Consider the following 144,179-nt stretch of genomic DNA (forward strand, 5'->3'; position numbering starts at 1 on the left):
ATTTTTGAAAGTCAGATTGCGTTGCGCTAAAAATATTGCATGTCAGTTTAAGCACAGTCTTGTGAAATTGTTCAAAGGGGACGTTTCATATGTCGACCCTTAGCCAAGGATACCTCACTGGAATCTTCTGATTTTTTTCTTGTAGTTTGTGTAATTAGTGTAGCTTTTGTTTATTGCTAGCGCGCAATTATAGAGAGAGTTTCCAATGTAGTTGTAGTTTTTCATTGTTGTACAGTAAAACAGTTGTGGCATGCATGTAGATTTGCACCAAGTATTTCGCAGCTGCGCTTGCAGTTAAGTAGACATTATGTCCATTGCTATGTTATTTTATTTTGCTCTTCAAATTGTGCTTTTCTGTGTTATCGTGTGAAATATTGTGAAAATTATGGCGTGTGAAAAACGTAATACTAGGCTCCAAAGTGAACTGAGAAATGACAGTGAAGACGAAAGCAGTGTGTTAGAGCCGCAGAGTAATGAATTACCTAATGTTCAAAATAGTAATTTGGTAATTGCGCATAGGGAAATGGAGTGGGTTGCAAATAATGGTGTACACAGTGAAACAATTAGTGAACAGGGAAGCATTATCGATCGATCGGTCGGCAACAGCTCGCCTCAGGAATCCGAAATGACAGAACACAAATTCGCAAATACTGTAGATTCAGGTTTTGGGTCATCACCGTTTTCTCAAATAAGTCAAGACACATTTTCTGCTTGTCAAAATGTAAATGTTGCCAGTGCAAATGCACTGCCGAAAAGCATAGAGGAACAGATTCCAGACACTAATACATTATTATTGCAATTAATGCAACAAATGAAACAAAATCTGAGACAAACACAGCTACAGTTAGACACAATGGAACAAAATCTTAAAAAGTTAGACACAATGGAACAAAATCTTCAAAAGTTAGACACCACGCTTGAACACACACGTGAAGATTTAACTACTGAGTTACATAACATCGAATCGAAATGTCAAAAAGTCTGTAATGACGTAAAAACACAAATTTATCCTCAGGGGGGTACACGCTTACTTTGTGTACCATGTGTTTGGCAAGCACAAGGAGCCCTAGCTAATATGGTATTTGCTTATACAACTTTACACATCGGTACCATATTTCTATAACACATAAATTACACAGCTATCTGATCATTTAACTGAGAGATAAACATTTTTTTTTACTACATCAGTGACACATGTTTACGCAATTACACAGTTGGGTAACTTCACACTTATGAAACTGTATTTTGTCTGTACTTTGTAAACTGTTCATATTTTTTCGGAATCATTGTGATACTATGAGAGCTTTGAATGATGTATTTGGTATGGGATCATGATTTTAAAGTGCGTTTGAGGTAGATGACACTATTGAAATGAGCAGAGAGTTTTCATTAGGTTTTGAAATTATTGCATAAAGCTACGACGTTTTTGAGATTTGACTGAGGTGTTTTGATGTTATATTTACGACGACGAATATGTATATGTGTAATAAGGTAAGGAGTAATGAATAGTGGTTAGGGACTCTGATTTGTGGAAAAGGATGATGGAAACCAAGAATCGTACTTTAAGAGTTATGAAATGTGTGTAAATGCGTGAATGTATCACAATGCCGGCGAAAATTTTTTGGACACTCTTATATTCATAAGATTTTGTATCTACACATTTGAAACGCAAATTCTCGACCTCTAAAATTTTTTAATGAGACTGCCACTGTAGCGGAAACTGCTGTCGTAAATATTTCCGTAAGAATATTAAGTGACCACCTGCACGTAATGCGTCGTGGGCACCCAGCTGTGTCAGACGCCTGGAGAAAAAGCCATTAGCGTGTGCCTTTTCAGAGCACAGGAAGATAAAAAAAGGGAGGCCATAATCCTCGCTATCGACATTCCTTTGTAGAAAGCACCGCAAATACGACACGCTCATTACTTGGAAAGATACTTACATCTGCACACCTGATTATGACAAGCGTTTTTCTCGAGAATTGAGAGAATTTTTACTGCCTTATGAAATGCCATATGGTTAATGAATGATGTTTCATGCCGTCCTTTGTACATATTTGCTCATTTTATTTAATATCTAGTTTCTAGCTGCACTGCAGCATTGGTTAAAATAAAATTTAATATATGTACTAATATAGTTATTTTATGCCTACAGATCCAGTCAATAAGAAATTTATGAACTACTTCCAAGAAAACGAGGGCACATAAATAGACATTTCCCTTCACAGGAATTGCATAAATAATTTCTTTACGATTTGGTAACTTATCTGCTAGTGTAAGTTCTCGTGATGCATCACTCTAGTGTTAAGATGTGACATAGGTATTAGACATGGCCATTTTTAGTGTAATATTTTTTTTCTGCTTGAGCTATGTCATGTTTAGATACATGTTTTTCTTATTTGCTGCTGCTGTTTGCCAGGCATAATGTTACTGAATTTGACTTTATATTATGCTGTTAAGCCAGTTTACTACGCATTTATTTTTCTTGTTTGCTGCACAGTGCCTTACATTAGTTGTAATATTGCAATTGCTTTGCCAGTTTGAATTTTTTGTCATTGATGTTTGTGTTACTTGTTTTGTGCTGCTGCATTGCCTCATCCCTTAGTTTAGCATCTGAGCTCAGTAGATTTAAGTTAGCTTAAGAGGGGGTAGACTATATAAGAGAATGAGTTGCGATGAATTGGAAGAAACGCATTGAGAAGATATAAGAAACAGATTTGGTAAAAATGAGTATTGTGCACTGAGAAATAATTATTTTGAAATAAATATGAATAGAATACAGAAAGCAGGTATAGATAGGACTTTTTGGGAATAATGCTGAATGAAGGGAGAGCTCCAAGAAGTAAAGAAAGTTTTGTTTGCAAAATACTGCAGTAAAACAAACCCTGTCCTTTCCTTGTGTTATCCCACTATGTGTTTGTGTACCCTTGTGTATATATGTTCTTCCTGTCTTTATATGTTTACCTCATAAGACTTATGTTGTAGAATTTTTCTCATACTCAGCTACATGAACTATGATGAGGAATACTGTTATCCTCAAATATAATTTGCATCAATAATATGTTATTTACTTTGTAAAGATGTTAGACATTATTAATTCTGTTCTGTTTTAATGCTCATGTGTGAAGTTGTTGTTTCCAAAGCTATTCTGATCTTTATGTATGTACTTATGTCATTATTTTTGTAACACTGATGTTTATGTTTATTTCCATTCTTTTGTAAAGCCTGTGTTACTGCAAATGTTATCTGTATTGTTATGTTCTTTAAAGATGTATTTTGTACCTTTGTAATCGTATTCTTATGTTATAAAATTGTAATTGTCACCAGTTCATCATATTATTAACTTGTAAGTTACATTTCACTGCACACGTTTCTGTTGGTCATAGTATATGGACAATATGTGAGAAGTAGGGACTGTTAGTGTTTGCATGTGTGTTAATAATTCAGCAAGGGACTGGATAACAGCATTGCTGGTTCTAAGGACAATTCCAAAAACTTTGTGAGTGCACAAGTGGTGGTTATGGACTTGCTATATTATCCGCAAGACTCTTCAATGGTGATTGTGCACCTGCACAGTCACAACAGATGGCTGCTGGCCATCTCTACAAGGACTAAAGTGGGTCTGCATCTTTGATGACCCACCAGTACCATTATCTCTACAAGGACTAGAGTGGGTCTGCATCTTTGATGACCCACCAGTACCATTATCTCTACAAGGACTACAGTGGGTCTACATCTTTGATGATCCATCAATACCATTATTTCTACAAGGACTGCAGTGGGTCTGCACCTCTGGTGGCCCATCAATACCGTAATCTCTACCAGGACTACAGTGGGTCTGCTCTGTGATGACCTACGCACCAATATTCTTGAAAACTTTGACTGACTCTGCTGTGGGTTTGCTCTGTTGTGGCGCATTACCTGTCTGCATGTCGAGAGTCAGCACTGTCTTTCCGTTGGAAGGACAACACTACTTCTTCAAGACTGAATGGAAATCTACTACTTCTGTGTGCATTTTCTTTTACTGCTCAGACTTTGATAAAAACACTGCAATTTTACTGTGATGGACTGTGAGAAAATTTTAGCTTTTGACCAACATTGTATCAATAAGTATGTGCATTTGATATCTTTGTTATTGTAATTATGAAAATTTTTTTCATATCTGTATTGGCCACTGCCCAAATCAATTTGTAAAATTTTTTGTGGGGAGCATGGGGGCTACGTAAGTAGGCTGTTTAGGATTTTTTATTGGTAACGCCACCTCTGTATGAAAATCACTGGCTGTGCTGTGTGCAAGCTGTGACTGCTTTGCATTGTTGTAATACTCGCCATTGTAGTGTTAGGCAGCTGGCTGTGAACAGCGCGTAGCATTGCGCAGTTGGAGGTGAGCCGCCAGCAGTGGTGGATGTGGGGAGAGAGATGGAGGAGTTTTGTAATTTGTCAGGAGCTGCTACATATATTATGACTATTAAGGTAAATACATTGTTCGTTCTCTATTAATATCTTTTATTTGCTAAGTATCCCTATCAGTAGTTAGTGCCTTCCGTAGTTTGAATCTTTTATTTAGCTGGCAGTAGTGGCGCTCGCTGTCTTGCAGTAGTTCGAGTAATGAAGATTTTTGTGAGGTAAGTGATTTCTGAAAGGTATAGTTTAATGTAAGTCAGGGCCATTTTTTGTAGGGATTTTTGAAAGTCAGATTGCGTTGCGCTAAAAATATTGCATGTCAGTTTAAGCACAGTCTTGTAAAATTGTTCAAAGGGGACGTTTCAGTAGGTACCAAGGCACTGCTGCATTCTGTTCCCTGACATTGCTCTGATGACGGTTAATGCAGATAGTTCCGATTATGAAATACAAAACGCATTGAAGGTTAGTTCCTAGAATAGTAACATTAAATTTGCATTGTAGACAGCACATGAACGTGACGACCATCCATATTACTCATCAATATAAAAAGACAATATTATGGGAATTTAGCAGGATTACTCAACATGAATTCTGAAACTGGGTGACTGACCGCACAGGTGCTAAATGTCGTCAAGAGTATACGATGTCCTAATTGCATTAGGAATATGATTATCGCCTTCGACAGCTCGCAACTTTCATATTGCTATCTCCACCCTACTCCAGACAGCCCTCGGTGGAGTTGCACTACGTTGCCGATGTTATGGAAGGCCTTCAAACCGACAACAGACCACTTATTGAAAAATACAAGCGAATTCTCTTGCAGCGTAAGCTAATTGTAACTAATCTAAAAATTATTGGAGAGGAACATTGTCCTATTCAAAAAAAGTAAATGTTACACACTGTTAACGTCAAACGGGCATTATCTATGTCCTGTCTTGTGTCCTACTCATCTATAATATCAAGTGTACTATCAAAATGATTATAAGTAATGGATGATAATGTAATGCGTTGATGCCAGATGGTGGGGGCAGGCTGTTTGGCCGTGCGGTTCTAGGCGCTTCAGTCTGGAACCGCGTGACCGCTACGCTCGCAGATTCGAATACTGCCTCGGGCATGAATGTGGGTGATGTCCTTAGGTTAGTTAGGTTTAAGTAGTTCTAAGTTCTAGGGGACTGATGACCACAGATGTTAAGTCCCATAGTGCTCAGAGCCATTTGAACCAGATGGTGGGTTCACAACAGTATTGATGCGAAAATAAAACAGAAGTTCGCAAAAGTGCAGTTGTGCATTTTCGTACGTTTTCACCTCGAGATGTACAGTCGTGCTCAAAAGTATCCGAACGACCTGAATTGCATTTCGCCTGATTCGCATGCAACCGGCATAACGCAGCTGTCTAGCAGGTCCTCTAATCGCTCCTTGGTACAGTCGTTTGACTATTGAAAATGGTTCCAATAAGGCACCACTAGAAAACACTGCTCTGTATCGGAATAACTCAAGAAGTAAAGTAATACCACGATACTACAAATATCAGGGAACACGTTATCACAGATAAGACTGTACTTAAGGCTTGTAAGCTCACATTTATTACAATAAATGACATACCTGAAATGTTACCACTCTTATTATTACGTCAGATTGGTAATGCACGTAGTAAGTTCGTCGTATTCATGATTTCCTCTTCAAAGTAACATACCGTACTTATTATTTAACACAAAATGACATTAAAAATTTAAGTTATTCACGAGCAGCTAGTTGAGAATATGTATGAACTTTAAATGACACGACAAACCGTCTTGTTCCGCATATGGATTCGAACCCAGCTCATGCAGACTAAGCAAAGATTTCGTGACTGACGGAAACTTACAGACATTCCTGATTAGGCATACAGACAGTGATAGATCTCGATTTTAGACAGTATCAGTTAGCAAATATTAACTTTAAATTGCATAACGCAAACATTTTTAACAGACGCGAATTCCTACCCAGCATCTATTGTCCCTGTTAACGAACTACGAGGGATGTTAAATATTGCTTCTTCACAAGTAACTTACTTGAAATGCCGTGAGGTAAAGCTTTGTGTTAAACACGGATTCGAACCCAGTACCTAATCGGATTGCTATCGAAGCACAGCCAAATGTGACATATCGGATTTTCGCGGCAGTAGCTAGATGTTTTAACCGAAATGACGAGACGAAACATTAATTTTTTCCTTCCTAGGACTCCTACCCGGCACCTATCGCTGTTATATTCTAGAGAAAATGAACGTTAAATATGGGTTTGTTGCACCAGCAGTGACATGTGAGCATGTTTGAACTAGAAATAGTATGACGAAGAGTTCAGCGCTCACTGGGAATAGAGCCCCACACACATCGTTGTTGACTACACACAAAGAGACGTCGGCTACCGAATTTTTCTCCACCAGCTGCTCAGAATAGCTTCTTGAACCGTCATCTCACAAATAGTTCTGTGTCTCACTGGGAGTTAAACAGTCAGATATCGTTAGTGTTGACAACGAATGAAAATACATTAAAAATCAAAATTATTATCCACCAGCAGATAGGTGCTCTCATGCTAGAGCTTGATAATACATAATTAAATCTTTAGTGCCGGGCCAGGATTCGATCCCATTCACGCGTAGTATGTGAAGGTGTTGAGTAATCTGCAGTTTTGAACAAACAACAAATTGTAGCCGAGCTGTATTGCCTCGAAGGGATCAAATTCCGCGTTAAGGGTGGTCTGAGTTGCATTCCCAGTTCAGAACCAATTTTATCGACATACATAAGTTCGGATAAAAGATGGAATAAGTGTCCTGTGACCATACATAGCGTTTGTTTCGTCGCTTGAAATAAATAACTAGTATAAGAAAGGTTACTGGTGACAGAGTTTCTACATGTTGCCACTCCGGACTTTATTGTGGTTCAACCTACCGTCTACTTGGTAGAGAAGGAATATCATCCTTAATGAGAATTTTCAGACCACGCTGCCATTATATCTTCTTCACTTGGTGTAGCCAGGAGAGAATGGAATCTGTCACTCCCTATCTAAAATCATTGACAGAAGTGGGAATCGAACCCAGACCATAGGTATCATAACATACCATCCGTCGAACAGACCACGAAATCCTCTTCTCTGGGACTCATATTTCGTTCGTAAGGCCGTTGCGCCACACTGGATGAGAATTCTGACACACAGGCTCCCTGTAGTAATTTGCAGCATGATCAGTAAATTCATTTACTTGGTTGACCGAATCACCATGATCTAGCTGCCTCGGCTACCCAGTGCATACATTCGACTCTATTTTGTAATCACCGAAATAAAATCACGTAACTGCCACCAATACAGAACTGCCAACAGTGTAGGATGCAGAAGTTTAAATAGGAAGTATTCCTTTCCACTTGAGCTATTCTATTGCGCTGTCTCTTACTAGAAAACGTCGTTCAGTCCAAAAGAAAAGCTGTAACTGTTTGTCTCTCAGAAGTCAAGACCTGGCCATATGCATAATCTCACAGTGCTGTAGAATCCAAAAGTTCTGGAGGAATAGTTGTCGAGCTCTGGAGCTGTTGTAGCTACGTGTCAGCTTGTAGCATAGATAAGATGTCGCGAGTTCGGATACATTCTGCGCTGCAATTTTTAAAACGCAATTATGCTGTCTGCTGAAGTTATCAATCTGAAGGAACTTTGAACATAATTCCCTTCACTTCTCAACCTAAAGTAGCCGCATGTGGAAAAAGGGGTAACTACTGTGACATTTTGTTCTGCTCAGGTTTAATAGACAGCAGGCAGCAGATGCATCTCGAAGATGCGTAGGGAGAGCGCATCGTGCCATAATATGTCAGAAAAGTATTTCCTACATTAGCTGTCGTGTGGTAGTGAGATTTTATTCTTCTTCAAACTTTGTTTGACAGCTTTAACTCAGAACAAGTTTTCTACATGCATGTAATCAATAAACTGCATGTGCATTGTCAGACTGTCATAGGTAACATCAGAGAATTCGCATATATCGTTGATGATTAATTTCTCTCTCATGTTTACTATTGTTTTAAGAACACTAAAGGAAACCTTACGGAAATTGTGCACTCTATTATAAGAAATGAAATAAAACTAACCACGATTACCTTGCGACGAAAGTCTGTTTTAATAAAACCGAGTATCTGTACACAAGCATGCCTCTATCGACACAAATTAGTAAAATACTACTCACTTAGATTTTGATTGGGTCTGTGTTTAATTGGTATGCTGTGTCATACTCAAGAGGTAAGCAAATGTGGCATTCCATAAATATAGTTACATATTCCTTGAAACCCAAAATTCGCTTGTCAGCAGCGGAAAGAGGCGCTACCCATTGTGCAGCATTGTAAGTTTTCCAACATTGCACTATGAGCTGAACGCATTTTCTTGCGATTTCCTTATAGATGTTTGATCCGACTGCTTGTAGCTCTTTCACAGAAGGGATAAAAACGTTGCAGTCAGTGAGACTGGGACTGTGAACCATAACACACGCTTTTGCACAGGTCAGCACGTTACCACAGAGCTGGCGAGGAGGTATGGGTCTCATCTTCCTATTACGAGGGCAATAGTAACTATAACTCGTAAACCGCTATTTAAAGGTCGAGATTAGTTGCGATTTCCACCTGCAACGTCTTTCCTGGGCTGAAAACCGTAAATTTACAATCTTTTGTTACCCTTCAAGCGATAATAACTCAGATTATTCAATGGAAATGACAGGTAAAATCAAGTGAACTTTGAGGCTTAATTCCGTGCACACCAGGAAGTAACTCGTCGATCACAGAGTTGCCAAACATACGTTGCCTTGTTGCCAAATCTTAGTTACAGTACCAGCAGGAAGATGACGAACCGATGTGATCCTACAGCGGGCTGGGAAGTGACCATAGCTGGTGTCTCCAAGTCGCGGCTGCTACGGCCTGGATTACGTAATGCGTCTGATTCGCTTTCTGTTACTAGGTTTAGGGACTGGAGCGTAGTTACTAATAATACTCAGAACTGACTGCAAACTAAGCATCGTAAATCAGTAACTCTCATTGTTGTTTTTATCTTTCTTTCGTAAGTGTACTCAAAACTAAGAAACTCATACACAGGCGTTTTAGGTGTTTTCGTGCCTCGCCGATAGTCGAGCACAACATACAAATTAAATTAGAAAAGAATGTGTATGCGTGTGTGTGTGTGTGTGTGTATGTGTGTGTGTGTGTGTGTGTGTGTGAGAGAGAGAGAGAGAGAGAGTGTGAGTGAGAGAGAGAGAGAAATAAGAAGCAATGAGAGTGTAAAAAATTGTTGTAAAGAAATAGAATCATGGTATTTCAAGAAATCCTTCATTAAAATGACACGTTCCAGATCATTACAAAATGTTGTATTCATGATCTATGGAACAAGAGTTAATCTAATGTAATCTAATCTAATATAATCACATCATGTCGATGATTAGCCATGAAGAGTCATGAATTACCGAAATTTTGGAGGAGACCTAGAGAAGATTGCAGTCTTGGGAAAAGGAACGATATGACTGAACTATACTGTTCCGAGAGATTCAGATCCTCGAAAGAGGACATACGAATTTGAATCACAGTCCAGCACTAAATTTTTAAACGTCTCTAGTTCAATCAAGTACAAGTAAAATAAGAGCCCTGTCCCTTTAAGTGGCTATCGGTTCATCAAATAAAATAAAATTTTCTAATGTAAGTAAGCTTACTGGCGACTGTATTTCTGTTTACCATGACTTCCACAATGTCATTTACCACCGTAAACCGGCTCTGCCCAGTTGATAATGAAGGAACGTGATGTTTAATGCGGATCCTGGATTATAACGTCTTCCTCTTGAGGTTACCAGAGGTAAAATAAATCTGTTTGTGCCTCTTAAAAGTAAATGCCTGAACCCACGCATTGCACCTGTGATAGTTCGTTCCACCATACCATTGTGGCCACATTACCCAGCCCCAGGAGTGTGCTGCAACGGATGATGTCCTTAGCTTACAAAATTAGTCACGGTGGAAAAAATGCGAGTCCATAAATGGTCAAGTAGAAGCAAGCTTCTGACGCAGAGATTATGCTATTCTCATGTCAGCAGGATGTAAAGACTCTTCTAGGCATCATAGGCTGGATGTGAAGCCATTTTGACTTTTCACAAATTCAGCAAATGTCTTAGTTCGAGAAAATCCACTGTGAAGTGTGAAGTTGCCGGATAATTCGATCATTACTGTCATTATTACTATCATTATATTCATACCGCTACTGGCACACGACCGTAGTTCAAAATGGTTCAATTGGTTCTGAGCACTATGGGACTTAACTTCTATGGTCATCAGTCCCCTAGAACTTAGAACTACTTAAACCTAACTGACCTAAGGACATCACACAACACCCAGCCATCACGAGGCAGAGAAAATCCCTGACCCCGCCGGGAATCGAACCCGGGAACCCGGGCGTGGGAAGCGAGAACGCTACCGCACGACCACGAGATGCGGGCACGACCGTAGTCTTGAGGTAAAACGCGAGACCAGCTAATGTGACGTCTAGCGACCGAAAGCACATATCGACAAAATTTTTATCACCCCTTTCCTCTCGGTGCTGAAGCTATGAGTGTGATTCAAGCGAATCTACAATATCATATTAGCTGGTCTCGCGTTTTACCTCAAGACTACGGTCGTAAACAAGAGTAATGTACTAAGACTAGAGTCAAGACTTCCTCTGGGAAGTGCTGCAGTCTACATGTTGCCAGATCGAGCATATTGCCAGACATGGAATTCTGAGGGGAGCACGACTGTATTGTCCACCTTACGTGAACGACTCGGTGGTCAATTTTTTGGTCTGAGACTGTATCTACAACACATTTTGCACGCTTAAGACCCAGAAGAATTAAAAAAACAAAAGAAGTTTATGAGAGCAACGTTAACCATAGCGTCCGAAGTATTCATAGTATTGTATACGTGTGTGTAAACGGCTTCCAATGACCACTCAAGGAAGACCAGGATACACAGTTTAGCTTCAATATTATAAATAAGCTCCAGTTTGTGGATCAACTCAGACTTGGGTTGATAATAATTTTGAATATTTAGCAGCACTGTACCCATTGGTGTTAAACTCGTTTTCAACCAATGATTCCCACAGCTATGGGGACACTACTTGTGATACCTTTTAGACAAAATACTTAAGCAGTGTTAGCAGATGAAAAGATCAACCTGACACAAACTGTGGGAAGTTTAATTTACAACCTTCGTACCTGGATAATGAGCTTTCTCCAATTTGAGATATCTGCGAACGTTGCTGCTTAAGACGATTTAAGTAGAAACTAAATTCCCTCAGCTTCGACAATGTTTAAAGAAATCGTCTTATCAGCACTAAATCGGCCGTAATCTGCCGTATTTTGTCGGTTGGAAGGCAGAAGCTTACTGACAAATTTCACACAGAAATTACTGTTACAGTGTACTTATGGAGCCAAATGAGTGAATTGCGTATTTTCCGGTGATAAAGAGCACTGGCAAACAGTCTTCGCTACATTGGGTTATTTAAACTGGTGTCACTCTGAGCTAGAATTTATGGTCAGCGACTAAGTGTAAGGTCAATGTTTCGGATGCGAGTTTTGTAACTGTGAAATACTTTCCTACATTATAGAAGCGAATATTAAATTTGAACCAATATTGCGAAAATTTTGTACTTGGATAGCTTAGAATGAAAATACTTCTGTTTATTTCAAAGGGAAACAATAGATTTTCTAAGACATCTGTCATACACAACTTGAAACAGGTCATGTCGACCAAATCATGTGGAAGAACTAACAGTAACGTATATCGGAAGGCAGTAAGATCTCTTGTCTTTTGGTTTGTCAGTACTCGATAGCCATTTCTAGGCGAAAGTAAATGAAGAAAGGCAGCGCGTTTTTGTTATCAAGTAACGTCCTCGTCAATTATTGTAGTTTTAATGTAAATTACAAGTAATTGCTGATGTTTGATATTAACATGGAAAGTATTCCGTAGACAGGGAAAGAACCTTTTCTTGGAAAACTACTTCTATAGTGACCAAAAGGCATTAAATGATGTTCAGGCACTTGTGTTCCAGCAGCGGTATGAATATAATGATATTAATAAGAACAGTAATAATCGAATTATCCGGCAACTTCACACTTAACAGTGGATTTTCTCGAACTAAGAAATTTGCTGAATTCGTGATAAAATCAAGATGGCTTCACATCCAGCCTATGATGCCTAGAAGAGTCTTTACATCCTGCTGACATGAGAATAGCATAATCTCTGCGTCAGAAGCTTGCTTCTACTTGACCATTTAATAGACTCGCATTTTTTCCACCGTGACTAATTTTGTAAGCTAAGAACATCATCCGTTGCAGCACACTCCTGGGGCTGGGTAATGTGGCCACAATGGTCTGGTGGAACGAACTATCACAGGTGCAATGCGTGGGTTCAGGCATTTACTTTTAAGAGGCACAAACAGATTTACTTCACCTCTGGTAACCTCAAGAGAAAGACGTTGTGATCTAGAATTCGCATTAAACATCACGTTCCTTCATCACCAACTGGGCAGAGCCGGTTTACGTTGGGAAATGACATTGCGGAAGTCATGATAAACAGAAATACAGTCGCCTGTAAGCTTTCTTACATTAGAAAATTTTATTTTATTTGTTGAACCGATAGCCATTTAAAGGGACAGGGCTCTTATTTTCCTTGTACTTGATTGAACTAGAGACGTTTAAAAATTTGGTGCTGGACTGTGATTCGAATTCATATGTCCTCTTTCGAGGATCTGAATCTCTCGGGACAGTATAGTTCAGTCATTTCGTTCCTTTTCCCAAGACTGCAATCTTCTCTAGGTCTCCTCCAAAGGTAAGTATGTGGGTCTGAAACCTGATCCAGTACAAAAATATTGATAATTTCATTTCTAGCTTTATCAAGTGCACACCCAGCTGCTAGTGAAAATTTACGCGCATTTTCAATGTCTGTTCATGTGTTGCCAACAAGCGCAATAAGTGTCGTTATTTCTGGTCAAACACGCACACATCTTACTGTTCATGAGTAAGCAAGTGATACTTAAGCTATATTCGTGCATGCACGGTAGGTGTGCAGTTCGATTGTCACTTAGGCACAAAAGTTTGTATCCTTATTTTAGATTCAGACACCTAGCGGCTCATAAGAAAATCCGATATGTAACATTTGACTTTTCTTAGTAAGCAATCCGATTATGTGTTGGGTTCGTATCTCTGTCACAGAACTTCACATCATGCACTTCATCTTTTAGTGCATGCACACTTTGTTATTTCAGACATCATTTGTGGTTAGATAACAGGGACCAAAGGGTCTTGATAGGAGTCACGGTTTATTACAAAAATTGTCGTCTTTTATTTTCAAGTTTAGATTTGGTTACTGGTATTGGGAAAAATTTCGGTAATTCATGATTCTTCATGGCTAATCATCAATATGATGTGATTAGATTAGATTAGATTACATTAGGATAACTCTGGTTACATTGATCATGAATACAACATTTTGTAATGATGTGGAACGTGTCATTTTAATGAAAGATTTCTTTAAATACCATGATTCAATTTCTTTTTTTACACTCTCATTGCTTCTTATTTCACTGTCTCTCTCTCTCTCTCTCTCTCTCTCTCTCTCTCTCTCTCTCTCTCTCTCTCTCTCTCTCACACACACACACACACACACACACACACACACACACACACACACTCACACATACACACACACACACACATACACATTATTTTCTATTTTTATTTGTAAGTTGTGCTCGACTATCGGCGAGGCACGAAAACGCCTAAAACGCCTGTGAATGAGTTTCTTAGTTTTGAGTACACTTACGAAAGAAAGATAAAAACAACAATGAGAGTTACTGTTTTATGATGCTTAGTTTGCAGTCAGTTCTGAGTATTATTATTAACTACGCTCCAGTCCCTAAACCAAGTTACAGAAAGCGAATCAGACGCATTACGTATTCCAGGCCGTAGCAGCCGCGACTTGGAGACACCAGCTGTGGTCACTTCCCAGCCCGCTGTAGGATCACACCGGTTCGTCATCTTCCTGCTGGTTCTGTAACTGAGATTTGGCAACAAGGCAACGTATGTTTGGCAACTCTGTGATCGGCGAGTTACTTCCTGGTGTGCACGGAATTAAGCCTCAAAGTTCACTTGATTTTACCTGTCATTTCCATTGAATAATCTGAGTTATTATCGCTTGAAGGGTAACAAAAGAGTGTAAATTTACGGTTTTCAGCCCAGGAAAGTCGTTGCAGGTGGAAATCGCAACTAATCTCGACCTTTAAATAGCGGTTTACGAGTTACAGTTACTATTGCCCTCGTAATAGGAAGATGAGACCCATACCTCCTCGCCAGCTCTGTGGTAACGTGCTGACCTGTGCAAAAGTGTGTGTTATGGTTCACAGTCCCAGTCTCACTGACTGCAACGTTTTTATCCCTTCTGTGAAAGAGCTACAAGCAGTCGGATCAAACATCAATAAGGATATCGCAAGAAAATGCGTTCAGCTCATAGTGCAATGTTGGAAAACTTACAATGCTGCACAATGGGTAGCGCCCCTTTCCGCTGCTGACAAGCAAATTTTGGGTTTCTAGGAATATGTAGCTATATTTATGGAATGCCACATTTGCTTACCTCTTGAGTATGACACAGCATACCAATTAAACACAGACCCAATTAAAATCTAAGTGAGTAGTATTTTACTAATTTGTGTCGATAGAGGAATGCTTGTGTACAGATACTCGGTTTTAATAAAACAGACTTTCGTCGCAAGGTTATCGTGGTTAGTTTTATTTCATTTCTTATAATAGAGTGCACAATTTCCGTAAGGTTTCCTTTAGTGTTCTTAAAACAATAGTAAACATGAGAGAGAAATTAATCATCAACGATATATGCGAATTCTCTGATGTTATCTATGACTGTCTGACAATGCAAATGCAGTTTATTGATTACATGCATGTAGAAAACTTGTTCTGAGTTAAAGCTGTCAAACAAAGTTTGAAGAAGAATAAAATCTCACTACCACACGACAGCTAATGTAGGAAATACTTTTCTGACATATTATGGCACGATGCACTCTCCCTACACATCTTCGAGATGCATCTGCTGCCTGCTGTCCATTAAACCTGAATAGAACAAAATGTCACAGTAGTTACCCCTTTTTCCACATGCAGCTACTTTAGGTTGAGAAGTGAAGGGAATTATGTTCAAAGTTCCATTGGATTGATAACTTCAGCAGACAGCATAATTGCGTTTTAAAAAATGTAGCACTGAATGTATCCGAACTCGCGACATCTTATCTATGCTACAAGCTGACACGTAGCTACAACAGCTCCAGAGCTCGACAACTATTCCTCCAGAACTTTTGGATTCTACAGCACTGTGAGATTATGCATATGGCCAGGTCTTGACTTCTGAGAGACAAACAGTTACAGCTTTTCTTTTGGACTGAACGACGTTTTCTAGTAACAGATAGCGCAGTAGAATAGCTCAAGTGGAAAGGAATACTTCCTATTTAAACTTCTGCATCCTACACTGTTGGCAGTTCTGTATTGGTGGCAGTTACGTGATTTTATTTCGGTGATTACAAAATAGAGTCGAATGTATGCACTGGGTAGCCGAGGCAGCTAGATCATGGTGATTCGGTCAACCAAGTAAATGAATTTACTGATCATGCTGCAAATTACTACAGGGAGCCTGTGTGTCAGAATTCTCATCCAGTGTGGCGCAACGGCCTTACGAACGAAATATGAGGCGCAGAGAAGAGGATCTCGTGGTCTGTTAGGCGGATGGTATGTTGTTATACCTATGATCTGGGTTCGATTCCCACTTCTGTCAATGATTTTAGATAGGGAGTGACAGATTCCATTCTCTCCTGGCTACACCAAGTGAAGAAGATATAATGGCAGCGTGGTCTGAAAATTCGCATTAAAGATGATATTCCTTCTCTACCAAGTAGACGGTAGGTTGAACCACAATAAAGTCTGGAGTGGCGACATGTAGAAACTCTGTCACCAGTAACCTTTCTTATACTAGTTATTTATTTCAAGTGACGAAACAAACGCTATGTATGGTCACAGGACCCTTATTCCATCTTTTATCCGAACTTATGTATGTCGATAAAGTTGGTTCTGAACTGGGAATGCAACTCAGACCACCCTTAACGCGGAATTTGATCCCTTCGAGGCAATACAGCTCGGCTACAATTTGTTGTTTGTTCAAAACTGCAGATTACTCAACACCTTCACATATTACGCGTGAATGGGATCGAATCCTGGCCCGGCACTAAAGATTTAATTATGTATTATCAAGCTCTAACATGAGAACACCTATCTGCTGGTGGATAATAATTTTGGCTTTTAATGTATTTTCATTCGTTGTCAACACTAACGAAATCTGACTTTTTAACTCCCAGTGAGACACAGAACTATTTGCTAGATGACGGTTCAAGATGCTATTCTGGGCAGCTGGTGGAGAAAATTTCGGTAGCTGACGTCTCTTTGTGTGTAGTCAACAACGATGTGTGTGGGGCTCTATTCCCAGTGAGCGCTGAACTCTTCGTCATACTATTTCTAGTTCAAACATACTCACATGTCACTGCTGGTGCAACAAACCCATATTTAACGTTCATTTTCTCTAGAATATAACAGCGGTAGGTGCCGGGTTGGAGTCCTAGGAAGGAAAAAATTAATGTTTCGTCTCGTCATTTCGGTTAAAACATCTAGCTACTACCGCGAAAATCCGATATGTCACATTTGACTGTGCTTCGATAGCAATCCGATTAGGTACTGGGTTCGAATCCGTGTCCAACACAAGGCTTTACGTCACGGCATTTCAAGTAAGTTACTTGTGAAGAAGCAATATTTAACATCCCTTGTAGTTCGTTAACAGGGACAATAGATGCTGGGTAGGAATTCGCGTCTGTTAAAAATGTTTGCGTTATGCAATTTAAAGTTAATATTTGCTAACTGTTTCTGTCTAAAATCGACGTATATCACTCTCTGTATGCCTAATCAGGAATGACTGTTAGTTTCCGTTAGTCACGAAATCTTTGCTTAGTCTGCATGAGCGGGGTTCGAATCCATGTGCGGAACAAGACGGTTTGTCGGGTCATTTAAAGTTCATACATATTCTCAACTAGCTGCTCGTGAATAACTTAAATTTTCAATGTCATTTTGTGTTAAATAATAAGTACGGTATATTACTCTGAAGAGGAAATCATGAATACGACGAACTTACTACGTGCATTACCAACCTGACGTAATAATAAGAGTGGTAACATTTCAGGTATGTCATTTATTGTAATAAATGTGAGCTTACAAGCCTTAAGGACAGTCTTATCTGTGATAACGTGTTCCCTGATATTTGTAGTATCGTGGTATTACTTTACATCTTGAGTTATTGCGATACAGAGCAGTGTTTTCTAGTGGTGCCTTATTGGAACCATTTTCAATAGTCAAACGACTGTACCAAGGAGCGATTAGAGGACCTGCTAGACAGCTGCGTTATGCCGGTTGCATGCGAATCAGGCGAAATGCAATTCAGGTCGTTCGGTTACTTTTGAGCACGACTGTACATCTCGAGGTGAAAACGTACGAAAATGCATAACTACATTTTCGCGAAATTCTGTTTTATTTTCGCATCAATACTGTTGTGAACCCACCATCTGGTTCAAATGGCTCTGAGCACTATGGGACTAAACATCTGTGGTCATCAGTCCCCTAGAACTTAGAACTACTTAAACCTAACTAACCTAAGGACATCACCCACATCCATGCCCGAGGCAGGATTCGAACCTGCGACCGTAGCGGTCACGCAGTTCCCGACTGAAGCGCCTAGAACCGCACGGCCACACGGCTTGCCCCCGCCATCTGGTATCAATGCATTACATTATCATCCATTACATATAATCATTTTGATAGTACACTTGATATTATAGATGAGTAGGACACAAGACAGGACATAGATAATGTCCGTTTGACGTCAACAATGTGTAATATTTTACTTTTTTTGAATAGGACAATGTTCCTCTTCAATAATTTTTAGATTAGTTACAATTAGCTTACGCTGCAAGAGAATTCGCTTGTATTTTTCAATAAGTGGTCTGTTGTCGGTTTGAAGGCCTTCCATAACATCGGCAACGTAGTGCAACTCCACCGAGGGCTGTCTGGAGTAGGGTGGAGATAGCAATATGAAAGTTGCGAGCTGCCGAAGGCGATAATCATATTCCTAATGCGATTAGGACATCGTATACTCTTGACGACGTTTAGCACCTGTGCGGTCAGTCACCCAGTTTCAGAATTCATGTTGAGTAATCCTGCTAAATTCCCATAATATTGTCTTTTTATATTGATGAGTAATATGGATGGTCGTCACGTTCATGTGCCGTCTACAACGCAAATTTAATGTTACTATCCTAGGAACTAACCTGCAATGCGTTTTGTATTTCATAATCGGAACTATCCGCATTAACCGTCATCAGAGCAATGTCAGGGAACAGAATGCAGCAGTGCCTTGGTACCTACTAGAGGACCTGCTTGAGTCGTGTTCTAAGGAAAGGGTAGTTGCTGGTTCACATTATATTACACTAGCGGGAAGTACCGACTTTTCCTTTTCTCTGCAAACATCCAGAACTAAATTCAGTAACTCAAAGATCAATAGATATGGATATAGATATAGATATAGATGTTTATATTTAAAGCCATTCTCGTTCTGCGTTGGAATAGACATCATTCATTATTTGCTTGTTCTTGTTACGATTATTATTGTCATTCTCTCACTCGCAAGAGTTTTCACATTCCTATTTGGTAACGATGCACATGAAGAGTGGCTATGAAAGAAGCTAATACTGAATGTAACGTCATGCAGAATACACTCATTTACTTAGGCTCTTCGTGATCTACGCTACAGGAGAAGCGAGATACATAAAGTTGACAGCGTGAGGACAGAAATGCTGGCACAACTCTGCAACTACACAGTGTTACCAGATCAAATGATGCTGCGGAATCGAAAGTGTTGTACGGACTTTGCCACAGTAGCAGAGAGCTGCTAATTTCGGACCATGACCATGGATTACACTTCGGTCAGTGCTGGTTAGAGTGTTGCAACTGTAAATGGAATGCTTTGTTTGATAGCCTTGTGCTGATGCTGTCTGAATAAATTATGCCATTTGATAAAAAGCGGTTTAGTTTTGAGACCAACCCCACGAGGGGGGAAGGCACAGTGGTCTGCTTCAGGAATTCCAAGCAACAAAAGACAAAAAACAACCCAGGAATGGTTCGAACAGCTACTTTCATGGAGAGACATGCATTTGGAATCTGTTCATCGTTACGGGGTCAAACAAGAGGGTAACATTACTGAAACAATGATTGGGCTACTTAGTATATAATAGAGCATACAGATTTCAAGGAGCAAACGTATGAAGATGCAGACTTCCTCGTTATCAATATGTGCGGCATATCTTTCGTGTTAACGAAAGTAAATTCCCGCTTTACCTTTTCTTACGTCTCAAATGAAATGAATGCCCTGAGGAAACGAATATTTGTTGACTGCGTCTCTTCTTGCTTCCATCCTTACCAACATACTTCTTCATTCTCGTGGTAATCATGACATTCTATGTGTATGCTGCAAAAGATTGCACGTGGACAAATTCTACATCGAGGTGCAAAGTGTCTGGTATCTTACATTATATTCAATTCGAATAAGCTTCCGATGTATTTTTACTTCGTTTGTATTTTTAGATGATTATGAACGTTACGGAAAATTATCTCACATGCTTTATGTTGAATGAGAAACATTGCATGATCCGTTTTGCTTTCCCTACGTTGAAATGATATGATGTCGGCGACAACAGCCTTCTTCCACGCCGGAAGCTGAAGCTTGTGTCATTCTGGATTAATGATAATTGAATGTCTCAAATGTATACATAGCCCACAAGGCGACGTCAGAAACCATCAGGGGAGAACGCCGCATAAAAACCAAACGTGCACGCGCGTCTCCACTCTGAAGAACCGTATCGGAGAATCATGGCAAGCATTTCGCTGAAGAGCTGCCTCGTCAGAGAGCCGAGAAATGGCAGCGTCGTAGCAAGTATTTGTCAACACTCTGATAGTGCATTTACTTCCGGGTGTAGGCCGGCATTACCTCGCTAAATTCACTTGACATTCGTTTTCCACATCGAAGTCTCGTACGATATAATCCACAGTAAGATGACACAATTAGAAAGTATATTTAATTTCTGGACTATATGACATAGCAGTTCGAATCACGGTAGAAACCGCTGACTACAACCTTCTATTTTCCATTTTAATTAATGGAGTTGCAAACTGCCAGTAAAAATTCCTTATGCGAAATCTGAAGAATGCCTTTAAACACCAATCTTCCTCCGATTTCGACTTAGTGAATTAAGTTAATATCATGGATGCCTGCTTTGCAAATGCCAAGGTTCTTCACTGTAAAATAGGTCCTGAAAAGATTCAAACCGACTGTCAACGATACAAATTTGAGCTTTGTTCGTCATATAGGTCTAAAATGTCAGAAGGTTGTTTATGAAGTGTACATGTTGTTTAATATAGTTCCCTTCTTCTAAATTTTTGCAATAGCATTTAATTGTAGACGTTTTCTAACACTGGCGTTAGCAATTAATTTCCGTTCTCTGAAATCTGCAATACGACAAAATTTTTCTGATTTAAATCTGATGACCTTAACTATCACTTCCGATCAACAATAAATGCTTCATGAACCCATACATGGAACTCCAAATGTGCAGTGTTCCTGCACTGCTACAGAGCATGCATTGCAAGGTATTCACACAGTTTATCGCATAGACTTACCATAAGGAATGAAACAAGAACTGTAATACACTTTACACCACAGACGCTCACTCTGGCTTGACGAAAACATCCAAACATTGACCAAACGTTGCACAAATAAATGAGTTTGAAAGGAAAAGAAACGAGGTATGAAGCATTTATAAATTCATCGAATGTAGTGAGATGGTTTAATTTCATCTCAGTCTATAAAATTAATTTCGGGCCATACTCAGCTCTTGCCGATTAATGTAACATAATACCCGCCTACTAATCAGGGCGTCTGTCTCCGTTGCTTTTGAGCGTGAATGGAAATTGTAGAAATTTTCTGTGGAGCAACATTTAATAATAAAGCGTTTTAAATCATCAATTCGCGGTGAGCGGTAGCAGGCGCTTTCGATAAAGAACGGGGGAGTGCAGCGCCGCTGCTGTCGCCACGGCCGCTGCCAGTAGCCAGCAAATGGATTCCCGAGCTTTGCCGCATACGGCGTCCAGAGGAGGACAGTCCGCAGGAAATCTGCCGCAAAATTGTTACTGGATAAAATGTTGATATTTGTGTGTCAGAAAGCGAAATAGCTTAAATCTGCGCTACCATTACATTCACGTCTTCAGCATTCAGACAAAAGAGGCTATAAAAATAGTTTATGCCAGCTGCTCTCGATCCACTGACATAACGAACAGAAACAACGCACGCTACCGCTAGACCACAGGCGTAATCAGCCTAGGGTTTCTCTATAGTGGGACAAGTTGTCCTCCAGGAAGTGCCACAGTCTACAGTGTTGCCAGATTGTGCAGATAACCGGACTTAGAGAATTAGCGAGTTGGCCAGTTTTTTAGTCCCATGTCGCGATCGGTGCGAACTTAGCCTCTGAAGCGGCCGGCCGCCGGTCGAGTTTATGTCAAAGAGTGTACACTACCATATGGGCATTTAACACTGTAAGAGATATAATGAAATTTTTCTATATAAATGAAAATATTTCTTAAAAAGCTCAACAGTTTTAAGAATACTCAATAGTTTACAAAGTTTAGTGAGTTACAAGTAAATAATTACATAATTTTATCAGTTGTGAACATTTACCTACCACATATGGAGAAAAAACGTATTTGGAACTCGAGAACGAATTTAAATTATTTTATCCGATTGATATTTCATAGCAATTAGTAACAAGATCTTCAAAGTTTTGAAAACTGAAATATAAAGGAATGAAGAAACTTAAAAATAACGAACTGCATGAATGGGAATTAGTTATGAGTTTATTTTTAGAAATAGTTTCCCTGTTCAATTTTATAATCTTTAAATGGTCAACACCATACTCAGTGTATGCATTAAAAAATATTGAAGCATATTATAAACGTAAGTATCAAACAGATGGGTATCGTAATACATGTAAATAATCTGTTAAGAAATACCGAAAAATAAAAGATACAAGTGTGTGCAGTAGAATGCATTGTCTCAATAAGTTTTACAAAGAACTGTTCATAAAAAAACTTATGGCTGCTCAAGAAGAAAGATCCATAAATATTGTAGAGAATTAACAGTTATCCTTATATCATTAAACCTGTTTTTGTTTTCTTACATTCAATTTTTTAATAAGAAAGACCATCTTTATAAGAAGTGAACGTAATAAGAAAAAATATTTTTCCTCTTCATTTTCTGTATATTTAATAATGAAATATAAGATTTTTTACTAAAGATAAGTGAGTTAAGCATGGCATTTAAATGATACTAGCAGGTATCAGCAGGTTCTAGGTAACTTTCGGAAAGAAAATGAGTGAGTGAATGGAACAATGTTGAGCAACGGTCTTCCCAACAATTGTCTATGGTTGTTTGACAAGGGGACATCGAGTACCCCAAACCTCAAGGGAATTGAAACGCTAGAAAACGGCTGCCTCCACCTAATCCTAGGGGCAGTAACATGGGTGGGAGTTGATGACGTTCATGATGAACTACATCAACCAACGATTCTGGACTCGATCACTTGCTCCACACATAGACTCATCAATAGAATAGAGGCTTTACATGCCACGTTCCATCATCTGGATTACACAAGCTCTGTCCACTCTGGACACTGGCGTTGAGGAATTCTTTCAGCCGCAATATTTCTGCGTTCTTCTTGTGCCACTGGGGCCACAAGAATAACCACACTAGGATATTCTCTGACTGGACCTCAGCCTCAGAGAGATGTCGCCTTAGAAGCACTGTCTTCTTTCTTTGTTGATGGTTTTGATGTCCACTATCTATGGGAACCTTTAGGTGACTGATTTCATCATTCCTTTCCCCTTTGGTTCGGCCTATGGATCCTTGGTGACCACGGAGGTGGCTGATGTTTGTGTGTTCGCCTTCTAGTCGTCTTCGTCATGAAAGGGGTGCGGCAGCACTCTACCACAAGTGCTGCTTTTTTGAATACAGCCTTGCTTCGAGGTCTGGGTGAGCTGTCACCTCGTCGCGGCCCACTGCCCCTTTCAGTTGTCATGAATGACAAGGGGGAAATTGAATGGGTCGTTTGGACATCCCTGGTTGATTACTGGTCGACATCTGGTCACCGTTTCCCAACATTTCATTACTGCTTTCTCCTCTACGTCCATGGCTGTTTCTTGGTTGCCATCACCGCGACCTGTGGCACAGCATTGCTGCAGCTTGTAGTACTCTCGGCTTCCTGCTTTTCAGTCGTCACCCTCTTATTGTGAGGGCTCCCCAGGGCCATCTCCGAATTTTCGCTAGATTCCCCTGTGTAAGGCTCTCCTCACTATGTTCCTGTTGTCTCTTTACCACTGAAGTCCTCAGTCAGAGGGATCGCTGAGCAGAAAGGCTGGCTGTAGAACATGTTTACGTCGTCTATTTTGTTTCCTTTTTCCAATTACTAAATTATTTTGAAACAATTCCTTCAATTTCAGACCATTTCACAGCTACAAAAAGTTGATTCACGTAAATTAGTGCATTAATTTACGTTCTTATTTACAGAGAGTGCCGGGCATTTTTCAGTTAGTTATTATAAGACCAAAACCATTTTTCATTTTCATATATCTGACCTCTCCTGTGGATGAAATCTCAATAGAAAAACTATCCAAATTGTATTGAACATTTTTACTGTATCTCTAAACAGCGGAGAATAACAAAATAAAGAATAAGAAGCTGCAAAGGTACAAAATCCACAACGACAGGGTGAGTAAGTGTGGCGAAAACAGGTTAACCTCTAATATTAACAGAAGACGACGCCTTTCTCCCAACAAATTTAACAGAAAAATTTGCTCCATAAGAACTCATGATCTTTACATCTCGTTCTGTTCCGTTGCCAGCCTTCGTGAATGCTGCACTTTGAAAATACACTGTGGAATATTCCGTTCCCTTACGTCAAATGTTAATCGATCTTTATATGGTTTTTAAATTCCAGATTCAGGAAGGCAATCATTATCAAATTGATAAAACATTTTACTAACTCATTCGTTTTATATGGTGCCGTTCACGCGCACTTACGTCAGTGAGTGGTTGCAACCTCCTCTTTTTGATGATAGTAAGAGGACATTCACAGCCATGTGGAACCCACTACTATTTACTGTGACAGTTTACAAAACGTAGTTCATATAAAACATAATAGAAGCATGAGACGATTATTTTCTATTTGTTTTGGTCCAGAATATTAATACACAAAAGGGGAATTGCTTTTGTGAGCCTACACTACAGCTTTCTCTACTGTATAACACTTTTACCTTGTTGATGATATTTGCGATGCTGAACATGCATCACATTAAATGCTGTAGAATGTCGTTCATCAGATATATGAAAAAATGTATTAGCTCACATACGAAAAGTGAAGATTTGATTTTGAGGATATAGCACACCTCCATTGTGAAGTTTATAATATTTATATCTTCTGTAAAGATGAAGGAGACAAACTAACATTCATCATTAGAAGCATGTAAACAATGATGCTTCGTATGCTCCATCTCTTCGGCAGAATACCTATATGCATCAGCCTGAGCGGTTTTCATAACAAATATGTATCTGCAACAGGGGACAGTGACCGCCCACGACTACGAAATATCTCAGGAGTCACTCGTTGCCGGAGGCAAAAATTGTTTTCCAACAAGTTTGGTCAGTATGAGGGGAACATACATCAGCTCGACAGTATTTTTTATTCTTATATATTAAGGAAGTCACCGGTATTGGTTTAAGAAATACGAACCATATTCTAAATGTTCTTTGTTTAAAAACAGGATTCACAAGGTTTGAAATAAAAAAATTTATTATTATTCAACATATTAACCTTGTAAATCAATAAGCACAGCCTGCCATTAGAAGTTAAGACCCCAGAAGTGGAGGAGAAAACAGAATGAAACTTTACTGTGCGACAGTACCTTACAATTACTGCTAGTGTACTTACTCTACCTAAATAGCTTCTGAAACGAGAAAATACAGTTACGTATTTGCTTGATATTGCTCATACTTTATGTACTGGAGCTATGCACCGTCCCATTCGAGAAGAATAGCTCGATGTAGTCGTAGCGTCGAGCCGTACACCTCTGCTTTCATGCCCCACAGCTAGTTCCCAACATTTCATTCCTGCTTTCTCCTCTACGTCCACGGCTGTTTCTTGGCTGCCATCACCGCGACCTGCGGCATAGCATTGCTGCAGCTTGTTGTACTCTCGGCTTCCTGCTTTTCAGTCGTCACCCTCTTATTCTGAGGGCTCTCCTGGGCCATCTCCGAATTTTCGCTAGATTCCCCTGTGTAAGGCTCTCCTCACTATGTTACTCTTGTATGCATTAGCTAGAGTTGCAATTTAATAAAATATACATAAATACAAAATAAAAGTTAAATTGATAGTTTAATAACAAGGGTTTCATTCGGAAGCGTGTAACTGATTAGACGACAAACAATTACTTTGCATAATGCTTATTCAAGAGAGGACATCTCAAATAAATGGGAAATGGTCCTACGATATTCAATGTAAATGAAAATAGAAAACTTCCTTGTCAAACAAATCAAAGCTACACGGAGAGCGTTACAAGACTGGTAGCAAAATCCCCAAACAATATTGTCATGAAACATACACAAAAACTTGGTATTTTACGATCACAGTACATGAACCATTCACCAGCTCAAATCATTTCAGATTTAAGAATCAGAAATTTACACTTACGATACAAGTCTATCCTCAGTTCGGTAATACAAGAGAAAACGCAAGAGTCCTACACTGAAGTACATTCAGACCTCTCGAAACATAAAGGCCAATGAAAAGTTAAAATATGATAGCGGCGGTTCACCGCCCCTAATCTGTCATAAACTCCACGAAAAACCACATGCTATCATAGCGAGAACGAACTTCCAAGTGTCCAGAATAGCTCACTTCAGCCCTTCACTCGTAAAGTCCCAGTTTTCCTAGTGTTCTGGAACTGCCTGCTTTTCCATTGACTGAAGCTCTATAGACAGGATTTGGATCAACATCGTCACTTCCAACACTAAAGTAATACACTTCAATAATACTTAAATAAAGGGATGTTATATACATTCACTCACACTGACACCAGCCACAACAAATATACATAGAGGTGTGCCATTCATAAATAAATTAGCCAGTATTTTAGTGCAAGTTCGCTCATTATAAATCACAACAGATTGTCATTAAATGTTATTTTAACAGTTCTTTAGCCCTGCTCATCGGAAGCGTTTTTGGCACACCTATCTGAAGGTGCTGTCAGCTGACATACATGATTCACCACTTATTAAATTCCCATGATTTTGAATTTCCAGTTGTATTTAATGTTTATTGAAGTTATAGCCAAAACAGTAACAGATTATAAAATAAATATAGAAGTATGACAGTACATGAGGCATTCTTGCTGAATTCATTTGCTGTGCAATTACGGAAGATAATATGTTCTGACAATCTGCATAATTAAAAGATACAGAAAACGTAATAAAAAAAATAAATAACATATATAGGCATATGTAGCTTCTAGAGATGATAGCTATAGTGCATTGTTATCATCTGAGGTATTCTATGTTGAAATCCCATGAAATGTTTAAGAGCTGTTAATTCCGAGGTTAGTTGTATAAATGTTTTTCGCTGAGAAATATTAACGTCTATAGTTTGAAAGGTACCAAAATATCGATGTGCCATTGGATGCATTCTCCTGAAATCGTTGATACATTCAGATTTTCAGTTATATATATTGGTAAATAGTTATATATTTTTGAGTGGTACTTAAAATAGGCGAATTGAAATCAATGTGAAGTGAAGTAGAAATTAGAAAATAAATGAAAAATTTAGTTTAGTTTAGAAGAGTTACACACTGGCAAACAGCAGGCAAAGCGGCAGTGGCAACCGCCGGCGCCTGCAAGTCAGCACATTCAGGAGAAGCCATCGCTCTCCCCACATAAGTGGAAGCTGTCGATTCAGCCGTCAGGGCATCGCCCGACCGGCTCACATGTTTCACAATTGTCACGTGTGATCATAGGCCCTCACCTACATTCCAAGAGCCAATGACCAACGTTAAAAAGATTCTTCGAGAAGTTTTTCAACGTGACAGAAGAGGCAATGACCGTGGAGTCGTTCACCTCCAGTGAACTGAAGTAAATAAATATGCGAGATGCAGTGGGCCTAACAGTAGTTTTCAGTTCAGTTTTGGTTCGATTTCATTTAAGGTACAGTTCAGTGGGTGCTGAAGACCGTCATGCATGAAGAGACTACATCGTACACAGAAGCGCCAAGTTCGCTGCTGTAGTGGAATAGCAAGCAGCAGCCTCGCTGCCAGAAGACAAAAGTTAGAAGGCATTTGAAGACTGATTTTTACGTACCTGGGTGACTCGTGAGGACAGGAGGGAGACGGCCTCACATCAGCAGTCACCTGTGAGCTGGTGATGAAGATCTGTTAGCCGAAGACTGGCAAGTTGGAGTCCGTTGTTCGACTGGCCTCCGCCCGCCGCGCTGCTCCGCTGGCCGACGCACAACACTGACACACGTAGCCGCATAGAGAAGAGAAACACTGGGACGCCACATCCAGGGTATCATCATCCGATTCATGACTTCGTTCTCAATAATTAAACAGGCCACGATGCGCGTCTCCAGTCAACTGGGTGAAACAGCGACACGAGATACACACCGCCAGGCGTAATCATACGCCGCAGCTCACGCAGCAGAAGTCTTCGCAAACGACACAGCTGCCGCTCGTCCAGCCAGAACAATCCAGTAAGGAAACCATCGTACAAATCTTTGAATAAAAGTTATCTTACGTAAGAACGCTGTTTCATCCTGCCCCATAGTCGAGCCAGTGAAGAACCCACCCTGCCCAAATGTTGTTAAGAGAGAAAAAGTAATTTACTTAGTGTATTTCACCCGGACATAATGCTTTAGTATCAGATGCCCTTTGCTGTAATGCTCATCCTGACAACTGAATAGCATCAAAAGAGGTACCCAGTTACAATATTCTCAAAAAACTATAAGAAGCCATCTGTCGCTTGTCTCACACTCTAGAATTTCATGGAGCATTGGCTGCCCTCTTAAGGGATCATCGTTCATCATATTTGTCCAAACTTGATTTTACCCATTGCCGGTGAATCTGCTCGCCGATGTACCTGGACTCGCCACAGCAGTTGCTCAGCCTGATCTGCTGTGGCGCGCCATAAGTCCTGGGCCCACTGGCATTCAGTCATACAACGATTTCCCGTCCCCACATACCAGCTCAAGACCGCCAAATCGCTGGCCTACTTAACGCATAACGTTAGAACAGCTTTTAAAGTACATTTCTTGTCATTTAAGAGATTACAAAATCTAGCCAAATTTTCTAAAAATTTCTCTGTTTGAATCCACTTATCAGAATAATTTTGCCTTCCTCTAATCTAGATGCATGTCTAATCAGATGAGTTCAGATATCAGTTGGTAAGAGCTGAAGGTAGGTTTCGAGTGTGACAAGACCACACGAGACCATGGACCCAGGTAGTCAACAAAGCACTGTGCAAGTTGGTGGTGGTTCCATAATGGAGAGAGCTTCTTTACATGGAAAGGACTGTGTCCTCAGCTCCAGCTGAACCGATGATTTATTGGAAATGGTTCCGTTCGGCTACTAGGAGACAATTACCAGCTATTCACGGACTTCGTATTTCCAAACAACGATGCAATTTTTGTGGATGACAGTACGCCATACAGAGGCAGCCTAACTCAGTTTTTCGACAGGGGGTTTCCAACGAGGTAGTGCACGCTACTACATCGTTGCGCGAGCGTGGAAGGTGAGTGCGAAACTATCTCGGCGGCAAGCGTGACGGCTTGCGGTTAACGTTATTAGATTTGTTGACAATGAGAAAGAAATTGGAAGTTTGTGTAAGGCCTTACGTGATCAAACTGCTGAGGTCTTCGGTCCCTAAGCTTACACAATACTTAAACTAACTTAAACGAACATTCGCTAAGGACAACACACACACCCATGCCCGAGGGTGAACTCGAACCTCCGACGGTGGGAAATGAGAAAAAGCAAGGATTTATCGAGGCAGCTGAACAGGCAACGGGTCGTACAGCCAGAATGCTGAAGTCGAGTAACAATACGTTTTGCTCCAACGGGTTATTCAGCAGAGAACCGTACTTCAAGGCTAGCAAGGAAACTCTTACAAAAATGTTTCAAAAGACGCCAAAATAAACGTGTTGCTCTCTGTGAAGGAGTAGATATAGTTGCGAAAAGGTCATACCACATTAGATTTTTATAGAAGAATGAAGCAGCACTATGAGCGCAGAAATATTTTCTGTACGACAAAAGAAAACTAATTGGCCACAACCGTGTTGTTTTATGTAGCAGGTGGATTTGTAAATTGTCGTACCTTCTTTCTCGTGCTGTAAAACCTTCTCGTCGACGTTCATTTTCTGGTGACCGGACATTTAGTACCTCACAACGGGTGGGGTCGTATTGGCAGGCCTATTTAAACCACCCGTGTGGTTCAAAGTACCGAGATAAAAACCGCAAGGTTCTCTGGCTATCCAGGGGTGATGTTCGATTATAGTGATTTCTGATTCTGTATTTCGTGTACGATGACGAAGACGGCGGGACTAAGTATTAGAAGTAAAATAAATACAAATAATTGAATACAAATAATGGACAAAGTCAGTATGATACACATTAAAAAGAAGATTTATGCACTGGAAGAGATTCGAACCTAAATCCCTTTGCCTGTCCCGAATTATTTTAAGCTCTACGAGATGCCACTTATCTGGTAAGTACCTTCAGTTTTAATGCTGTAGTGCATAACGCCAAATTATTTCTTTTTTACTCGCAATGTCTTTACTCATTATGATATTTCTAGCTACTGTAACTGCCCAAAATGTTTCATTACGATAATACAAAACCAGTGATCCTTCGCAGTCCTTCTCCACAATGACCTGGCGGGAGTGACACAACAGTGTCATATAGGTAAAAGTCTTAGCATTCTCTTCTTCAAAAAACTAAAATACGAATGCGCCGAAAATCTCGCTCCACAGAATTTACAATCGGAAACGCGGATTTAGATAATCAATTCGTTAGAGTCAAGTGACGTTCGGAAACGGTATTTAATCCGATCCTAAAAACAGATTCAGGCCCAACATGTAAACATGACAGGAAAAATCGCGTTGTGTTTCCAAAATAAGGATTTCATTTTCCGCAAATTGTATCTCAATTAAACATGACGATAGACGAGCTACGGGCGACGGCGATTTCGATACAAGACCACTGGACAGTCGTCGGTACTACTTCCCCGTTCATGCTTCTCGGGCATAAACACGACAGTGCTGCCACCATGGCCAGATTACCATGTTGCTTTGTCGTGTAATAACATGTGATGCCCATTTGGTATTCGTAAATAGTCTCCGGAGGACGGGCACCTGCCACCCACGGGTTGACTAAGCCGCAGGGTGGCTTCCACTGATAGCGTTCGTTGTCGGTCCACGGCAGATATACAAAGGGGGCTATTGGTTATACGAAACTATTAACTCCGATTCCTAAGCTGTGAATTTGGACAAGCATCAAATTTCCGTCATGTTAAGGCAGATGCCTACACTTTATCCTGAGATGTCTGTGATACTATCCTTCAGTGACATAACACAAGGTCGCCTGTTGCTCATGCTGTCATGACCCAACTTCATAGAGTGGATGTTTGACATTTACTCAGGCCGGCACGTACTACACATTTCTCTGAGAATTGTTTTGAGCTGGATGGCTAACGCGCCTAATAGCGATCGACTAACAATCCCTTTAAATGTAGATAACAACTGTTTAGGCTACTTTCAACGCCTTTCCAGCGAGCTTTTATTGACTTTCCTACAAGCAGATGGCTGATACAGGGATCCGTCATCATAAGATAGAGCTGAAAAAGTTCTCTGCAACTAGTGAAGGTGGAGGTACTCTTCCCCTACGACGTGGCCTGATGTACGTCAGCGATCGGTTCCTAAACCGTATATCCTGAGCTGTGAAGTGCATCCGTATCTACCGCATTCCCTGGATTTGCCTCCCAATGTTTACATCCTGATATCCGACCTGAAGATATTGCTCCATTCACGACTGTCATTAACTGATGAGGCAGAATCTGACTCAGACACATATTATCCGTAGCTGGAGAATTATTTTGGTAGCGATATAGAGGAAACTTCGAATATCGGTGGACTAAGAACACTGCCTGAAGAAAAAGCGAAACGCTCGGAAGACTTGGTCAATTCTCAATGTAACTTCATACACGTAGCCACAATCACATGGTCTGTAAATGGTTATAGTTTCTATTCTCTATGAGAGATACAATTTCCACCATCGTATATTAATGTTTTTCGATGTGTGGTGCTGTTTCTAGGCCTGGTAGGCTATGCAAGGGACGTGAAAGGTGTCAGCTGTTTACTTGTCACTGTGAAGGATACATAGATGTGGCCTCTTCATGTGAGACAGCGTTAAGAACACCGGACAGAATTTGAAAGCAGCCTCGTTGTAGGTCCCCATTAGGCTAGTTAGTCGAATAGTGCAGTATCCATATTTGTGGGGCATTCAGATGTGACAATGGCCAGATGTTGGACCACATGGGACCATGATGGCAGGCATACTCATCGTCAAGATTGTTGTCGACCAGGTCTGACACTCACAGAGGAGGATCTCCATATTGTGAACCAAGCAGATCGTATCGCTTCAAATCCGCGGAGAACAAGTAATGGCCTTCCTGCTACATTCTATGTCATCCTGCACCCTTGGTCAGAGACTAGCAGTAGCCATGGACAGCCTGTCAGTGACACTTACAACTCTAAGACTGCATTTGGAGTGGTGCTGTGACTGGGAAGCGTGCATCGTCGGCGTGTGTGGCAGTGGTCTGGGGAGAGAGCCCATTCTGATGTTTTGGACAGAACCAGCTGGTGTTTCTCCTTGGATCATGGTGTGGGGAGCGATGAGGTATGATTTCAGGTCACAGCAAGGTAATCGTGTGAACTCTGATGACAGAAAAGTGGATCATGGGCATCCTGCATCTTATGTTCAAATGGTTCAAATGGCTCTAAGCAGTATGGGACGTGAATTCTGAGGTCATCAGTCCCCTAGACTTAGAACTACTTAAACCCAACTAACCTAAGGACATCACACACATCCATGCCCGAGACAGGATTTGAACCTGCGACTGTAGCAGCAGCGCTGTTTGGGACTGAAGCGCCTAGAACTGCTCGGCCAAAGCGGCTGGCTACATCTTATGTAGCACCTCTCATGCTGTAGTATCGTGATCCCATTTTTCAGTAGGAAAAGGGTTCTCCGCACAGGGCACACACCTCTATGAACCGTCTGAGTGATTTTGAGGTACTCCCACAGCCAGAATGATTGCCAGACTATAGAACATTTGTGGGATCAAGTCGGGCGTCAGCTTTTTCTCAGTACAAGTATCCGGAACATCAAGGACTTGTCACAACAGCTGCGGCCATCTTGCCTCAGAAGAAGATGAAACTGTTTTATGTCACTTTTCTCAGTGGTACGTTCTCCAGTTGTCTAGGGTCCAACCGATATGGTCACGAGGCCAGGAGAGGCGTACTACGTAATGTCATGCTCATTGAAAAGACATTCGCGTCGGTCGTCTGCTGCTATAGACCCTTAACGGCAGTTTTCGCCCCACTGTCCTAACTGATACGTTCGTTGTATGTCCCACATTGATTTCTAAGGTTATTTCACGCAGTGTGGTTCGTCTATTAGCACCGAAAATTCAATGCAAACGCCGCTGCTCTCAGTCGTTAAGCGAAGGCCGTCGGCCACTGCGTTGTCCGATGTGAGAAATAATGCCTTAAATTTGGTATTCTCGCCACTGTAGACACTGTGGATCTCGGACTCTTGAATAGCCGTGCGGAGTGGCAGCGTGGTTAGAGGCACCATGGCCGGCTGTTGTGGCCAAGCGGTTCTAGGCGCTTCAGTCCGGAACAGCGCTGCTCGGAGCCATTTTGAGGCACCACGTCACAGATGGCGCAGTCCCTTCCGCCGGAAGTTCGAGTCCTCCCTCGTGCATGGGTGCGTGTGTTGATCTTAGAATAAGGTCGTTTAAGTCGTGTGTAAGTCTAGGGACCGACGGTCTCCGCAGTTTGGTCCCTTAAGAAGTCACTCACATTTGAACTTTTGAATATTGAATTCCCTAACGATTTACAAAATGGTATGTCCCATGCTTCTAGCTCTAACTACCACTCCGCGCACGAAGTCGTCGTTCCTTTATAATTACGTGCCTAGGGCACGTGGCACAGTTCCAAGCAGCGCGTGCACCTGGAAACCTGTGACGCTGGTATCAAGGAACCAAGTACCGCAGATCACACTGTCGCCGACGTACTTCCGCTGCTGGATACTTACGACTGAACACAACCTCCAGGATGTCTGTCAGCTCTGGGTCAGGAGCCAGCTACACTCGCAGCTTACAAGCCGGAATGCGCTGAAATCAGCCATGACGCCCCGCTCTCTACAGCAACGTCTTCAAACTGCTCCATATTACCCAAGGACGCCGCTCTACACGCCACTCTGGACGTAGCCTCCATCTTAAATGGTAGCACGGCAGTGAACTTTATTTATATTATTATCAGGTGTTCACGAACGATTTTTCAGTTGTTACTGGAACTATCTTGTTTGTGAGCTTGTGTTGTGCATGAAATGTTCTTTACCTAAAACTGGAAATCGTCATTATTAACTGCATGCACCACAAAGAAATAGGATGAACCATAATCCATATTGCCAGATCAAATTCTGAGCCCATATTAGGACGTCGAGTGCAATATTGGAACACTGGTTCTCGTCAGTGCTTATGAACAGTACTACATTAGTCGCATTGCGTGATTGGAAATGGGTCTCGGCTGCGAAGACGACATACTGCCACTCATGTGTGCCCTGTCGACTGCCTCCTTCTGCTGACGTAACAAAGAAAGCAATAGCAGTCGTCACTGTGCTAAGAGTCTGGTTCAAATGGCTCTGAGCACTATGGGACTCAACTGCTGAGGTCATTAGTGCCCTAGAACTTAGAACTAGCTAAACCTAACTAACCTAAGGACATCACAAACATCCATGCCCGAGGCAGGATTCGAACCTGCGACCGTAGCGGTCTTGCGGTTCCAGACTGCAGCGCCTTTAACCGCACGGCCAATTCGGCCGTGCTAAGAGTCTGTTGTGCTCCAAACGTCGCCGCACTGTCCATGTGGACTCTTCCTTGCGGCACACAATCCCATTCCTTGTGGAAATGGCTCTACATTCCATCGCGGCCAGTTGCACAATATGATTCCTCTAGGGTGTCAGATGCGTCAGGATGTTTAGATACTGCATGACATACCGTGGGATACTGATAAACGCGACTAGGATACCGTGGAACGATAAACTACAGCCTGATTAGGCCCCGATTTTGCCGTAGCCAAATTCAGACGTGTGCTGGTAGGCGTTTCCCCGTCCATAGAACCATTTCCACACAAACAAAAACGCTCAAATGAGTTTTCTGCATGGGAACCAGATGTATAATCTTTCCTCATATACAGAATGGACACAGCGTTACTTCTGCACATTCCAGCTTGGAGCGATTGCGTTGAAATTCTAGCAATTTAATTATAGCATAGCTGCAGCAGACTACATATCGTTGTTCGTTACTTCACATGTAAATAGGATTCCAGAATATTGATATCACTGGCAGCTGAAACTGGAACACGATGTGACTCTGTTATGCTGACCAGTATAAAAGGAGAAGAGGGAGCATTTTACTGGCAGTAGAGAAACAGTAACAAGAGAATGGGTCGATCATGAGAGCTCAGAGGAGGAGAAGGCGCAGGATATTAGTGTTTAACGTCCCGTCGACAACGAGGTCATTGGAGACGGAGCTGAAGCACGGATTAGGGAAGGAAGGGGAAGGATATCAGCCGTGCCCTTTGAGAGGAACCGTCCCATCACTGGCCAGAAACGATTTAGGGAAATCATTAAAAACTAAATCAGGGTGGCAGGAGACGAGTTTGAAATATCAGGAAAGCTCACTCACATTGACTGTGATTTACTCATTGGATGTCACCTGACTAACAAATCCATCAATCTTTTCAAAGCGGCCCAGGTCCGTCGTTGGCAACGTGATTGTGATGTTGGACCGCAAAGAAATAACCATGCGCTAAGCCAAGACCAGTCAGTCCACATGTACTGACAGGCAATTGCGGTGCATGGTTGCAAAAATTTGCTTGAAATCAGCAGAAGATATCACTCATCAGCTCTACAATACTTCCAGCGGTCTGATAACACAATATTTGTAGGCAGGGAGCTAAAAAGAATGAGTTTCAAGGTTCGAGCAGCTCCTCGTAAGACACACATTCCTGTAGTCAGTCATGAGCAACGCTTGTGGTACTGTAAAGAGTGACGACAGTGGACAGTTCACGACTGGAAACGAGTGATTTAACTGGTGAATCACGCTATACTCTGTGTGAATCTGACTGAAGAACTGGGATTTGGCGAATACCTGCAGAACGTTGCCTGCATCGACTGACATGTTGGGGTATAGGAGTGTATTTCGTGATTATTGCATAGTCCCCATTACGGCGCTTACGAAAACGCGAAACGTGTGAGGGTATGGACACAATTTACAAATGGTTCAAATGGCTATGAGCACCATGGGACTCAACTTCTGAGGTCATCAGTCCCCTAGAACTTAGAACTACTTAAACCTAACTAACCTAAGGACATCACACACATCCATGCCCGAGGCAGGATTCGAAACTGTGACAGTAGCGGTCGCCCGGTTCCAGACTGTAGCGCCTAGAACCTCTCGGCCACTCAAGCCGGCCACAATTTACAGCATTCTGTGCTGCGTGCAGTAGGTGCACAGTTCGGATATGAGAATTGTTTGTATCAGCTTTACAATGCACACTCTAATAACCCATAACATGTGAGACATTTGCTTTATAGGCAATAACAGTCTTTATATGGACTGGCCGGGCCAACGTCCTGAACTGAATGGACTGCAAGATCCTCGCCATGAGTTCGAATGTCTACTTCGCATCAGACCCTATCGTCCAACATCTCTACCCATACTAGTCTCGGATTTCCTCCACAAACATTCAGACACATCATACAAAGTGTCCCAAGTGGAGTTCAAGCCGTCATAAAAACGAGAGGTTTTCACACCGCCGCACGGGATTAGTCGAGCGGTCTAGGGCGCTGCAGTCATGGACTGCGCGGCTGGTCCCGGCGGAGGTTCGAATCTCCCTCGGGCATGGGTGTATGTGTTTGTCCTTAGGATAATTTAGGTTACGTAGTTTGCAAGCTTAGGGACTGATGGCCTTAGCAGTTAAGTCCCATAAGATCTCACACACTTTTTTTTTTGTTTTCACACCCAAATATTAGTGCCCACTTACAAGTGTCCGGAAAATATTCATTAGGTAGTGCACGTGCAGTATGAATGCTAATTACACACTGTTACTCAAGGTAATCGTTAAGATATCTCTCTTCTTGTGGTTATGAATTTCTATTCTCGAGGAGACGCCGCTTACCAAAGCAATGATCAGAAAGGTGGATCTAAAGAGATCGAAGTCGAGATGGACTATACGCTGGAAAAACGGTTAAATGGGGAAATAAAAGGATCAAACATTAGGCAAATGCTGAAACGACCCAAGCCAGAACGACGAATTTAATGATGACAACATTTATTGTATTTTACAGGTGATTCATTGCATACTTCAATTTTCGCCTTTCTAAAATTTATTTTCAGCCTTCGTGTCACGGAACAGTTTGCTGCATATCTCCATGCTTGTCTATACTGCGTAAGTCTTTTCACGTCTGCGTAACTACCGCTACTTTCATCCATTGGAATCTGCTTGCTGTTGGTTAGATCTTCGTCTCGCCCTCTATCTTATAGAGCGCCCTCCATCCTAACCCGCCGCCACAACAGCTCTCACAAATTTCACGCGTTTACCCAGCTGACGATTCGTTGGTGTCTCAGGATGCGTGCTATCAAATGATTAATTCCTTACGTCATGCAGTGCCAACTTTTTTCCTCAAATCTATTCAATACCTCCTAATCTGTTGTTAGAAATCCAATCGTCAAAATTCTGTTGTAGAACCACATTTCAAATACTTCTGTTCTCTTCTTTATTGACAGTTTAACGTCCAAGTTTAGTGCTACCAGCAGTTTGCCAGTACTATAATTTTACGCAGGAAATTGAATAGAATGGATTTCAATGATCTAGCAGCCTCTCGCAATTCGCTGTGCTGCACAACACCCAAGGTAATCACTGTGGGTGCGGAATAGGCTTCAGAGACTAGCGGTGCATTACGGTAGAACTAGAAACGCACACCTGCATGCTAGATTCTATCAATCCGCCCTTCTCCGTTTTGGACAAGTGTTTCTTGGAGTCTTAACTGAGGACAACCCAAACTTGCCGTGTAGCTGTGTTCTGCGTAACCGTCGAAGAAAAATGATGGTTTTGCCGCTGAGACCAGGCCGCCACATACCTGTCCTTGTGCGTATTGAAGAAATATGGAAATAGAACTTTTAAGCGTCACATAACGACATGTAACGGAAATGTCACAGCATTTACGTATCAACGATAACTGTATAGTCTCTTTATATTCACATAAACCAATTGTCATAGATCTTCCTCGGACGTAACTCATTGAATAAAGAGCAATTTCTTTCATAACTACCGTCTTCATGCTATTATTTATGGTTTGGGTGAAGAATTAAGGGTCCGATATACTGCAGAGTTGAACTACGTGCTTTTGCAGAATCATGACAGACACTCCTTCGATAGAATGAGGTGACACCACCACGTCCCCCAATAATTCATAGTAAATTGTCGTGAAATCCGATCCTATGACGTTAGAAGTCAGAGCATACAATTCTCCGTTCAAGCCATGTAAACCAATTAATTGATTTGAAGTTAGTCTTTGTGGTATATGCACTGCGCAACGAAATTAAAGGATCACTATTTTTAAACCTCGCCGCTGTCTTCCATACTGACGCAGAAGTTTGAAATTTGGCTCAACGGTGACAACAGCCTTCCTTTGTAGTGGTGCATAAATAATGCGTGCTGCGACCTCACGCTCCAAACTCGGTGACGCTTCTATCAGCGAAGTGTCGACACGTGCTACGACATGCCCCAGCTCAGAAGTTGACATGAGGTGTAAGCCAGTTTAATAAATTGACACTGGCAGCAAATTTCATCAAAATCCTGCCCATCGCCATAGTGGACCTGTCACACGATGGTAAGGTCGTCACACTCCGTCTTATCCACATTTCACACCTTCGTTTGAATCCTCAGTGACGGAGGTGAGAATCGTGATGCCTAGCGTTGAAATTACGCGTTTTTTTTGTTTTTTTTTTTTTTTATGGGTGGCCTAGAGAAACATTTGGGGCACACCGCCTCTCAGAATCGACAATGAAAGGCTGAGGGCTGGACTATAAGGCTTCAATGAAACCACTTCTTCCCGTGGGACGTTGATTCCACGGATTTCACTGTCTACAACGACAGTCTGGGGAGCGTCAGCAGTGTCGAATGGTGTCAAGAACCGTCGACCTGTTGCTCATCGTACTATACTGTCGTTTTCGAAAGTGAAACATGAGAAAATCAACATTCCTAAGGAACGGATAGTTTCAACGGTACCCTTTATCTCATCCCCTGAGATCTGTACTTGTTGATTTTACGCTTTACTGTGCCTAAGATTTTTTCCTCCGCCACCCATAAGATAACTGCCAGATATCAACGCTGAGAATCGTGGTTCTGACTTGCACAGCAAATGCGTAACTAAGGTGCTAAATGTGCGTAGGAGGGGTTGTGACACTCTTATGTCGTGTGACACGTCACGAAGGCGTGAGACAGAATTGTGGTGAAATCTGTACCAAATTAACACATCTTAAACCTCACATAAACTTCTGGCGCCCTGGTCTTTCTCGCATGTGTCGGCATCTTCCTGACTGATGCGTCGCTGAGCCCAAGTGTAACGTCGCAAGGCTCCACGCCTTTGCGTATTTACAGAGAAATATCGTAGACATCTTTCAGCAAAATTTTAAACTTATGTGTTGTAGTGCGAGATAATTTTCTCAACAAAGATATCATTTAATTCTGTTGCGCAGTGTATTTCTTCGTTGGTGGTGTTCGTTACAAGGTCAGCGTTGTTATTCGGTTCGACTATGGGATGAATGTAGGATAAAGCGACTCACCTGTCATAGAATCAGTTATTTACCCGAAGAAAAAATACATACAAAATTACACCACATAGTTTCTGATAGCTTCTTGTTCACCATATTCTTTCCTCCATTCATCGTTTAGAGTACAGGGAAATTTTTATTTACCTCTCCTAGCTTCCCCGATGATTTTGTATACTCGCGTAATTAACTGTATGAGTTCAATCGGAGACCACGTTCAAACAATATTTCTCTCTAAATATCGTTGTACTAAAGCTTTAATTTTGCTTTAGTATATGTCCGCAGCTCTTGGTCGTGCGGTAGCGTTCTCGCTTCCCCGGGTTCCTGGGTTCGATTCCCGGCGGGGTCAGGGATTTTCTCTGCCTCGTGATGACTGGGTGTTGTGTTATGTCCTTGGGTTAGTTAGGTTTATGTAGTTCTAAGTTCTAGGGGACTGATGACCATAGATGTTAAGTCCCATAGTGCTCAGAGCCATTTGAACCATTTGCTTTAGTATGTTTTATACTGGAGCTGTTTTCCATTAATCCCACGGAGTCTCTCTAGGCGTTTTAACACTTTTTGGGTTACTTTCTTGACTGTCTATCTGTTTAGTAAAAATGTTTGCAACTGATATTAACTAGAGACTTGAAATTATACAAGCTGTTTATGAGTGTATGACAGTGCAATATTAACTCGGTTTCTTGCTGGTCTTCTTATTAGTGGTGGGAGTGCTGTTGGGAATGAAAACGTTTGATAACACCTGGTGCAGGGTGCCACTAGAGTAATGCTGTAGTCGATGCGTTTTGGCACTGACCTGCACTGAGCATCCCCTCTCAAAATGCAGGTCCCCCACTACTGAGCAGGTGTAGCTAAAGGAACTGTGTGCACGGATACAGAAGCAATGTATTGGCGCTAACACGTGCACTGTACATATTTTCCCTGATTAAACATTAATAATTACGGCGCATTGATGGTAACTATCAGCTACTGTAGCGAAACAACGATTAAAACTTACGTACATCTATTGATAGGACTCCAATGATTGCACAGAACAATAAGGGTCAAATACTCATTGCGGGACAATTCGTATGTATACATATATGAGAGTGTGATAATTATGAATCGCCGGACGGAAGTGACTGGAAAAGTTCTCGTATATTAGACCGAACAAATATGAAATCGTGTTACCTGACTGGTAATTGCGGAGCTGAAGTGTTGGCGACGATTGCATCGAAAGGTTGGTGACTAAATAGAAACAGAATCCCAGACTTTAAAATCAATATGAACCTACGTGCCTATCATCCAACACGAATTTCGAACGCCGCAACTGCGCCTCTTATTTTATTTGTATTAGTCCAATTATGGCGTTTTTTGATAGTCCTCTGTATTACAGTGGAAAGTCAAGCGCCGCCACGCCAGTCGGAAACGAGAGAGGAGAGAGGGCTGTACATCATTTGGCGAGACGAGGTGCAGCGAGATGCCAGGCAGGGTCGGACGTTAGCATGGCCCGATACGTCTGCGCGTGAATTACCTTCTCCTGATGTGGTGAAGAAGAGCATTCTCTGCGCCTCTCGATGACAAAGTCCGTCTACTATGGCTCGCGGTTAGGTAGTGCTTACTATGGCTCTCACCAATAAGGTGTCTGATACTTCACTCTCTGGCTCCTTTGCGGTGCGACAGCGCCAAAACTGCCATTTAGGCGATTACATTGTAATTCTGTCACAGGCAGCAATGGACTTCGAAGAGCAGTTGAACGGAATGGACAGTGTCTTGAAAGGAGGCTATAAGATGAATATCAACAAACGCAAAACGAGGTTAATGGAATGTAGTCAAATTAAATTGGGTGATGCTGAGGGAATTAGATAAGGAAATGAGACACTTAAAGTAGTAAAGGAGTTTTGCTATTTGGGGAGCAAAATAACTGATGATGGTCGAAGTAGAGAGGATATAAAATGTAGACTGGCAATGGCAAGGAAAGCGTTTCTGAAGAAGAGAAATTTGTTAACATCGAATATAGATTTAAGTGCCAGCAAATCGTTTCTGAAAGTATTTGTATGGAGTGTAGCCATGTATGGAAGTGACACATGGACGATAAATAGTTTAGGCAAGAAGAGAAATGAAGCTTTCGAAATGTGGTGCTACAGAAGAATGCTGAAAAATAGATGGGTAGATCACATAACTAATGAGGATGTATTGAATAGAATTGGAGGGAAGTGGCACAACATGACTAGAGGAAGGGATCGGTTGGTAGGACATGTTCTGAGACATAAAGGGATCACCAATTTAGTACTGGAGGGCAGCGTGGAGGGTGAAAATCGTAGAGGGAGACCCAGAGATGAATTCACTAAGCAGATTGAGAAGGATGTAGGCTGCAGTATGTACTGGGAGATGAAGAAGCTTGCGCAGGATAAAGTAGCATGGAGAGCTGCATCAAACCAGTCTCTGGACTGAAGTCCACAACAACGAAGAGACCGTGTACTTGATTTCGCCAATCCGAAACCTCTTAACAGATTTTTTTTTAAATATTCCGAACGCCAACCTATCCGAACTCCTCTCTCAACAATTTGTAGAGCCGCCCCGCGGCACATCACTGTTCTCAAAGATTCTGAGTTCCGGTCTATCAAACGCCGTCTCGCCAAAAACTTTCCGTAACTTTTTCATCTCAATGTTTACGCTCAAGGCGTCAGCGGCCAGTAGGCACTAGACAAAAGACTCGCCCGTGGAAGAGCACCACGTTTACAGCACAATACCGCGGTGTTATTGCGCGGGACACCCCTTTGGGTGGGTGGTCTGTCGTTCAGAGAAACCCCTGGTATTCCTATTCACCAAATTGCTAGGACATAGTGAGATTGTAATCTCAGCACACAAATCCCTTCTTTCCAGAGATTGGCTAGTCCTGTGAAAGACGTACGCCAGCGCCCTCTGCCACCGTGAATGTGACAGTGGGCCGCCGCTCACAGGACTCAGGTGGTTGGCGCTATTCCTCAGCGCGCACCCAGTCAGCAGCCTCGTCTGCTGAAGACAGACCAAAACGAGCAGAAATTGTAAGGACCATGCTTTCACTCACCGATAACCACCATAATTAACCAAACAAGCCCTTTAGGGTTAAGAGAAATTAAATGAAATTCCCTATTAACATAACCCACTCTCCCGTGTAATACTGCTCTATTGCACATACGTCCATACCTATTGATTAATTAAACTAAACTTTTCGTTGGATTGAATGTGCTGAGTGAAAATGACAGTGAAACACGAGACTGACTACAGCCTCACGTGTTTCGTTGGCACCTGCCCTGCTCGACTGGTATGCTATTCAAGTAGAATACTGTTCAGGAGGATATCTGCAGATGGGTATGGGTGAGGAGAGTGAAGCAGAGAGGGGGTGAAAGAGGAGACGAATTGTGAAAGGACGTAGAATGAGATAGACAGAGACAGGGGAGGGAGGTAATACACGTAGAAAACAGTGGGGAATATTGCGCACTTAAGGTTTAATTGGCGATATACTGAAGGAAACTTCACAAATTACAATTATATGTCAACTGCCATTTCATCTGAATTTTGCTTATTACACAACAGCGTCCGTAAGTCATATGTACACTTCAAACTGTAATTCACACTTAGTAAAAAAAAAAGTAATACAAATGCGCAGTCTTACCCGACCGTGGGGTAAGTTTGTGTTTTTAGTAGGGTAAATTTGCACGTTATTATTAAATGTGAAAACCATCTGTGTTATTCAGTTCTTCTCCTATATTTATTTTATAGCGTACATAAACTAAATATGTCTTGTTTTTCAGCATCTAACAGTAACTTTTGAAACAATATTTTTTGTAGGGAATAATTCTGTAGCCTCTGAGTGAAACCCTGCGAAAATATTCCTGTCCGATGAAAAGCTGTTTAACAGAGACCACAAACAAAGTGTCGGAGACATGCATATCGAGAACAGGATTCATATCAGCACTCCTCGCTCTTGAGACATTGAATCCAGTATTCTGTTGATAGATGTTTGTTCTTTTCAGTGCAACCTGGACAGTGAAAAGATTGTGAATTTTTTGTCGACGTATTTAAGTTATGCTTTGTCTTCTTTTCCTTTGCTTGATCTGAATCAAACAGTTTCCTCTTTGGTCTCTTCATTTCTTGTACTCTTGATTGGGATTCCTGCTTCTTCTTGAATGGGGCCCTGTGTAGTATTTCTGATTTCCTTCCCTTTCATCTGTCTTTTATGGCAATCTTTTGTTCTTGGCATTGGAATTATTTGATTTGGGAAACGCAATTACTTATTCCGGGTTATGATTCATTTGTAGATGTCTGTAAACATTGGCTTCGGAGAAATCCAGATTCAACTTTGGAAGTCCTTTAGCGGCCTTAAAAGCAGCGATGCACTTGCTGTAGTTTGTGGCTCCTGTTCGCAGGCTTTTTGAGCACATGAATATTATGGTCCATGCAATAACGGACAGCACTCAAATTCAAATGTGACGGGTGATCATCCAAAAATTAACAATACTCGATTTTCTTCTGTTGACTGTATATGCTTCACAAAACGTTGTAGCCATGTGAGATACAGATCTGAGTTGATATACCCAGTGTCCGAACACATCGTTAGTGACCCAGGAGTGGCACCATTCTTCAATCAGTACTTCATCCTTTTCCGCGGCAACATTCCTGAAGGGATTGTAACCCCGCCCCCTCACTCGAAGCTCAGACACAACATACAGCCGTTATCAGCTGACCTCTTTCGTCTTTATCCTGATGCAATTTTGCCCATTTGCTTCTTGCCGCAGATTGCAGTCTCTTACGGAACTTGGAACTGTTATAATCCCCGACTCATTCACGTTAAATACGCTACGAGGTTCAAATTTATATCTCTTCCTTAGCGACGAAAGATTGTCGAAGAAGATGCCTGTTTGCTGTTTGTTGAACCCCATCACAAGACCAAGGTTAGTTTTCTATGGGATCCAAAGGCTAAGATTTCGCCTCTGCTTGATATTATAAGCTCATTCTTTTCGGACCATCTTAATGCTTTTGTCAAATTTTGTTGTTACACCATTCCTAGTCATGAACTAATCATCTGAAATCCTTCAGTGTCATACCATAATAACATCCGTCCTAAGATCTGTAATCTTCGGCGGGTTGCAGTTCCCACTCATTGTTAAGAGTTCTTCCTAGTTTGTTTACACGAAAATCCTGGGGTAGAGATGTTACTTTTAAGCTTATTTTTATGTAGGCAGCAGTCTACAAAATAAAAAAAAATAGAGGTAAGAGTAGATTTCAAACAGCCTCGCACCCCTTTGATGCGTTTTCTGAGGGCAACTTCACGTAGTCAAAGCTCCCTCGCTACCTGAAATTTAGACTTCCCTTCTTCCAAACCCTCTTTTTCAGCTTCCAGCATTTCTGGACTGCATGACTTCCGTTCGGTGTTCCTTTTATAGGTACTAAAACAGGAAAAAATGACTCTTTGTTTATTACAATTGGTATACAATATCCAGCTGTAGCGTTGATAAACGTTTCTACCTCCATATCAACGAAAAAGCTGATAATTATAGCGGATGGGGTAAAATTATGCACTGCGCTGCTTACCCAGCCTGCGACGCGTTAACTTGTCCCATACATATTACGAGACTGTAGCGTTCGTCTGCACATAGAAACGCATTGTAGGAACATCGATGTGTCAATGTATCATAAGACTGACAATACATCGTAGTACACAATGGAATATGTTTACGACTCATAATCCATTATTGCCTGAGTTACAGCTTATATCCACATCCGTTAACACCAAAACAGCCACCAATCTACAGCAACAAAGGGTCTGACACGGAGACTAGTTCGTGAACTGCAGAGTAGTCAACTGGTGGAGTACTAAAACTGAAATACAACCTTGGGCCATCTTACCCACCGAGCTGACTTACCCCTTTGTACTCTATACTGATGGGAGGAAGGAATAGACAGAGAGAGAAGGGGAGGAGGGAATGGTAAAAGAGAGGGGGGAGTAAATGAACAGAGAGCCAGAATAGGTGGAGGTGGAAATGGACAAATGGACAGAGAGAGAGCGACAGAGGAAAATGGACAGAGTAGCCAGGGGGGGGGGGGGGGAGCTGGTGGGGGTGGAGTTGGGAGAGGTTCCTCAACCCGTATAATAGGTGTTCCTGAAAGTTTGTTATTGTGAATTTATAATAGCTGTGAAACCATATGTACAATTTAAAATGAAAACGTTGATTACATGAAGAACATAATTCATGCACGAATAGATCCCCTCCTCACTATTATCTATTGCATGCGCATCACGTTCTGTTTTAAAACCGTAAAAGTATTTTCAAGCCACTAAAATTTCAGGTTAGTAGCCTTCATGACGTTCAGAAAATTTATTTTATACATTTTAATCTGCTTTATAAACGTTTTACATTAAAATGATGCCGGCCGCGGTGGTCTCGCGGTTCTAGGCGCGCAGTCCGGAACCGCGCGACTGCTACGGTCGCAGGTTCGAATCCTGCCTCGGGCATGGATGTGTGTGATGTCCTTAGGTTAGTTAGGTTTAAGTAGTTCTAAGTTCTAGGGGACTGATGACCACAGCTGTTAAGTCCCATAGTGCTAAGAGCCATTTGAACCATTAAAATGATTTTTATTTAAAAATTATTTTTACCTGCAGTTTTGAAAACTGTAACCACCACATTGTACATGTTGGATTTTTAGACTCAAATCAAATAATACCGTTGACCTTCTGTTGCAATTCTTCATCCGTTTAACTGCCACTCGCTGCGTCCCATGAATGTATCTTGGTCATTATGCTGCGCAGTTATATGAAACGTGCAGTGACGCGAGAAGTTAATGGGACATATTTTCCACCCAAGTAAGTCATAGATAAAGCCTTTCGTTACATAAATCAAGTTCGGTCTACTTATTAAACCATTGGATATGTATGTTTCTACTCGAACGTGAGGGTGGAGGTGACATGATGTACCTATTAAACCTAGTATTTCGTCACGGAACACATGGCTTCTCGCGCGTTTGCTGCTCCATCTGGTGGGTGCATATACACTTATCAGCCAGAACATTATGACCACCTGAGTAATAGCCGTTACGTTTACCTTTGGCGCTAATGACACCGTCAATGCTTAATGGCATGGAAGCAATGAGGCCTTGATATGTAGCTGGAGGAACTTGGCATTATATCTGCACACCCAAGCCACCTGATCAACTGGAAATCTCGACTGTGTTTCTGGAAACACTCTGTCACACTCCTGGCCTTGTGACATGGTGCATTACCTAGTTGCAAAATGCCACTACTTTCTGGGAAACATGATCTTCATGAATGGGCAATGTGGTCTGGTACCATACTCACTGGTCATGATGGTGCCTTGCACAAGCTCCACTGGACCCATGAACGCCCTCGTGAATGTTCCCCATAGCGTAATGGCGAGGCCTCCAGCTTGTCTCCGTCCCGCAGGGTAGATGTCAAGGAGATGTTTCACTGTATGACGACAGAGTCATGCTCTCCGTTCAGAGTGACAAAGAAGGTATCGGGAGTCATTAGGCTCCACAACGTACTGCCACTGCGCCAGCGTCCATTGCCGATGGTCAAGTGACAATTTCAGTCGTAGTTGTCGCTGTCGTGGTGTTAACATTTGCAGATGCATGGGTCGTCGGCTGCGGAGTCCTATCGTTAAGAGAGTTCGGTGCACTGTGTGTTTAGGCACACTTGTACTCTGCCCAGAATTAAAATCTGATATGAATTCCACCACAGTTCGCTACCTGTCCTGCTTTACCAGTTTGTCTTGCCTACGTAGTCTGACATCAGTACAAGGCATCGCCGCCCAATCTAACTACGTCTGGACGTGGCTTACCTTGGTTTCACCACATGCTGAACGCACTCACCATAGCACTCCTCGAACATTTGCCAGACCATACAGTTTCCCAAATGCTCGTGCCGAGCCTGAGGATCATCACAATCTGCCCGCGGTCAAACTCAGATACATCGCTCGCCTTTCCCATTTTACAGACGGACAGCACACTAACTGACACTAAACTCACCGTGTATTTGTGCGCTTAGCAGTCATTCTTGGCCAGGTGGCGCTGCTATCGCCTGGACGGTCTTATATGGATAGCTGGCCGGTGGTCATGATGTTCTGGCTGGTTAGTGCTGCCGTACGTTTACAAGAAGCAGGACGTATACTTTTCCAGTTACTCCTTCTGCAGATTAAAGCATAGCTTGTGCTACATAAGGAGATAATAGTCCTACATCACTCTGCAGAGTATGCAGACCACTCCTTTTTTACAAAAACAGTAAATGACTCTGAGCACTATGGGACTTAACCTCTGTGGTCATCAGTTCCCTAGAACTTAGAAGTACTTAAACCTAGCTAACCTAAGGACATCACACACATCCATGCCCTAGGCAGGATTCGAACCTGCGACCGTAGCGGTCGCGCGATTCCCGACTGTTGCGCCTACAACCGCTAGGCCACCCCGGCCGGCATCAGTAAATGATCTAATAGACGGAAGTACAGACCAATAGCGCTAAGATGTGACTGATATATGACCCTCAAGAATTATTTAAGATTAAACATTACGCCTATTACGTTCCTTGAGGAAAAGCAACTAATAATAGATCACTAGCACACAATCAGGAAAACCGAATTACCTGAACCAAAGCTTGATTTCTTCCAAGATCGAGGAGTACTGGCCAATATATAATCAGATGGAGTAGTATTATAAATATGACATGAACTCAGTTATTATTTGATTTATTTAGTTCGGAAATTTATTTTGGATGGCGAATGTCCTACAGTATGAAAGTAACAAAACGGATAAACGTGTTACAGACTAGTTTCAGCAGCACTGCGGATATTGATATCTGACGATACTGTTGTCTGCAGGGAAGAACTGTCTTTGTACAATCATGATGAAATGCAGAAAGCCTTGACAAAAAATCTGCTACATGCATTGAACAGGAGCTCTCCTTAAGAATGCATATGTTTACGATGATACCAATAACAAAGAGAAATAGTTCGATAGTACCTGATTACAAGATCAGTGAAGAATACTTTCAACATATCAAATATTAGAACAGCAACGTATTACTAGTAAGCGATGTGGAAGACTTAAATTTGTCACAAGTTTTACTGGAAAGTACGATGTATCTGTACATAAATCTCATATAAACCGCTATTGCGTCCAATTCTACAGTATCAGTAAGTCCCCGATCCTTTACAGATTCGAAGTTACTTGTGTAAAGCGGCTTCAAACATGTGATTACTTTAAATGTAATTTCTGTGTTAATATTATATTTCAGGGTTTGTAAAGTTGTAGTGCGCTGCATGGAACTGGTGACCTAGAAATGACGGAGGGGCTTCGTCCCTGCCATGGCCTTCAGTGGTTCACAACCCCACAACAGGCTACAACAGTCCACTCACCCCACCGCCTCCCCACACTCAACCCCGGGTTATTGTGCGGTGCGGCCCCCAGTGGACCCTCCAGGAACGTCTCACACTGGACGAGTGTAACCCCAATGTTTGCGTGGTAGAGTAATTATGGTGTCCGCGTACAAGGAAAAAGTGTTTACGCAGCAATCGGCGACATAGCGTAACAGAGGCAGAATAAGGGGAACCAGTCCGCATTTGCCGAGGCAGACTGAAAACCGCCTTAAGAACCATTCACAGACTGCCCGGCACACCGGACCATCACACTAATCCACCGGACGGATGCGTGCCGCGTACTGGCACGCCCGCCCGCCCGAAAGCAGTGGTTCAGACCGCACAGCTAACCGGGCGGTCTTTGAAATGTATGATGGAAGTTATCAAGTGCTCTCATTAGGAATCACTAGGGAAATATGGTGTGCGTAACTTTATCTACATTTTAAACAAAAGCTTGTAAACATAGTTCATAGTAAAGATGTAATATATTAAAATGTCATATCTAATACTGAAGTCTTACTGCATGAATGGCGAAAATGCAGTCACGATAAACTTTTGTTTTCATCGTTTTGTGGAGGTGTCAGCAAGAAGGACTACCACAGAGGTCGAAAATCATGTGTAAACGTTCTTCGAACTCACTAGGGGCGTTCATTCTGAAATACTGGATAAATGAAACCTGGGTATTTATGAGTCGTCCCTTAGGCTGCCTCAAGACGAAAATTCAGCTTCCAACAGTAATACTAGACTTATTGTGTTATGGTTCAAATGGCTCTGAGCACTATGGGACTTAACATCTATGGTCATCAGTCCCCTAGAACTTAGAACTACTTAAACCTAACTAACCTAAGGACAGCACACAACACCCAGCCATCACGAGGCAGAGAAAATCCCTGACCCCGCCGGGAATCGAACCCGGGAACCCTAGCGTGGGAAGCGAGATCGCTACCGCACGACCACGAGATGCGGGTATTGTGTTATATTTATAACATAATAATATATTTCTTATCGTCTAGATCGTGACAATAATTTTAAATGCTTAAATTCTGCCAATAAGTATGTGGAATAGTGAAAATAAAAATTTTAATCTGTCTGGAATTCTTTAGTTATGCCATATTTTACTGATACTTGGTTCCAGCATAGTCATTCCCCCTTACCCCGCCAGGAACATGACTCCAGCGTCTGTCTAAACTTAAGCTGTTGACAAACGAATTCATTACGTGCTGTAGTTATCGTCATACACCTACCACACCATCGGTGACTCCACATTGTACAAGAACTTACCTTTCTTTAGGTTACATTATCCTGTGAATGCATCTGAGCCTATTCTAATTCCTACGCCCTGTGAAGTACCGTAAGGGGAGCTTCACTTGGCTACAGTGGTGTTTGATAAAGTAAAGAGGCGGTTGTTCTGGATGGCAGTGTGCTTTGTGCCTGTTGTTCGTCAGCTTAAATTAAGGCGTGGCTTTCTGCATTATGATCTGCCTGTCCACTATAAAAAGCCCTAGCAGCCGACAGCGACCATGTTATGAACATGTGGTATTCAATTCTGTCAACGACTGTTTTCCGCGAATCGAAGAACTCACAGTTCACGTTTAATACAACGAATATGAAAACCTTAGCGCCAACAGCACGTCACACATGAGTCCCATGCTCAAAGTACCCTGGATCAGGCCACGATAAAAAGCAATTATATCGCACTCGGCTTCGACACCAACAGTTAATACAAATCTAGCCACATCCTGATCACATGACAAGACCAACCGTTCCGTCCTTAGCATTAATCTCCCGCCTCTCACCGCAACACGACCCCACTCCCAACCCTACCTCCAACAGTGCAGTAAAGTCTCATCCAGTTTCTCATCGCTTTTCTTCGAATTGCAGAAACGCAAGGAAATCCCAAACGGTGCTTTCAGTTCACATACAATGAGCAATAAAATCAATATTTTGTAATTTAAGACGTGACTTTTCAGCTTTGTCAGTTACATGAACAATGAGAACCAAATGACGTAACTTCACATCGCAATGCAATGTGAGCGTTATTGTAATGTATGTATTCGATAAAAAAAACAGAGTTAATGCTTTAAAATTAGTTCTCAGTATTTTGCAAACATATAGAGAAGTCTTTTACAGCCGGCCAGAGTGGCCGAGCGGTTCTAGGCGCTTCAGTCTGGAACGGCGCGACCGCTACGGTCGCAGGTTCGAATCCTGCCTCGGGGATGTATGTGTGTGATGTCCTTAGGTTAGTTAGGTTTAAGTAGTTCTAAGTTCTAGGGGACTGACGACCTCAGTAGTTAAGTCCTATAGTGCTCAGAACCATTTGAAATCTTTTACATACATTGCTACATGTGGTCTCACATGTAATATTTGCCTCTCTAATACAAAATTGTATATTATTCTTAACCTTAAATATTAAACTTTTCTTGTGAATGTACTGCCTCTCTCAAAACTAGAGTATTATTAATAATAAATTAATAATTAATAACAGATATGTGTTTTATGCACGATTGGTTGCACTTTTCACTGATCGAGCCTGACAAATCTTGTTTAAAACCAGTCCTTGCCGTACTGCAGATATTTAAGACGGTAAGAGAAACATACTTAAAATTAACGATCTCAGTGGCTGTGAAACATCAAATAGAATTGTAGGCAACGTAACAGAGCGTCGATAAGGCAGCCGCCGGGATTACCTACCTCCTACGCCCTTCTGCTCCTCTGGCACCGGCCACGCAGACGGACGGAGACGAGCGTCTCAACCAATGAGATGTCCCTATTCGCCACCCTATATTGTGGGTGGGACAGGGCGTGGTCTGAGCGGAGGTTACAGCCGCAGTCCTTCTGTGATATGTTCTCCCAACGCAGGGCCGCGCGAGTGAGCGGCCCACGTGGCTACCCGAGAAACGCCGAAGACATCCGAAAACACACGATCGACAGCTGACTAGCGCGTTTGAGACACTTTAGTATTCTTAGCGTTTTCGTAATTCCTCAAGTACAATGCAATGACCACTTACGACACAATATAACACGTGCAAAGTGTAGCCTCCCAGTCTTGTGTTACACATAAGTGCCATCGAATGAAAAATTAATGGCGGTTAGCTCACAAAAATTCTGCAGGGAAGAGAAGCACTCGGAACTACGCTAGTGTGTGAGTTTTTATGTGCCATCTCGTCATATAAGTCTTTCAAGCAAAACAGCCATGTTAATTTCCTATCAGTGACAGCGAGAGAAATTTTGGTTTTGATTTTTATTTTCCCTGTGCGTCTAGCTGGTACTTCGTGTCCCACCTTCTTCTGAGCCCTAATGTGTTGTTCCAGCTGCATTAGAAAAAGTAAAGATAGGTACACACCAGCACACGTAATGCCGTAATGAGTACTGTAGTGCAACAAATCAATATACTGCAAAGGCTGACACCAGTTACAAGTAGTACAGATCGTTCCAAATTTTGTCGTTCATTTCAGAATAAAATATGTGGAAGGTGGAGGGGAGAGGTGGCGGTGAAGTAATCAAGAAAAAGTCAATAAAACGTCACTCTCGACGCCGTATTTTCCCACTTGCAAGTACAGTACACACATAATATAATAAGGAAGAAAGCATAATTTTTACTAAAGATCTGTTAACAAACTACATGTAGGCTTACTGAGGAGTGTTAACTTCAGAGGGGGTCTACTACGTATGAAAAAGAAACATCTTCTTTCATACTCTATTATTGTCTTTGATTGTTTTTCCACTAGCACCTCTATATTTGTAGTGAGATTACTGGTCATTAAACGCATTGGTCTGGCAGATTAAGGTCAGTAGATTACTCCTAAGCTTGTATGTTGTTAATTTCATCGTTGAAGAAAAACTTTCACACAAATATATGGTCCCAGACATACTCCAGTGGGAACTGTTCTCAGGGGAGATTCTTGTAAATTATTTCAATATTTTTTGCGGTGCGAGTGTTTTCCATGAATACTCGACTGCACTGAGAGGCATTCACCACGAACTGAACTTCAGAAGGTGCACTTTCAACGTTGATTGCAACAGGAGTTGCAAAAAACTCAAATATAGATCAAAACTTGTAGTATCCTAACAAATTCATCAAAATCGTAATTCACTGTACCTTTTCGTAGATTTATTTCGTCTAAAATTAGAGCAATGTTTGAAAAGTTCACAAATGACACTCCTTAAAGATATTTTATCAGCAAAAGTACTTTCCTTTTATAGCCCAAAGCTGGTGTCGGAAACATAGGTAATAAGTTTACATCTACCTGGCGAAGTTGTACGCAATACATTCAGATGCTTCGTAACGTAGGTTAGGAACGCAAGATCGAATATCCACTGGAGGTGTTCAAACACTTTCACTGGCGTTCCATTCATGTCCATAAATAATGCTACATACTTATACGTATTGAAAACACGTTCTAGAGCAACGCGCTGTTTTCGCTACTTTAAGAGCTTTGTGATAGGTAACTCTCAATGTACCATCATTGTGAATAAAATGAGTCTCTTCTTCTTAGTATGTTACAATGAAGAGGTATAACCGAAGGAAAAATAACATACGGTTATAAATAGTAGTGACATCTTCTAGTAATGAGATATGTCAACATGGACGTTCTTCCTTCTCTATTTCCAGCTTTAGCTTGAGAAGGTTGGCCTTCCGTTACTCCATATTAAAGGTTTCAGAAATTTCTCAAGAAGGAGCTGAAGGTTTCCCTTCACATTGTACTTCTTCCACATCGATTAAACAGCATTACAAAACCGACACTAAAGGCTGGTTTGTGATTCAATAAAAAAAAACATTCTTCTACTATGCTGGGTTAAAGCCTATCCATTATTCCGGCTTTCCTTTTGAGGGACTTAATTCATCCTGAGCTATTATCCTCTTCTTAATTTTGTCCAACCGCGAACGCCAACACTACCGACACGAAGTATACAGGCTTGACTTGCAGTGCGCGCATCAATAACAAGCTAGCGAAGAGAACAGAGAGGTGGAGGGGGAATTGCTGCCTGACAGCGCCAGTGGACAAGCAGTGTACGCACTCACAGGAACCCGAGCCCACAATAGCGCATTTGCCTAACTTTATCCTAACAGCTTGTAGGGTCCCGGCAACTTGACAATATGATGTGTCACCCGAGTTGCATATCTGCAAGTAGAGGCCAATTGAGAAGTTACGTGCTATCCGCTATACGTTATTTCGTCTTGGTAGTCAGCTTGTGTTCTAGTGAATGCTGAAATGTTCTGAACTGCGAGCAGATTACATCCATCAGATAGTTTTCTTCAGTCCAAATATTACTAAGTACTTCCTATTTTGTCTGTTCCTTTGGGCGTATCATCAACTGTATCGTTGTGGCACTCTGCCAAATAACGACCAGTTTTTTGTAATTATGTTGATCAGTTTCTGTATCTTTATCGAGTTAAATGTGAATGATTGTCTGTCTGATAGGTAGTAGTAGAATTGATATGTACTAAAAATATCGGAAATATTTTTATTATCTATGTACAAAAGACTAGAGAAATGTGAAGTTAAATTCTGCATGGATCACAAAAAAAATTATACCTGGAAATATTATTTCAGTTTATATCCGATGACTGTGTATTCCACCTGCGGGATAGTTGACGTACTAATAATAGTTTCAACGTTGTGTGGAAACAGATGGCGTAGTGGAACAGCTATCAGGGCGCCATCTGTGTCTACCCTTTAACAGGGAATGCTCACAGCGAGAAGGCTCACTGTGGTACAAACGTGTGAAGCAAGCAGGCAACCATGATGCATAGAACCACTCGTGCTACGTACAGCGAAATCAGCGAGATTGAAAGGGGTCAAACTGTGACCTTCCTTGATGCGGGATGGTCCTTTCAGAGCACTGTCACTCAAGTCGCACGTGCTGTTATAGCTGTTCAGCGATGCTGCTATCAGATGACACGTGAAATTCTCATATCTATTGACGAAATCCTCGACGTGCATGCCGCACAGACGCTCCCCAAGACCGTCGTTTTGTAATGGCAGCAGCGGCATACCATAAAGCTACCACAGCACAGATAGGGAAGCTTGTGAGCCCATTTCTATCAACACAAACTGCTTCAAACTGGTTACTGGCACTGGGATTACGATTACATCTCCCACTCACGGCACAGCGTCGACGTGCACCCCAGTACTGGTCCCATCACAGGATCACTTGGCAGATGGAATGGCGCATGGTATTCAGTGATGAAAGTAGACTCTGCCTGCACGCAGCTGATGCTCGTTTGTGCACACGACATAGACCTGCTGAGAGCTGTTTCGTAGAGGGCATTCGTCCATGACACATGCCCCACTCCCCTCCCCCCACCCATGCATTATGATCTGAGGTGTCATAAACCGCAATTGACGTTCACCTTTGGTGTTTCTGGGGAGACACTAACCAGCGCTCGGTACGTGCAGAATGTTATTAGACCAGATCTGTTGCTGTTCTTGCGACAGGAAGGTGATTTGTGGTTCCAACAGTAAAATGCTCACCTACATGCTGGCCTTGGAAGTCAACTTACTCTCGTAGACGGGCAGAAACTTCCCTGGCCAGCACGTCCTCTGGCTTTGCCTCCTCTCGATCATGTTTGGGATACGATGGGATGAGAAGTAACTCGTGCGATTCGTCAAACAACAACTCTCACAGAACTACGTGAATAGGTCGAGCAGGCGTGGCATAACGTATCCCAGGACAGTATTCGCCAACTGTACGATAGACTGGATGCCACAGTCAGCGCCTGCATTGACGGCAATGGAGGCTGCTCCAGGTGCTAGTATTGGTGTCTCAGCATGCGCCGACAACCAGTTCTTCAGAACCGCTTGTATGTTGATCCGTAACAGCAATACTTCCGTGTACTTCATATGCTCTGTAGCAACAATAAATCTTGAGTGAATAGCAAACATTTAAAATGGTCTACTATTTCTTTTTCCGGCGGTTTCGTTCGTTTTAAATTATGTCTACATTCCCCATTATTCATTACCCACTCAACCCTTAAAGCTGGTAACAGCATCTTACTCCAACATGACACAATTCTGATAAGTCAAACATATATCAAGTTACTACAATCGTTGCAGAGTCATCCTCATGTGTCTTCATGTTCTCACAGCTACCTCCACAAATAGGAGTGCTAATGGTGTTTTTCCTCATGTGCATTGTCTTGGCTCTAAGACGTATACCTAACAAATTTTATTGAATTGCTGCAGATGGCCAAGGACTATGCTGGAACATACACACAGATACAAAACTGTAATTTATTAGATGTTTCACGGTAGACAAAAGCTTTTAAGTTACTAAGTATTAGCACATGATGCTGAACACATGATTTCACTTTCACTTATTTATTTATTTATTTACACGTCAAGTTTCGTAGGACCAAATTGTGGAGCAAATCTCCAGGTCATGGAATGTGTCAGTACATGAAATTAGAACATAAAAGTAAAAACAGACAAAAATAAATGTTCATGAACCTGAAGAAAGTCAGTCCATAAGTTTAAGTAAAAGCTATCAGCAATACAACAAGAATCAGCTTAATTCTTCAAGGAAGTCCTCGACAGAATAGAAGGAGTGATCCATGAGGAAACTCTTCAGTTTATATATGAAAACGCGTAGATTACTGCAAAGATTTTGAGTTCGAGGAGCTGCTTATTGAAAGTGGATGCAGCAGAATACTGCACACCCTGTTGCACTAGAGTAAAGGAAGTCCAATCCAAGTTCACGTTTGTTTTCTGCCACGTATTAACCGAGTGAAAGCTGCTTATTTTTGGGAATAAACTAATATTGGTAACAAGAAACGACAATAAGAAATATACGTATTGAGAGGCCAATGTCAAAATACCCAGACTCGTGGATAGAGGTGGACAAGAGATTCTTGACTCACCCCATTTATTGCCGAACCGCCCGTTTCTGAGCCAAACATATCCTAGTGGAATGGGAAGAGTTACCCCAAAATATAATACCGTATGACAAAAGCAAAAGAAAATAAGCAAAGTAGACTAATTTTCGTGTCGAAGCATCACTCACTTCTGATACCGTTAGAATAGTAAAAATGCAGTATTAAGTCTTTGAACAAGAACCTAAATGTGGGCCTGCCACGATAACTTAAGGTCTATCTGAACACCTAGAAATCTGAACTGTTCAGTTTCACTAATCATCTGCCCGTTCTGTGAAATTAAAACGGCAGTTTTTGTTGAATTGTGTGTTAGAAACTCTAAAAACCGAGTCTTACTGTGTTGTAACTATAGTTTATTTTCTACAAGCCATGAACAGACGTCATGTACTGCACTATTTTAAACCGAGCCAATGTTGCACACAACATCCTTTACTACCAAGCTAGTGTCATCAGCAAACAGAAATATTTTAGAGTTACCCGTAATACTAGAGGGCATATCATTTATATAAATAAGCAACAGAAGTGGCCCCAACACTGATCCCTGGGGCACCCCCCCCCCCCCCATCCCCATCTGCCCGCACTTGACAGTACCCCACTAAGATCCTACATCAGAGCCGTTATCAACATTGTGAATAATGACCTTCTGCTGCCTGTTGCTAAAGTAAGAGGTGAACCAATTGTGAGCTACTCCCCGTATTCCGTAATGGTCCGACTACTGGAGAAATATTTTGTGATCAACACAGTTAAACACCTTAATTAAATCTAAAAATACTCCAAGCGTTCGAAACTTTTCTTTAGCCCATCCAGTACCTAACAGAGAAAAAGAGGATAAAACAGTTTCAGTTGTTAAACGACTTCTAATGCAGACCTATACATTTGACAGGAAATTGTATGATTTAATATGATCAGTTATCCTTATATGCACAGCCTTTTCAATAACTTTTGCAAACACTGATGGCATAGAAGTAGGTCTAAAATTATCTACATTATCTCTTCCTCCCTTTGTCTAAAGCGGCTTTACTACTAAGTACTATAATCGCTCAGGAAACTGACCACTCCTAAAGGAAAAATTACAAATATGGCTAAATACGGGGCTAACATGTGCTGCACAGTACTTTAATATTCTGCTAGACACTCCATCATAAGTATGAGAGTACTTAGTCATGCGTGATTTAATTATTGACTCAATGTCCCTCTTGTCTGTATGACAGAGGAGTATTTCAGACATCAGTCCCGGAAAGGCATTTGCCTAGATACTTGTATGATTTCCCGTAGGAACTAAATTTTTTATATTATTCACCAGCGATCTTCAGATAATAATTTAGGTAGCCAAAAGTTTCCCGCCCTCCTGACATTGGCAGTCTTGATGGAATTTTCGTAGACCTATGCTATAGTTATGGCTTAAGTAGCGTCGTAGTTTAATATGTAAATTTTAAACCAACAGTTTGCATGACTTCATGTTTGTACAATCTGCCATTACTGGTTCAATATTTCGTCGCACTACGAGAAGAGTATCTTAGAAACATTTTCAAGCTGGCGCAATAGGGCATGTCCTTCAGTAGTTTTACAATTGAAGGAGCTACAAAACCTAACAGAATTCGCTTTGGGATATAGGAATCTTCAAGTCTCTCACTACTGTGACAAACCAGTTACATGCGTTAACTTGAGCTAGGAAATGCAAACAATTCTTCTGCTTTCTTCATGTTTAAAAACGCGTCAGTTGTTATGACAAGGAGCTATTGCTCATTAGTTTAGTAATCTCCTAAAAATGAAATTCCGGCAGCGTCGCTTACGTTTTCTTTTATTACAGTAAGTTTTACTGATATTTGTGTATGAATTAACAAGGAGTAAACTTGTGCAGTTTAGCACTCTACAACGAATTAGGTGAAGCGTTTCAGCTGTATTTCCGTTTATTTTGTAACGACCACACTACAATTATTTGTTTCACAGGAATATGAAATCATGTCTTCAGAAAGCGAAATGGGAGCGACATCAGCTCAGCCCCTACAGCTCTAGGAAGCAAAAAATTGCACAAATATAAGAGACAATTGAAGTCAGAGCTCTACTAGAGACCTTCATTGGGTAGTTATTCAGCATGCAGCTGTTGGCCAACGAAGTGGAGGTACCTTTGTCTCAATAGAACCACGTTAATGAGGTAAAAGACGGAGTGGTTGAATACTATTGACGGGGACTATCGGACCTGCTGTCCTAACTATAACTTCCTCCCGCTGTCTCTATGTAAGTAACAATTTTCTTGAAAGATCATCCCGTCAAATTTTCGGCGGTTGCAGCGGAAACTGTAACGTACAGTAAGTTTTTCAAACAGAAAATGATGCAGAATAAAGGGCAGAGGAAAGGCAACAAACATTAAACAGAGAGGCAGAAAGTTACTGAACGATAGAGACAAACAAAATGGAAGGAATTTTGTATATTAAGTTTTCCAAATGATTTCTTATGCATCCAATAGATCCGTAATTGTGGCCGTGGTATTCATCATTTCCCATTCTGTATATGCAGGTCCTACTTGTGACCGGATTTTATACCAACTGAATATTTGGTACTCTTTCTTTGTCAGGGCTGGACGAAAGTGTCACTAAGTCACTTACTCATGTGTGGGAAACATCCAGGAAATGTCTATAGTTTACAAGCACAATATGTACTATTTGTGTTATGTTTCCGAACTAATCTACTGAACCGGTGAAACCTCGTTCCCAGCTGTATGGATGGGAGTCGCCAGGGACAGTATTGCTCAACTTAATTATACGTCGCCGCAGATTCAATTACATATATGTTTTTTCATAAAGGCCCACAAATACACCACTAGGTTAAAAGTATCCGGACACCTGGCTAAATATGAAGACAAGTTCGTGGGACACTCCATCGGTATTGCTGGAATTAAATGTGGTGTTGACCCACCCTTAGCCTTGATGACACCTTCCACTCTCGCAGACATATCATTCAGACAGATGCTGGAAGGTTTCTTGGGGAATGACAGCCTTTCATCAGGGAATGCTGCACTGAGGAGCGGTATCGCTGTCGGTCGGTGAAACCTGGCACGAAGTCGGCGACCAAAACATCCCAAAGGTGCTCTATAGGATTCAAGTCAGGGCTCTGTGCAGGCCGGTCCACTACAGAAATGTTATTGTCGTGTAACCATTCCGCCACAGGCCATGCATCATGTGCAGGTGCTCCATCGTGTTGATAGATGTAATCGCCATCCCCGAATTGCTCTTCAACAGTGGTAAGCAAGAGGGTACTTAAAACATCAATATAGTCCTGTGCTGGGAGAGTACCACCATAAACAACAAGGGGTGTAAGCCCCTTTCATGAAAGATACGACCACACCATCATGCCAACGCCTCTGAATTTTACTGTTGGCACTACACACGCTAGCAGATGTCGTTCCCCGGGCATTCGCAATACCCAGATCCTGCCATCGGATCGCCACATAGTGTACCGTGATTTGTCACTTCACACAACATCTTTCCACTGTTCAATCGTCTTATGTTTACGCTCATTGCACCAAGCGAGGCGTGATTTGTCATTTACCGACGTGATGTGTGGCTCATAAGCAACCTCCTGCCTAACTGTCATAGTACTTGCAGTGGATGCTGATGCAGTTAGGAATTCCTGTGTGATGGTCTGTATACAGGTCTGCCTATTACACATTACGACCGTCTTCAACAGTCACCGGTCTCTGTCAGTCAACAGACGAGATCGGCCTGTACGCTTTCGTGCTGTTTGTGTCCCTTCACGTATCCACTTCGCTATCACATCGGAAACAGTGGACCTAGGTATGTTTAGGGGTTTGGAAATCTCGCGTACAGACGTATGACAAACGTGACACATAAGCACGTGACCACGTTCGAAATCCGTGAGTCTCGCGGAGCGTCCCATTTTGCTCTCCCACGATGTCTTATGACCACCGAGGTCGCTGATGTGTGGTACTTGGCAGTAGATGGCAGCACAATGCACCTGACATGAAGAGTGTATGTTTTTTGGGGTGTCCGGATACTTTTGATCACATAGTGTATATTAAAAAATAATCTCACGAACAGATGAGTGTAAGATGCGTATTAACAGGTAGTGCCTGGCATTAAGAAAATTATTACTTTACCGTTACACAGCACTCAGTCAAACAACACAACACATGCAAGTAATCAGTGGATACGAAATGAAGAAATGAAACATGTGAATGAGGTGGACCGATAGAAACTCTAATGAAGGCACGTGGCATAGGAGCATGACAGTTTCCCTCAGTAGTGGCGTGGCGGCGTCAGTTGTGCGGTTGTGATCGCAATTATTAATTGACATCGTGATGCCAGCTGATCTCACTTCACAACTAGAGAGCCATTATGTAATGAACTTTTCATCTGACTAATCGGCAATCAACTGTAGGACCACTTGGTATCTACAGCGCTCAGTTGCGCAGTCTCAACAAGACGCCTAAACGGCACGACCATGGGGTCTGGAAACTGCCTGTACCAACCATGGAAACACGTTTTTGCGGCTGAAGTAACTAGATCTCCGACAGTCAAAGCTCTTCCTTTCGTTACTAATATTTTGATATGTTTGCCCTAGGGTTCTGCAGTGGAGTATGCAAACTGCCTACCATTCTTACATGCTCAACACAGAGATGCAATACAAGTATGTATACGCCTTGTTTAACATTAAATGGATAAATTTTTAGTAACAGTAACTGAAACACTCTACAGTCTCAGCACTGTGGAAAATACAAATGAGATCAGTTCTCACTAAACATTAGTGTTGCAAATGAAACAAATTTCCTACAGCATACACCAAATGTTCCGAGTAGGAACCTAGTATTTACAGTGGAACGCCACTACAGTGACAGCAAGAATCCATTACTCAGTAGACTCGGTCATAATTATTTTTTCATTAGGATGGCCTGAATTGAACTGTTTTCGGGTGAAACTTAATACAATCGTAAGTTTTAATGTATGAGTTTATTTTCTGAGGTTCGTATCTCCATTAAAAGCTGTCCAATTAGTTCTTTGAACCAAAAAATTAATATAACTTGATTAAATTATGATAAAGGCGATTCCTCACTTGAATCTCAGGATATTCTATGTATCTGAAAATGAGCGTAAGAAAGTCAGTAATATCAAGAAATACATGATGGCATGCACAAAAGTACAATAAATATCTGCGTGAGTGATGAGCAACAATTTCCCTGAGTACGCGAACATATAGGGATAATCTGATAAAACATCTACACCATCGTTTACCGTATTTCGATTAAATAACTAGGGGCTGGTACACAGCATTTACTGTGTCACCACACAACCCAACAGGGGTTTTTAAACTATAATGTATTCTAGGTGACAACACCACACAAACTTGTCGCAACACATCCACTTTGGTTTTTCTCAGAGAGGAGATATTTAAGAACATTTTTCTAGAAGCCTTTGGCTATGTATTTCCCTCTATCATAATTAATACATATGAGAATTTGAAATAATATCGCAAAATAATAAGTTACTGTTGTGCCGCATCACACTATTTTACCCTCCTTTATGAAAACATAAAAGTCCTTTTATGATAATATTCGATCATCACTGATTAATGACGAAACACGAGAACAGAATTCTACTTCCAATAAACAACTGTAAATCTAAAATAGCCGAAATTCCTTGGAATCTCCCGTTCTGCGCTAAGAGAAATTGATAAAATACGTAGTATTACAAATTTTGTGCCACAATCAAGTAAAAGTTAGCGCAGTAATATCTTCAGCCTCGATTTTATATGACAGGCCTACATCGAGATGATGAAACATAACAACATCATACAACAACATGCACCAAGACAGAGCATCAAGTACCTGAACATCTGAATTCTATAAAATTGAAACATCTTTGTTCTCATGAATAAATACAAAAAATGTGTTAGTACTAGCTGGCTCATTCCATCAAGCCCAATCGGCTCCAGATTTAGCTGTTTATGGCTTAATTCAATTATTCTAGGGTTCCAATGTGCAATGTTGTGCATGTTCCGTGGTTACTAAAAAAAGGACACACACACACTCACACACACACACGCACACACACACACACACACATATATATATATATATATATATATATATATATATATATATATATATATATATATATATATATGTTCGCATTAGTCCTTGTTTGGGACAATAATATACAAATAATATACAAAAATGAGTTAACTGAACGTTGCTAAATCAATCGCCGCAGGCGAGAACGCCAGAGGTGGCTCACGGATTGTCGACAGGCTATTTTCATCATAGCTATTACAGTCATATAGGGTATGGCGAGACATGGGACACGTGATGTTCATTCCCTTGTGGGATTAGCCGGAGGTAAATGGCCACACTCCGCTGTCCCCTCGCTTTCTTTCGAAGTTATTCACTCCATTTCAGCTAGCGCCGAATCCTGTTTTGCTGGTGCTCCTCAAATTCGCTTCTTCTGAAACTTTTGGAGGGTCGTATGAACACAAATTCCACTCTTTAACCTTGCACTCAATCTTACGAGTCAATATTAACATTTTGGTCTTTTGTGAAAGTGGAACTGTGAAGAATTTGTTGGTGTTATTAATTTTTAAAAGTGCGTTTCATTCCAAAACAAACACGCTTCCCACAGCAAAAATAAATCGAAAGAGGAAATGGCTGCAGATTTGCTGAAAAAAGCGACAAGAATAACTCTCAGTTCCCCTCAATGAGTTACATCTATATATACATTCGGTATACCTATTCACATCAGTCCCCGCCAAAGACTATCATGTCTACAATGTTGGTTCACCAATGGTAACGAAACCTATTCCCTGGGTTCAAGAGATAAGTTGTTAGGATGATAACAAGAGCTGTTATATTCACAGATTTCTAAGTGAATACTTCCTAACCTCTGTCAATTCTCTAATGTGTGAAAAAAAATGAAATTATCGTATGGCATTTTTGGCCGGGCGGTCTGAGTCGGGTTCGGCCAACAAGCGCAAGTCTTATATCATTCGGCGTCGCATTGGGCGACTTGCGGCCGATGATGAGTATGGAACACATCACCCAGTCCACGAGCGGATAAAATATCCACCTCTGACGAGAATCGAACCAGGGACCTGTGAATGGGACGCAAGCACGTTATCACCCAGCTAAGCAGGCGGACACTCTAATAGGTGTAGCTGACAGGTGATAAGAAATATTAAAAAAATCAGACGGCTACATCGTCAGGTGCACATTAACAGCTGGTGGAAAGCCAAAAACACTATCAAAATATCTTTATTAAAAAGCCGTATTGCAACACCAAATTCTGACAGCACAGTCAATTATCATTTTGCGATACTACTAGCTACATTTCGCAGTTGAATACATACTTTGCGGGTTCTGGAGTAAGATTCTTACATCTCACATTCATGAGGCTGGTCAGTGAGAACGTATTGAGAGATGTCGGAGTAGAGTTGACAGTTTGAAAACCACTGTTGGATTCAAGGTTCACAAAATTATTCAGTCAAAACCCGTAGGTGAGCATGGCTCTTCAGATTAGAACACAGTGACCGCCGTCCCCTGGGTATTGCTTAAGAGATGAATCAGCGGACTCCATTGGCTGATGCATACACGCGAAACTACCATTTTTCCATCTCCCTGAAACTTCCATTACGGATGTTGTCAGCCAGTCAGATGGGTAAGTGGCATTGGCGCTATGACATGAATGACTTAACCAATAGGTGGCGAAACAACAAATGCAGTGCACCAACGTTTGGCAAGTTAACTGACGTACTGCAAACGATAGGGGAGAAGTTTTAGGAGGCTTTCGTTACATTTAGATGTATTAAGAGAAATTCTTGCCTATTACAGTGGCGATAGTCGCAAAACCCCCTCGAACATAAAAGATGTTTTAGTTGGTGCTCATAGTGAGTAACATTCTTTGTCATAATCAGGAGAACTCATATTCGCTTTTAGTTCAAATAATTAATTGTAAGTCATTTAATTGAGATATGAAGTACAGTAAATATAGTTTTAGACTAAATCATAGGATTGCCCTCTCTTCCGTCCTACAACGGTCCTGGTCAGGTTACTCTAACTATAGCATAAATATGCCCGATTTCTTCCGTATAGCTAAACTGCGCTCTCACTCTGGTGGCATTCCATTGTAAAACATGCGGCCCAGCGTTGAACATTTAATGTTGCATCATTAATAAGAAGTGCTTTCATTGTTATTGAAGACAATATCGATCCCACAGAGAGCTTCAACTACAATAACTATCAGTTTGTCCGTTTAACGTTAACGAAGGAGTAGATTAACTCTATAACTTTTCTGCGTTGAGTATGTAAGTGTGGTTGGCTGTTTGCGTGCTCGACTGTGAAGCCCCCACACATCACCTCACATACCGACAATAAGCACAACTATTTCGACTCTTATCCAGGATTGTTACGTCTCGAACGGTGTAACAATCGCAGTCATAAACGGTGAGACAGAATTTCTGTAGCGAACTTCTGTGCTCGCCACTTCGCTAGCATCTATTATTCTCTACTTTGCGAGTATCATTGAAAATGTGGATAGAAGACTGTGCAGGACATCCATTCATTGTTAATTTTCGTGCACATACATAATCAGAGTATACCAGACAGCACACTACATAATACTAGCACCTCGAGCGTAATGCATAATCTACTATCTATCTCTATGTGGATGAAAGTCACAGAGCAATCTCGCAGTCTTTGTATAAATTAGAGACTTCAAGACCCCCTCGCACTACCTTTGACCAGCCAACCCTGCAGCACCGTTACCGATTTAATCTGCAACTGACCAGAAGTAGACTGCTACATTCCGCGTCTCGTGAATGAATGGAGTTAGTCAAATCCTTGCCCATCCAAGTACACAATATTTCTCCAGATGAACCCTTGTCGAAGATGTTGGCACTCCTTATCGGTGTATAGTGACAGATTTGAAAGTGTTGTGTTGTAACAGCAGACGGTTAAGAAGAACAAGAAATTGATGATTTTAATGCATGTTGGAGCTCCAGACTGATGGAGTTGGAAGCATTTTACATAAATCAAGTACGATATCAATTTTAAAGAATTGTTCTAGTGGCTGGGACCAGTACCAGGAGGGAATGGGTAAAAGAGAACATAAACATACGCACTCCTAAGGCTATACGGTTCTGCATTTAAAACAGGCTACAATGCTAGATCGCTTGAGTTTCCGACCTATCAGTTGTGAGAAATGCAGCGCTGTTTCTATTCCAATGTAAGAAACACATTTCCAAGACATGACATACAGCGTTCTTGCAGATTTCTCTGCGATACACTATGGTAACAAACTGTAAAAGCGGGAAATCTGCTTCCATAAAAGAGTGGCTCTATGTAATACATGCACAATATAGCTTTCCAGAGATGTATAGCGTCCACTGTTCACTTCCTATCAGGGTTCATAAATTATGCTATGCCCACATCAGTCCTATTTAAAATGATCGTTAGTAACGGAGAACACCTCTTACAAGGAAACAGATAAACGCATAGCACCAGCGTCCGACGTGTTAAATTAGAAGTCATGCCGCCACTAACTCTGCAACAGCACATCCGCCAAGCAGATGTATACACAGGGATTGCAGCGTCTCCCAAACACTTATCGGTAACTCAGAATCATCTTAGTTATGAAACTGAAATTTCCATTTTACACCCAAGATGCGACAGGGGAATGGGGTACATTGCATCAATTTTCTCTCTTTTAGAGGAATTTTTCATGTTTCATCACACATTAGTTGGAAGTCCTCTGTTGAGTGTGAGGTTTACTATTAATGATCATGAGTAGACACTGTTCTAAGGCAAACGCGAAACAAGCGGATATCTAACACAAATGCTGCATCCTGATGGAACATCAGAAACAAGTGGTCAAATAACCTGCAGCAACTTCTCCTTCTCACTTTCTTTCAAGAATGAATCATCAGTCTACCATTAAATCGTACCGCGTTACAGCTCCATCGCAACCGACCAATCCATCCACTCTATGTCATCCTTGGTCCGCCCCCAGTAGCTGGGTAGTCAGTGCGACAGAATGTGATTTCAAAAGGGCTGGGTTTCGATTCCTGGCTGCGTCGGATATTTTCTCCTCTCAGGGACTGGGTGTTGTGTTGTCCTAACCGTCATCATGTCATCCTCATCGTTGCGCCAGTCGCCGCAGTGGCGTCAGATCTAAACACTTCACCCCGTTGTATAGTCTACCCGACAGGAGGCCCTAGTCACATGACATTTACATTTATTTATGTCATCATTTAACATAGATGCAAATAAGTTTACAGCACATGGTTCTCTGTCCTCCTGAAAAGCGTCAAATATGGTAGTCAACTCACGTGTATCACTGTTACCCCAATAGACATGCAGTAGAATGGTGCCTCGACGGAAAAATAGTGACTGTTTCCCTGGTTCCCCTCGCCTCCATGTCGAAGTTTTCTCGGATTTCTCTTGCTGTTGCATACTTGTTCTCATGGACAAATTGTTCTGCGCCAAGCAGAAGACACGCAAGTACTTCTCCTATTTCCTCGCATTACCGTGTGTATACCATCAATATATACATATTTTAAGCAATTCTACAGATTTTTTTATCTCAGTTCTACCCATGTGATGATGACATAGCCTCTCGTTCCGTGTTCTAAAACTGCTTTTAAATGTAGTACAGCTGCCAACACCTAGCGCAAATGCACTGATCAGGAGCTATAGAATAGCACTGTACTCTACTGTATCCAGTCGCCTCCGCACCGCACATTCCAGATTTTCAGGGCATGTGCTCTGTTTTCTGTATGCTGACTTGCGTCCAGCTTTCCATGCATAGTGCGTGCACACGCTGGAGCCTCTGATAGTTTTGATAATAGTTCGAAAGCGTATTTTGTGTCCACTGAGTGTTTGTGCACTGGATTATTTTCGCTGTTTAATCATTGTGAGTGTATTTGCATAGCATTATCCTTTGACAACTTACGAGTTGTTTTGGTGTCGGTTCCCTATTTTGTGATCAGGTACGCAGCGCATAATTTCGACAGTTGACGATTAGCACGCGTGTTGCAGAGCCTTTTACATGCATTATTTTGACCATTTACGAGTTGTCTGCTTCTCTGCACGTCAATGTACTGCATTATTTCGGTGATCTAAGAGTTTTTGTAGTTCTGTAGTGTGTACAATGAACTATTTCGGTATTTTACGAGTTTACTGAGTGTCTGTACATCAGTGTACTGCATTATTTCAGTGATTCACATATAGTTTGCAGCTCTTTGTGCAGTGTAGTGTGACCTCAAGCTCGTGAGAGGGAGTCTTTTGTTGGAGTGTAATAAATATACTAGGTCAAATCCATCCCTAAATAAACCGTTCCAAAATAAATAAAGTACACTTCTTCCTCTCTTCAGCAGCCCAGCACCGGCTGAGTCCTTTTCCTGTCATTTTCGTCCCCAGACTGCGATCTTCAACTGCGTCACGGAAGGGACGACTGCGCCCTGTGGCGGCAGTACTGTGTAATAGGTCAGTTGGACTGCAGGCCTCATTGTGGACACATTGGATAGAGGTACTGCCTCTAACTGTCTAAATAAAGACTGCCCGCAGAATAAAGACTTACGTCCATGAAACATCCTGGCATATGAAAATTATGTGCCGGACTAAGACTCGAACTCGGGACCTTTACCTTTCGCGGGGAAGTGCTCTATCAACTTAACTACCAAAACACGATCCACGTCCCGTCCTCACAATTTTACTTCCGCCAGTATTTCGTCTCCTACCTTCCAAACTTCACAGAAGTTCTCCTGCGGAACTTGCAGGACTAGCGCTACTGCAAGAATGGATATTTTAGAGAAATAGCATAGCCACAGCCTGGGGGATGTTTCCAGAATGAAATTTTTACTCTGCAGCGGAGTGTGCGCTGATCTGAAATCACATTTAGAATAATTTCAAGATGATACAGATGGTATTAAAAGTCTGTACAGTAGAAAAGAGTCAACACAAACAACTACACCAAAATATTCACCAGTTGTAATTGCAGCTAATACAAATGTATCAGTCGAAGTATTATGTGAAATTATTAAATGGATCACCCATTACTTGCGAATGGAATTTTCTATATGTATAGATTAACATTCTATATGCTAGATTTTCAAAAAGTATCAAAGTCTGCGTAGTGATGAAGCTTTATTTCTTGGTGATATTATGGGTTGGATTGTTTGGTGGGGGGGGGGGGGGGGGGGGAGACCAGACAGCAACGTCATCTGTCTCATCGCATTAGGGAAGGATTGGGAAGGAGGTCGGCTGTGAACTTTCAACGGAACCCTCCCGGCATGTGCCTGTAGAGATTTAGGGAAATCATGGGAAACCTAAATCTGGATGGCCAGACGTGGAATTGTCCAGTGTGCTAGATGATATTATGAATATGAGAGATTTACAGATATTACAGTTTCACACTTAATATCCAAAGTCAATAGCTACAATGAGATTAGGTAACATTTTTTTATCCATTGGTGCAGCAAGCACACATTCTGAAGGAAGATTTATACTGTTTCTATTTTGTATAGAGTTAGATGAATGTGATCTTAAATATAAATCATGAGTAATTATAAGTAAACGTTTTCAGATTTACCTAGATGATTTGTCTATGCATTCAAAAATGTTAAAGGATTACTATAATTATTCAAGAATGACACTACTCACGAGTGTTATGATCTCAATAAAATTAGTTAAACTAGTACCTCTAAATTATCATTATTTGATATTGATTGTAACAAATCATCTGAATTAGTTCCTAGGCTAACGGATATGTTGAAAGATACATTACAAGAATTAGAAACTTCATACAAATGTAACAAAGATTATTTATGTAAATAGAGTGAGTTACAACAAAAATGTGTAAGAATTGTAACGCTGGTAAGACATCTAACAATCTTACTTCACAAAAATACACAAAACAAAGTTGTAGACCAATGTGTAGACTATGTGTAAATTAATACCATGTAAAAGTGTAGGAAGAAAAACGAATTCGTTGGGCATGTGAAAAAGAATTTCTAAATAGTTTTATAAAGATCATTTCCAAAAAAGTTGCTTTGTGAAGAGCATTCAAAAATATTATTATCGACGAATATTGATGACACGCAAGAAACTGATACATCTACATAGAAATGGAAAATTGGTCAACGAATTAAAGATTTAATTTATTTTATAGTAATCCATCACCTATAGCTAACCATAACAATAATGTAAGAAAATTGTTGCAGACAATATGAAGAAAAGAAAGGAAAATAATCCTGTACTCAATTTTTAAAAGTCTATTAAATAAGAATTTCTTCTCGTCGGTTTTTGAACTTTTTTGTTTTACACTAATGGAATAAAATTAGTTTTTTGGAAATAAAGGAAATAAACCTCGTCTTTATGATGAAATTTTCAATACTAAAAAAGATAAACCACTGAAAAGATAATTACATTTTCCTCAAACATTGCCGGCCGTGGTGGCCGAGTGGCTCTAGGCGCTACAGTCTGGAACCGCGCGACCGCTAGAGTCGCAGGTTCGAAACCTGCCTCGGGCATGGATGTGTGTGATGTCCTTGGGTTAATTAAGTTGAAGTAGTTCTAAGTTCTAGGGGACTGATGACCACAGAAGTTGAGTCCCATAGTGCTCAGAGCCATTTGAACTTCAAACAGTTTCGACAAAGAAAAAACAGAAAAATAGTTATTGATTCTCTGGATGATAGAGCATTTGCTAACAGAATAAAATCATTACAGTTTGCTAAATAGTATATACTTAATTGAACCTGTAATTTCTTAACTATGATAAAACCAATAATTAAGGACACTCTAAAACATAATGAGAGAGTAGATCATGGACATAAAGTAATTTGCAAACTTTTTTTCTGAGTACCAAATGAAGATATGCAAAAATGCTATGGTATTTGCGTTTCAGACGGAAAACTATATGATTACAATTGGAAGAGATTTAATTAGAGTTTGAAGACTGGTAAACAAAATATTTTACCAAAAACGTCAAATTTGCAAACATGTGGCTAAGAATAAAAATTAAATAGTATTATTTGTGTACAACTAGGAGTTAAAAGATATGCCTTAAATAGATGATCATCTTACAATACTTTAAAAGGTGAAATAAGAAAGAAATAGGCATGTAATTATGTAAAACATAATGATCTAAATATTTTCTGTCATCTACAAAATCTTCATTATATCCTGTAGATAAAGATATGGAAAAATTAGTACATATAAACTTGTTGGTAATGATCTTGAAGTGAAAATCTGACAATTTGTAATTTCCAGTATCGGTTGATAATATTCTACAAAAATGAGAATATAATTAAAGCACTTACTAATTTTTATTTATATGATGAAAGATATCAAGTGTAACCATTAAAAGTTATGAAACATAAGAAAGACAGTCTTGTAAATCTCCTTTATTTCAATCATGTGATTCACACGAACTTTTATAAGATATTATCTGGACTTTTTTGAATCAAATTAATATAGATGAAACACTAAAACTTATTGGTGACTTGTGTTTCACGCACTTCAACAGTAAAGCAAAAGTAAATAATCACACATCAAACTGTTTAGTTAACAATACATTAAAAGGGGAATTCCCAGAAAAAGTTTTATATGTACATTTTAAAAATAATCAATTTACACAACACATTACATTTGTTATTTATGCTAATTTTGAAAGCTTGTAACACCATTATCGATTGTGAGTAATTGGTGCAGTGTAATTAATTGTATGTAACTATGAGGTATTTATTTTTTACAAGCTAAGATCTTTGAATTTTTGGAGGGAAATTGAAATTTATGATGTATAATTCCTCCCCCCATGAACCATTGAACTTGCCATTGGTGGGGAGGCTTGTGTGCCTCAGCGACACAGATGGCCGTACCATAGGTACTACCACAATGGAGGAGTATCTGTTGAGAGGCCAGACAAACGTGAGGTTCCTGAAGAGAGGCAGCAGCCTTTTCAGTAGTTGCAGGGGCAACAGTCTGTATGATTGACTGATCTGGCCTTGTAACACTAACCAAATCGGCCTTGCTGTGCTGGTACTGTGAATGGCTGAAAGCAAGGGGATACTACAGCAGTTATTTTTCCAGAGGACATGCAGCTTTACTGTATGATTAAATGATGATGGCGTCCTCTTGGGTAAACTATTCTGGAGGTAAAATAGCTCCCCATTTGGATCTCCGGGTGGGGACTACTAAAGAGGACGTCGTTATCAGGAGAAAGTAAACTGCCGTTCTACGGACCGGAGCGTGGAATGTCAGATCCCTTAATCGGGCACGTAGGTTAGAAAATTTAAAAAGGGGAATGGATAGGTTAATATTAGATATATTGGGAATTAGTGAAGTTTGGTGGCAAGAGGAATTAGACTTTTGGTCAGGTGAATACTGGGTTATAATTACAAAATCAAATAGGGGTAAAGCAAGAGTAGGTTTCATAATGAATAAAGAAATAGGAGTACGGGTAAGCACTACAAACAGCATAGTGAACGCATTATTGTGTTCTAGATAGACGTGAAGCCCACGCCTACTACAGTAGTACAAGTTTATATGCCAACTAGCTCTGCAGATGACGAAGAAATTGAAGAAATGCATGAGGAGATAAATGAAATTATTCATATATTCAAGGGAGACAAAAATTTAATAGTCATGGGTGACTGGAATTCGATAGTAGGAAAAGGAAGTGAAGGAAATGTAATAGGTGAATAGGAAATGTAATAGGTGAATATGGCTTGGAGGGAACAAATGAAAGAGGAAGCCGCCTGGTAGAATTTAGCACACAGCATAACATAATCATAGCTAACATTTGGTTCAAGAATCATGAAAGAAGGTTGTATACATTGAAGAAGCCTGGAGATAGTGACAGGTTTCAGATAGATTATACACTCCTGGAAATTGAAATAAGAACACCGTGAATTCATTGTCCCAGGAAGGGGAAACTTTATTGACACATTCCTGGGGTCAGATACATCACATGATCACACTGACAGAACCACAGGCACATAGACACAGGCAACAGAGCATGCACAATGTCGGCACTAGTACAGTGTATATCCACCTTTCGCAGCAATGCAGGCTGCTATTCTCCCATGGAGACGATCGTAGAGATGCTGGATGTAATCCTGTGGAACGGCTTGCCATGCCATTTCCACCTGGTGCCTCAGTTGGACCAGCGTTCGTGCTGGACGTGCAGACCGCGTGAGACGACGCTTCATCTAGTCCCAAACATGCTCAATGGGGGACAGATCCGGAGATCTTGCTGGCCAGGGTAGTTGACTTACACCTTCTAGAGCATTTGGGTGGCACGGGATACATGCGGACGTGCATTGTCCTGTTGGAACAGCAAGTTCCCTTGCCGGTCTAGGAATGGTAGAACGATGGGTTCGATGACGGTTTGGATGTACCGTGCACTATTCAGTGTCCCCTCGACGATCACCAGTGGTGTACGGCCAGTGTAGGAGATCGCTCCCCACACCATGATGCCGGGTGTTGGCCCTGTGTGCCTCGGTCGTATGCAGTCCTGATTGTGGCGCTCACCTACACGGCGCCAAACACGCATACGACCATCATTGGCACCAAGGCAGAAGCGACTCTCATCGCTGAAGACGACACGTCTCCATTCGTCCCTCCATTCACGCCTGTCGCGACACCACTGGAGGCGGGCTGCACGATGTTGGGGCGTGAGCGGAAGACGGCCTAACGGTGTGCGGGACCGTAGTCCAGCTTCATGGAGACGGTTGCGAATGGTCCTCGTCGATACCCCAGGAGCAACAGTGTCCCTAATTTGCTGGGACGTGGCGGTGCGGTCCCCTATGGCACTGCGTAGGATCCTACGGTCTTGGCGTGCATCCGTGCGTCGCTGCGGTCCGGTCCCAGATCGACGGGCACGTGCACCTTCCGCCGACTACTGGCGACAACATCGATGTACTGTGGAGACCTCACGCCGCACGTGTTGGGCAATTCGGCGGTACGTCCACCCGGCCTCCCGCATGCCCACTATACGCCCTCGCTCAAAGTCCGTCAACTGCACATACGGTTCACGCCCACGCTGTCGCGGCATGCTACCAGTGTTAAAGACTGCGATGGAGCTCCGCATGCCACGGCAAACTGGCTGACACTGACGGTGGCGGTGCACAAATGCTGCGCAGCTAGCGCCATTCGACGGCCAACACCGCGGTTCCTGGTGTGTCCGCTGTGCCGTGCGTGTGATCATTGCTTGTACAGTCCTCTCGCAATGTCCGGAGCAAGTATGGTGGGTCTGACACACCGGTGTCAATGTGTTCTTTTTTCCATTTCCAGGAGTGTATAATGGCAAGACAGAGATTTAGGAACCAAGTTTGAAATTGTAAGACATTTAGAGGGGCAGATGTGGACACTGACCACAACCTGCTGGTTTTGAATTGTAGATTAAAACTGAAGAAACTGCAAAATGGTGGGAATTTAAGGAGAGGGGACATAGATACACTGACTAAACCAGATTTGGAACAGAGTTTCAGGGAGAGTATAAGGAAAAAATTGGCAAGAATGGGGGAAAGAAATACAGTAGAATAAGAATTGGTAGCTTTGGGAGATGAAATAGTGAAGGCAGCACAGGATCAAGTAGGTGAAAAGACGAGTGCTAACAGAAATCCTTGGGTAAGAGAAGAGATATTTAATTTAAATGATGAGTGGAGAAGATACAAAAATGCAATAAATGAAGCAGGCAAAAGGGGATGGGTAGAGGACAAATGTAACTTTGTAGAGGTTTATCTCGCCAGGGATAAGATAGATACTACCTACGGTAAAATTAAAGAGAACTTCGGAGAAAAGAGAACCACTTGTACGAATATCAAGAGCTCAGATGGGAAGCCAGTTCTAAGCAACGAAAGGAAAGCAGGAGGGTGGAAGGAGTATATAGAGGGTCTATACAAGGGCGATGTACTTGAGGACAATATTATGGAAAGGGATGAGTATGAAATGTGAGATACGATACTGCGTGAAGAGTTTGAAAGAGTACTGAAAGATCTGAGTCGAAACAAGGCCCCGGGAGTAGACAACATTCCATTAGAACTACTGACAGCCTTGGGAGATCCAGTCCTGATAAAACTCTACCATCTGGTGAGCAAGATGTGTGAGATCGGCGAAATACCGTCAGATTTCAAGAAGATTATAATAATTCCAATCCCAAAGAAAGCAGGCGTTCACAGATGTAAAAATTACCGAACTATCAGTTTAATAAGTCACAGCTGGAAAATACTAACGCGGATTCTGTACAGACGAATGGAAAAACTGGTAGAAGCGGACCTCGGGGAAGATCAGTTTGTATTCCATAGATATATTGGAACACGCGAGGCAATACTGACTTTGCAACTCACCTTAGAAAAAAGATTAAGGACAGGCAAACCTACGTTCCTAGCATTTGTAGACTTAGCGAACATTTTTACAATGTTGACTGCAATACTCTCTTTCCAATTCTAAAGGTGGCAGGGGTAAAATACAGGGAGCGAAATGCTATATACTATTTGTACAGAAACCAGATGGCAGCAATACGAGTCGAGGGGCATGAAAGGGAAGGAGTGGTTGGGAAGGGAGTGAGACAGGGCCGTAGCCTCTCCCTGATGTTTTCAATCTGCACATGAGCATGCAGTAAAGGAAACAAAAGAAAAATTCGGAGTGGGTATTAAAATACACGTAGAAGAAATAGAAACTCTGACGTTCGGCGATGGAAATGTAATTCTCGCAGAGACAGCAAAGGACTTGGAAGAGCTGTTGAACGGAATGGACAGTGTCTTGAAAGGAGGCTATAAGATGAATATCAACAAACGCAAAACGAGGTTAATGGAATGTAGTCGAATTAAGTGGGGTGATGCTGAGGGAATTAGATTAGAAAATGAGACACTTAAAGTAGTGAAGGAGTTTTGCTATTTGGGGAGCAAAATAAGTGATGATGGTCGAAGTAGAGAGGATATAAAAGGTACACTGGCAATGGCAAGGAAAGCGTTTCTGAAGAAGAGGGATTTGTTAACATCGAGTATAGATTTAAGTGTCAGGAAGTCGTTTCTGGAAGTATTTATATGGAGTGTGGCCGTGTATGGAAGTGAAACGTGGACGATAAATACTTTGGACAAGAAGAGAATAGAAGCTTTCGAAATGTGGTGCTACAGAAGAATGCTGAAAATTAGATGGGTACATCACATAACTAATGAGGAGGTACTGAATAGGATTGGGAAGAGAATAGATTGTGGCACAACTTGACTAGAGGAAGGGATCGGTTGGTAGGACATGCTCTGAGGCATCCAGGGATCACCAATTTAGTATTGGAGGGCAGCGTGGAGGATGAAAATCGTAGAGTGAGAACGAGAGATGAATACACTAAACAGATTCAGAAGGATGGAGGTTGCAGTAGGTACTGGGAGATGAAGAAGCTTGCACAGGGTAAAGTAACATTGAGAGCTGCATCAAACCAGTCTCAGGACTGAAGACCACAACAACAACAATAACAACAATGTAAAATTTGTTTAACTTAATAGTGTTTTTAAATAATGAAATTTTTATTAAATATGTCTGGCTGTAAAAACGAAATTGTATGTAAATAACAGGTTCATACTTAGACAAAATATATGATTTAACTTAAAAGGCATAGGGAAGTCCCTCCGCTGCAGAAGGGGCTTCGCACGCAAGAAAAAGGTGGAAGTGGTGGTCATTCTGGGTGGCGTGAGAGAGAGCACGTTAGGCAGTCAGTGGCCAGCGGTTACATGATCCACACCGCAAGTGTCAAGTGAGGTGTTCTGATTAAAAATCTGTGATGGAATGGCCTCGGATGTGGTTCCGGCTGCTTAATGGTGCTATCCCATTTGGATTTTCTCTAAAAACGATTAACTCGCAGCAAAGAAGACATGAAATACAGCAATAAACCTCCAGAGAAGTGACCAGATAGCCACCACGTGCATGCCACAACTATTGCGCCACCGTGATGCAAACTTTGTGTTTGACCATTGAAATGATCCACTTCATGGTACCAAGTAGGGTCCGATCCTAAAAGTGATAAAGACCAAACACGCTGTTTGTGAATAACAAATTTTTTTTTAAATTTAAATGTGCATACATTTCAATGCTAAATGGCACAGATGTGTTCAGATAAAACTACTTGCTTCACAAGTAGTGAAAGATGCACATAATTTCTGAACTGATGAAAACCTTAAATTTGCTATGAACGGCTTTTACTTTGAAAGTAACAAACTTTTAGTAGTAATGAACATAATTGTGGTTAGGTTAGTTAAAATCACTTGCTTCACAAGTGGTGTTTCAAGGACCTTAATTTTGTTCCTATTTGAAATTTAAATCTAATGTGAAATGATTTTGAAGTTAATTAAGTATATTGTCATTGCCAATGGTTATAAAGCATTGCAAAGCAATTAATATCAAGGGATATTGGGAATCAGTATTATTGTAATGAAACGTTTTTCTGTAAGGTGTGCATAATTATTGATAAACGGAAGTAATAGTTTAATGGCTTCAACTTTAATCTTTAGTGTCAGGAGAAACTCATTTTGAATCTGGGTTTTTGCTCCTCAATGTGAAACATTACCAATGTGGAATCAATATAATATGTGTTATTTCAGAGTCATATTATTGCATTTGGGATGTGTATAAATGTTTTAGTAAGATTTGTACTCTTGTCAGGGGCCACTTACTGTTGTTTGTCTTTGAGATAGATTTTGTGCCGAATTAGTTAAAGGTTGAGGTGATGGCTATAATTAATAAGGGGAAAGTCGCACTATATTTTTCTGTGACAGATAATTTATGCAACTGATAACTACTGCTACCTACTGTGTAGTTCGTCTGGTTGTTGTGGGTGTCCATTGCACTTACTGAGAAAGAATGACTGAATGTCCCTCTTGCAAGAGTAAATACAAATCCATAGAGGACAATGTTTGCACATTAATATGCCTAATTAGGCAAGTGACAATTTTTTGTATCGTTTATGTATACGTTTCACTATTCTCATTATTTTGAACATTTTAGTCTTGCTGCTTTCTACTAATTACCACAATACAAAGTTCATGTTCGATGCCCTCTAACCATTAGGTTAATGTACAGTCAAACTTTTTCAAAATTTCCCCGATAGAGTAACGCTTACAGCAGGTAAAGGTTATATCGGGCATTTTACAATTTGTGGTTGCGTTAAACTTGGCCTTTCTGTGACAGACTAGAAGTTCGGTTATTAGGAAACACGTAGCATGCAACACGAGTAGTGTTATACTTGGCGCCGTGTTACTGGACATTATTGAGTTTTAATCTCGGAAGAATACAAAAAGTAAATATTGGGTGAAAAACGTTAGTAGAAAGAGCAGTAGACGTCCCCCAACACGAGCTTGCTCCATATCAGGTGGAATAGTTAGTAGAAAGTTTTCCAGGTTTGAAAAGTAAAGATACAAAACAGTAACTGAAATATAGATGGACATCAAAGCGAAAGTAAACCAAGGCGAGCGGGACGGGAAAGTACAGAATGCGTTTGGAGGCAGTAGTTCAACAGATGCAACCATAGATGACGACACGAGACAGCAGCAGGATTACGTGGACTATTATACACATGTAAATGAGCAGATTCAGATAACGAACATATCGCAAGTGGAACAAGAGAGAAAAGAGGACGCGATCAAAAACAGTAGATATGTCCAAGAATAGATGGATATGTTTAATTCATCGAAAGTCACATGCAAAGTGAGCGAGCTGCAAGAAGCAGCATTTAAACATCAAATCCATCAGGACAGGAAATTGAAAAACCATTAGATATGACAGAATTGTTCAAAGTGCTTGCTGTTCAGATTTCAGCACAAGGTAAACAAATTAACAAACAAATTGAGGATAATGGTTATCAAATGCAAACGCAAGGTAAGCAGATTGAAATACACGGGATTGAAATTAGTAAACAAATTGATGAAGTAAATTCAAAATTAGGTGTAGTGAGCAATGCCGTTAGAGATTTATAAAATGAGATAAATACTATCAGTTAGGACATTTAGTAGTAAATTATTGTATGTATTGTATGTTAACCGGGAACCTAGAAACGATGGAGAGGCTCCGTCCCCGCCGCAGCCGCAGTGGGGTCCACAACCCCACTACAAGTACCGGAGTGCACTTCAACCCTCCACTGCCCCACAGCGAACCCAATGTTATTATGCCCCCGGTGGAGCCCCCAGGGAACGTCTCACCCCAGAAGAGTGTAACCCTTTCAGTTTCGTGGTAGAGTAATGGTGGTGTACGAGTACGTGGAAAACTTGTTTGCACAGCAGTCGGCGACATAGCGTAACTGAGGCGGAATAAGGAGAACCAGCCCGCTCTCGCTGAGGCAGATGAAAAACCTCTTAATTTGGAAAAGAGTTGCCTAAGCAAGTAACAAACTAGGAAGAGTAATGCTAACAAATCACTTCTCGGATTCAAGGCAAAATGTTCGACCTTGAAAGATAAATAAGAGAAAAACCTTATCATCTTACTGAAAGAATAAGTTACAGCAAATTATTAGAGGGCGAAGAACGTTTCGACCAAGCAAAATGACATAACGGATGGCATTCTCTAGACTTTCTGAAAAATTGCGAAAGAGATTTCCTGATTACTTGGCCGATTAGGAGAATATTAATGTGGTAATCAGCGCTTAGGAACGTGATGTGAAAAAGTTGGGATTAAATCTAGAAACAGGTCAGATAACATTTGAGAAATTTAAGTAAAAATTTATTGCGCAGTACTGGTCAGAGCAGAAACCAGACTACTTGGGGAAGGAATTAATTATAGACAGACTGTGCGATAATAGGGACAGGAATTCCACGAACGAATTCTGCGAAGTACGGCACAGAAAATTGACTCATTTAAGATCTAGGGGATCAGAATCCGAAATAGTGTGGGATCTATGGAAGAACATCCTGGAAAATTCGAAGAGCTGTGTTGGAAGCAACCAAAAAGCTTCTCATCATTCTTGGAGAGAGTTATAGACGAAGACCGCTGGAGAGTGAACCGTGACTATCGTCCAAACAATAATAACTGAATAAGGGAAAAATATGACCAGAACGAACAAACAGAGAATAATTGGTATTGCATAAACCTGACACAAAGAGGCAGAGGTAGAGGATGTGGCTACGTTTCATATCGCGGTAGGGGATGTGTACCGCGAAATTTAGAAAATAGGTTCGAGTCCTTCCTCGGGCATGGTTGTGTGTGTTTCTCCTTAGGATAATTTCAGTTAAGTACTGTGTAAGCTTAGGGACTGATGACCTTAGCAGTTAAGTCCCATAAGATTTCACACACATTTTTCAAAATAGGGATGATGCAGGAAACTAGGGTCCACGTCTATTGTGGGCCGGATCCACGTTGACAAGGACTTCAGGCCCTAACTAGAGAAACCATACAGAAGTAACAGAAAATTAATGCATGCAGTTGCTCAAAATGGTTCAAATGGCTCTAAGCACCACGGGACTTAACATCTGATGTTATCAGAACCCTAGACTTCGAACTAATTACACCTAACTAACCTAAGGACATAACACACATCCATGCTTGGGGCAGGATTCGAAGCTGCGTCTGCAGCAGCAGTGCGGTTAAGGACTGAAGAACCTAGAACCGCTCGTCCACAGTTGCCGGCTGCAACGACCTAAAGGCAGGCACGCGTCACTAATCGATGTACGTGGGGGTGACAGGTGTTGGCAGTTACGAGTCACGCATGGGCGACAACGCAGCAGGCAAAGGCTTGTGAAGTATGCCACGGTATGCGATGAACTTGGTGAAGCGACCAACTGACCGCTGGGAGACCGAGATAGTTGCGACTGAAAGAGATGGAAGAATCGAAGACCTAAGTGAACTACCTTTGGTAACAAATGTCTCCTAAGCAAATCAAAGTTCGGACATATTAAGCACTGGAAGTAGTGGGAGAGAAATGTTGTGCAGGAAGAAGTTGTCAGGGAGCAAAATAAAAGCGAGATGATGTAATTGATGTTGAAAAGTTATATGGCCACTGATGTAATAGAGAGGAAGTGTCGAAGTATAAACAGAACCTGTAGGTAGAAAAGAGGTGGAAATGGGTTGCGCCACGCAGGGCGCATGTGCAGCAAATTTAATAGTAGTTAATGAAAGAAACAAAAATGCCATGCAAGGTACGTGAGCTGCTGTTAATAGGGATAGTAATGTAGAAGATGATACATTTGCTAGTATAAATAGAAATAGAGCGAAGGACGAAATTCTCAATAGTATGAATAAGGTTATGAGTGACGAAAATCCCACACATACACGTGTCAGCAGTAGTGAGGATGAGGTTGAGTCCGACTGTAAGATACGAATCGGGGAAGTGAACAATGACTACACAATGTACGCGGTGAAAGTGGACGTTATTCGAAGTAATGTTCAAGAAGTGCCTGAAACAGTCAATCAAGTGCAACGTTTAGAAGATGATCAAAAAACTGGAAGTAATAGAGCATCAACTGATGGTTTAGCTCATTGTCTCAAGATTGCATTCATGATTGAGTCTGATAGTGACGAAGAATTCAGTGATAGTTCTTAGGAAGGATACATAGAAATAGAGGAAAAGGAGCAATGCTTTACTAAAAATGAATATGAAAGACCTAATGAAGAAATTTCGAAGCAAACCCTGGCTGTAGAAACGGAACCAGAGAAGAATGAGCCTCCAGATGATAGAATACTGGGGTAAGCTTTGATTAGACTCAGGGAGGTATTCGAAATTTGAAAACCGTAAGAGCCTCCTGATAATATGATAGAGGGGCAGAAGTTACTAAGAACTGCAAAGGAAGTAGAAACCAAAAGGCCGAAAAATCCCCAAGACGTACAGGAATTGTCAGAGGCTTGCGTTTCTTGGAATAATCTAGTGGTCGAACCGGATTTTTTATGGGAAGAACAGGAAGATACAGAACATAGAATAATTAAAGAAATTATTCCATTCAAAATTTATGATATAGTATTAAAGAACTTTATGATACTGGGTCACAAATTAGTGATACCTCAGAATCTTTTTTCGAGCATATCTTGCATAATCGAGGATTGGTTATGATATCTGTGAATGGAGTGAAAATTATTTGGACAACTGGCAAATTCAGTAAGCCCATCCATAAACAGTTAGTAGTTGATTTTGAAATAGAAAGGCAAAAATTTTAACATGACATCTTAGTCATACCTGAGTTAAGTGCCGAAATGATCCTGGGTGTTGATTGGCTAGATAAAGAAAAGGTATTTTTATTTTGTCAGACGGGAATTGTCAAAATTAATAGAGAGTCTTGTATTTTGGAAATTAAATTTCAAGGAAATGAAACTTTACATGATGCTAACGTTCAATCACTAGTGCTAGAGATGGACCTGGGTCATGATGGTTTGTCCAAACTATAGGAAATTTATCATCTGAAGAACGTATTGACGGTTGTTACAAAAACAGAAACTTTTAATGAAACTGTTCACGTAATTTGAGAACTAATGTCAGAACATAAAACTGATTCCTTTAGCATTCTAAGTCTTAAGCAGCAAGAGTTCTCTGTTAAATTCGGTTTGGTATAGAACTTTGAATACCCCATTTGTGCAATAGAACACAAACCATTTTTTGTAAGACCATACCCAGTGCTGCCAGCAAAGAAGGAAGCAGTACGGGCGGCAACAGACAAAATGCTCGAATGGGGAGTTATAGTAGCGAATATAACAGCCCGCTTACTATTGTAAATCAGAAGGATGGAGGTGTGACACTTGTAAGTGATGCACGAACCCTGAATAAAACTGTGAAAAGAGAGGTGGACTGATCGGAAAACTTGGACGATCTACTACAAAAATTCCATAATGTGAAATGTTTAACTAGTTTGGACCTCACTGTTGGATGTTGGCAAATACCACTACACAAAGAATCCCGAAAATTTACGCCTTTCCTATGTGCTGGTAAATGTTACCAGTATAAAGTCGTGACTTTTGGTCTAAACACTTCCGTTTCTGTTCTCATTAGACTATTGGATTCAGTACTAGTAAGAGTACTTTGCCCTTGGTTGACAATTCATGTGGATGATATTTGATTATCACCGTGGATTGAAAAGGAAATTCTGAATTATTGAACAAAACCCTTGCTGCTCTTCAAGCGGGTGAAATGACTTTGAAATTAAAGAAGTGTGAATTAGCAAGGGAAGAAATAAATTTTCGGGCAATATTATAACTATGTCTGGGATTGGAAAAGACCCTGAAAAGTTGAACGCAATTGAAAAATGCCCACCACCTAAGAACCAAAAGCAGTTCAAAGCATTTCTCGGTCTTTGTGGCTTTTATCGCAAATTTGTGGAGGGGCAAGCATTTAACAGCCCTCATTTAAATGGTTTGCTAAAGAATATTAGTACTTATATTTGGACAACAGAATCTTAAAAAGGTTTTGAGGGGTTAAAGAACGAAATAATTAGAAAAGATATTTCACATCACTTAGGTTTGTGGGAGCCATACCATATAAGTACCGATTGTAGTGCATATGGTATCAGCATAGAAATTTTCCAGGAGAACACAGCATAAACAGAACAAAAATGTAGACCGATAACTTTTGCTGGTCGAACCATAACCAAATGTGAGAGGAATTATACAATTTCAGAGAAAGAAGAACATGGCATTATATGGGTTTTAAACAATTTCGAAATTATTTGTGGAGGCATAAAACTACTATTCTTATAAATCATAGAGCGTTAACTTTTCTAAGAGAATACCTGAAGAAAACAATAAAGACAGTACTTTTCACATGAGGTATATTAAAGAGGTTCAGGGTTAAAGGAAGATTGAACAGGTCTGCAAAATATGGGATATTATCAAAATGATGACAAAGTTTGGAAACCTGTCAAAATCAATTTCAGTAAGTCTAAGTTTCCTCAAATATGCAAATTTTATAACATCTTTCATAGTATTTTGTACAAACGAAAAATGTAAATGTTGAGGAGTGGAGAGTTGGCTGGCCATCTCAGTTTGAAACTGAGGTTATCGACTAATTCCACCTTGCTTTAGGACACTGTGGTCCAAGAAAATGTCATCAAAAACTAACCAATATAATAGTAGTAAATGTGGGTTTTACTAAGAAAATAACAAATAGAATCAAATGGTGTGATATTTGTCAAAGAGCAGAAGCTGCCAACCGAATTAACCAAGGTTGTATACAAAACACTATACCGGAAGACACTTTTAAATTGTTGTCATTGGATTTGTATGAGCCTCTTCCAAAAACTTCCGGAAATTGTACATATATTGTTGTAGTTTTGGAGGTATTTTCTAAATTTATTAAGTTATGTACTATCAGGAAGGCTACTGCAAAAGCAGTGTTTAACAAAATGACTGACACTTTAATACTATTTGAAAACCCAGAGTGGTACTACCTGATAATGGGCTCCAGTTTAACTCAAATATGTGGAAGGAGGGAATGAAACAAAATGACATATGAGTAAAATATATTTTGGCCTACCACCCAGCAGGTAATCCAGTGGAACAGTATATGCATGAGTTAGGTAGCTTATGTTGAACCTACTGCACCACAATGACAAGGCTTGGGGCAGGTTTGTTACTGATTGTGAAAACATAATGAATACCTTTTTTCGTGAAACCACAGGTTTTACACCTGATGAAATTATGATAAATGGTAAGAATAAAAGTATAATTGAAGAGACTTTGCAATTTCCTCCCATTGTCAGCCTTTACCTTAAAAAGAAAAAAGATTTGTTTAGGAAAAGGATGAAAGAAGTAGCCAAATTCAAAATTTATCATTTTCTTTTAGTAAAAACTCATAAAAATCCAACGAAATTAAACATGAAATTTCTAAATTTAAATATTTTTATAAAAGCCCATTTGAAGTGCAAGGAAGTGTGCACACCAACCCAAATCTATAAAACCACTAGGGATACACAATATTGTCGATCTAAAATTGTATCTTCATAGAAATGAGTATCACAAAGAGGCATCATGGAACGTGCATTGCTTTCATCGTCAGGTGCTTGACGAGCGCCAGGCATCCTGAGTTGTGGCAATACTATTTCCTTTTCATTTCGTGTTTTCAACCTAACTCTTCATCGTTCAGAACTTTTGCTATCACTTTCTTTGTTCCCTCTAGTAGCAAGTAATAGGGGAAAAATAAAATTTGATGCTCTTACTGTATACTGATATATTTTCTGAGGACTAATGACAATCAGATACAAAACCTCCAAGTCTTTCCTTGTGATTTCTTAACAAATCTTTCTTTACCACTGTGTTGTCTTATTCGGGTGCAGAGTCCACAACATAGTAAAATAATCCCCTATCAGCAAGAATTACAAGCTTGAAGTAATTGGTCAGTATAGTTGCTCTAATACTGGATGTAACTTTCTTTATTGACAGATGCCTTGACCTTAATTTCAAAGCTTGTATATAACTCTTAAACTGAAATTTATTACAAAATGTTATGTTGGAAAGAAATTACATGTCACCAGATTTCTAATGCCTATTCATTCAATATAACAAAATTAAATTTAATATATATTATGTTTGTGAATATGATGTGTAAGAGGACTGCAATAAGGAATTGTTGCAGTATGACTAAAGGGAGTGCCAAATGTGTTACTGGGCAGACAAGCAATGACGAAAAAAAAATAAAGGACTGCCTTGAAGCGGCGCGGGATTAGCCGAGCGGTCTGGGTGCTGCAGTCATGGACTGTGCGGCTGATCCCAGAAGAGGTTCGAGTCCTCCCTCTGGCATGGGTGTGTGTATTTGTCTTTAGAATAATTTAGGTTAAGTACTGTGTAAGCTGAGGGACTGATGATGACCTTAGCAGTTAAGACCCATAAGATTTCACACACATCTGAACATTTTTTTTTTACTACCTTTAATACAAAACAGGCAATAAAGAGAATGTGCCAAAATGGAGGCAAGGAAATATATGTTTATCTTGGACTGCCAAACATCAGTGATGGGCATTGTACGAAAAATTTAATTTCTTTTGTGTGTTTTCCATGTAAACATATGTCTAAGTATATAAAAAAATGAACTGCCAAATGCTACTGCAGGCAGCAAAATATTTTGATTATTGAATTAACTATCGTTTTGTGTATTTTTGTAAGATGATTCGCAAAATGGACTGCCTCTTTTTTATTGAGGTCAGATAGAATATAATGCTACGTTCAATGTAGCTGTATGTATGTCTGTCTAATTAATAAAAAATGGTCTTCTACTCATGAAAGCAACATGAAAAAATTTCTTAATGGATAAATTCGCCACTGTGATAGTGTGTAGAGTGCATATATTCTACAGTGTAAAGTGTTTTGTGCCACTGTTATGTGTATTGCTGTATATGGGTACCTACATGTTTCTTCAATACTATATATTTTCATAATAATGCACGAAATATGGTGTATTGCTTAGCTTGTCACTTTATAAAATGAGTGTAGACTGTCATGTGTATACGCAAATGAATATTGATGTTTTGTTTGTTTTGAAAGTGTATTGTTTCTTAGTGTGGAATTCGTGACATTTTTTATGTCCAACCTTGGTTGGATGGATTAAATTTTTGTTATTTTTGTTGCTTGACACTGCTTAGGTGTTATTGATGTTTCATTGATGTGTGATGAGATACCTCAATGAAACATGTGTAACACATTTATCAATTTTGAGTAATTGGCACAGTGTAATTAATTGTGTATTAGTATTCTTGAGTTGAGATATTTGAACTGTTTGATGGAAATAAAACTCTATGATGTATACTTTGTTGAACTTAATACTGTGTTTAAATAATGAAATTTTTATTGAATATGTCTGTTCATTAAAACAAAATTGTAAATAACTTGTTCATACTTAGAGAAATTACATGATGTAAGGTAAAAGGCATAGGGAACACCCTCCACTACGGAAGGTGCTTTGTATGCAATGAAAGGTCGAAGTGGTGGTCATTCTGGACGGAAAAAGAGAGACCACGTTAGGTAGTCTGTGGACAGCAGTTGCATGGTCAACACCTCAAATGCTAAGTGATTCGTTCTGATACCAAGTCTATGATGCAATGGCGTCGGACGTAGTTCTGACTGTAGAATGGTGCTCTCCCATTAACTCGCCGCCAAGAAGAAATTAAATAGAGCATTAAACCACCAGAGAAGAGACCAGATAGCCACCACGTGCTTGCCCCCATTACTGCGACACTGCTTTAACTACTTTGGGAAACAGTTTTGTACGCCAGTATGAACCATTGTACTTGTGTGTGTTTTTGTAATAATAATTCATGTGTTGCAAAATTTGTGTTTGACCATTGAAATTATCCACTTCATGATACCTAGGAGTGTCTTATCCTAAAAGTGCTAAAGACTGAGTCTCCTGTTTGTGTTGAAGTAATAATTTTTTTAAATTTAAATGTGTCTAAATTTCGGTGCTAAAGAGGATAAGTATTGTTGGTTAAAACTACTTACTTCACAAGTAGTATGAGAGGCACATAATTCCGAACTGATGAAAATCTTTAATTTGCTATGAACGGCTTTTGTTTTGAAAATGCCAAACTTTTAGTACTAAACAACATAATTGTGGTTATTTAAAATAAGTTCTTTCACAAGTGGTGCTATAGGCACTTAATTTTGATCCTATTTGAAATTTAATGTGAGATCATTTGGGTGTTAATTAAGTATAATGTCAGTGTTAATTGTTATAAAGCATTGCAAAATAATTGATATCAAGTTTGATAGGAAATCAGTATTATTTTGATGAAATGTGTTTCAGTAAGGTGTGCTTAATTATTGATAAAGGAAGGAACAGATTAAGGGCACCTACTTTAATAATTAATGGCAGGAGAAATTTAATTTTTAACCTGGGCTGCTGTTCCAGAATGGGAAACATTAATACTGTGAAATGAATACGAAATGTATTATATCAGTATCATATTAATGGATTTCTGTTGTGTATATGTGTGTTAGTCAAATCTGAACTCTTGTAAGGGGCCACCGTCTCGTGTTGTCTTAGAGAACAATTTTGTAATGAATTAGTTAAAGGTTGAAGTGGTGACTGTAATTAATAAGGGGAAACTCTCATTAATATTTCAGTGGCTGATAATTTATGCAATTGATTACAACTGCTACCTACTGTGTAGTTAATCTAGATGTTCTGGGTGTTCTGACATATAAAAATTTTCGGTGGCTACAGTGTAACGTCTTTCAGTGTCACACAAATTTTTATTTTTAAAGGGGATCACTTAAGACTATTTCCATCGGTTCGTCCCTAAAATTCTTCCCTCATATCACAAAATTCTCTTCTGATGTAGTACAAACTGCAATAATAAATTCCTTTTAAATCGCAGTTTCGTATATAATTTATATTCAAAACCTTACGCCTGTGCCACAGAACAAATTCTACTTTGATAATACTTTACACAAGTTCAAGGTAAGAAATGCTTCTGATAATTATTACAGTAATTAAAGAACATCAAAATATGAACAGGCTGAAATGAAGAAACAATACATGAGACTATGTTAATCAGTTTAACTGTATAAAGCTCATGAGCATATTACTAGCAAAATGAGAAATATGCAAAAGTAAAATGCCAAAATGAGTACTTCTCAACTGGAAGTAAATCAAAACAATCAGAATGGCTGAAAGAGAGCACAATTACATGAGCCATAAACGAATAAGAGCTAAGTAAATAAGAGAATAGGCAAAAATGAGATGCCAACAAAATGAGAGCACTTATATACGGTTGCACTCGTGGCGGCACCTCGCGGCCCGTACGCAACACGCGCGCCTGCGACCACAATACAATCTTATCGCTCGCGGCGGCATCTAGGGGCCCGGACGCAAGTTGTGCAATTGCTGTCGCATGTCGACCCTTAATCTATGATGTTACAGTGTCCATTTCACTTACTAACAAAGAATGAATTAAAGTATCTTTTACAAGAGTAAATACAAATCCATAGAGGATAATGTTTGCACATAATTAAGCCTAATTAGTCTGACGATGGTTTTTTCCTTTTTTGTTTCACTGAAGTAAATATTTCAGTACTTTCATTACTATCAAAATTATAGTCTTACTGCTCTCTATTAATTATAAGAATAAGAAGTTCATATTCGATAACCTCTATCCGTTAGGGTAATGCACGGTCAAATGTTTCAAAATCCCTCCAAGAACGTAACTATTACTGCAGGTCAAGGTTATATTTAGCATTTTACATTTTGTGGTTGCGTTAAACTTGGCTTTCCTGTGACAGACTAGAAGTTCGTAGTGTTTTAAGTTTACTGTTCAAGACGGATGAATGTCAACGAAAACCAGGAAATTCATACACAATAAAATATCAAAAACCTGAACCAACGTCATACTGTTATTATATCAGGTACATTAATGGACATTATAGAGATCATGTGGTATAGAGGACCAAATTGTAATAAAAATATGGAATGTATTAAAACAGTAGTAAAAAATATTCAAGGAATGTATTGTGATATTGAAGAAATGAAACCATGGAAGTCTGATGAACAATCAGTGTGTGTAAGATCAGAAAAGAGTACACTGTGTAAATGTCATTACTCAAAGACAAACAAATCATAAAGCTTATTCGACTGGAAAATTTACAAATCCATTATGTAATAACTGTAACTAACACATCATAGTCTTGTACTAACTTATTTACATAATATCTCAGCAAATCTGTTTTGTAAAAGAACTTGGTTGTGATAAAAGAGAAATAGATTTAATACCTAATAATGAAGATCGATACACCAGGGCCGCGCAGAATTAGCAGATTGGTCTGAGGCACTGCAGTCATGGACTGTGTGACTGGTCCCAGCGGATGTTCGAGTGCTCCCTTGGGCATGGGTGTGTATGTTTGTCCTCCAGGATAGTTTAGGTTAAGTAGTGTTTAAGCTTGGGGACTGATGAACTTAGCAGTTAGGTCTCAAAAGATTTCACACACAGTTGAAAATTTTTGAGATACACCTGGTTTGAAAGAAGACATAAAATATGAGGAGGAGATTTATTGATCGATTTAAATTTATGGCTTCTTCACTTGAAAAAGTTGCATCGAATTTGAAGAGAGATCAAATTGTAAACATCAGATAATTTTTCCAGAAGAACTGTTCTATTTAGTGATAACAAAAGGTGTTTATCCATATGATTACATGTATTATAAGAAGGATTTTGAAGAGACGCTATTGCCAGCAAAGGAAGAATTTTACAGTAACCTGAAGCCTGTGTAATAAGTGATGAGGATTACAAACATGCAAAAACGGTTTGGAAAAAATTAATATAAAAAATCATAGAGAACATCATGATTTATATCTCAAAAATTATGTTTCGTTATGGGCTTATGTATCTCAAATTTCGGAAAAGCTTGAATAAAACCCAGAAATTGATTAATGTTGGTGTTTTACAGCTCTTGATATATTGTGGGATGAAATTTAGAAATAACGTAACTATCGACTATTATTACATGTTTATGATTAAATTTTAGTGGTTGAAAAAGTAGTAAGAGTAAGAATTTCTAATGTTGTAAGAGATATGTCAAAGCAAATAATAAATATATGAAAGATTATGATGTTAAAAGGATATCGAATTTTTTAACATATTTAGATGCAAAGAATCTTTGGAGTTACATTGTGAGTCGATATTTACCATATGATGGATTTGAATGGAATGGTCCAGATTATTTTGATTGTATAGAAATAACTTAAATTTCAGATAAACTAGTACTTAGGTATATATTTGAAGTAGATCTAGAATATACAAAGGAATGACATGAATTACAGAATGATTTACCTCTCCCTCCAGAAAATAAAATTGTCAATGGCACTAAAGAAAGCAAACTACTAATTACTCTGGAGAACCAAAATAATTATCTATTTCACTTTAGACATCTTAAACAGTATCTGTCTCTAGGAATAAAATTAATAGAAATACGTAGAGTCTTAACATTTAACCAGTCTGATCGAAGGAATATATAGATTTGAATACTGAAATGAGAAAACTGATACTGAAAATGTTTTCCACAGATAAATGAATATTTCACTATTTGGTAAGAGAATGAAAAATATCAGTAACAGAGTGAACATAAAAATAGTATCACATGGGAAAAATGTGACATACTTATAGCACAATAAACTTTAAATGAAGATCTATTTTTAGTGAAAATCGCGTTACTATTCGCGTAAGTAAAACAAAAAACAAGATTAATAAACACATCTTCTCATATTTTGCAATGATTATTCTTCATTTATTTAGAGAACTGATGTATGATTTTCACTATAGAGTACTGTAACCAAAATATGGGAAAATATTCAGTTGTGCTATGAAGACAGAGAAAACTGCATCTACAATATGATAACTGAAGATTTCTATGAAGACATTAATTGCATGATTGATTGCTTTAATACAAGCAAATATTCATCAGATAATATTTATGGTATCCTACAAGTAATCAATAGGGTTTTAGGAAAGATGAAAGATATATTTAATGGATAAATAATGGAAGAATTTTGTGGATTAAGGGCAAAAAATGTATGCTTATAATGTTCACGATAACATAGAAAAGAAATTTAAAGGTGTTTAGAAATATGTTGTTAAAATTTGAGTAAATTTACGAAGACTACAATAGATTATTATTCAACAATAGAGAACAATTAATATGATACAAAGTGAAAAATATAAAATCTAAACAGTTGAGATAAGTAAGTAAGCCATGAGTACTCATGATGATAAAAGACATGTTTTGGAAAATACGAGTAAAATAGGTACATTAGCATAGGGACATTAAACATTGTAAGATATCTAATAAAAATTTTACTACATAAATGGAAATATTTCCCAAAATGCTCAACACTGTATTGTTAAAAAGATTAGTTAGTTACATGTAAAAAGTTACATAATTTTATCAGTTGTGATCATTTACCTACCAGATACAGAATAAAAATATATATGGTACTCGGCAACGAATTTAATTTATTTTACTTGATAGATATTTCAAAATAATTAGTTACTGGGATTTTCAAATTTTTGAAAATTAAAATATAAGAGAGGAAGAAAGTTGAAAACAATGAACTGCTTGATTAAAAATTAACCAAGACTTTATTTTCTGAAATATTTTTCCTGTTCAAGTTTATCTTTAAATGTTCAGTCCATAGTTCGTGTACTTGTGGTAGAATTCTTGCTTACGGAGCACAGACTCCTGTGTTCGATTCCTGGCATGGTCAAGAATTTTAACCTGCCTTGAGATGAGTGGGTGTTGTGTCGTCTTCATCATCATCATCAAGATTCTTCCCCATTGGGATCAGACTAAGGTAATGGCAAACCATCTCCACTAGGACCTTGACTAGTATGGCAACGCCAGTGTCCTGTTCGCAGGAGAGCTTCTGTAAAGTTTGGAAGGTAGAAGACGAAGTATTGGCAGATGTAAAGCTGTGAGGACGGGGCGTGAGTCGTGTTTGGGTAGCTCAGTTGGTAGAGCACTTGCCCGTAAAATGCAAAGGTCCCGATTTCGAGTCTCGGTTCGGTACACAGTTTTAATCGTCCAGGAAAATACATATCAGCGCACACTCCGCTGCAAGGTGAAAATCTCATTCTGGAAACATTCCCTAGGCTGTGGCTAAGTATCCCACTCTGCAGTATCCTTTCTTTCAGGAGTGCTAGATCCGCGTTGTTCGCAGGAGAGCTTCTGTAAAGTTTGGAATCTAGGAGACGAGGTACTGGCAGATGTAAAGCTGTGAGGACGGGGCGTGAGTCGTCCTTGGGTAGCTCAGTTGGTAGAACATTTGCCCGCGGAAGGCAAAGGTCCCGAGTTCGAGTCTCGGTCGGGCATACAACTTTATTCTGCCAGGAAGTTTCTATTGTATATGATTGTTTGACATGGGGACATCGAGTACCTCAAACCTTAAGCCGATTGAAGCGCTGTAAAAGTGCTTCCTCCGCCTAATCCTAGGTGCAGTGAACTGGGTGGGAGTTCATAACGTTCACAACAAACTACATCAAACAACGGTTCAGGACTCGATCAGTTGCTCCATTCATAGACTCATCAATAGAATAGAGGCTTTACATCCCAAATTCCATCATCTGGATTACACGGGCTATGTCCACTCTAAACACTGGTACTGCGTTCGAGTGACAGATTATACCACAGAATTTCCGAAATTACATGACACCTAAAGATATACTAATATAATATCAAGGCTCAAGAACAACGAGTCCTTATGATAAATAAATAAAGGCAAAATTACCAAATTTTCTCTCCCACAGAAGTCCACACACAAAGTCGGTAGCACATCTAGACAACACAAAAATAAAAAAGTCAGCATGAGGTAATCCTAACAGCCACATGTTGCTGTCTTGCTGGTTTCCTCTCCTTGTTTCCGTTCCTTGCTGGCAGTCGTCTTCTTCTCGCCACCTGATCCTATTGCATCTCCATGAAGGATCTGCACCACCTGCAGCTGGTCAGCACATTTCACATTAGCAGGATTCCTGTAGCAGAACTTGGGCAGGTGCCCGTACTTCTAGCAATTGAAACAAGGTGGAGAGTTGTCGGATTTTGGTGACATTGGTTCGAGCAGCAGAGCTACGTCCTAAAATTCTTTCAGCCGGAATATTTCTGTGTTCTTCTTGTGCCACCGTGGCCCCGTGAATACCCACACTGACACCCTCTTCTGACTGCACCTTTGCCTCATAGAAATGTGGCCTTAGAGACCTAGCCTTCTTTCTTTGTTGATGATGGTTGGGATGTCCACCATCCACAGGAACCTTCGGATTACCGATTTCAACATTCCCTTCTACTTTGATTCGCCTGTGGATCCTTGGTGAGGATGTAGGCCTCTACTGTTTGTGTGTTCACCTTCTAGTAGTCTTCGTCATGGAAGGGGTGCGGCAATGCTCTACCACAAGCGCTGCAATTTATCCTGTAGCCGTGCTTCGGTTCTGGGCGATCTGTCACCTCTTCTCGGCCCACTGACCCTTTTCGTTATCATGAATGACAAGGGAGAAAGTGAATGGGTGTTTTGGACGTGCCTGCTGGGGAACTGGCCGACATCGCGTCAACGTTTCCCAACAGTTTATTTCCGCTTTCTGCGCTACGTCCACGGCTGTGTCTTGGTTGCCATCACCACGACCTGCAGCATAGGATTGCTGCAGCTTTTTGTAGCCTCGGCTTCCTGCTCTTCAATCGTCACCCACTTATACCGAGCGCTCTCCTTGACCATCTCAGAATTTTCGCTGGATTGTCCTGTGTAAGGCGGTCCTCACTGTCTTTCTCTTGTCTCCTTGGCACTGAGGTCCTCAGTCAGAGGGCCCACTGAGCCGAATGGCTGGCTGTAGAGCATGTTTACCTTATCTATTAGTTTCGATTTTCCAAGTAGCAAAAAATTTTTAAGCAACTTTTTCAATGCACCAGACCTTTTCACGGTTACAAAAAGTTATTTCACGAAAATTACTGCATTAGTTTGTGTCCTTATTTACAGATAGTGGAGGCCATGTTTCAGTCTAGTTATCGTAAAACCTAAATCATTTTTCGGGTTTCAGATATCTGACCAGCACTGTGGATGTCAACTCAATGGAAAAAATATCCAAGTTGTATTGAACAGTATTACTGTATCACGAAAACAATGGAGAATAATAAAATAAAGAATAAGAAGATTCAAAAACACGAAACCCACAATGTTAAGTTGATTCAGTGTGGCGAAAACAGGTTGATTTGTAATGTCAACAGAAGACAACGTTTTCTCAAACCAGATTTAACAGAAAAATTTTATCCACAAGAACCCTTAACCTCGACATCCCATTCTGTTCCGTTATCAGCCTGTGTGAATGCTGAAATTTGAAATACAATGTGGAATATTCTCTTCCCTTACGTCAAATGTCAATTGATCTTTATATGGATGTTAATTTCGAGATTCAGGAAGATAGTCATTATCAAACTGATAAAACTTTTTACTGACTGATTCGTTTTATGTGGTGCAGTTCACACGCACTTATGTCAGCGAGTGCTCTCCACCTCCGCTTTCTGATGTTAGTAAGAGGAGATTGACCGCAGTGTGGAACCCATTACTATTTAGTGTGACTGTTACAAGACGTAGTTCATATAAAACATAACAGAAGCATCAGACGATTATGTTCTATTTGTTTTGGTCCAGGACATTAATACACAAGACAGGAACTGCTTTTGTAGGCCTACAGAACAGCATTTGTCTACTGTATAGCACCTCTACCCAGTTGACTCAATTTTCGATGCTGAACATGCATCACATGAATTGCTGTAGAATCTCATTCATCAGACATATGAAAAAAATATATCAGCTCACTTACGAAAATTGAAGGTTTGTATTTGAGCATGTAGCAAACCTGCATTGTGAAGATTTCAATACTTATACGGTCTGTAAAGATGAAGGGGACAAACTAATATTCACCATTTGAAGCACTTAAACACTGATGCTCCATCTGTTCGTCAAAATACCAATAGGCATCAGTATCAGTGATTTTCACAACAACTATGTATCTACAACAGTTCACAGTGACCGCACACGACTATGAAATACTGCAGGAGTCACTCGTTGCACTCAGCCAAAATTGTTTTTCAGTAAGTTTGGTCAGTCTAAAGGAGAACGTACATTACTGGAAAATATTTTTTTTTCTTATTTAGTAAGAAAGTCATCGGTATTTATTTAAGGAATACGAGGGATTTGCTAAAGGTTCTCCGTTTAAAAACAGGAATGACAGGGTTTGGAACGTAACATTTTATTATTATTCAACATATTAACCTTGTCAATCAATAAGCACAGCCTGACTACAGAGGCGAAGCACCCATAAGCCGAGGAGATAACGAAACGCCACTTCACTGTGCGACAGTACTTAACACATACTGCTAATGTAGTTACTCTACCTAAACAGCATCTGAAACGAGCAAACAAGTTACAAAATTGCTTGATATTCTCATACTTTCCTTACTGGAGCTATGCATGGCTCCGTTCAAAAAGATAACTCGATGTAGTCGTAGCGTCGAGCCGCGCACTTCTGCTTCCATGCCCCACAGCTAGTTCACTGCAAATATTAACCTGTAGCTGTGATTCTGCAGTCAATTAATGTATGCATTGGCTACAGTTGCTATTTATCAAAATATACAAAAATACAAAATAAAATATAAATTGATAGTTTAATAACAAGGGTTTCATTTGGAAGTGTGTAAATGATGTCGACGACAAACAGTTAGGTTGTATAATACTTATTCAAGAGAAGACATCTCAAATAAATAGGAAATGGTCCCATGACATTCAATGAAAATGAAAATAGAATACTTCCTTATCAAACAAAGCAAAGTTACATTGAGAGCCATACAAGATTGGTAGCAAAATCCTCAAACTAAATTGTCCTCAATGATACACAAAACCTGTGTCATTTTACAATGACAATAGGTGAACCATTCACCAGCTCAAATCATTTCAGAGTTCAGATTCAGAAATCTACACTTACAATACAAAACTATCCTCAGTTCTATAACACAAGTGAAAAAGTTAGGGTATTACAATGGAGTACATTCTGATATCTCTCCGCATAAAGTCCTGTTAGAAGTTAAAGAATGGTAGCAGCTGTTCACCGACCACAGTCTTTCATACACTCCACATGGTCCCACAGGCAGAACGAACTTCCAAGTGTCCAGAATAGCTCTCTTTAGTTCTTCACTCGTTAAGTCCCAGTTCTCCTACTACTCAGGTACTGCTTACTTCTCCATTGCTGAAGCTCTATAGACATAATTTGACTGAACACCACCACTTCCAACACTAAACTAGTATATTTCAACAATACTTAAAGCGAAGTAATATAAGTTCAGTCACACTGGCGGCAGTCACAATAAATATAAATAGAGGTCTGTCCATAAATAAATAAGCCAGGACTGTAGTTTAAGTTTGCTCACGATAAATCGCAGCAGATTGTCATTAAGTGTTATTTAAACAGTTATTTAACCCTGCTCATTAGAAGCGCTTTTGGAACTCCGTTTTGAACGTGCTGTCAGCTGCCACATATGATTCACCGATTATTAAATTACCATGATTTTGACTTTCTAGTTGTAATTAACGTTTATAAATGTTAAATAAATGCAGAAGTACGACAAAACTTGAGGCATTCATGCTGCATTCATTTGATGTGTAATTGTGGAGGATAAGAAGTTCTGACTATCTGCATAATTAAAAGGTACGAAAAACGCAATAAAATGAGAAATAACATAGATAGGCGTATGTAGCTTCTAGAGAAGTTAGTTCTGGTGTCGTGTTATCATCTGAGGTATTCTATGCTGAAATCGCATGGAACGTTTAACAGCTGTAAATTCCGAGGTTCATTGTATAATTGTTTTTCGCTGAGAAATATTAACTTCTATAGTTTGAAAGGTGACAAAATATTGTTGTGTCATTGGATGCATTTTCCTGAAATCATTGGTGTATTCAGATTTGCAACAATACGTAACTGTAAATAGTTATATATTCTCAAAAAGTTGTAAGAAGCCATCTATCAGCTTGTCGGACACTCCAGAATTTCATGGAGCAATGGCTGCCCTCTTCAGTGACCATCGTTCATCAAATATGTCCAAACCGGAATTAACCCATTTCCTGTGATGATGCTCGCCGATGTACCTGGACCCGCCATACCAGTTGCTCAGCCAGACCCACTGTGGCGCGCAAGAAAATCTGCGCCCACTAGCGTTCAGTCATACTACGACTTCATGTCCCCACATACCAGCTCCAGACGTTCAAATCGCTCTCCTACCGCACGCAAAACGTTACAACAGCTCTAAAGCATTTTTTTTGTCATTTAACAGGTTAAAAAATCGAGTCAAATTTTCTAAAAGTTTGTCTGTTTGAACCCACTTATCAGAATCATTTTACATTCCGCTAACCTAGATGCATGCCTAATCAGATGAGTTCAGATATCAGTTGGTACGCTGAAAGTAGGGTTCGAGTGTAACAATACGACTCGAGACCAATGACCCAGGTAGTCAACAAAGCACTGTGCAAGCTGGTGGTGGCTCCATAACGGTGAGATCTTCTTTACATAGAATGGTCTGTGTCCTCTGCTCGAGCAGAACCGGACATTGCTAGGAAATGGTTACGTTCGGCTACTGGGAGACCATTTTCAGCCACTCATGGACATCGTATTTCCAAACAACGATGCAATTTTTGTGGATGACAGTGCATCATATATTGGCAGAATAACTCAATTATTCGGAAGGGGCATCCAACGAGGTATTGAGCGTATGTCGTGCCGCGTTCATGCACTACGCCAGGCAAAAGGAGGTCTGACATGATATTTGGTGGGATCCCATGACCTCGGTCTCATTAGTGTATATTGTCCATATTACCCAGAAAGCGAAGTGGTAATGCGAGCTTATCAGGAAATAACTTGGTTGCGTGGCATGGTATAATGACGCTTTGGTTAAAGTAGTGCGCGTTACTACATCGCAGTGCGAACGTGTAAGGAGAGTGCAAACAATATATAGGCGGCATGCATAACGGCCTGCGGTTAACGCGCGTAAATTTATTGACAATGAGAAAGATATTGGAAATTTGTGGTAAGGCCTTATGGGACCATACTGCTGAGTTTATCGGTCCGTAAGCTTACGCACTACTTAACCTAACTTAAAGTAACTTACGCTAAGGACAACACACACACCCATGCCCGAAGGTGGACTCGATCCTCCGATGGGGGGAATTGAGAAAGAGAAAGGATTTATCAAAGTAGCTGAGCTGGCGACGGATCGTGGATCAAGAATGCCCTAGTCGAATAACAGTATGTTTTGCTCAAACAGGTTATTCAGCAGAGATCCGAACTTCAGGGCTAGCAACGAAACTTTTAGAAAAATGTTTTAAAAGAAGCCAAAATAAAGCTTTTCTTAAGTGTGAAGGAGTAGACATAGTTGCAAAAAGGTCATACCACATTAGGTCTATATGGAAGAATGAAGCAACACAATCAGTGCCGAAAAGTCTTCTGTACTGACAAAAGAAAAATAATTGGAGACAACTGTGTTGTCCCTTGTAGCAATTTGATTTGAAAGTTGTTGTACCTTCTCTCTGGTACTGGCAAAGTTTCACGTCCACAGTCATTTTCTGGCGGCAGGACACTCAGTGCCTCACATGGGGTGGGTTGATACAGGCCTATCTAAACCACCCGTGCGGTTCAAAAGAACCGAGATAAAAATCGCAAGGTTCTCTCGATATCCAGGTGTGATGTTCGATTATTAAGATTTCTTATTCTGTATTTTGTGTACGATGACGAAAACGGCGGGACTAACTATTAGAAATAAAATAAATACAGTTAGTTGTATAAAAGTAGTGAATAAAGTCAGTTTCAAAGACAGTAAAGAAAGATGTAAGAAGTGGTAGAGTTTGGAAAATATATCCCTTTGCATGTCACGAATTATTTTAATCTCTAATAGGTGCCACTTCTGAGATTAGTGTCTTCAATTTTAATGTTGTAGTACATAAAGACAAATTATTTATTTTTTGCTCGTCATGTCTTTACTCATAGTGATATTCCTAGCTACTGCACGTGCCCAGAATATTTCATTACGATAATACAAAACAAGTGATCACTTCACAGTCATTTTCCACATTGATCTGGTGGGAATAACACAACAGTGTCATGTGGGTAAGAGTCTCAAGCTTCTCTTCTTGAAAAAAGTAAAATATGAAGGAGCCAAAAATATCACTTCACAGAATTGACAATCGGAAGAGCGGATTTGGGTAATCCATACGTTACAGACAAGTGACTTTCGAAACCGTATTTGATATGGATCTGATTAGGTAAATACATACAGGCCTAACATGTAAACATAAGAGGAAACATTGCATTATGATTCCAAAATTTGATATATATATTCCGCAAATTGTATAGCAAGTAAACAAGCTGATGCTAGACCGGTTAGCCGTGCCGACTAACGCGAATGCGGGCTGGTTCCCCTTAATTCGCATCAGCTACACTATGTCGGCGATTGCTGCGCAAACAGGTTCTCCACGAACGCGTACATCACCATTACTCTACCACGCAAGCATAGTGTAGTGCAGAACTGTTTGTGACCATGTTTCCAAGGAGAGCCAAGGAAATGGAAGCAACAGAGCGCATCACTACGAGACTGCCACGCCAGAAGAAAAAAGATGACCATAAGACTACGTAACATCTGCATGCCCTTATTTTAAAGTGGTTCTTGTAATACCAATTAGCCTGATGAGAAGGTATTAAATCGAAACGTGTCACTAAATAAATAAGTAATTCAATAGTTGACAAAGTTTATGACTGGTGGCGGTAATTTAAAGATAATGTTCATATATCTTATGAACAGCGTTACATCCATCGCAATATGTAAATGGAACTGGGTCTCGGCTGCGAAGACGACGTATTGCCACTCATGTGTCCAATGTCGTAGGGTGGACCCCAGGAGGCTGCCTCTCTCAGGTAACTTCACAAAGAAAGCAATAGCAATGGTCACTGTGCTAAGAGTCTGTTGTGCTCCAAACGTCGCCGCACTGTCCTTGTGGACACTTGCTTGCGGCAAACAAGCCCATTCCGTTGAGGAAATGTCTCTACATTCCATCGCAGCCAAGTGCACAATAATTCTTCCTCTAGGGTGCTAGATGCGTCGGGAGGTTTAGATCCTGCATGACATACCGTGGGATACTGATAAACGTGACTGCGATACCGCGGAACGATGAACTACAGCCTCAGTAGGCCACGATTTGGCCACTGCCGAATTCAGACGTGCGATGGTGGACGTTTCCCCGTCCATAGAAACATCTTCACACAAAAAAAACCCTCAAATAGGTTTTCTGCATGATGACACGTTGTGTAATCTTTCCTCATATACAGACTGGACTCAGCGTTACTCCTACACACTCCACTTTCGAGCGCTTGCGTTGAAATTCTAGTGAATTACGTATAGCATTGCTGCAGCAGACAACATATCGTTGTTCGTTACTTCGCTTGTACATTGTACTCCAGAATAGTGATATCGCTGGCAGCTGGAATTGGAACACGATGTGCCTCTGCTATGCCGACCAGTATAAAACGTGAAGGTGGAGTATTTTTTTTCCAGCAGAGATATTGTATCATCGGAATGAGTTGATCAGGAGAGCTCACAGGGGAGGTGGAGATTAGTGTTTAACTTCCCGTCGACAAAATGGTTTAAAGGGTTCTGACCACTATGGGACTTAACTACTGAGGTCATCAGTCCCCTAGAACTTAGAACTATTGAAACCTAACTTACCTGAGGACATCACACAGATCCATGCCCGAGGCAGGATTCGAACCTGCGACCGTTGCGGTCACGCGCTTCCAAACTGACGCGTTTAGAACCGCACGGCCACACCGGCCGGCTCCCGGGAGGGGCTCCCGGGAGGGAAATCGGCCGTGCCCTTTGAATGGAACCATGCCCTCATTTGCCCGAAACTATTTAGGCAAATCAAGAGGAAACATAGATCAGGATGGCAGGAGACGAGTTTGAATAGTCAGGAGAACTCATTCACGTTGGATGTGCTCTACTCATTGCATATCACCTGGCTAACAAATCCGTCAATAGCTGTTCAATCCTTTCAAAGCGGCACAAGTCCATTGTTGGTTACGCGCTTGTGATGTGGAACCGCAAAGAAATAACCATGCGCTAAACCAAGACCACGCAGACCACATGTGCTGACGGACAGGGCCGTCGACTATTCAGGTGGATGGCTGTAAAAATCTGCTTCAAATCAGCAGAAGATATCACTCATGAATTCTACAATACTTCCAGCACTCTGGTAACACAATATTTGTATGCAGCGAGATAAAGAGAATGAGTTTCATGGTTCGAGCAGCTCCACATAAGACACACATTCCTGTAGTCAGTCATAAGCACCGCTTGAGGTAGTGTAAAGAGTGACGACAGTGGACACATCATCTACATCTACATCTACATACATAATCCGCAATCAACCATACAGTGCATGGCGGAGGGTATCTCGTACCACAACTAGCATCTTCTCTCCCTGTTCCACTCCCAAACAGAACGAGGGAAAAATGACTGCCTATTTGCCTCTGTACGAACTCTAATCCCTCTTATCTTATCTTTGCGGTCTTCCCGCGAAATATTAGTTGGCAGCAGTATGATTGTACTGCAGTCAGTCACAAATCCTTATTCTCTAAATTTCCTCAGTAACGATTCACGAAAACGCCTCCTTTCCTCCAGAGACTCCCACCCGAGTTCCTGAAGCACTTCCACAGTACTCGCTTGATGATCAAACCTACCAGTAACAAATCTAGCAGCCCACCGCTGAATTGCTACTATGTCCTCTCTCAATCCGACCTGGCTGGAATCCCAAACGTTCGAGCCGTACTAAAGAATAGGTCCTATTAGTGTTTTATAAGCGGTCTCTTTTACAGATGAACCACAGCTTCCGAAAGTTCTACCGATGAACCGAAGACGACTATCCGACTTCCCCACAACTGCAGTTACCAGCTTGTCCCACTTAATATCGCTCTGAAATGTTACGCCTAAATATGTAATCGACGTGACTGTCTCAAGCGCTACACTACTAATGGAGTATTCAAACATTACGGGTTTCTTTTTCCTATTCATCTGCATTAATTTACATTTATCTACAGGGTGTTTCAAAAATGACCGGTATATTTGAAACGGCAATAAAATCTAAACGAGCAGCGATAGGAATACACCGTTTGTTGCAATATGCTTGGGACAACAGTACATTTTCAGGCAGACAAACTTTCGAAATTACAGTAGTTACAATTTTCAACAACAGATGGCGCTGCGGTCTGGGAAACTCTTTAGTACGATATTTTCCACATATCCACCATGCGTAGCAATAATATGGCGTAGTCTCTGAATGAAATTACCCGAAACCTTTGAAAACGCGTCTGGCGGAATAGCTTCACATGCAGATGAGATGTACTGCTTCAGCTGTTCAATTGTTTCTGGATTCTGGCGGTACACCTGGTCTTTCAAGTGTCTCCACAGAAAGAAGTCACAGGGGTTCATGTCTGGCGAATAGGGAGGCCAAACCACGCCGCCTCCTGTGTGTTTCGGATAGCCCAAAGCAATCACACGATCATCGAAATAATCATTCAGGAAATTAAAGACGTCGGCCGTGCGATGTGGTCGGGCACCATCTTGCATAAACCACGAGGTGTTCGCAGTGTCGCCTAAGGCAGTTTGTACCGCCACAAATTCACGAAGAATATCCAGATAGAGTGATGCAGTAATCGTTTCGGATCTGAAAAATGGGCCAATGATTCCTTTGGAAGAAATGGCGGCCCAGACCAGTACTTTTTGAGGATGCAGGGACGATGGGACTGCAACATGGGGCTTTTCGGTTCCCCATATGCGCCAGTTCTGTTTATTGACGAAGCCGTCCAGGTAAAAATAAGCTTCGTCAGTAAACCAAATGCTGCCCACATGCATATCGCCGTCATCAATCCTGTGCACTATACCGTTAGCGAATGTCTCTCGTGCAGCAATGGTAGCGGCGCTGAGGGGTTGCCGCGTTTGAATTTTGTATGGATAGAGGTGTAGACTCTGGCGCATGAGACGATACGTGGACGTTGGCGTCATTTGGACCGCAGCTGCAACACGGCGAACGGAAACCCGAGGCCGCTGTTGGATCACCTGCTGCACCAGCTGCGCGTTGCCCTCTGTGGTCGCCATACGCGGTCGCCCTACCTTTCCAGCACGTTCATTTGTCACGTTCCCAGTCCGTTGAAATTTTTCAAACACATCCTTTATTGTATCGCTTTTCGGTCCTTTGGTTACATTAAACCTCCGTCGAAAACTTCGTCTTGTTGCAACAACACTGTGTTCTAGGCGGTGGCATTTCAACACCAGAAAGATCCTCTGTTCTAAGGAATAAACAATGTTGTCTACAGCACACTTGCACGTTGTGAACAGCACACGCTTACAGCAGAAAGACGACGTACAGAATGGCGCACCCACAGACTGCGTTGTCTTCTATATCTTTCACATCACTTGCAGCGCCATTTGTTGTTGAAAATTGTAACTACTGTAATTTCTAAAGTTTGTCTCCCTGAAAATGTACTGTTGTCCCAAGCATATTGCAACAAACGGTGTATTTCTATCGCTGCTCGTTTAGTTTTTATTGCCGTTTCAAATATACCGATCATTTTTGAAACACCCTGTATATTTAGAGTTAGCTGCCATTCTTTACACCAATCACGAATCCTGTCAAATTCATCTTGTATCCTCCTACAGTCACACAAAGACGACACCGTACACCGCAGCACCATCAGCAAACATCCACACATTGCTATCCACCCTATCCAAAAGATCATTTATATAGATAGAAAACAACAGCGGACCTACCACACTTCCCTGGGGCACTCCAGATGATACCCTCACCTCCGATGAACAATCACCATCGAGGACAACGTACTGAGTTCTATTACTTCAGAATTCTTCGAGCCACTCACATATTTGGGAACCAATCCCATATGCTCGCACCTTAGTTAGCTTCAAATGGCTCTGAGCACTGTGGGACTTAACTTATGAGGTCATCAGTGCCCTAGAACTTAGAACTTCTTAAACCTAACTAACCTAAGGATATAACACACATCCATGTCCGAGGCAGGATTCGAACCTGCGACCGCGGCGCTCGCGCGGGTCCAGACTGTAGCGCCTAGAACTGCTCGGCCACTCCGGCCAGCACCTTAGGTATGAGTCTGCAGTGGGGCACCGAGTCAAACACTTCACGGAAGTCAAGGAATATGGCGTCCGTCTGATACCATTCATCCATGGTTCGCAAGATATTATGTGAAAAAAGGGCGAGTTGCGTTTTGCAGGAGCAATGCTATCTAAAGCCGTGGTGGTGCATGGACAGAAACTTCTCTGTCTCAAGGAAATTCATTATATTCGAACTGAGAATATGTTCGAGAATCCTGCTACAAACCAATGTTAAGGATATTGGTCTCTAGTTTTGAGGATCCGTCCTTCTACCATTCTTACATACAGGCGTCACCTGCGCTTTTTTCCAGTCGCTCGGGACTTTACGTTGGGCAAGAGATTCGCGATAAATGCAAGTTATGTAAGGAGCCAATCAGTAGAGTAATCTCTGTAAAACAGAATTGGAATCCCATCAGGACCTGGCGATTTATTTATTTTCAACCCATTCAGCTGCTTTATAACCCCAGGGATGTGTATCACTATGTACTCCATAGGGGAATCTGTGCGAACCTGAAACGGCGGTATGTATGTACGATCCTCCTCCGTGAAAGTTTTCTGAAATGTGAAATTCAAAATTTCAGCTTTCATTTTGTTGTATTCCGTTGCCAGACCATACTGATCAGTGAGTGACTTAATGGAAGACTTCGACCCGCTTATCGATTTTACCTAAGACCAGAAATTCCTTGGATTTTCAGCAAGATCTGTTGGTAAGGTATGACGGTGGAAGTGGTTGTATGCTTCGCGCACCGCTCTTTTTACTGCAACACGAATCTCCACTGACTTTTGCCTGTCCTCATTCTCCCTTCTTTCTTGTACCGCGAGTGCAACAGTGTTTCCTTCCTGAGCATTCTCCGGATTGCGCTGTTAATCCACGGTGGGTTTTTTCCGTACGTAACCCACTTTTTTCGGCACATACTTCTCCAATGCGTGATTTACAATGTGTTTAAAATTTGCCCATAATTCTTCCACGTCCATCGTACCGGAAGTAAATAAAGTCGATTCATTTACTAAGTGGGATGCCAACAACTGCTTATCTGCTCTATCTAGTAAGAATACTCTCCTAGCCTTCTTTACCGACTTTTTAACTTTCGCAACCATAGTCGTAATAACAACATCATGATGACGAGTCCCTGTCTCAACACTGACACCGACGATGAGGTCTGGTCTGTTCGTGGCTATCAGATCTAAAATATTTCCATTACGCGTTAGTTGTCGATTTATCTGCTCAAGACAGTTTTCAGATAATGTCGTCAAACGACTGCTTGTCTGTACCACCTGTAATGAATCCATAGACATGTCTAGTCTATACTAGGTAGGTTGAAGTTGACTCCGACTAATACAGCACGATCCAGGTACCTCTGTGATACAGACTGTAGACTCCCTTTGAATGATTCTACAACTGTCACGACGAAACCTAGTGGCCGGTAATACCACACTCTTCTTCGACCTCAGTTGACATAATACTTTTGTCAACTGCAATGAAGACATCACCTCCTACGGTGTCTAATCTGTCTTTCCGATATACGTTCCAAACCTCACCAAATATTTCAGAACTCCCTATCTCAGGGTTCAGCCAGGTCTCAGTCCCGAGAATAATTTGCGCACGACACTCTTCCTGGAGGGCAGTAAATTCAGGAACTTTATTCCGAACACTCTGAAAATTTACTGCTAATATCTTGATAGCTGAAGCGTCTTTACACTGAGCGTGTCCTGATTTCCCAGCCTACACGTCGACTGGTGAGTGTTTATCAGGACACCTCGCACTACTGTCTAGCCTAAAAAATTCCCATATGCACACCACAAGTACTCTGCTACCCAAGTAGCTGCTTCCTTTGTGTAATGTACCCCTGACCTATCTAGGGGCGTCCTAAAATTCCCCACCCAATAGCGCCAGTCTTGAAATCTGCAGCCAAGACCATCACTGAGTCGACAAAGCCTCTGGCTGAGACGGTCCACTCGGCTCCAAACCAAAGGTTCCCAATCCACTCTGGGAACGATACTGCAAATAGAGAGCTCTGCTTTCACCTCGCGTGCGAGGCCAGCGGTCTTCACCAAATCCGGCAGCTGCCTGTACGAACTGAGGATCGCCTCAGAACCCAAGCGACAGGCATCATTGGTGCCGACATGAGCAACTACTTGCAGACAACTGCACCCCGTACGCTTAATAGCAGCAAGCAAGGTCGCCTCCACATCTTGGTTCAAATGGCCCTGAGCACTATGGGACTCAACTGCTGAGGTCATTAGTCCCCTAGAACTTAGAACTAGTTAAACCTAACTAACCTAAGGACATCACAAACATCCATGCCCGAGGCAGGATTCGAACCTGCGACCGTAGCGGTCTTGCGGTTCCAGACTACAGCGCCTTAAACCGCACGGCCACTTCGGCCGGCCTCCACATCTTGGATGAGGCCCCGGCAGACAAACATAGTGCACGTTGGAATTCATTCCAGCCCTGTACACTATTTCCCTAAGGGACTCCATCACCCGCCTAACGTTGCAGCTTCCAATATCCAGCAGGCCTTTGCCCCATTGTGCCTGCTCGGGCCCTGCTGACGGAGCAGCCACTTGCCCACTGACAGCATGAACGGGTGAGGCCCGCTGGTCAGCCTCCACACTGACCCTCCGCCCGGAGCGTCGCGAACGCGTTGCAGTCCGCCACTCACCCTGAGGTGAGGGCGGCCCCAACGCGCCCAGTACACTAGAAGGTGCCTCGGCGGCTGAGTCATCGGACGCAGCAAGCGACACCCGGGGTGTCTCAAACCACGCGCCAGACCCCCGCCGTCGCTGCACCTCGAGGCACAGATCCCCCGTCGTCGCTGCGCCTCGAGGTAGCACCCTGAAGGCGGCTGAATGTGGCCAACAGCACACTCAGCTGCTCGCGAACCACGGCCAGTTCCTCCTGAACCTGCACACAGCACGCACACACCCTATCCATGCTACTGCCAATATCTGGACGTATAGAGCGGCGACAAATAAAACAGCAATATGGGACTACACAGTTGCGTCACCAGTGCCAGATTGAGCTGCGATGTATGAACAAGTGCTTACGAACAAAGCAATCAAATGACCGGAACTACGCCACTATACAGATATTACAATGCGATCTTACCCCGTCTCACTACAAATGACAACCGCCTACGCGATGTTACGCTCTACCGTTATTGAAATTTGATACTTCCCCTTTGTAATTCGAAAATACACAAAGATCAGAAAAATTTCACTATGCAAGCACACAAACACAGAGTAATTTGAGTTAAACCTGCGGAACTAATACGAAAAACTGAATATACGACTAGTTTCTGCTACTGCTGCTCGCACACGTCACTCTGCAAGCACAGATGAAACTGCACTGGCCTGTCTGCTGCTTACTGACTCTACGAAATAAATAGAAAGCACTAGCTGCCCAAAACAAGCAACTCACTAACGACTCCTCGAATTCATACTTTACAGCAATCAATAAGCAACATTACTCCTATCAATACGAGAATACACAAGAATTTTATGTAATTGAATATGCAAGCATACAAACACTCGGAAGGAAATTAAGAATCAAACTACAAAACAAATATGAAAGCTAGATATGCGACTCGCTACTGCACTGCTGCTGCACTACTGCTGCACTGATACTTCACCAGCGGCTGCTCATGACTGGAAACGAGTGACTTACACTGGTGAATCACGCAGTACTCTATGTGAATCTGAATGAAGCATTGGGATTTGGCGAATACCTGGAGAACGTTGCCTGCATTGACTGAGATGTTGGGGTGTGGGGGTGTTTTTCGTGACTAATGCATAGTCCCCTTACGGTGTATAGGAAAACGCGAAATGAGGGAGGGTATGAACACAATATACAGCATTCTGTACTGCGTGCAGTAGATGTACAGTTCGGAGATGATAATTGTTTGGATAAGCATTACATTGCACAATCTAATAACCCATAACATGTGAGACATTTGCTTTGTATGCAGTAACAGTCTTTTTTATGGACTGGCCTGGTAAGCATCCTGAACTGAATGCACTGGAAAAGCCTCCCCATGATTTCGAATGTCGACATCACTTCAGAACCCACCGTATAACTTCAGTACCTATACCAGTCTCGGGGCTTGAGTGACTATACGCTGCCTTTCATCCACAGACATTCACACACTTCAATCGAAGCGTTCCAAGTGCAGTTAAAGCCATCGTAAAAAGTAAGGGTGGTCACAACCAAATATTAGTGCCCATTAGCAAATGCCCGCAAAAAATTCATTACGTAATGTAAGTGCAGTCTGAATGCTAATTAAATGCTGTTATTTAAGGTAATCGTTAAGACTGTAGTTATGAATTTCTGTCCTCGACGAGACGCCACTTACCATAGCAATGACAATAAATGAGGAACTGGAGAGGTCGAAGTCAGAATGGACTACACAAAGGAAAATCGGTTAATTGGGAAATAAAAGGATCAAGCATAAGGCAAATGTTGAAACGAGCAATGCCAGTAATATGAATTTAATGTTGACAACATTTATTGTTACTTTACGGGTGATTTACTGCGTACTTTTTTCGCCTTTCTAAAACTTTGTTACAGCCTTTGTGTCACGGAATAGTTTGATGCATCTCTCCACGATTGTTTATACTACACAAGGCTTCATGTGTGTGTAACTAACGCTACCTTTATCCGTTGGAAACCTGCTTGCTGTAGGCAAGACCTTCGTCTCCCCTCTTTCTAGTCTCCCGCACACCACCCCAACCCGCACACACCAGAGCACTCTCACATTTCGTTAGATTACCTAGCTGAAGATTCGTTGATGACTCCGGATGTATGCTGTCAAGTGATCAATTCCTTACGTCATGCTGCGGCATATTTTTTCCCCAAATCTATTCAGTACCTCCTCATCAGTTGTTAGAAATCCAATTGTCAGAATCCTGTGATCGAACCATATTTCCAATACTTCTGTTCTCTTCTTTGTTGACCGTTTATCGTCCACGTTTAGTGTTACCAGCAGTCTGCCAGTACTATAAGTTTATGTGGGGAATTAAAACAAACGGATTTCAATGTTCTAGCAGCTTCTCGAGATTCATTGTGCTCCACAACAACCCAGGGAATCACCCCGTTTTGGGTTTAGGCTTCAAAGACTAGCAGTACTCTTTCGACAGGACTAGAAACGTACACCTACATTCTTGATTCTATGAATCCGACCTTCTCCGTTTTGGACAAGTGTTTCTAGGAGTCGTAATTTAGAACCATCCAAGCCTTTTCGTGTGGCTGCGGTGTGCGTTTCCGTCGAGGCAAAATGGTGGCTTTGCTGCTGAGACCAGGTAGCTACTTACCTGTCCTTGTGCATATTGAAGAAATATGGAAATAGAATTGTTAAGCGACATATAACGACATGTAACGGAAACGTCATAGCATTTAAATATCAAAGATATGTCTAGCTGTTTTCACATAAACAATTGGTCATAGATCTTCTTCGGAGAGAACTCATTTAATAAGGAGCAATAAATTTGTTGTGACTTGGCAAGACAGCCAAGCCACTGTGAGGTAGCCGAAAGGCACGCGTTTAAGCTCACGCAGGCTGGCGTGAGGCCTGGAACAGTTAAAGGAGCTGAGTCGAGCAAATAATGTACGTAGCTTCTGGAATACTTAACTTTAATCCATAATTGGTGAACATTGGTCTGACGGTACATGCATCACAAGATAAAAAGCAAATGATAATGGCGCCTTGCTAGGTCGTAGCAAATGACGTAGCTGAAGGCTATGCTAACTATCGTCTCGACAAATGAGAGCGTAATTTGTCAGTGAACCATCGCTAGCAAAGTCGGCTGTACAACTGGGGCGAGTGCTAGGAAGTCTCTCTAGACCTGCCGTGTGGCGGCGCTCGGTCTGCAATCACTGATAGTGCGACACGCGGGTCCGACGTATACTAACGGACCGCGGCCGTTTTAAAAGCTACCACCTAGCAAGTGTGGTGTCTGGCGGTGACACCACATTCCTCCCCCGCAAATCGGCGGATGGTCGTGGCATAAGGCTTCCGCCCACTGTGGGGAGGACCCCATGGTGACGCTTGTGACGAGGTGGGGATCCTAACAACAGGCGAGGCTGTGCCACCCGCACCATGCCATTCGGTCCGAGGGGAGCTAGGAAACACCTGAAAACCTAGTCCAGGGTGCACGCCAACTTGCGGTGTATGATTCCACAGAGAGACAGGAGGGGCCGAACGGTCGACCTCCATCGGGTCGGGGCACCCGACAGGCGAAGATGCCATATGGTCCGGAGCGGGCTAGAAGTCCATGGCGGAGGACAACTGGTCACGGGAAGCGATCGGCGGCGCGTGAACCAGGGAGGCACCCGGCGGTTGCAGCGATGCGTCCACTGCGGGCGTCGCCGGCGGGAGAACAGGCAGCGGCGGCGGCGCGTCGCCATGGGGAACATGGAAGGCAGCGTCGGTAACACATGAGGCTGAGGCGAGCCAGTAGATGGGTCCCCAGGGCGCTGACCGGACGGCACCGTCGCTGAAAGCAGACGGGGAGCTGCAGATCCCGTGCGAAGACAGAAGTGCAACTGAATGAGATGCCGACGCGCCTCACCAGAGGCCCCCAAAACCAGATACATAGCACGGCCGAGGCAGCGAAGAATGCGCCCTTCGAGCCAACGCCGTGAACCTCGATAGTTGCGATAGTATACAATGTCGCCTGGGGCAAAAGCAGGTGTCTGCCGCTGCACAGGAACCTGATGCGGCGGATGTAGCAAAGACATCAAGGTTCTATGAGGGCGACTGTGAAGCAACTCAGCCGGCGCGCGACCATCTCGAGGCTGAGAGCGATACGAGGACAAAAAGAGCAATAATGCGTCCTCCCGAGAATGCGACTCTTTCAACTTCAACATCTGTGACTTGAAAGTCCTGACCAATCGTTCAGCGGCACCGTTGGACTGTGGCGAAAACGGCGCGGACGTCTGATGTTGAATACCATTGGCCTTGCAGAATGACTGAAATTCTGCGGACATGAATTGTGGGCCGTTGTCGGAAACAATAGTCTGTGGAAGACCTTCAGTGCAAAAGATAGGAGATAACGCTTGGATGGTGGCAGATGACGTCGTGGAAGACATCCGGACTACAAAAGGAAAATTACTGAAGGAATCTACCACAACCAACCATCGAGCATTCCTGAATGGACCAGCAAAATCTATGTGTAAGCGTTGCCAAGGGGACGTGGCTTTTGGCCATGCAAAGAAATTCTGCGGTGGTGCGGATTGTTGTTCGGCACACGCTATGCAAGAAGAGCACATATGCGTAATCGCAGCATCGATTCCGAACCAAGTACAGTGCTGACGAGCAATTTGTTTCGTTCTCACTATACCCCAATGTCCTTGGTGGAGAAGCTGTAAGACAGAGGACTGTAACGAACGTGGGACCACGACCCTGGACTGATCATTATCAGAACGCTACAGCAAAACACCACGTCGTACAAAAAGTCACTCCTTGTGAGCAGAAAATCGGCGAACCAACGGATCCTCGATCCGTGACTTTGACAAGGGCCACTGCGTAGCAACAAAACGCAGAACGGAAGAAAGGGCAGGGTCTGCAGCTGTGGCTGTAGCTACACGACGAAAATCAATCGGAAACGATTCGACCACGACATCGGTTTCCGAATCAATGAACAGGCAAGCAACCCGTATCCGTGCTTAGCAGTGGACCGATACAAGATATCGTAGCGGTACTGCGAGAGGAAAATAGACCAGCGAATGAATTTCTGCGCTGTACGTGGAGGTACAGGCTTGGACGGCTGAAAAAGCGATGTCAAAGGTTTCTGGTCTGTGATGATGGTAAAGCGACGACCATACAAGAAATCATGAAACTTTGTAACACTAAATACGAGAGCTAAAGCTTCTTTCTCTATATGGGAATAATTTCTTTGCGCAGACGAGAGCAATTTGGACGCAAAGGCAATAGGGCGATCGTTTGAACCATCTTTGTGAGCAGGCACAGCACCGATCCCGAAATCCGATGCATCTACCATCAACAAAAGCGGTTTCTGGGGATCGAATGGCGTAAGGCAAGTATTAGAAAGCAACGCCGATTTCAACTGGCGAAAGGCGCGTTCGCATTCCGTCGTCCAGACGAACGGAACACCTTTACGGCGTAAGCGATGAAGCGGAGCTGGAATGGAAGAGGCGTGGCGCACATATTTCTTTCCCAGCACACTCTGTAGCTGCTTCAAATTCTGCGGCGAAGGCCAGTCTTGTATGGCACGGAAGTGCTCTGGACTGGGATGTATGCCTTGGGCATTGAGTACATGTCCCAGATAGGGTAAGTCACGGGCAAATTACACACATTTGTCCTTCCGCAAGTGAAGACCATTTTGTCGCAACACCTGAAATAATGTTCTGAGATTGGCTAAATATTCTTCTTCCGTCTTTCCGGAGATCACAATATCGTCCAGATAGTTTGCTGCAGTAGGGACCGACGCACGGTTTGCAGATATTGCGGAAACAATGCAGGGGCGGATGCACACCCGAATGGCAGTCTTTTGAATCGATACAAACCAAGATGCATGTAAACCACCAAAACGCGCTGAGATTATGCGTCCACTGGTATTTGCAAGTACGCATCTGCTAGGTCCAACTTCGAAAAATATGTAACCGGGCACAGTTTGTCAAAAAGATCTTCAGGGTGGGGTACAGGAAAAGTTGAAATCACTAGTTGTGGATTCACTGTAGCTTTGAAGTCCACACAAAGTCTCAATGTTCCTGAAGGTTTTGGCAATATTACTAAGGGTGAAGCCCAGAGGGAAGCCTGCTCACGTTCAAACACACCTTGTGATTCCAAATCGTGTAATGTTCTAGCGACCTCCTCACGCAATGCGTGGGGAACATTGCGCGCTCGGAAAAATTTCGGTTGCGCGTTTACTTTCAGTTCCAAATGTGCTTTATAGTTCTTAGCGCAACCAAGGCCCGGTGCAAAAATGTCTGCAAATTCTTCACATAGACGAGAAACACTGGCTGAAGGTACAGTCTGGTTCACTGATAGGACCTGATTGACCATAGACAAGTTAAACAACGGAAATAAATCTAAACCAAACAAGTTCACTGCAGAACAAGAACGAAGGACGTAAAATGACACAAGTTTTGTTTGTCCCTTGCATGTTGCACGAAGGCTGCACTGTCCTAACACAGGGATCTTGTGACCTGAATATGCAGTTAGCTTAACATTTGCGGCACGCAACAGAGGTGTGCCCAGTTGTTTGTACGTGTCGTGATTGATCAGAGAAACAGCAGCTCCGGTATCGAGCTGGAATGGGATCACGGTGCCATTAATGTCCAAGTCTACAAAGAGTTTATTGTCCTGCTGGCGACAAGATCGACTGTCTCGTGCAACGTGAACAGGCACTTGTACAGAAGCACTTGCTACCTGACGTGATTTCCTGTGACGTCGACGCACACTATTTGTGGGACGAACACAGTCACTGTTAGAGAGAGTGGCACTGGGCGGAGTGGAATTAACTACATGAATTTCCATGGGCGAAGGTTCACGAGCCTGAGTATTCTTGGTTCGACTCCGATTCCGGCGCGAAGCAAAGGGCCAGGAATGGTTGTGAGTGTCCGTTTGGAGCTTTTTCTGGCAAACACTTTGAACATGTCCTTTTTTATTACAGAAAAAGCAAATAGCTTGGCGTGACGGGCAATTCTCACGCGAATGTCTGGTAGCACATTGCGGGCATGATCTTAGCACTGCATTTGCCTGCTTGCACGGCACACTTACCGGAGAGCTTGGCGGCAGCTGCGCGGATGGGCGCGAAGGCTGTTTACTGTTCCGTGCAGCTCGCCCGGCGGGCTGGTTAATGTGACACATGGCTGGCGAAGTTTCAAACGATTCCTGAGCAAAGTCATGTGTGTCTTGCCTATCCAATATGTCTATCACTTGTTGAAGGGAGGGATTGACTAGTTTCAAAATCTGTTCCCTTATACGAACATCAGAAACGTTCTGTGCAATTGCATCACGTACCATTGTATCTGAATAAGGGAGTCCACATTCACACTCAAAAGCACAATCCCTAGTAAGGCCTTGCAAAGTGGCAACCCACTCCCTATTAGTTTGACCGGCCGTACGTTTTGTACGAAAGAACGTATGCCTTTTTGCAACCACATTGACTGATTCTTTGAAATATGCATCTAATGCAGACAAAATTTCTTTGTAGGACAGAGTTGCTACGTCGCTTTGGGGAAATAATTTCACTATCACACGATATGTGTGCACCCCGTCGGATGCTAACAAAAAAGGCTGCTGCTCATTACCTTGAATTCTGTAGCGGCGAGATGGAATCCAAATTGGCGTGACCACTCCGTCCAGCTTTCCAGGGCCGCATCAAAAGGATGAAAAGGTAGTGCAACTGCATGTTGTGGCTGCGGTAGCGGTGGAGCGGCGGCGGCCGCATCGTTTTGCATTGCACGTTGACCCTGGATGAGCTGTCCAAGGGCATCCAATAAGGCCTGCGCCTGCTGATTCAGCAAGCGATAAAATTCGGACAGTACATCTGGAGAATGTGGCGAAGCCATGACACAAGTAATTTAAGCAAGTATATAGTTAGGAACGAAATATCCTCGGCGCCATGTGATGTGTTGGCAGAAGAGCCAACACCGTGTTGCTACAGGAGGCCGAAATGCACGCTTTTAAGCTCACGTAGATTGCCGTGAGGTCTGGAACAAGGTAAAGTATTTATCCTATAAGGAAAAGAATGTAGTTCTTGGAATACTTAACTTTAATCCACAATTGGAGAACATCGCTCTTGTTTAGACATTATGAAACTGAATATAAACTGGTAATGGCGCCTTGCTAGGTCGTAGCAAATGACGTAGCTGAAGGCTAAGCTAACTATCGTCTCGGAAAATGAGAGCGTATTTGTCAGTGTAGCTTCGCTAGCAAAGTCGGCTGTACAACTGGGGCGAGTGCCAGGACGTCTCTCTAGACCGGCCGTGTGGTGGCGCTCGGTCTGCAATCACTGACAGTGGCGACACGCGGGTCCGTCGTATACTAACGGACCGCGGCCGATTTAAAGGCTACCACCTAGCAAGTGTGGTGTCTGGCGGTGGAACCACAGAATGTACTCCGAATTCATTAGACAACAGTGTAGCTACGCTGTTATCGTTCCTTCACACGACGGATATATTATAGTTTGTGTCCTCCCTGCATTCATAAAATCCTGTGGGTAGCTTTTTGCAGGACTTGACTTCCACTAGTGGATATTTGCCTGATCCATTTTCATTAACGTTTCCAGTAATTTTCTAATTCTTTCCTTGAAAAGTAGTTGGTAATATTGGGATGTAAAAAAATTTTCACAGTACGAAGGAAACGGTCAGTATGGATTTTCCTTCTTTACTGTATATGTCAGTTAGGATGTTCTCTATGGCCTCTGTCTCATGCTTCAGATCATCCCCCACACACGTCACTTAGCAAATAGAATCCTGAACGAGTGCTGCGGCCAGTATTTTGAATCCAAAACGGATCGGATTCCCCTAAATATGCAAATTACTTCCATGATATCGAAATTAGGTTATCACTCTTCATCAGTACTGAAGTTTCTCTCAATGGGAGCATACGCGAGAGATTTTTTGTTAATGAGTCGAACAATAGCAGTATTTTAGCCAATCTGTCACCTTTGATGAAGTTGTTATCTGCGACGTGAAAATACATTAACGTCTCTTCGAATTGTCGCATCGATTTTGCCACTATAACATTGTGAGTAACTTCGTTAGCCTCCCAGTACTCCCGACGACTAGTTAAAAGCGCGTAGCAGCTGAGAATCAATATACGTAGAAAATAGTATATTTCACTCTCCGAAAAACATAAACTCGTGTTATATTTTTAACGACGTACATTACCATGTGTCTTACAATGAGTTGTATGACGTCTTCGTTGAAATTTATCTGACAGAGTTCGATTGGATCACTACATTTATTGAGTGTAAGCTCCACTCGTCGAGGTGGTAGTGACATTTCATCCTACTGGGCAAGCAAATGACTCTTTATCCATTTACATCGACTGACGCTGGGCTGCTTCCATGTCGCAAAGGGCCACCATAACCATTTTAGCCCCTATAGATTGACCAGCTGAGCGAGACTGTTCATCAAGGCGTAAATGCCACCCCGTGATCTGCATAAACTGGTCCCAGATGTAGTTGGAATAGGTTCACAAAATAGATAAGTACTAGTAGGACTGACGTCATTGATGGCTATGTCATTATCATCGTTTTCTCTTCGTAGTACTTTAATCTCGACTGGAGCTAGTAATAGATTTCGGTTTAACCTATATGTGCAGGCGCAGTTCCCTCTTCTCTGTTGTCGGTAGATAATGCTAAGCCTCCGCAATGTTGGTTCATGTAAACATCGATCCTCTGGACATTTTCATCTACATACTCTATTAATTCGGCTATTTCGTTAGTAGTAAGCATGTGCTGCGACATCAAAAAAAAAATAGTAAGACGTGAAGCACAATATATTCCAAGTGGATTGTTATAGGCTCATAAAAATATTTCAGTTGATTACAATTAGAGAAATAAATTTTACGAGAATAACTTGAATTTACAGACTTTTTCAAAAAATGAATCTGTACAAACCTGCACTAACAACTATTACCCCGAAAATATTCATATACTCAGTCGGGACAAGGGCGAAAATAATAAGACGTGAAGCACAATATATTCCAAGGGGATTGTTATAGGCTCATAAAAATATTTCAGTTGATTACAATTAGAAAAATAAATTTTACGAGTATAATTTGAATTTACAGACTTTTTCAAAAAATGAATCTGTACAAACCTGCACTAACAACTACTACCCCGAAAATATTCATATACTCAGTCGGGACAAGGGCGTATTTGCATCACGTGCGTGGCGTAGGAAATTAGGTCGCACACAGCTACGCCCCATATGCTTATTTTCTACTTCTGTGGCAGTAAAGGCCTGCCGAATACTCGGTGCTAACCGATGGCTCACGTTTGTGCAGGTCAGCATGAGTCTAGGCGACTTTATGACGTCATAACAGGGTGGGCTTGACCCTGTGGGCATATATGGTACATATTCAAATAATTGACGGTCAGTATGTTCCAGAACAGTGGAGGCAACACTGAGTGAACTTATTACTTTAGTAACTGTAACATATAGACATCTATAGTAACTGTCATTTCAGTTGCATATCAGACGGTAATACCTCTTAAGGAATTATCTGTAGAATTAATGTAATCTGCACAAAGTTGAACTCTGCGCCTGCGTGGGGCTAATGAGGAAAAGGTGCTTCGTATATGAAACTGGGGAGACTGACCGGAGTGTGGCTTCAATGTTACGCTTTTTAGAATGAAATTTTCACTCTGCAGCGGAGTGTGCGCTGATGTGAAACTTCCTGGCAGATTAAAACTGTGTGCCGCACCGAGACTCGAACTCGGGACCTTTGCCTTTCGCGCGCTAGTGCTCCAGCAACTGAGCTACCCAAGCACGACTTGGTTAGCTCAGTTGGTAGAGCACTTGCTCGAAAGGCAAAGGTCCCAAGTTCGAGTCTCGGTCTGGCACACAGCTTTAATCTGCCTGGAAGTTTGTTATGGTTTTTGTTTACATTTTGTGCTTGTTTCGAAGGAAAAGTGAGGCAGTGTAGCAGGGTTGGTACTCGTAGTTGCATGTTAGTGTATATGCTTGCTCAAGGAGTAAGGTGAAGTAAGTTGACCTCAGTTAGATTTGTTGCTCAAAAGATGCACCCACACCCCTATGCAATTTTTACGTATTCAGCACTAAAGTTCGTTACCACTACTGTCATTCAAACCAGGTGGACAGTGTAATACCGCGACATTCACTGGGCACCTATAGCATTCTGGTCATACAGATATTACTATAAGATACTGGCAGCTATTGCTATATAATCGCTACTGAAGCTTAACCAAATGCAGCGAAAAGTGCCTTATGAATGAGAACTTCCATATGTAGTACGCCTAACACTGAGATCCAAAATAACAAACAACCACTGACGAAACGAGGAAAGGGCAGAGCCGTACTTATTTCCTCGAGTTTATGTAATTTCGTAGTAATTAATTGCAGGCAGTTGCACAATAACGGCTCCTTTCTTCTATAAGAATATTTTTATGGGTATTATCGGAGTTTGATTGCATTAACACTAGATTATGTTATGCAATGCTCCATTCTAAGTTTAATTTGATTATGACCGGAATGTTAATTTGATTTGCAGTCGATATTCTGGCAGCTTACGGAATGGCATTTGAACTGTTCTACAAGTTTTGTTGCTTGTCGCTTGAATTCTGGAAAGAACTGTAACATATGATGTGCAGATATCCAAAAAGATCTTCACTTCTGTAAAGGGTACTCTCCGTTGCAGCATGTTCCCCATTCCGTAATTAGTAAAATAATGTAAAGGTCATTCTTCTAAAACACTCGACAAGTCGTTAAATAAGAATATGCGAGTAATAGTAATGTATGGACGTAAACAGCCTGTTGGACGAAATTATGTAGAACCGCCTCGTTTTTGCAGCCTTTCTGATTAAGACTGCGGTAAGATTCTCACGTCATATTACGCTTCAGAATCCTAAAATTTTTATTTTCTTTCTTCATACTAAAACAAGGGAAAATGAATTGTATGCTTCTGAAAGAAGTTATTTACTTATGTACTAGTACCGAGTAAAGAAAAGATCCATAGTTCTTTTTCTATGACATGGTAGATTTTGTTATACCCCATCTTACTCTTTGATGTGAGCAAAAGCGAGTGGACAGTTCAGTTTATCTCCGATTACTGCTCTAACGACTGAAGATTTGATATAGGTACTAGTTGCTCCGTTGGAACTGTTATTAGGGTTTGACGTTGGCTATTCAACAAACGTGCAGATAGTGACGTCCCCACACGGCATTTAGATCCAAGGCGATATCTTTCTGTTCATATAGTAGCATCTGTTGCAGTTTCGTTCGGTCAGTCAGTATAACCTTAATGGGTGCTGTAAGTTGCTGCACTTATCCCGAGTCGGACCTCAGGAGCACAGTATTTATGGTGAATTTATTTTAGACGTAAAACGTCATTTAATAGTTTAGTTAACGTAACATGCAGGACACAGAGTTTAGTACAAACTACTTCTGTACCTTGTCACAGGATCTAAATTATTCACAATGAAATTAAATACAGTAGCTACACTCCTGGAAATTGAAATAAGAACACCGTGAATTCATTGTCCCAGGAAGGGGAAACTTTATTGACACATTCCTGGGGTCAGATACATCACATGATCACACTGACAGAACCACAGGCACATAGACACAGGCAACAGAGCATGCACAATGTCGGCACTAGTACAGTGTATATCCACCTTTCGCAGCAATGCAGGCTGCTATTCTCCCATGGAGACGATCGTAGAGATGCTGGATGTAGTCCTGTGGAACGGCTTGCCATGCCATTTCCACCTGGCGCCTCAGTTGGACCAGCGTTCGTGCTGGACGTGAAGACCGCGTGAGACGACGCTTCATCCAGTACCAAACATGCTCAATGGGGGACAGATCCGGAGATCTTGCTGGCCAGGGTAGTTGACTTACACCTTCTAGAGCACGTTGGGTGGCACGGGATACGTGCGGACGTGCATTGTCCTGTTGGAACAGCAAGTTCCCTTGCCGGTCTAGGAATGGTAGGACGATGGGTTCGATGACGGTTTGGATGTACCGTGCACTATTCAGTGTCCCCTCGACGATCACCAGTGGTGTACGGCCAGTGTAGGAGATCGCTCCCCACACCATGATGCCGGGTGTTGGCCCTGTGTGCCTCGATCGTATGCAGTCCTGATTGTGGCGCTCACCTGCACGGCGCCAAACACGCATACGACCATCATTTGCACCAAGGCAGAAGCGACTCTCATCGCTGAAGACGACACGTCTCCATTCGTCCCTCCATTCACGCCTGTCGCGACACCACTGGAGGCGGGCTGCACGATGTTGGGGCGTGAGCGGAAGACGGCCTAACGGTGTGCGGGACCGTAGCCCAGCTTCATGGAGACGGTTGCGAATGGTCCTCGCCGATACCCCAGGAGCAACAGTGTCCCTAATTTGCTGGGAAGTGGCGGTGCGGTCCCCTACGGCACTGCGTAGGATCCTACGGTCTTGGCGTGCATCCGTGCGTCGCTGCGGTCCGGTCCCAGGTCGACGGGCACGTGCACTTTCCGCCGACCACTGGCGACAACATCGATGTACTGTGGAGACCTCACGCCCCACGTGTTGGGCAATTCGGCGGTACGTCCACCCGGCCTCCGGCATGCCCACTATACGCCCTCGCTCAAAGTCCGTCTACTGCACATACGGTTCACGTCCACGCTGTCGCGGCATGCTACCGGTGTTAAAGACTGCGATGGAGCTCCGTATGCCACGGCAAACTGGCTGACACCGACGGCGGCGGTGCACAAATGCTGCGCAGCTAGCGCCATTCGACGGCCAACACCGCGGTTCCTGGTGTGTCCGCTGTGCCGTGCGTGTGATCATTGCTTGTACAGCCCTCTCGCAGTGTCCGGAGCAAGTATGGTGGGTCTGACACACCGGTGTCAATGTGTTCTTTTTTCCATTTCCAGGAGTGTATGTTTGCTTGCCTGTTATAGCTTAATGGTATTTATTAATACACTGTGCAAACATGAACAAACACACACACATACACAAACACAATCGTTGTGTACTTCGCGGTAGAGAACCATTGTCTGTTCGACAACAAATGCACCAATCCATTCCTTAGCTGCCATTAAATGATCGATACTTCCTAGTTTCTATATGGTGCAAGAACTGTGAGAAGGAGACTGAAAGATAACGGACGTATGTTACGATGAGGTGCTTAATGCAACGCTTGACTGGTTATCTGAATATTTACTGCATGGCTTTTACCGAAGAGTATATCTCTAATAACCGACCCATCCACCATCATTACGTATAATTTTTCAAAGGTACACTGTCACGGATTCCGCTAAGTGCATTATTTCGCTACACGGATTTTCTATATTCGCCGGAATGTCACTTGCGTTTGTAGCTCCACGTAGTAATGAGGTCAATATCTCCTCCCACATATTCTCTTTCAGTTTTAGGTCCGGAGATCGTCGAACGAACACCATTAGCTTCATCCTGTCTTGATACTGAAACCCATTTTGGAGGGTTTTGATTCACTGGATATATCTGTTGCTCTGTAAATAAACTGTTGTTTAGTTTTTTCAACTATTTGTATTTAGAAATGAATTTAGAACTGCCACACTATATTGTTACTAATTAAAGCATTTAAGAATTCGTGGCCCGTCGCAACAGAGGGATCTAGATTCAACAGTCCGATTAGGAACGTGATATACTGAGTTCATCATATGACGAGAGTCATAGCCTGCTGAGAGCACCATTAAGAGCATTCAGCTGAATCGGATAGAATGATGCTATATCGAACTGAGAAATATAAATCATTGGACAGTTTCAACTTCTTGGTTGCAACAGTGGTGTACAAACACATCTCGAAGGGGTAAAATGCCGAACTGTACAAGAAAATTTGAAGAATATGGTGTAGTAGTTGCGAATACAGGAAAGAAACATGACAACGCATGTGCTGTATAAACATTATGAAAGAGGAAGAGTTATTAACTCCAGAAAATTACGAGTACGAAATTAATGTTAGCGAGGCAAAAGACTAAAAGAGATCAAGATAAATGTAAAAGCATTGGGTACTAAAGTTAATCAAGCCAAGCTGCTCAACTGTTTCTGGAGTAGTCCTATATTTATAACAAATGCTTTACAAATGTGAATAGAATAACGGAAATAATAAAACAAGTATTCATGGTTAAGAAATTCAAACAGTTCACTTGATCAGAGAAAATACCTAGCTCCACCGGAAAATCAACTATTTGCGATTTAGATATGCATCAATCCTGCGGATTAAACAGAAAAGCGGCTTGAAGTAACCGCAATTTACTTGGAGAGGAGAACGAAGAGGACAATCTACATTAGAAAAGTAAAAAACCTAAAAGCACTGCAAAGTACAAGGGAGGCAAATGGACAAAATGTAAATAAAGAAGATGCTATTCATTCGACACACCTTCGCACACACCACCCTCATCATCAACCGTACTTAGGGAAATGTAATATTTACCACATCAGAGAAAGTACACGGGTCCGACTAGAAATCAACTACATGCGATATACATCTGTGTGAACCCTGAGGAATCAAACAGAGAACTGGCTGAAGTAGCAATATTTCACATGCAGAGGACAAAGAAGAGAACAGTCTAGGTGAAAACAGTAAAAAATGAGAAATACCTTCAAGGAACAAAGAAGGCAAATGGGGACAATAAAATAAGGGAACGCGCATTCGTTCGATACACGTTCAGACACATTACCCTCCTAATCAATGTATTTAGGAGCTATGTATGAGGCTATAAGATGTGAGGCCAACAGAGGAAACCATTTTTTGGATATCATGGCCAGAACAAAACGCAATAAATATACTGGGGACATCAGCAGAATACCAAACGACAGAGTAAAAAATTATACTACCTTCAATATATCTGTCTACAAAAGAGTCAGAAATCCGAAGTACGTGTTCTTTAGCGTACTATCATTTGCCGAAAACCTCGTTCCGAAATCTGCAACCGTTCACGACATTAAAAGGGAGTTATGCCTTACGTGACTCAGACTGAATAGAAGTCACACTCTGATTCACAGGCCTTTGATATAAATTAAATTCTAAAGACAATAAAATGCCGTCCAGTAAATGGGTTGGGTTGGATTGTTTGGGGCAGCAGAACAGACAGACAGGTCATCGGTCTGATCGGCTTAGGGAAGAACGGCGAAGGTAGTCCATCCCGGCATTTGCCTTGAGCGATTTTAGGGGAATCACGGAAAACCTAAATGAGAATGGCCGGACGCGTCCAGTGAATGTTTTGTACTGAGTAATAGACGACGGACTTCCTGGCCTGGACTAACTTTTCGTACTACATTCGACAAATTTTTACAAGTAACTGTGATGAAAAATTATGAAGTATCTGTGCCTAATAAGTGATAGTGATTTGAGGAACTGCTTTCTCGACTGCAAGAAGGTTATTTTACATATAAGTTACAATTTCTCCTTTCACCTACGTTTTGTGAAATCTGCTTCTTTCTACCTTTGCCTCTAGTACAGATGTGTGGGAATTTTCGCCTCATTCGCTGTGACTGATTTGATTTTGAACAGCTTTTTGTGTTCACATTTTTTGTCATAGCGCGTGGTTTCCTCCACAGTATGCTCTCTTCACTGAACTTTAATTATTCGTAGCCTACGAAGTCTCCTTCTAGATGTTCACGTTTGCAGTCAATGCTGTGTTGTTGTCTCTTCATTCCTATCTTTTGGTGACAGGGTCAAAGACGGAGACCGCAAGAAAAATATTTTCGCAATCTATAATTATAAAAGAAGGTCCCTTCCCTAGCCATAGTGTTAGCAGTATAAACACTGCGGAGTCTCGAAAAATATAGATCGCATCTGCTGATGCAATTTTAAATTTTAAGAACGCTTAAGACAGAGAAACAAATGTAAGATTGTCAGTTATTGATGTATCATTTTTAGTTTTCACTCGGTGCATGTGAGTTTTGTCAGTAACTGCGCTCCAGTTTGTAAATTTAGTTACAGGCATATCAGTGAAACTCACAAGGTAACATTCCGAAGCGTATATTAACGATCTTGTTGAAACTTGGCGGGTGTGTAGTGGGGGAAAAATAATGCAATACATATTTTTTTGTTTTGGCATATGGGTCAGACACACTCCTGAAAGTTGGTTTGGAGTGTTAGGTTTACAGCAGATAACTTTGAAAACACGAAACATAAAAAATATGTTTCAAAAAGTACAAATTTACATAACGTTCTTGAAAACTGTATAATCAATTTTACCCTGTCCCACACCATTAAAGAAGGGCGGGGCTTAAGAGAAAGCGTGTAGGCTATCCCGTTCCCCTGTAGCGTACTCTTAACCAAAGATTAACACAGTGCTTTCTTCTGCGGTTAGTCTTACCGTGGATTGTTCATCACAGAAAGCTCATTCATCTTTATTTTGTACTGCAAATCTAGACAGAGCATATTGCTTAAAATATAAGCTCCATGTCAGTCAGAGGAGGGGGTCTGAAGGTCTAACGGTGCCGATCTACCGCCGTGTCATTCCTCAGCCAATAGGTGTCAATTGAAGCCGATCAGGGGGGAATGTGGACAATACAGCACTCTCTGGCCGTTGTCAGTTTTCGTGATTGGAGCCGCTACTTACCAATCATGTAGTTCGCGATTTGCCTCATAGCACACTATAATCCATGATGTGTATCTAAAACTCATTGATAGGTTCCATACAAACCGATCGTTTTTCATCGCTGTGGACGGGAGACGCTCCTTAAGAATTTCTCTGAAGGCGAGAATCCCACAAGGCACCGTACGCGCACAAATTCTGTTCGACAAACAGATAAACGGCAGCCCCCTGTCGCCCCCCCCCCCCCCCCCTAGAACTGCAAAAATGGTGCTCGAGAAAGCGATCTTCACGAGTGGTAGACCGTGCCAGTCTAACGTAGCACGCCTAGAAATCCTGCTAGTTTCTTTAGGAGGACCACGTGGGGTAGTTGTGCTGTCTGGGGCATCTTATCAATGTTCACGAAGCTCCACCACGTCGGACATTCGAGTCGCCCTCGGGTGTGGGTGAGTATGTTGTCCTTAACATAAGTTGGTTTCAGTAAGATTAAGTATTGCATAAGCCTAGGGACCGATGACCTCAGCTGTTTGGTTCCATAGTCCCTACCATAAATTTCCAGATATTATACGAGACTGGTGCATCATAATAAAATGACGCATAGCCATGGCAACACTGCAGAATTCTACTTTTCCAGAAAGCGAACATTTCATGGGGAGTGCTTTTCATTGCTCGTCTAGGAATTATCTTAGAGACACCACGTCAAATAACTGGGCGTGACAGTCGACAAAAAGAGGTCATTCCACTTACACAATGGGGAGAAGAGGGTCAAGGCAACAACCCAGCTGACCCCCTGTTGTTCTTTTTCCTTACCATGTATCTAAATATGGCAACAGAACACACCCTTTACAAGACAACAGTTGCATCAGTACTAATTTTTGGCTGTGTATCTTGGGGTGTAACTTGCAGATCCAAACTCCAAAAGTTGAAAGTAGTGCAGAAGAGATGGCTGAGGTGCATTCTCGACGTCTCCCTGTGGACACTCATCGTGAGCTTCACGATGCTGCTGAAACACAGTACCTGATAGACAGACTTGTAAAATTAGACGAATTTTTCTACAATATGTTAGATTTAAAAATGGGCGACACTACACATTTAAGGGACCTAGGACTAGTAACACCAAAAAACTGACACAGACAAAGAGTATCACGACTCCAGATTGAGATTTTCACTCTGCAGCGGAGTGTGCGCTGATATCAAACTTCCTGGATGATTAAAACTGTGTGCCCGAGCGACACTCGAACTCGGGACCTTTGCTTTACTAGCGAAAGTGCTCTACCAACTGAGCTACCCAAGCACGACTCACGCCGCGTCCTCACAGCTTCACTTCCGCCAGTACCTCGTCTCCTACCTTCCAAACTTCACAGAAGCTCTCCTGCGAACCTTGCAGAACTAGCACTCCTGGAGGAAAGGATATAGCGGAGGCATGGCTTAGCTACAGCCTTCGGGTGTTTCCAGAATGAGATTTTCACTCTGCAGTGGAGTGTGCGCTGATATGAAACTTCCTGGCAGATTAAAACTGTGTGCCGGGCCGAGACTCGAACAAGGGACCTTTACCTTTCGCGGGCAAGTGCTCTACCAACTGAGCTACCCAAGCTCGACTCACGCCCCGTTCATATCAGCTCACACTCCGCTGTAGAGTGAAAATCTCATTCTGAAAACATCCCCAAGACTGTGGCTAAGTCATATCTCCACCATATCCTGTCTTCCAGGAGTGCTAGTTCGGCAAGGTTCGCAGGAGAGCTTTTGTGAAGTTTGGAAAGTAGGAGACGACGTACTGGCGGAATTAAAGCTGTGAGGACGGGGCGTGAGTCGTGCTTGGGTAGCTCAGTTGGTAGAGCAACTGCCCGCGAAAGGCAAAAGTCCAGAGTTCGAGACTCGGTACGGCACAAAGTTTTAATCTTCCAGGAAGTTTCAGTATTACGACTGTTAATTGAGGACCGAGTAGTCCGAACTAGCAGTGAATATGCACTATAACTGCTTCGTAAATGTCGGCGATAATCAGATTACGATCATACGCCTAGGTGAACCGTACAAGAAGTCTTGTGAAGTCAGTGGTTACGACGAACGAACGAAAACATGCGGCAATATTAAGCCACGAGCGCCGCGCGGAATTAGGCAAGTGGTCTCGGGCGCTTCAGTCATGGACTGTGCGGTTGGTTCCGGCGGATGTTCGAGTCCTCCCTCGGGCATGGGTGTGTGTGTTTGTCCTTAGGATAATTCAGATTAAGTAGTGTGTAAGATTAGGGACTGATGACCTTAGCAGTTAAGTCCCATAAAATTTCACACACATTTGAAGATTTGAACATAAGCCACGAGTAAATGCTCCTTCATACTCCAATTGACTTGATGTATACATTTACGCATTTTAAATGCTAAAGTAATTAAATTAAGGCGTAGATCAACAAGCACGCCAGCTGTAGGGGAGACGCGCGTGGAGGGTTGCAGCCCAAACCCTCCACAACCGCCACCCACGTGACGGTACCGGCAACCTATTGACTGCTGTCAGTACGGCCACAGAGGCCGAACGGGTGAGAGGGGTTATCACGCACGCAGTGACAACCTCATACCAGGAGGAAAACAGTGCGTCAACCGCAGCACCTAACACCGAGTCCGCAAACACCCATCCTTTTCCACTCCTCACCAAAGATGGACAGTCTGTGGGCAGAGGCCCAAATTTTAACCGTAGTAGATCTCCAAAGCCAAGAGTTTCTGAATTGAAAATAAAGCGACAGCCACCAAGCATAAAAAATACGCAATTTTGTGGAGGTGGCTGTTTCTACCTTGACAGAGAAGGTTTTATTCGTGAGATAACTTTGGAATAACCTGACTATGCTCCCGGAGAACCCTTGTGTGTATAACTTGTATAGTAGCTCTTTATGCCATACTGAGTCGAAGGCTTTAGCTACATCAAGTAGCACTATCGCGCAGTAGCCTCTGTGGTTGAAGCCTTCTGTGGCTGCTTCCACTAGTCTCATGATCTGTTGTGGGGCGGAGTGCTTCTGTCGGATTCCGAATTGGAAATCCGGCAAAAGTCGCTCGTTGGTGATGTGGTCTCGTATGGAAAAAGCAGGAGGTGCTCATAGATCTTGTTGAGAGTTGGCAAGAGGCAAATCGTCCTGTAGTGCTGCGGGAATAAAGGGTCTTTTTTTTTAAAAAAAAAAAAACTTTATTAACACGATACATTACAACTTAATGAGAATACAGAAGATAACCCACCACCTTAATAATTAGTGGGTCTATGTATTATACTACTTCTAAATACAGCAAGTTCTACTTTTTTAGTATTTAACTGGCTAACTTATGGACAAGGTTAATCTGTTAGACTATCCTACTATTCTGTTATATTCTGCAGCGATTACAGGTGTGCCAGTTGGTATTACAAACCTACTATTGTAAGGCCTGCTCACTGAGCTAAACCCATGTGAGCGTGCCCCTGGCACTGGGCTGGCCAAGTCTGTTTTTTCGCTGCAGTCCCTGTTTGTTAGTGTTGTTAGTGTTCTAAATTTACTACTACTAATAATGATATTGGTTCTAAGTCTAAGTTGAGTGCAATTGTCGTAGCCTGGAGGGTGATGCACTCGCTGTCCTGGTCCAGTAGTGCGGCGGATTCCAGTCAAGGGAGACTGGCCTGCTCCGCACCCGGCAGTATGGCGAGTACATCTTGGTCTAATCCGGGTCGATATCATCTTTCTTGATTTCTTAGGAATTCTCGCAAAACCTTATGTGATACTTCGTTTGCCAATTTATTAAGGATACTAAAGGTATCGGCAAGTCGTATCAGGGCATAAGTGTCGTGATCTGGTAATTGCGATCGCAGGTCATGCGCCACATCATCATATAACGGGCAGTTATATATGATGTGTTCCGGTGTTCCATCCTGAACGCCACAGTCACACGCTGGTGTAGCTCTTTTACCAAACCGTTATAAGTATGTCGGATATGGTCCATGTCCCGTGAGAAAGTGCAATAGTCCCCTGCTTGGCTCGAAGTAGGTCATCCCAAGTCGTTCCTTGATGTTTGGCAGCAACTGAAAGACCCTCCTGCCAGCTTCTCCGTTCTCCCAAGATATTTGCCACAACTCTTCCCCTCTTATCTTTATGGCAGGTTTGTTTCCTACCTGAACCCCTAATATTTCCCTTGGCTCATCTATTTTACCCTTAGTCACCCAGTACCATGCGGCCTGTTCCCTTATTTTTATGTCTAACGGGCATAATCCCATTAACACCAATAGAGCCCCTCCAGGTGTCGTTCTGTAGGCACCTACAGACCGCATTATCATGTTTCTTTGCACCCTTCTCACGGCCATGGCCGGCATCACCCTCGTGAGCCTGTGGGCCCAGACCCCACACGCATAACCTACTATTGATGAAATGGTGCTGTTGTGATATAATTTGATGAGAGCAGGTGGCAGGTGGAATCTTTTATGACCAATGTTGATGAGGTTGTTTAAGGTTTCTATTGCGCGTAGTGTAATGGTTTCGATATGAGATGTGTAGTTCCATTTTTCATCAATTATTACTCCAAGGTATCGCGCTTCGCGACGCCGAAGAACTGGAATTCCATCAATTCTTACTGTGGGATTCCTAACCAGGCTGCCTTTTAAAAGAAGGTATGTTGACTTATTTGGTGCAACCTTCATTTTGGCTTGTTGACGCCATTCAGCAAGTATGTTGATTGCCCTTTCTCGGCTACGGCCGCCGACCAACAGGAGGAGGTCGTCCGCGTAGGCTATCACGTCTAGCACGTCCTCGCAGAGTTGTAGGTTTTCTAACAATAGCTCTACATTTACGTCCCAAAAGAGTGGCCCCAGTACGGAGCCCTGGGGACACCCCTTCGTAATGGTCTTGCTTATTCTGTCGCTAGGCGATGATAACCAGACGTCCCTGTCCATGCAATAGCTCCTGAGACAGCCGTAGAGGGGCCCTGGGCACTCCTTCTCACGCAGGCGGGAGAAGAGCGAGGGCCACCACAGGTTGTCAAAGGCGCCACTGATGTCCACCATGATGCCAACCACGTATTTGTGCGGGGCAGAGCCACAGACCTCAGCCGCCAGGGCGATTGCGTCAGACGCCGTTCGCCCTGGCCGAAAGCCGAATTGCCTATCGCTCATCCCACACAAAGTTCTGTGTGCAGTCAGTCTGTCAGCCAACAGCTTCTCCAACAGTTTCCCCATGATGTCTAGGAGACATATTGGTCTATAGGTCTTTGGCTCCATAGGATCTTTGTCCTTGCCCTTCTTAATGATGACCATATTTGCCCTTTTCCAGATCTTAGGGAATTTACCTGTCCTGAGACATTCATTGTATAACCCTGTAAGAGGTGCTATTAGCTGTGGGGCGAGGAACTGTACCACCTCCGCTACTATACCATCTGGCCCTGGTGCTTTCCCCTTTTTTAGCGATTTTATTTGTACAACAATTTCTTCTTCAGAGAAAGGGTACACCCGGGTGTTGTTGGTGTACTCCTGCTGGTCTGACCTACGGATTTGCTGCTGGGTCTCTGTTTCTCCGTCTTCCTCATCATCTGGAAGCAGAGTCCTCAGGAGGACCTCAGCGGTCTCTCGCCAGGACTCTGTAGTTCTTCCAGCCTCTCTGAGAGTGGAGAGGACCGCCGGGGACCTTATCTTCTCCCTGACCAACTTATAGGGAATTCCCCACGGGTCAGTTTCGAGTTGTCTAAGTACATAATCCTCCCAGCTACTCATTCTAACCTGTTTTAATTCCTTCTGGAATGCTTCCTTTGCTTCTCTATATTGCTGCAACCAGTATTGTTTTTCGGGCCAGATGGCACATCGCTGGTAATACCTCCTCGCCCGTCGGACAGACTGGCGCAGACGTTCGAGGTCAGCAGTCCATGGCGAGTGAGAGGCCGCTACGGCCCTTCTCCTAGTTGGAACAGCAGCTTTTACCGCCCTAACCACTGATCCCACCAGTTCCTCGGCGTACCTATCCACGTCCAGGTCACCCTCGGGCAATGGAGGAATACTACACTCTCGAGCCAGACGTTCCCAGTTGGTTTTATTATAGTTGTATTGTATTTCCCACCCCAGGTCCCAGCGGCACTCTTCTTGACTGAGTTGAAAAACAATTAAATTGTGGTCACTTGTGGTGACTTGGTCCTTAACTCACCAATTATGTATGTTACTGCTGATGTTGGATGTGGCCAGGGTGACGTCGATGTTGGTCCCTAAACCGCCTCCACCTGTATAGGTGGGGGGACTTCCTGGTTTGTTGGCCACAACAAGCTGCTGGGCCATGATAAACTCCTCAGCCTTTCCGCCATTTGCGTCTCTGGTGCCGCTGTACCATAGGGGGGATTTCGCATTAATATCTGCCGTGATAATGACCCTTTTGCCTTGTAATAACGTGGTAGTTTCCGCAAGATGATCTAGGTGGTCCTCAAAATTCCCACCGTACTGGAAGTACATATTTACTATGAAGACCAGGCCGAGAGGCGTTTGTAATTCCACCACGTTACAGTGGCTGTTTGACAACTGTGTTATTGTTGTTGCTCTTAGTCCTTTGTTTGTGATGATTACTACTGCTTGGGGTTCTTCCCCGTTGGAAATGACTTGCCAGGAGGCTGACATAAAGGGGATTTGCCCAGCTCGAGAGTATGGCTCCTGTAGACAGATTACGTCCAGTCTCAGCTCCTCCACTATTCTTCACAGCTCCTGCATGACAAGGCGACTATTGTGGGTGTTAATTTGTCCGATTACAACTTTTGGTGGCATTATGGGAAATATGTATGAAAATTACATTCGGGCCAAGGTTTTTTCCAGTTTGATGCAATCCGCCCATTGGCCAGGACAGACTGTGCGTATATTTCGTCTAGCACGAATTTTTCCCCTCTCCTTTCAAACACTTTTATAAGTAAATCACGCAGGGCTCCGAAATCAGTGGGGAGGTTCATTGACCTCAGCTGTATTCTGTCTACAGCCTCCATTGTGGAGAAAGTGACCCTTCTTCCGTATTTATGCCCTACGCGCACGACGTGCCGAAGTGCTGTAGTGAGGATGGCCGGCTGCTCCAGGCGGGAAAGCTGCATAGCGAATTCTAGGTTTGGGTAGATTCTCCTAGGGTCTACTCCTGTGGGTCTTAATGTTATTGTCTCCATTTGTGTGGTACTTGTAACAGAGCTATCCTGTAGAATTTCTTTAGGGGTGATGTCTTGTGTAGGGGTGGCGGTGTTTGTGTCTTGGAGTCTTGAGTCCTTAGGTGGCGTGCGGGTGCTTAGTGTTGTTGTGGGGGGTTGCCTTGTTGTTACTGATCGGGCGACAAAGTTTGCCGCTTCAGGGTTGAGTGTGGAAGTGACATGTGGAGGATCAGAATTAAAAGGGTCAAGCTGTCTGGTTGTGTCTTTTGTGGGAGTTTTTTGCTTGTCTGCTTCATCTGCTAGTTCTGTTTGTGTACTTACGCTTCTCATAGTTATTTCTTTGATGTTCTGTGTTTGATTTATGAATTGTTTGAATTTTAGTGCTCTTTCGGCATCTCTTCTTTGTTTGCTCGGTGATTTTCTTTTCTTAGCTATCCTGTTTCGATTTACAGCGTCAGCCATAATCAGTTCTGGCTATTAAGCGCTGTTCTAACATTTTATAGGTAGGACAGTTTCTGCCAGATGCCCCGCAGGACTTTTTCCCTCTACGTGTACATGGCACGCAAACATTTGTTCTGCTGCAGTTTTTTCTTAGGTGATCTTCAGAACCACACCTGGAGCAAGCCGGTTTCCTAGTACTGTATTTGTGTATATGGTCAATATCTGCGCAGTTGTGGCAACGAGGTACTACCAGGAAGTCCTTGACATTTATGGCATGAAAGCCGATGTATACCTTGCCCATAGTTTTCAATCTTTTCCAGAGAGCCCCTGAGACCTCCGCCACATGGTGGACTACTTCTCGATCCCTCGGTCCTGTCCTAAATCTTAATTTAAAATCCTTCATAAAAGTCTCAATGTTCATGTCATCTAGGTTTTGTTGGTATAAAGTGTCACAAAGGTCTTCGTTGGTCAGTGAGACTGGAACATCGTATAAGATGACCAGTGGGTTCCTCTTTCGTGGGGGCTCGCATCGGACTGACTTACAGAGTTTCTGATTTGCCAGAATCTTGTCTTTACCCTCCTCTGTGGCAACATCTACGATAACCACATTTTTAGTTGCCTTAACTCTATTAATCTTTATCTTGTCTTTAGCTGGATTTATTGTGGTTGCAAAGACCTTCTGAACTTTCTTAATGTCCTGTCCTGGGAGTGGTCGCAGAAAGACCGCTGTGTCAGGTCGTTTCGACACTCTCGCAATCGTATCCTTGGTAGATTGTGGCTTTGTTGCCGCTTGCGCTGCAACACCAGCCCATGACTTTGTTGGCTGCTTCCTAAGTCTATCATTTTCCTTCTCTAGCTCCTCTATCCTGCCCTCTAATTTGGCACTTGCAATTGACCATGCCGCCAGCTCATTTTTGATTGTTTGGACGGCTGCTTGACTAATTTTTCCATTCTTGACATTTTGGTCTATGAATTGGCTTAGCCTCATGAATCGTTCTGTCGTAGTTTTCTCCGTCGCTTGATTGAGGCCATCTTGTGGCGAGAAATCAGCTAGCATAGAAGCCCGCGAGGGCGCACTCGATTCGCTTGTCTCTTCTGTAGCCATCATTCCAGTTTGACAAGCGAAAAAATTGGGAGCCACGTCTCTTGCCCCGGACCGGCTCCTCTGGCATGGGGGGGGGGGGGGGGGACTAAGTGGAGCTCGTCCACCGGCCTCGCCCCTAGACCAAGAACTCCTCAGAGCTGCAAGGTTCAGCGCGCCGTTTCCAGCGCACTGGTCCTCTTCGACAAACTAGCCACCTCCGATTTCACCTATCTCGCACCGGCAAGTATGCCCCGCACTCCGGGGAGGCAGATGCACCTCCCGCCCTTCGCCCCCTACTGGCCCGAGCTTCCACCTAACGGCCAAGGACCCACTCCTACTCAGGTGGCGGGCTGGTCACCCAGTCGTTCGGGGGTCTGGGCCCATCTAACCTCACGCAGGTTGTTTTACCACCTCCTGGGCTTGGCGGAGCACGCCTCGGAAGACCAGAGGCGCGGCGAAGCACACTTGCCGACTTGGGGCAGGATCCCACGACGGCAAACCAGCTACCGGCATGAGGACACAGTTGGTGTGGTGTCCTCTGTTGCGCAGCTCCCCCTGCGCCACGCACCCTTTGCTTTCGCTTTGGGTTGGGGGCGTTTAACGTCCTACCTTGACGGGAGTTTAACGTCCTTCCTTGACACAACGACAACCCTCACCTTTCCACAGCCCGGAGATGTTATGAGAATATGATGATGTTGAAAGAATGATGGAATGGCCCGGGTCTTATGTTGTGGAGTTTGACATCATCGAGACGGTGCGGCACTCAAACCCGAGTTACGTTCCCCGGAGGGCCTCCACACGTACTCGGGGATCATGGCCGACCATGTCTCACCCACCGCTTTTGATAATTCACGGTGGGCCAGTGCGGATCGGTGAAGATTGCATCCAGTTAAGGTAGCCTTTTAACGTCATGCATGGACGGCCCTTCCCGTGTTAGCTTCACCCCATCTAGGGGGCTACTGAGCGCCAGGGCCACGTCAAGGCCACGGGATAGGACATTACGGTCCCCGCCCCTCTCAGGTTCCTCTGAGCCACAGAGCACTTCAGACAGTCTGAAGGTTTCCGGGAATCAGAGGGTCTCCTGGCGGTTTTAACCCAGTTTCGGAAGGCAACACACCTTCCCCAGGTGGCGCCACGCAGACCGCTTTCCCGTGCGAATAAAGGGTCTTTCCCTGGCTTGTGTATCGCTACCACTTCCGCGTTTTTCCAGTATGCTGGGAGCTCGCAAGTACGAGTAATCTCGTTGAAGACGTTCGCGAGGTGTTCGATAGCCGAGGGTGGGAGGTTTTCAACTAGCTGGTTGGTAACACTATCGTGTCCCGGTGCCTTTTTTGTAGGAAGGGACTTAACTACTTTTGCCACGTCTTCGGGGGCGAAAAGTGGGGGTTCGTCCTCTGGGTCTTCCTCAGCGTTGAGGAAGAGAGCCAGTTGACGACGGACTACCTCTTCATGTTTGTCATCCTGGGGCTGTGCCACTTGAAACTGCCTCTCAAAGTTGTCGGCGAGGGCATTCGTCCTTACAGCATGGCTGTAGGCCACACCCGTCCCGCCGTGAAGAGGAGGCAACCTAGCGCGTCTTCTGGTAAATTCTTTGGTTGCTTGTCATAGTGCGTGATCGTCTGTTTTGGGGCTGTGAGGCAGTTTTGCCATTGCTGGTTTCTGTCCTCATTGAGCGCTACCTTCAGGCCTCTCTGTAGATGGTTGAGCAACCTTCTGCTGGCCTGATTTTTGGTGATCTTCCTCTCTTTTGCCACTCTCTTCTTGTGGCGAATTTGTGTTAGTAGACATTCCGGGAGTTGTAATTGCGGGGGCGGGCCTTCACTTTGTGGGGGAGTGCCATCTTCCGCTGCCTGCAAGAAGGTTCCTGTTAGGTCTTGTAGCGCTTGTTCTACTGCTTCGGCAATAGGCGGCGGAGCGCGAGCGATATCAGAGGGGACAGTTTCTCGGTGTCGTTCCCAGTCTGTACGTTTGCAAGATGTCTGGTACCGTGGGAGTGCTACCCATTCTCCCACAAGGACCTCTAGATTCATTGGGTTGTGGTCGGAGGACATTCTGTTGATTGTCCTTGCGGCCACAATCCCCGCGATCTTCCTGGTGAGGGTTATGTCTACCACGTCGGGCCTACCTCCATTTTTTGGAAAACGTGTGAGCTCGACCGGACCCCATGTTTCGAAGTGGTGGGCGAGTGCTATTCGTTGCAGTTTGGCGCCAGCTCTGGAGGTTACTCTAGAGTTCCAATCAGGGTGTTTGGCACTGAAGTCACTCCGCATTATGAGTTTGCCTTCAATTTGCCTTAGAGCAGCTATGTCTCCCTCGTTTATCTCGTCTTGTGGGTGATTGTTAGGGGTCCTGTGGCAGTGGTTACTTCCACGGCCACTGCTTTGATTTTATTGGTAGCTGGTATGAATACCTAGGGGTGGGGTATCCCTCTTTTTATGTATATGGCCACTCCTCCGCCTTGGGTTAGCCTGTCTTTACGCCGGCCGGAGTGGCCGTAGGGTTCTAGGCGCTACAGTCTGGAACCGCGTGACCGCTACGGTCGCAGGTTCGAATCCTGCCTCGGGCATGGATGTGTGTGATGTCCTTAGTTTAGTTAGGTTTAAGTAGTTCTAAATTCTAGGGGACTGATGACCACAGCAGTTAAGTCCCATAGTGCTCAGAACCATTTTTTTGTCTTTACGGAAGGTGACATGGCTCGCGCCGATTTCTTGACGTTTTCGTGTCTCTTTGGTGGAAAGACCTCTTCTTCATAAGTTGCCCTTGGAGTGTTTGGCATTGGTTTTACCCAAGGTTTGTCAGTGTGTGTCGTCCTGTTTTGCCTCTCTGTGTGGCTTCATGAGGCAGCTGTGTCTTGTTTTCGTGTGTATGGTGCGGCCTTCGCACCCTTTGCCTTCTGTGTGCGTTTCTTGTGGACCTCGCAGCCTTGGTACCCTGCCGTGTGGTTTTTCCCACACAGTGGGCACTTTATCTGCGGGTCCATGTGTTTTGCTGTGCAAGTCCTAGTGTCGTGTGGTTCGGCGCATTTTCTACAGCGCATGGGCATCTGGCAGTGGGCGGCAATATGACCCAGTCCCTGACACCTGAAGCGCTGCACCACCTTGTTCTTGCAGTGAAGCGGCTCCGGGGTGACAGGGGTGCCAGAGCAGCTTTTATCTCGTGCCTGTTCTGCAGTATGTCCGGCAGAGTGACCTGGAATGATGGCCACTTACTCTCTGCCCAATTTTTGCCCATTTGCTCTACGGTTTTGACAACAAATCTCTGGGCTGTCTGGTCTGTCTTGACTGCCTGGGCCGAGAGCCGTCTGGGGAGGTCCCTAATGACAATGGTTTTGTTCCTTGTCTTGGTAGTGGGGCACGTGTAATGCGGTATATTTTTGTCTGTGAGGGCCTTTTTAATGGCGTTGTAGTTTTCGATGCTGTGTAGAGTGATCTTTTTTTTTGTTCCCCCCCCCCCCCCCCCCCCCCCGTTTGGTTTTGCTGTGAAGTTGTGTTTTGATCATGTCTTGGAGTTTCTCGTAGGTGCGGAGAAACACCGCGACGATCGGTGGGAGGCAGTGTGTTGTGTGATTTTGTGCTGTTGTTTCTTGTGTTTCGTCTGACGCATCAGCCACAGCCTAAAACCTGTTTGGGTTGGGTTCCACTCCCTGAGCAGGTGGAAGTCTCGGCTGGCGAAAGGATTTTCTCGTCAGCACAAAGCTCTCTTTATCCTCCCCGGTTTAGTCTCCTCAGGGTACTGGGGGATTTGGGTTTGGGGGAGGGGGTGAGATTCCTGGTCTTTTTGAGTTTGTCTTTCCTATCCCTCTTTGCACGTCGCTGCTTCGTGGACGTGATCTTGAGTGGGGGGGATTTGAGGAACTGAGATCGGGTAGGGGATTGGGTAACAGTTGCGGCTTTGAGAAGGATTTTGGGCGGTTGACGGGACTTCTGTATGCTATTTAGATAGAGGATGTGTTCAGCGAGACAATTTTGGGCGTTGGCAAGCAGGAGCGTGTTCAGGAAAGGGGAAGGGGGAGGGGATCGCACATACTGACAATGTAGGTTTTTGTTTGTGTTTTACATGTGTTTTCCATCTGTGTACACATTGCCATGTCAGGAACGGAAAGGGGGGTTACTGCCAGGGGATTGCCAGTTACAACTTTTGTTGTCACCGTTGACTTTTCCGATTGCATTGCTGGCCCTAACAGAACGATGGCAGACACGAAACTCTGGACGGAAGTGGCGGAAATCATTTCACTGGTTTCACGGCCTGCTTCCAGGTCCTGGGCTGCTTTTTGCCTATTCTTGGGGTGGGGGTAGGGGAGGGGCACAGACTAGCTCAGCTACAGCCGAAGTGCTCGAAACGGCCGGCGGTGCGGCCCGCGGCAACAAGAAAACGCGCCTCGTGTCGTCAGCGGAAAGAGACCGCCGCGACCCCAAGGCATCAACCAAGCTCGATTTGCCACCTCGACGAGAAGACGCAACAGTTCTGCTGTCGGGCGACGCCATGCAAGACTTCCCAAGTGCCGTTTTGCTAAGCTGCGAGACCTCGGTGCAAGTGCCCGTCAGTGTTTTGATAAAAACAAAGCCGGAAAACACTCCTGGTTGTACACCCGTGCTAGCGGGGTCCTATGGCTGAAGGTGCGCTAGTAAGAGGAGCGATGCTCAACCCTTCACTGCCACTCAGCGAGTGTCGGGATTCTGTGTTCGTCACATCTGTATTTGCTAAATTGTTGAGCAGACTTAAAATTCGTTTCTAGCTATAACGGTGTCCGATTTCGATGGCACATTTTCAAAATTAACCTTTTTGTTGACAAGGGTTCGGTTGTTAACATGACATGATTACGCACTGCTTCGGATTTCAATATTGACTCCTTTTTGAAATTTTCCTCTCAGTTTGGTCTTGCATCGGTGACAAATTCCCTACACATTCGTTATTTATGACGGAATCATCCTTGTATCGGAATGTCCTCAAACTTTAATTGAAGACCTATTGACACTTCTGCAATATGATCTAATCTTTGTTCACCATGATGACACAGTACGTCTATTTTCACAGGTAACTGAATAAGAATCAGCTTTCACTTTGCAATGCAACCTTAGTACAATTTACTTCTGTTAGTATATCATTTCAGACGTGAAGATACCAAAGAAATGTGAAATTACATACAACGAATGGCTCTGAGCACTATAGGACTTAACATCTGAGGTCAAGAGTTCCCTAGAACTTAGAAATGCTTAAACCCAACTAATCTAAGGAAATGACACACACCCATGCCCGAGGCAGGATTTGAACCCATGACCGTAGCAGTCACGCGGTTCCGGACTGAAGTGCCTGGAACCGCTCTGCCACCGCAGCCGGCTACATACAACAGGCATAAGCTTTTGTCCAGGACCACTGGAGTCTAAATTTTCTTGTCAATCATCAGCTCCAACGACAACTCAACCAAAATTTTCTGACAGTACATTTATTGCAGTACTATGTGAACTCCGACGCGTTGTCGAGAGTCTTTTAAGTGATACTTTGCTGTGTTTCGTAAGAGCTTCCCGGTGGATAGTCAGTCGCTACCGTTCCGAAAAACATTACACAATATTCGTTTTCTGCAATTGATTGTTGACCACTCATTTATGTGGTCAACCCAGTGAACAGTACAAAACACAAAAATTCATTATTCTTTTTTGTCTACAATATCTATTATCCCTCCGTTTACGTCGATCATAATAACCCAACTGCTATAACCTGTAGAATCAAACATCATAACATCTAAATAGTAAGTCTCTAGATTCTTAAGAATCTTGCCACTTTGATCTGCAGCTTTTATACTTTTTAAATAACATTCGTTCTATACTTCAGGATTCAAGTACGATACATTTCATAATTTACCATGTTCCAAGTTGAAGAGTATTCTGTCAACACTATAGCATATTTAACAGTAATTTGACTAGTTCTAAGAAATATCCTTTATTTGTGGAGCCTTATACCTCACAGTTTCCAGGAAATGCATGGTCCTGTTATCAGTTCTTTCTCTTAAACCCATTTTAAATGGCTATCTAAGCAGTTCTGAAAGAGAGTTTAGGAATTAAAGATATATGAAAACTGATAATTGCGATGTAGGTCAATGCAACTATGCCCAGCTATTACGTACTACTATTGCTTAATCTTCACTTACATAACTAGACCCACGACATCGATACCACCAATCTACGTGGCCCACTTGTACCCAGTTTTGGAACCAGCACGTTGTTAATACGTAGAAACATGTAGAAAAAATATCTCCAAAGAAATATTAAAATCTTTAATAATGTCATGTCCAAGAAACTCAACTGAACAGGAAGTCTCAAGAGTCATTGAACAAAGTGTGGAAGGAATTTCTAAATACGATTTTCGAATAGAAGATACGAGCTACGTGGTTAGAATTTTTAAAGGAATATTAATAAATGGGCTCGTGTGGTAACATCGTAAAGTGGATGACTCGATACGACACAGATTTGTGTGCAGGGATGGTTGCCATATACACTGTTTACTAAATTGTGATCGCCTTCCGAAAGCCTAAATAACCACCTTTGCAGAGCATTCCGCTGAGAGATGAGGAGAAAGATTCACTGAGATTCTGGAACGTATCGACAGGGACGCGTAGCCATGACGACTCCATGTCATGGCAAACAGGGGTAGGTTCCTCGGCTGAGGAGGATCAGCGAGAATCTCATGGAGGACTAAACCATTCCGTCTAAACAATTCCGGTTCTGAAGGAAATTATGTGCAGAGCAGCAAGTACTCCGGTCACTGAGCACGTATCACATGGTTTCAGGTACAGAAACTCTACTGCAGCAGTAATCCTGTACTGGGGGGAACCTCATGACAATGCATGGCGAGACTGCTTCATCATCAAGCTAAAACAGCACACTATAATCCATGACGTGTGTGTTGCGTGTGTTGTCCTTAGCATAAGTTAGTTTGAGTTAGATTAAGTATTGCATAAGCCTAGTGACCGATGACCTCAGCACTATGGTCCCACAGTCCTTACCACAAATTTCCAAATGTGGTAGAAGAGTGGTGCAACATAACAAAATTTCACATAACCATGGCAACACTGCAGCATTCTACATTTCCAGAAAGCGCACAGTTCTTAGGGAGTGATTATTACTTAACATTCAGGAATTACAATGGAGAGACTATGTCAAATATCTGGACGTGACACTCGACAAAAAGATTTTCCATTTACTAATCGAGGAGGAGAGGGTGCAAGGCGCGTGACCTACGAAACCCCTGTAGTTCTTTTCCCATATTAAGTAGCTAAAGAAAGCAACACCCTTTACAAGACCTCAGTTGTACCAGTACTTGGTTATAGGTGTTCATTGTGGGGTTTAACGTGCAGATCCAAACTCCTAAAACTGAAAGTGGTACAGAATAGACTACTGAGGTGGTTTCTCGACGTCTCCCTGAGCTTCACGAAGCAGTAGAACCACAGTAAATGATATACCTGAAAGACAAACTTGTCAAATTAGACCAATTTTCTACAATATGCTAGATGTCAAATGGGCACCACTACACGTTTAAGGGATCTAGGTCTAGTAAAATCAAGAAACAGGTACAGACAGAGAATATCAGCCGGCCGGAGTGGCCGTGCTGTTCTAGGCGCTACAGTCTGGAACCAGGTGACCGCTACGGTCGCAGGTTCGAATCTTGCCTCGGGCATGGATGTGTGTGATGTCCTTAGGTTTAATTAGTTTTAAGCTCTAGGCGACTGATGACCTCAGAAGTTAAGTCGCATAGTGCTCAGAGCCATTTAAGCCAAGAGAATATCACGACTGTTGTTGATTGAGGATCCAGTAGTGTGAGCTAACAGTGGATATACACCATACACCGCTTCGTAAAGGTTGGCAAAATCAAATTACATACATACGATAAAGCAATAGGGGAACCGTCTAACAAGTCTTGTGAAGTCAGTGATTACGACGTACGTACGAAAACATGAGACAATATTAGGCCACAACTATAGCAAGCGCCTTCATACTCCAATTGAGTGGATGTATACATTTACGCTTTTTACAAGCTAAATTAATTAAATTAAGGCATGAATCAACAGGCGGGCCAGCTGGAGGGGCGACGCGCGTGGAGGGGAGCGGCGCAAACCCGTCACAACCTCCACTCACGTGACGATATCGGCAACCAGCTGACAGCTTTCAGTAAGGCCGCAGAGGTCCACCGGGTAAGAGGAGGTATCACGCACTCTGAGTCTGAAAGGGTATAGATGTAGTATAAAGAACGATAAAGATGTAGAATATCAATAATGATTTGTTCATTTAAAAATTTTAATATCTCCATCACAAAAAAAATTCGGATGCTCGCCCTTCAGAACACCCCAGTACGAGATACTGTGCAACATTATATATGCTTTTATTGTGTTCCCTGTCAAGTTAACATCTAACAGAGATTTTGAGCTCTCCAGTAAGCAAGTGTTGTCAGCATAGTGTCCGCAGTATCACTAGCTTCTCCAAATCACATTCTAGAAAAAAGAGCTCCGTCAACACAAGCAATGCAAACTGCCAAATACAATTCACACACACACACATGAAAGGAGAAAATATAAAAATGCAGTAAAGGAATACAAATGTCTCTAAAATGATATCGACAGGAAGTGCAAAATGGCTAAGCAGGGATGGCTAGAGGACAAATGTATGGATGTAGAGGCTTATCTCACTAGGGGTAGGATAGATACTGCCCACAGGAAAATTAAAGAGACCTTTGGAGAAAGGAGACCCTCTTGCATGAATATCAAGAGCTTTGATGGAAACCCAGTTCTAAGGAAAGAAGGAAATGCAGAAATGTGGAAGGAGTATATAGAGGGTCTGTACAAGGGAGATGTACTTGAGGACAATATTATGGAAATGGAAGAGGATGTAGATGAAGATAAAATGGGAGATATGATACTGCGTGAAGAGTCTGACAAAGCACTGAAAGACCTGAGTCGAAACAAGGCCCCCGGAGTAGACATCATTCCATTAGAACTACTGACAGCCTTGGGAGAGCCAGTCCTGTCAGAACTCTATACCATCTGGTGAGCAAGATGTATGAGAGGCGAAATACCCTCAGACTTCAAGAAGAATATAATAATTCCAATCCCAAAGAAAACAGGTGTCGACAGATTTGAAAATTACCGAACTATCAGTTTAATAAGTCACCGCTGCAGAATACTAACGCGAATTCTTTACAGACGAATGGAAAAACTGAAAGAAGCCGACCTCGGGGAAGATCAGTTTGGATTCCATACAAAAAATTGGAACACGTGAGGCAACAATGACCCTACGACTTATCTTAGAAGAAAGATTAAGGAAAGGCAAACCTACGTTTATAGCATCTGTAGACTTAGAGAAAGCTTTTGACAATGTTGATTGGAATTCTCACTTTCAAATTCTGGATGTGGCAGGGGTAAAATACAGGGAGTGAAAGCCTATTTACAATTTGTACAGAAACCAGATGGCAGCCATACGAGTCGAGGGGTATGAAAGGGAAGCAGTGGTTGGGAAGGGACTGAGACAGGGTTGTAGCCGATCCCCGATGTTATTCAATCTGTACATCGAGCAGGAATAAAGGAAACAAAAGAAACATTCGGAGTAGGTATTAAAATCCATGAAGAGGAAATAAAAACTTAGAGGTTCGCCGATGACGTTGTAATTCTGTCAGAGACAGCAAAGGACCTGGAAGAGCAATTGATCGGAATGGACAGTGTCTTGAAAGGAGGGTATATGTTGAACATCATCAACAGCAAAACGAGGATAATGGAATGTAGTCGAATTAAGTCGGTTGATGCTGAGGGAACTAGATTAGGAAATAAGACACTTAAAGTAGTAAAGAAGTGGTGTTGTTTGGGGAGCAAATTAACTGATGATGGTCGAAGTAGAGAGGATAAAAAAAGTAGACTGGCAATGACAAGGAAAGCGTTTCTGAAGAAGAAAAATTTGTTAACATCAAGTATAAATTTAAATGTCAGGAAGTCGTTTCTGAAAGTATTTGTATGGAGTGTAGCCATGTAAGGAAGTGAAACGTGGACGATAAATAGTTCAGACAAGAAGAGAATAGAAGCTTTCGAAATGTGGTGCTACAGAAGAGTGCTGAAGATTAGATGGGTAGATCATATAACTAACAAGGAGGTATTGAATAGAATTGGGGAGAAGAGGAGCTTGTGGCACAACTTGACTAGAAGAAGGGATCGGTTGGTAGGACATGTTCTGAGACATCGAGGTATCACCAATTTAGTACCGGAGGGCAGCGTGGAGGGTAAAAAACGTAGAGGGAGACCAAGAGATGAATACACTGAGCCGATTCAGAAGGGTGGAGGCTGCAGTAGGTACTGTGAGATGAAGAAGCTTGCACAGGATAGAGTAGCATGGAGAGCTGCATCAAACCAGTCTCAGGACTGAAGACCACAACAACAACAAGCTTAGAAACTGGTGACCTGATCAGGTTGGTCCCATAAGACCTTACCACAAATTTCCAATTTTCAGAACGATACGTTCACACTCAGAAGAAAGTGGGACATTAAGTAGACATTCGTCGCACTGTGGAAAATCCTAGAACTAAATTTCACTCTCTGACAAACATCGAAAAATTACTCTGCGGTCTTACAACC

The sequence above is a fragment of the Schistocerca americana genome, chromosome X, assembly GCF_021461395.2.
Source record: "Schistocerca americana isolate TAMUIC-IGC-003095 chromosome X, iqSchAmer2.1, whole genome shotgun sequence".
NCBI lineage: Eukaryota > Metazoa > Arthropoda > Insecta > Orthoptera > Acrididae > Schistocerca > Schistocerca americana.